The sequence below is a fragment of the Sarcophilus harrisii genome, chromosome 6 (assembly GCF_902635505.1).
Source record: "Sarcophilus harrisii chromosome 6, mSarHar1.11, whole genome shotgun sequence".
In the NCBI taxonomy this organism is placed as follows: Eukaryota; Metazoa; Chordata; class Mammalia; order Dasyuromorphia; family Dasyuridae; genus Sarcophilus; species Sarcophilus harrisii.
Window position 1 is genome coordinate 215,657,087 of NC_045431.1, and position 144,179 is coordinate 215,801,265.

Consider the following 144,179-nt stretch of genomic DNA (forward strand, 5'->3'; position numbering starts at 1 on the left):
AGAGACATTTGTGATTATTTGGTTTTTACACGTATATATTTTATTATATGGCAGAGTTATGTAATAGAGACTTATTAGTAAGTTATAAAGATATGTAAGTTAATATATATGTTCAATATGCACAAATATGTATTTAATTTTATACATATATATATATACACTTGAATATAGATATGTAGATAGATAGAGATAGATATAGACACATAAACATACAGAAATGGAGAGAAACTTAGAAAGATAGATGATGGAAAGAGAGCATAGAACATAGATGATTTGAAGCCTCTGGTAATTGTTCATAGGCTCTTTTACTCACTATCTGGATAGCTTTGAAAGAGTCAGTTTCTCACTCAGCCTCAGTTTCCTCATCTGTGGAAGAAGGGGACAGAGTATGATAATTTTGCAGGCCCTTGTATTAAATTCTGTGATCCTAAGTCATGATACCACAGTGGAAAATAGCCCTAGCTTTGGAGTCATAACTCATTTCTGCTACTTATCACTTGTGTTGCCTTAGACAAATCACTTTGTCTCTCCTGGTCTTGGTTTCCTAATCTGTAAAATGAAAGTTTTGGATTAGATGGCCTCTAAATTTCCTACAGCTTTAAATGTGGGATCTTCTGAGACCTTTGGTTCTTTTTTCTATACCTTTAATATTTCCTTAAGGATTATCAAGTAAGTTATAAGTTGGTTAGAGGAAACTCAATGTATTTTATTTTTTCAATTTTTTTATTAAAGCTTTTTATTTTCCTCAACATATGCATGGATAATTTTCAACACTGACCCTTGCAAAACCTTGTGTTCCAAATTTCCCCCTTCCCCCCCATCCTCCTTCTCTAGAAGGTAAGTAATCAATATATGTTAAACATGTGCAATTCTTCCATACATATTTCAACAATTATTGTGTTGCACAAGAGAAATCAGATCAAAAAGGAAAAAAAAATGAGAAATAAAACAAAAAGAGTGAAAATACTATGATGTGATCCAAACTCAGGAACTCTTAATTTAAAAAGCAAAATATATATCTTTGATGTAGAAATGTGTCTTACAACTGCATATAAAGTCTGGCAATTCTAAAAGTCTTCCCCTGGCACTGCCTCATGGTATCTCTGGAGCACGCCACTGACTTCTCAAACTTGGCTTTATAATCAGCCTTAAATGCCATGTCTGTTTGGGGGCCATTCTATCCCGATCACAGATAAAACAATAAAAGTCTGGTTATACACAAAGCCTCCCAAACTCCGGCTCTGGGCCACGCCAATCTACTGCCAATGAAGCGATTACATTTCAATGACTTTATTGACAAGCAGGGCTATTGAGTCAAGGTTACTGACCATGTGGTGTTGACCACATCTATTTTTAAAATACCACTCATCTGTCCTGACTAAGGGTTAGTTACATGTGGTTTTTGCGGGCAATTGCACTCTGGCTTTCTTTGTTTAGGGGTCTTTATAAGAATGCTGTATGGATTGCCACTCATTGCTGGCCCTTTGGAACTCCAATTTGCTATCTTTATTTTGATTCAAAGAGGGAGTGGTGGGAGGAGGTGGAGAAGAGAAAGCCAGTTTTTAACAAAACCTTACTGTCAATATGTTGGACTGAACCTTGCTTTAGCAAGTCTTAATATTAACCTACACTGCCACCGTGTGGAAAAGAGAAGCTAGTCAGTTTTTTTTCCTAGCCATCTTGCCAGTAAATCCAAAAGACTCTACAATCTTATTGATGAATGGGGACATAGTCCTGAGCCTTCAGACAATGAACATTTAAGTGGGGGAAAATTCCTTTAAACCACTTTATTGACTCAAATGTTAAACACTGAAGGCATTTTCCGGGCTTTCTAAGTAAAGCAATCCTTTGAGATATGGAAAAATCACAAGAGGCCCCAGCCCCAAACTGTCCAAAATACCACAAAAACTTTCATAATTCCAGATGGAGGCAGGATCATCCAACGACTCCCATTTAATATATAAAAATATTAGCAAGAGTTCAAATGGGCAGGGAAGTTGAAACTGTGCGAAAGACTTTATATGGATAACTCCATTGGATTCTGATCCTCTCCTGAAATGATTATTATTATTATGCTCCTTATAAAGAGGAGAATATGGAGATTCAGGGAAGTTTAGAGATTGACTCACCCAAGGATTTATAACAATTACAGAATTCTCAATACCCATTTTCAATAATAAAGAATTAGAGAATAAAACCTTTAAATATTTCATTTGATTGGAAAATAAGGAATCAGAAGAAACTGAGCAAGATATATATGCATATATTTGTATCCCTTCGAAATATTTTTTAAGATTTCTAAATGATTGTTTGCAGCAGATTTTAGAGCTAGAAGCTTAAAGTATCAGAAATGAAATTTGCCAAAGGAATTAAGTTGAATTTCTATCTGAATCAATCCATTGATCAATCAGTAAATATTTATTCATAGGATCATTAATCAAAAAATGTGAGGGACTTCAGAGGTCATTTAGTTCAATCTCATTCTTTTACAAAAGTGTATACTGAGGCATGGAAAGGTTAAATGAATTATCCAAGGCCACACAGGTAGAAAGAACAAGAGGTCAAATTTAAACCCATTCCAGATCTAATATTCTTCCTTCACTTAGGCTCCTACTCTGTTCCTTGTTAAGCTTAGTGTTGTAGATACAAGGACACTTTTTTTTTTTTTAATGGAGTCTCTCAAGTAACTTAAGTATGAATTCCCTCTAGAACAGCTCTAGCAAAGTAGGTCAAACTAAATGAACTCTGTGGTGTTTTCCAACTCTGAGTCTAAAACTATAAATGGCCTTTGCTTAAAGATCTCAGAGTACACTTCCTGACAAGGCAGCTCATTCCATTTTTTATATACGGAATTGGTTCCAACTCTGGTGGTCTCCTATAAATATATGCAATAAATAATAGTATATAAAAGATGTTTTATATATATATATATATATATTATTATATTATTATTATTTTAGACATTATATATATATATATATATATATATATATGTATTCTCCTTTGAGAGTACTCATCTGTTCTGTCTCCATTGGACCCCTGGCTTCAGATCAGATGTACTGTGGATATGATTAAAAAAAAAAGTCATAGGTTTATACTCCTCATCTATAAATGTAAGGTCATGTCACTTCTTCAATTAGCAGTACCTGAGTTTGTTTTTGTTTTATGATCCTTCTCCCAGTTCTTATCATCTCTGACAAAATCGATCTGTGTCTCTGTTCTCTCTCTCGGTTTCTTTCTTTCTGTCTTTGTCTCTTGTCTCTCTGTGTCTGTCTCTCTGTCTCTGTCTCTCTCTTAAACTCAATATTTGGAGCAATGCCCAGGATATAATAGTTGTTTGATAAAAGCTGGATAACTTGACTTGAAAATACTTAACACTATACAAGTATAATTATTTGGAAAGTTGATGGCTTACAAAAAATGCACTTCCTGGGAAGGGAAAATTCAGGAAAAGTGTATGTACTGTGTGATAGACAGAAAAAAAAAGGATTGTGGAATATTCTAATTGTCAGGGAACTTAGGATACCACTCCCTCATTCTATAGATGAAGAAACTAGGAGCCAGAGCCATGGTGATTTTCCAGTTAGCTAGTTCTTGCCTCTGTTTATAAAGATGTCTCACTATGCAGATTTCTTTAAAAAAAAAAACTAGAAAAAAATCCAATTTCCTGTAATGGTAATTGTAATTTTTTAGCCTTATTGAAAAAGTTTCCCCTCAACAGATTAAATGAGACAAAGATGCCCAGCTAAAGAAAGGAATGTAGAGGATCTTAGAAAGGATTGGGTAAATAAGCAATTGTCACAAGGTGAGCCAAAGAAGGATCAAAATGAGCTCTTCTTCTGACTCTGACTCTGAGTCCCCACCTCCCACACAGTGCCCACAACCCACAAACAATCCTTGTTGGGCCTGAAAGAACAATTTATCTCCTATTATAGAACGTTGTTTAAATCATCTCAAAATGCCTCGATAATGGTGCTTTATAACAATGTCATCTCTTAAAATAGCTGAATGTTTTCAATCATGACCTTCAGTGCTGTTGAAAGTTTGCAATAATGAATGGCATTTTGTAGAACGCCTTCCATTAATTGTTCTCTGAAAAGCCGCAGAAGACTCTGAGTCTTACTGTTTGTTCCAATGGTGTTCTTGAGATATCACTAAAGCTGTGTTTACATGGAGTTCCCAGATTCAACCAGAACTCCAAGTAGCTTTTTAGTTTGGCCAGCTAGCTTCGTACAAAACATTTTTGGAAACTTCTTTGACTGATGAACAGCATCAACAGGCATTTTTGCTTTCAAAACAGAAACCAAACTCCCATAATCTAGCTTTAGTAAGAGGCAGACTTAAGAGATCAGGGAATGACTCAGAAGATATTGTGAAGGGCCCATAGTTAACTTTATGTTATAGAATCACCAGTGATCAGCTCTTTGATATAAGCTGTGCTTTAGATCTTTTACACTTTGTGTTATAGTCTCTTCTCAAGGACTTATATAGTATAGGGGAAGAGAAAGACAGAGGGGTGAAAAACAACCATAGCCTGCTCTCCTACATAGTGATCCCTGCTAGAATTACTTCCTGGCAGTAAAAAATGACCTATACAGTATAAAGGTCAGTACATAAGCATCAACCTCGAAGCCTAGACTAGTTTTGTATTTATAATATCATAGATCTAAAGCTAGAGGGTGCCTTATGGTACATCTAATCCAACTCGATCATTTTAAAGATAAGAAAACTGAGCCACAGGGAGATTGTAAGTATCTAAGATAGAATGTTATAACATGGCTACAGAAAAGCTTAGAAATTATCAGAGATATCAAAAAAACTGTTGCCTTCCTGATTCTAGCCAATGTCCATCATACTGACAATCCAGAATTCTTCCTGTGAATGAACTTCATTTGTAAGGTAGAGAGAGAAAAGTGTTGGACTCAGTCAAACCATTTGGCTTTGGGAGTAGTTCCTATGTGGACAATAAATTAAAATCACCTCCATAGGTTATTCACTAACCTGCTTCTATAGACTAAACAACAAGAAAAGATGATCTTTATTTCCTCCTTCTTAACATTGAGGTTTTACATCCAGCTTCTATCTATAATAATCTGGGGACATAAAACTTTATATATCCCTTTTGGGAAAGGGATAGTGATTCAGGGAGATGGGGTTTGATGGAGAAAATGGCATCATCAATCAGTGATACAATTATTAGTCTTTCTTCTCTTTCTAGAGATGTCCCTGTTTGTCTAACAATAAGGTCCTGTTGTAAGATTGTAAGTAGCTTTTCCTCTTCTGCTCTCTCATCAGTGACAACTACCACTCTCATGATTCAGGAGTCCCAGAAATGCACCTTAACCTTGCTTCCTTAGAGATGGGAGAGTTTAGTTGAAAGAGGGTAGGGTGAGTTATTAGAAGCCTGAGACTGTTTGCAAAGAGATCTCTAATAGCATTGTGGCCTTTCTGGGTCATTCACTATACAAATAAAACAGGGGAAATCAGTTTGTGGCCTTCTTAATTCAAATCTCTGTAATTGGGCCCTCATCTTCCCTTTCATATGTATCCCACATTATTCCTTTTCCAGTACTCTGTATTTTAAATGAGCTGGCCTACTTGCTGACCCTCAGTTGAAAATCAACCCATCTTTTCTCTGCATGCAAAATCTGGAGAAAAGACCCAGAATTCCCTACTTTTCATCTCTTTTAATTTTATCATTTTCCTTCAGAAGTTAGTTAATAAATTATATCTTTTCATGATTTTTCCAGTTGTTAATGCTTTATATGTCTTGTACTTAAGACCTACCATGATTCACTTAAATACTGTTAAGTTCCTTTATGGCAATGATTTTTTAAAAATTTTTGTCTTGTGTTTCCAGAGCCTATTTCTTTTCCCTCTTTCCTAGAGTAAGGGATAAAGGGGAAGGGTATACTTGTAACTATTATTTCATCCACTTGGGGGATTCCTAGTAAAAAATTCTTTACATGTATTTCAATAAACAAACTGTAATTTCTAGTTTTAGAGAATTCCTTTGGGCCTTGAGAGGTTAAATGACTTGCCAGTGGTCACGTATCTTCTCCGTGTCAGAGGATTAACTCAGGTTTTCCAACACAAAGGTCAGGACTCTATACATATGTACTATAATACATTGTCTCTTACCTTGTCCAACGTAGATACTTAAGCAATATTTGTTGCAATAAATTTTATTATTTTATCTATAGAGGTCAGATGCTGCCAGTTGACATGACTAAAATTCTTTCTCTAAACTTTCTGAATTAAAAAAAAATGTTCAACAGTCAAACTGATCAAAATGATAGCAGTAAGAATGCATTTATATACCCACATGTGAAATAGACACAGGTTGTCTCTGATCCTGTATGGATAATTTCTAGAGCATCTTCAGTAAACTCACAATCCTGATATGAGTAGGACTACTATTTGCTGAAGATTAGGGCTAGAAGTGTTCTGATGTGGACTTTACCTGGATATAAGATTACTTAATATGAGCACAATCTGGGAAGGAGATAAAAGCCATGTGGAGAGAACAAGAAAAGAAGATGTAAAAGAAGACAGAGTGGAATGAGAATCCATGAGCAGCAGCAGTGATTTTGGGGAAAAAAGAATCCAGAGAAGCAAAATAATACAGCAGGATGGAGGGGAGAGAGCTATGTGAGCAAGAGCAGAATAGCAAAGTCACATGTGTGGGTGGGTAAGGGAAAGGATCATTTTTGAGAGTTTGTTGGCCTGGCCAGATTATGGAGCAATGGTGACAGAACCAGAGGGAGAGATTGTAGCATTCAGCTAGTGTCATTAGTAACCTATCTAACTGAGATTTGAGGGAAAGAATTCAAAAACCCAAGCACTAAGCTCCAGGTGCCATGAACTTGAATTAACTCTATCCTTCTGCTATAACAAGTATATAGAAGAAATAAAAGGGAAATTTATTATTCTCTTGAAGACATGGGAGAGAATATCTATTTTGTATGTAGAGGAAGAGAACCTTTATTCCATGAGGTATTCGTCTTTATTTCCACCACTATTCTTCCATTTTGGTTAAATATCTATTGCTCTTGAACTAATGTATCTTTTGCATGATCTAGCATTGGATTTTCATGGCAGATGACTCAGAATAATACAATGAAGCTAGAGAATAATTATTAGTCTCAGAGTGGTGTGGAGAACAGTGTGAGGACCAATCCTACAAATACATGTGGGTATGTGTGTGTATACACACACACACACACACACACACATATATATATATATACACAGACATACATAGATGTCCACATTATGAATATGTGAATGAATATTTTATTAGATCATTTACAAATTTAAAACAGTTTACTTGGGATTAAAGACCCATCTAGTGCTGGGAGACACTCTAAAAGTCAATTGCACTTTTTTTATAATTAATGAAACAGAGTTTTAAAGAAGCCATTTTCCCAGGATTATATATAGTTCCCCAAGATTATATTAAATGTATATATTAATATATATTATATTAAATGAATCAGATTCGATGGTATGTCTTTCTGAATCATATAAGTCCAGCATTATATTTGTGATAAAACAGCCATTCTTCATACATGATCTTACTTAGTCCTTTCAATAACTTTTTTGTGGTGTGTATATTATTGTCCCCATTCTACAGAAAAGAAAATTGTGTTTCAGAGAGTTCAGCTCCCTCACTGAAAATAGTAGAGTAAGCTAATAAATGTTGGATCCAGAATGCTATTTAGAGAGGGTTTTTTCCTATTATTTAGACCAAATTTTTTTTTATGTCTAAATGACTTCAAGAAATGTCAGGAAATAAAAAACAATAGGTGAACATTGTGGGAATGGTAGCCATGGCCTTAGGCTTACATGAAAAAAGGCACTGAAGTTTCACTCAGAAATAAATATCAATGGCAGAAGTATATCATAGTTCTTTGCCAACTGATTAGCTTCATGGAAAAGGTAAAATTTTTCAGTCTCCTGTAGAGATTATCCTCTTTTCACAATCCATCCACAATATCTGTTCTTTATGTGTAAAGATAAAGCTCAAAAGGATCCATTAGGAACACAGGGTCAATGGGACTCTCCATGTTGGTTCAGGGTCAACTGGGCTCTCCATGTTGGTTATAGTCCTTCATATTCAGAGAGGACCAAAGGATAGTACTATGTTAGGGTCAATATATGTCCAACTGTGGCTGATCAGACCAACTCAGAAGGCTCTACTGTTGGATACAAATAGTCCATATATACCCATGTAGACAAATGATAAAGCAATTAGGAGAACGTACAAACTTCCTGGAATTATTTTTCAGAAAGTCCTCATTTACAGCTCAGATTGAATATGCCACTGGAATGATTAACCTCTTGTTCTGAGCTGTATAATAAAAAGTTATTTATGTAGCTCTAGAATTCTCACTTTTCTTCTTTTAGTATATCACCTGCAGCCATAAAATCTTAGTCATTTATCTACTTTTTCTATTTCATACAAAAGATGCTGATCTGGGAGCCACATTGATTATATGGAAACTTTGATGAACCTTATTGAAAGATTAAGAATCCTGGGGATATCTGGGATTTTCAAGAATGCCTCCCTTAAAGTATAAATCAATCAGTCAGCAATCATTTATTAAGAACTTATTATGTTCTAGACACTGTAAGTGCTAAGGGATACAAAAAAGGAAAAACACTGCCTTCAAGAAGCTTTTGTTCCAAAGATAGCAGAGTAACTACTTGACTGAGATTTCTCAATATTCCTCTCCAAACAACTTTAAAAACTGAATTTTGCAGTAATAAAGTCAACAAAAGTCAGAGTGAGATATTCTTCCAGCCAAAGATAACATAAGTGGTTGGAAAGAGAAAGAAATAAAATGAGAGAGGAGGCTTACCTGGAATTTAAGTGGTTGAAATAGAAGTGACAGCACAAGATGGTAGTGACAGAAAAAGCAAAAACTTTGGGAATATTTAAGATAGAAATGGCAAGGGGACTTAGCAAAGGGTGAAAATGAAATTACAAGAGATTCCTATTCTACATATATGCAGGACCAGAAGCTTTTTGGCAACTCCATTGGTTTTACCCAATTTTCAGGCACAGTTCAAGGGAGTAAAGGGGAACTTTTGGTCAAGAGGGAATGGAAACTCAGCATCACTTCCTGGCCCAAAGGAACAGGGATTCTGATTTTCCCATCCCTAGGGAAGAAGGGCCCTAAGGAAGAGAATCAATTGCAATCCCAGGGGATCAAGAACCCTTCCTGGTTAGGGATCAGATTGTAGACAAAAAGGGCAGTGACCACATCTCCCACCAGATCATACCACTTAGGCAGAACTTAAAACTTCTAATGCTACTTCCAAACCAGCTCTGAAAACAATAGTGAAAAAAAAAATCTAAACCTTGTGCCTCTTCCTCCACACATACAATGAGTACAAAGCTCAGTATTAAATCACTAAATAGGGCGGGGAAAAAATAAGCAACTAAAAAAGAAAGAAAGAAAGAGAAAAGGGGGGAAGGAAGGAAGGAAGGAAGGAAGGAAGGAAGGAAGGAAGGAAGGAAGGAAGGAAGGAAGGAGGGAGGAAGGAAGGAAGGAAGGAAAGAAGGAGGGAAAGGGGAAGGAGGGAAGGAAGGGAGGGAGGAAGGAGGGTAGGAAGGAAGGGAGGGAGGAAGAAAAGAAGGAAGGAAGAGAGGAAAGAAGGAAGGAAGGAAGGAAGGAAGGAAGGGAAGGAAGGAAGGAAGGAAGGAAGGAAGGAAGGAAGGAAGGAAGGAGCCTGATTATAAAAAGCTACTATGATGACAGGTACCAAGTCCCAAACTTAAAAGAGGATAATAAAGACAATGAAGTCATACTAGATGTAAGCACAAGCTCAAAGAACATTGTAAAGTGATCACAAGTTTTATAAGAATTCATGGAAAAGCTAAAAAAATAATTTTTATAGTAAAATAAGTTTAGAAGGCGAAAACTAGATAGATAAATGAAAGCAAAGGAAGAAAATTATGCATAAAATTGACAGTTTTGTAAAAGAGGCACCAAAAATAGCAAGGAAAACAACAAACTTTCCTTTGTGACTTTATGTAGCAATTTAACATCCATGGGCTTCAGTTTCGTCATTTCAGTTTTCATCATTTCAAGATAAAGGAATTGGATTAGATTGCCTTGAAAGACCTTCCCATCTCTAATTCTACAGTTCTCTGATGCTATTATATTCCCAAAGGAAGAGCAGCCAGCCTTGGTGTAGAACATTTCAGATCTTTTCAGATCCTGTGACTAACTCTTGTCTTGAGATAATCTCACTTAATCTCTTTTTCTTTGACTTAATTTCTGGGCCTCAATTATCTCAGATATAAATTAAAATGAAGTAATATTTAACTTTATAATTTGATAAGAATTTATTCTTTTGTGAAGGCAGAATGCATATATACCTATCTCCAACTCCTATATGTGATTAGGAAGGAAAACAGGAGATTTTCAAGTCATAAGAAAAGGATAGTGCCAAATTCATTTTCTTATGACTCTTGAAATCACTTGGAGAATGACTGAACTAACCAATCCCCAAAGCTTCCCATACATTGGCTTGAAAAAAGGACAACATTAGCCCCATGCTGAGCCTGCTAATTACCACAGAGACAGGGTATATTAAACTGTAAGGATGCACATGCACACCTAATTATGTTCATGAATACTTATAAATCAGCAAACTGAAAGCATATGCATGATGAAAATTACCCATCATTAACTTTCCTAATTGCACCCAAATAAAGAGGAAAGCAATTCACTGTGGAATATGTTTTCATTATTTGGGCACAACCTTGCTTGTCTCATTGGAAGTTTGAAAAATTGGTTTTGAAATCATAAATGAGAATTGATTTTTTTGGAATTTAAAAACATTATCTAGGTTTCCCTTTAGAATTTGCAGAATCTGGAAAGAGAATAATATGGTCTGGATGGCAAAAAGTTATAGCATGTGAACATCAAGGAGACCTGACAGCCACAGAAAGACAGTAAGTGAATGAAAAGAATTTTTTTCAATTTGATGGAGAGCATATCTTAGATGGTGACAGAAAGAGTGCAGATGCAATAGTGTGGAACAACCAGGGACAGCTCCTAAGGGAAACAAAAGCATTAGATTTAGATGTTGAAGAGATGAGTCAATTGTAGTATAGTAATTAAGATCAATTGGACACTGACGTCTTTTCACTTACAATTTTCCTTCCAGTTTCTCAGTGCCATTACATTTTTATCACTGGAAAGATGAAGATAAAAATGTCTGGAACTAAACATGTTAATTAGACTGCTGGTTGGACCAGGATTCCATAGAAGTTTCCTATTTTCCCTTATTAGGTATAGGTATGGGAAGAAACCAAAAAAAAAAAGAAAAGAAAAAAAAGAAAAAAGAAAAGAAAAAATAAAGAAAGAATTGATTTCTTGTTCTCTTCTTAGGGTAAAAGCCAACTTAGGCTAAAATGACTTTTATAAGCAATGAAAAAAAAAGTTCATTCTTGTTATAGCTCCCCTCAGTTAAATATTTGTTGTTCCTAGAAAATCAGTATAGGAAAACTGAAAGAGGAGTTTCCCACAATTATTTTTATTACATATTTATGAATGTAAGCTCTGAGACTATCTAAAATGTTAAGACAACTGAAGAAAATGTATTGAACTGACAAAGCATTAGCCTGACAAGTTTGATATTCTACATTCAATTCAAGCCATCAAGTATTTATGAAATAATCAATGGGTACCAAACACTGCTAAGTATTGGGAATATAAAAACAAGCAGAAAGGAGTCTATCTGACCACAAGGAGCTTGCATTCTGATGTAGGAAAGAACACATTAAAGTAATCTAGAAAAGCAGAGGGGCTATGAAAGTACCTAATTCAGTAGCACTGCTGAAAAAGTTCAGGAAAGAATCAGAAGGAGCCCAGAGAGGAAAAACAAGGAAGTCTCTTCACCCTCCTTGAAATGGAGATTTTGGGAGGAAGATTCAATTCACAACATGTAATTACAATTCACTATATGTAAGACAAAGCAGTTCTGTAAACTGGAAGAATGCTGGAGGTCAGAGTTCAGATCATACTTTTGACACATGATAGCTCTATGATCCTGGACAAATTACATAATGTCTTAGTGCCCCAGTAATTCTCAAAAACTAGAATTTTAATTGATCTGCATTTTAGGAAAGAACTTCATTATTAGGAATTTGTTACATTAATGAAATCACAGATCCAGAGCAACTCCCCCAAAATATATGAAATTACATATTGAACTAAAGAAACCATTTTTTAAAAAAATTTTCCTTTAATGTAGACAAATTTATTTAAATAAATTGCTGCTTGACTATCATCCTGATTTTAACATAACTAACATTTATAAAGCATTTTGCAGTTTTCCAGTTACCTGACATAAATTATCTCATTGGATTATAACAACAAAATAGTTTATAAATTGACTACTGCCCAATCCCTTGGATTTGCTTTCTACTATATTCCCATATTTTTCCCCCAATAAGCAGGTCTAGCCAGACTTCTTCTATTTTGTACTTATGAAACTGTTTTTTTTAATCTTAATGTAATACTATCAAGTATAACACTGCATTTATCTCTATTACATTCATGTTATTAGATTCAGTCCAGCACTCTTGCCTCTCAATTATATTTCTAATCCTGACTGTCATCCAGTGTGCTAGTTATTCCTCCTAGCTTTATGGAACTGGGAAATCTGATTAACATCCCACCTATGTCTTTATCTAAGGCAATGATTTTTCTCAATCTAGGCAAATACCACACCAAATACCACATAATAATTTATTGACTTGCCTTGTTCTCTGATTATTTTATTGACGTCCACGTAAGTTGCTTGAGGATTTGGCTAAGGTGGGTTTATATACACCTGCACATATACAATATATATATATATATATATATATATATATATATATATACACACACACAAATGTATATTTATACATATATATGTATATAGTGTATGTGTCTTTCATATACAATGTGTATGGGAGAGAGGAATCAAGCTGCCTGCCAAAATGACCTCATTGTTGTATACTTATGAAACCTGAGCAGTTTACCAGTGCCATACCAGAAAATTGGACCACTTCCTTTTGACTTATCTGAGGAACATATTGAAAATCACATGGCAAGAAAGGTACCTGACAATCAGGTCTTTCCTGAATTAAGCATTCAAACTCTTGTGAAGAGAACCCAGGTCTGATAGGCTGATCTTGTTGTTCAAATACCAAAAGTACATTTGCCTAAGAGACTATTTTACAAAGAACTCACAAAGTCAAACACTCACATGATGGACAGAACAAGTGACACAAGGACACGCTATAAGTGTCTCTCTGAAAAAGACACTGATACATGATTGGATAGGGTGATATGCCCACATTAAAAAAAAAGATGCTGTACTCTTTTAGCACACTATTGCAATAGCTCAAAAGAAATATGAGATGCAAAAATTATATAAAAAAAATCTCTCTCCCAAATGGTCATATGCATTATTTGAACCCAACCTGTGGTAAGCCATTTGATTTTATATTGGTTGACCTAGACACCATGATGTCATTTTGGTTCTCTTTGAAAACAAGAGACAACTGCAATCAACATGTATACATCTCATATTATATGCCTGCCAGCATCAATTACATGAAAGTTGCTTTATAACTCACCACGGGAGGTCCAAAAAAGGAAGAAGAGGATGAGAAGATAAGGAGGTGGGAAGAAAACCAAAAACATGAAGAGAAGAAGAAAACTTACCCTGAAACTCAGAATATACATTTGAAAAGAGATAAAAATGAACAGATAACAAGACAAATGATAAATCAAGAAAAAATAACTCTTTGTATATGATTTCAAATGAACTTGTTATAAACATCAGAGTAATAGCTGGATATAATCACATTAGAAATGTCATAAAAAGAGATCCATTCATTCTTTGATGGTCCCAAAGGCTTCATGAAAAAAAAAACTGACATTACCACATGACAGATTATATAAAAATATGAGATTTACAAAAAAACAACAAGGTCAATATTAATCAAGAGTGTGCTATGGCAGATGTGAAAGGTATTAGGAATGTGGGACTCATAAAAAGAAGCATAAGGTCCAGACTAGGACTGTGTTCAAACTCTATATTTAACATAGTCAAACTTCATCTAGATGATCATATTAGCTCTGGACATCTCTGGTTAAAAAAGATATTGATAAGCTAGAGAGTTTAGAGAATTACCATCAGAGAATTGTAGAATACCAAATCCATACTATATAGGAATAGGCTAAAAGAACTTTGGGTGTTTTGTCTAGAGAAGGGAAAGTTTTGTGGAGACATCTTCAAATAATTTAGGAGTCATCACAAGACAGGAGGAGTATATTTCTGTTTGAACCTAGAATATAGAAAAAGGAACATTACATAGAACCTGCCAAGAGGCAAATTTAGACTTAATATCAGGAAAAACCAACCAATCTATAAATTGACCAATAAGCATTCAATTATTCATATATACATATATCTGCATATTCATATTTATGTATGGAAAGATGTATATATATATATATATATATATATATACACAGACACAAATATAAAATAAGTGAACACAAATTATAAGGGGGCACTAGCAGCTGCAGAAATTAGGATAGGCTTTGTACAGAAGGTGCCACTTGAACTGAGTTTTAAAGGGGACAAGGGATTTTGAGAGGGAGAAATGGATATAGAATATAATGAGTATGGAATATATTTCAAGAAAGGGGCACAATTAATGAAAAGGAACATAGGCCAGGGAGTAACATGGGAGACAGAAGATAAGAACAGTTTGGTGGAACCCTGTAGTGTGTGATAGGACAAAAAATGTGATAAAGATAAAAGGTTGTTACTTTAAATATCAGAGAAGTTGATACTTTGTGCTGGAAATAATAAAGTATCTCTGAAATTTCTTGAACAGGAGGTTGACATGGTCAGACCTGTACTTTATGGAAAACACTTTGGTAACTATGTGGCAGATGGTTTAGAGTGGGAAGAGGCATGAACCAGGGGAGACCAATTAAATAGCTTATTGCAGTAGTTTGGAGTCAAGGTAAAAAAGATCAAGAAATGCTAGGAATATACAAATAATAAGAGATATGTGTGGTTAGTGAAATTTATGGGTCAAGTATAATTAATAATAACAACCAGAATTTATATAGTGCTTGCTATGTGCCGGTAATTGCTAAATACTTTATAAGTAGTACTTTATTTGATCAATTCTGAGAGTAAGGTTTGGGAAACTAGATGTCCGGAAGTATTGTAGTACCCTTGACAAAATTTTAAAAAGGTGTGAATTTGGAGGGAAAGCAATTAACACAATTAAATAAATCCAATTAATTCATTAATCTTTTTTGAACATGTTGAGTCCTAGAAATTAGAACTATTAAAAATGAGATTAATTTCCTCTCAAGGTAGGAGTGAACTTCCTCTCACTTAAGGTTTTCAAGAAAAAAAAAATCATGTGATATGGTCATTGTATGCTATTTTGAAAAGTAGATACTTGTTCAAAAATAGTTGGAAAATGATGCATGAGTACTGTGACATTTGAGGCACTTGGAAATGTATTTATTTACAACTTGAATTTTTTCATATATCTGTGACATCAGCTCCTTGTCTATAAAATGAGGGGATTGGATTTGTCTTAGACACCTCTTCTGGCTTCAAATGCATGATTCTACAAACCTGGAAGGGTATGAGGTAGCAGTTCAAAGTGCTTTTTAAATAATATTGACTCATTCTTTCCCATGTACTATGAACCCATACAGGGAGCTGCCACTGGCATTATGATGTCTCAAATCTTTGTCGAGGAAGAGGTTAGGGCAGAAAACTCCCTTACAACAAGTGAGATCCTATGGGAGCTAGGTATTTTTGTATTATATTGTATTAAAATGATGATTGGGAATGGGTGGGCAGAAAATGGGGTCTCTGCCATGATATGATCATAAGGATTCCCAGAAATCAATGTCAAACATCAACTGACCCAGTTTCACTACTCTGTGGAGATAGTTTAACACTCTACTACAGCTTATTATGCAGCCCTTTGCCTCTCCCCCTATCCCCACCTTTTTAAGAAAAAATATGTAACTAGACCTAATAAGTCTGCAAATTAATGAATATTATAGATGTAAAAATGCCATACAATTTAACTTTGAGATTATTGACTAAATGATTAAATTTATCTAATGTTTCTATGACTCTCCTTTTGTTGAATTAATCTAATAGCTCCCTTGGTATTAAGGAAGGTGTTGTTATCTTCCAGGTGTGACTGGTCCCAAGCCTTCAATAGCTTTCAAGTCTTCTTACCCCAAAGTCAGATCTAAGGAATACAGACATGTTTTTCCTGTTCCAGGTTAATCATCTCCATTTCAAAAACATATTATTTCTTGGCTTTAAGACTCCATTGTCTCTGGTGTGGAGTATCTACTATGACAGTTTCTTACTTTTAACTCCAGAATAAATTTGACCTTTGATTTTGATATAATCCCAGTTCCCATAGGCTTTGTCCTGACCTCTGGCTTTCATCTGCTTCTTAGGTCCAACCTATCCTCCCATATAGCTTAATTGTACAAAATCTTTTGACACTAGCCTTTGCCAACATTCTTTCAGTTCTAGATTCTCTGATGTATAAATGTATCGCTACTGACATGATTGCTAGATCTTGGAGAAGATGCATTCATTCAAATGCTTAAATTCCCTAAATCTCCCTTTCTCCTTCTATAAAATGGGGATGATCCCACCTATAATATCTATTTCAGTAGTTGTGAAGCAAGAATGATATGTTTTGCAAATGCAAAAGTACTTCAAAAATTTCAGTTATCAATTTTACTGGTATTGACATCAAGATTAGGTTGCATTTTGAGACTTTGCTATATGTTGTCTTTTCTTCTACAAATAATAATTATATTTAAATCCCTTATATAAAAATTTAAGATTTTCAAAGATCTTTTATGTACTCTATCTCATTAGAGCATTACAATTGTGAAATGGAGGTGTTAATATCCCCCATTTTATACCCAAGGAAATTGAAGTTGATAAAATTTAGGTGACTTGCCCAGAGTTAGTGAGCATCAGAGGAGGTTCTCAAATACAGTACTTCTTGATTTCAAGTTTAGCACTGTAACTACTATGTGATTCTTTTTCTCAAAGTGTCATGGATAACAGCCTGTCTTCCCCAGCTTAAATATTTTAAGTCTTTGGGGGATTTGATTTCTCTTTATTACTCCCCATCCTCTCATTACCTATTCCTAGACCAGAGATTTTCTGCCATCAAATGTTTATCTAAATTTGTCAAACACCATTAGTTGGAATTGGCAGCTCTCGTACTCCCCTCAATCACTGAAAGACCCTTACAAAGTCACCTAACCTTTGCCTAGCTATGTAAAGTTTGCAAAGTATTTTACCCAGAATTAATTATTTAGAACTGGAATAGATTTTAAGATTTTATCTGATACAATCTCCTCATTTTACAGATGAGGGAATCAGTGTAAGATTAAGTTGCTTTCCAAGGTCATATAATTCACAAATATCAGTGACAAGATTTGAATCTTTGCCTCCTGATTACAATTCAATGTTCATTAAAAGATAATTTCCTATGACCTCTACAATCTCATTAATTTGTTGTTATTGTTCTACCTGTTTCCTCTTCATTTTTTAAATGGATGGGGGACTTCAAAGATGTTTGCTGACTTGCCCAAAGTCACACAGTTGACAGAGATGAGAATTAACCTTTGAACCTCTGACTCCAATACTCTTTCCCTCTGAGCTATTCAGTGATGCTCCCAGTATTGTGATATCATTGCTTTTGTGAACCTCATTTTACAGATATAAAGATGGAAGGAGTCTCAGATAAGTGATTTGCCCAGGATAATGCAAATACTAATTGTCTGAAGTAAACCAGATTATTCCACTCTACTGGGGTGAAATTTATTCTCTGCCACATACACTCAGGGAATAGATTACTCTGTTTAACCAGAAGAAAATCTTTAGAATTGAAAAGGAGAACTTCCCATTACTAGGGTTTGTAATTGTAACCCCCATTGCTTTCCTGAAATAGTAAAGCCAATAATGGGGCAGCTACAATAAACTCCCCAAATAATTATCATCTTCAAGCACAAGAGGCATAAACCATTTTTCTATTTGATCAGTTGCTGAGAGTGCCATAATTTTCTCCAATTGTAAAAACAACCTGGCGGTTTTGTTAAAGAAGGAGGAAATTGCTTTGTGGGATGTGTCATAATATTACTGATAAGCATTGTTGAACAGGGGAAAGGAGAAAATTCCATCTCAACAGGAGAAATGACAACCAGCCATTGTCATGAAATGATTCTCCTTTTTTCCAGGCCCTGCATTTCACTTTCAATGATACTATTTGTTAGTGTTATTTAACAGACTGGAAATGTTCTTAAAGTGTTGACTATTCAACAGCCTTCAAATAACAGACAAGTTCAGCCTGTGAATTGTAGGGAAAGAAAAGGAAACTATCAAGAAGAGTCTCAGCAATGACAATTTAAAATCAGTCAGTTCAAACAAAATTATTCCAGAGGTGATTCTGATTCAAAAACAACAATATCAACCACAATAATTAATAACGATTCTTTGGAATGAGAGGACCCGAGTTCAAATCACAGTTTTGCCACATTATGACTTTAGCCAGGTTATTTTTCCTTCCTGGCCTCAGGTTGCTTAAGTGAAAATGAATTGGTTAAAGTATACCATTAGCATCAAATTAAAATAGAAATGAAGGTTCATAGATTTATATGTGAGGATCCCTACATGTTACATATTGGTTTAATTTTATAATATAATGTCTGATTTATTATATTTTTATTTATTTTGCTAAATATTTTTCAATAACGTTTTAATCTGGATCCTCCACACTGGGCAGGGTTATGAACTGCACACAATGACCTCTTCAATTGTTAGTGGACTCCTATCCAAGTTACCTTGCGTACATTTGCATATATTTGTATTTATCTTCTTTATAATAATGCTACATTAATAACAATAATATATATGTATAAATATGATACATACCATTTTATGATGTGGTACAATTTATATAATGACATACTATGTTGTATTATTGTATACTATACTATGCAACATACTGCAGTATACCATAAATGTGTAATTATTGTATGTTACATATGTGTATATATGTATGCAGTATAACACTCACACTATATATATAGTATATATTATATATAGTCTATAAATATATACATATATGCATGCACATGTATTTGTACATGTGTGTATATTTGTATACACACATAATTTTCCTTACTGCAACATAATCTAATTGGAGTTATAGATTCTTTTATTCTTTTTACTTCTATCAGCAATGCCCAACACATAGTAGGTTTTCAATAAGTACCTGGAAATTGGTTGATTTTTCCTGTACCAGAAAAGTTCCCTTTTCTCTATCTCAGCTTATAGTCATTCTACTCATCATCCTTCAGGACCTAGATCAAAAGCTACTTTTTCCATGTAGTCTTACCTTCTGCTGAGTTGTCTCTCTTTTTTCTGCTCTCTTAGGTCTTTACATTCATCTTTTGTACCTTTAAAAGCAAAATTTGTAGTGTATTTCTCTGTGGGTGTGCTTTATCTTTCTACTAGATTGTAAACTCCTGGAATTCACAGATCATGACATTTTCCTTTGTGCATTGCTTATCACCTTACTTAGGACTTAGCATATAGAAGCACTTAATATTTGTGAATCAACGAACTGTGTATCATTGTTGATATTTGTATAAGTCTTCTAGGAGTGTAAAGTCTATTCTTAAAGTAACCCTATAAGATAAGATTAATATTATTTATTATACATAGTTTGTAAATGAGAAAAATGGAGATTTTGGGGCAGCTAGTTGGTGCAGTAGATAGAGCACTAGTCCTGAAGTCAGGAGGACCTGAGTTCAAACCTGGTCTCAGACACTTAATACCTCCTAGCTGTGTGACCCTGGGCAAGTCACTTAACCCCAATTGCCTCAGGAGAGAGAGAGAGAGAGAGAGAGAGAGAGAGAGAGAGAGAGAGAGAGAGAATTTGGACATAAAATAGCTGTGTTTACAACCAATAAAAGATTGAATCATGATTTAAACCCGTCTGCTATCTCTCCATCTGATCATTAAGTCACTAAGTCCCTCAAACAGAATGGTAGAAGCCCACATCAGGAGCGAACTATATTATTTTCTCATATATTTACAGTTATTTTCAAAACATTTATAATTTTGGCTTTAAATATATTTCTTCAATCAACTGTCTATTAGTTTGTGATTTCTAAATAATGAAGTCCACTAGGAAAGAAATACTAGTTAAGGAAACTCTACAGTGAATCCTTTTGAAGAAACAACTTTTTACCACTTAGTAAAAACTCATTTTTTATATAATTTATCAATATTATATCTTATTTTTAACCTTCTAATTTATTTTTAACTGAATTTAGAGTTTTTTCTATATTAGATTTTTCCTAACACAGAATCCATATTTATTTGTTGAACCATAACAACAGACAGTATTCTGGTCTTGAATTTGCCCCTGACAAATACCGTGTGATCCTGAGTAATTCACTTTCTCTGACAGTGCTCCTGACAAATCTTTAACAAAATTAATTGACAATCTGCATTGTTAGAGGACATATGCTATCGGAATATTCCTTTTATGTCATTGAAATCCCAGATCCAAATCAATACTAAGAATTAGCTTTTAATTATGAGAAGAAGAGTAAATCAATAAGGGTTCAATTTTTGAAAGAATTAGACTGAGAAAGGTGAGAAAAACATACGCCAATAGGAAATGATAGGATATATGAGAGTCTTATGAGATACAGGGCTGTACAACACTTTTACCATTCCTCCTTGAAATTCCAATTTCAAACATAACTTATTTCATCCAAGAGAAGGATCTGATAACCATAGTCAGTCAGTCTTCATTTATTAAGCACTAATTAAGAACTAGGAATTGTGCCAAATATTAGGAATTCAAAGAAACCAACATGTAAATGATTTCATAGACAAACAGATGGATAGATAAACAGATCGATGTGTGTATGTATGTGTATATATATATATATATATATATATATATATATATATATGGATATGGATATATCATAGTATATTTTATACATATATGCATGTATGTATAAAATATATGTGTATTAATTGCATGTATATGTACACACATGCAAGTATATATACATATGCCCATAAATATACACATGGGTATATATGTATATGTTCATACATAAAATTACATACACATAATTATATATATATATATATATATATATATATATATATATAAGTAAGATTCATCTATTTGTAAAGTAGATGATATACATCAAGTAGCTGATGGTAATCCAAAAATGGAATATTTTAATAACTGGCGGAATGGGAACAATCTCTTGTAGAAGGAAGAATCAAGGATGACATCTATTCTGTGAGTCTGAATGACTATGGACTAATGGTATTCTTAACAGTAAAAAGAAAGTTCAGAAATTGGAAGGATTTTGGAGGAAAGATAATGAATTCCATTTTGTATATTTTGATTTTGAGATTCCTCTGGAACATTCTGCTAGATTTCAAGAGGCAGAAAACTAAGAACTGTACATTTAGGAATCATCTTCAAATAATTGAAAAGATCACTTGAGATAATGAAGGGAGAAATGATAAAAAGGATCTGAGGCAGAGGCCTATTCCCTGATAGACATCAATAGTTAGTGTGACTGACATTGTTAAAGAACCAATAAAATAGTAACTGGCTCAGGAAAATATTCAAAATCAAAGACTAAGTACTATCTCTTTTTAAGATGGCTCTGTAAACTTATTGGCTGTGAGTAACTAAAATTTAAATTCCTTTATTAAAGTCTATTTTGAAACCATATCATATTATGAAGGTAACTCTATTCCCAAAGTTGATGCTACCAGAGCACAAAGTCTAGGCAGTACTATTAAAGTAGGGAAGCTTATGTAAAGCTATGCATCTCTTGTCCTACAATCAGCCCAGCTGGTATGCCCAATTACTCCTAAATTCAGGGAATCTCTTTGCTTCTCAAAGACCATATAGAAGGTCTTGAAGGGATTATCTGGGATCATCTGCATCAGAGTATGCCTGCCCACACTAAAGAAATTACATGTGGTTAGTATATCAAAATATTTATCAGGGAAGTTTTAGTAGATTAGCCATCATTAACTACACTTGCAAATTACAACCATTTATTTCCAAGAATGTGGGAATATTAAGTAACGTCTGGGAACATGGTCAAATCATGAGTGGGTGAGCAGCAAAAACCTAGAGAAAATAAGATTAGACATACACATAATAGCTGTGTTCTAATATTTGAAGAACTCTCATATGGAGGGGAGCTTTAAACTCTGTCCCTTGATGGTGAAACTAGGAGCAGTAAGTAGAAGTTGCAGAGACAAATTTCAGCTGGTTGTAAAAGGGAAAATGCCTAATAATTAGGTCTATCTAAATGTAGAGTGGACTGCTTCAAGAAGTCTCCTTCCTAGGATGTCTTCAAGCCAAAGGTAGATCTATTGGATTTGATATGATGGTAATTCATTTAGTTTATGAGTTAATAATAGATGACTACTGAAATGTGTTCTAATTCCCAAATTCTGCATTTCTTATGATAGTGTTCTTACATTTATCAGTATCACCTTGAGTAATCAATCACCATATACTGTTAATGTAGATATATAAATGCAAAAAGTAAAAGAAATCTCTACTTTGAAAAACTTTACACTTTAATATAGAGGAAAGCAAATAAATAAACAAACACAAATAAACACAGAATCTATAGATAAAGAAAATAAATGCCAAAATAAAGTTGTCCAATGGGATGTAGTTTGTAAGGAAGGATATTCACTGTTGGGGGATATAGAGAAGGTTTCATATAGAAGTGCTGCTGTTGATGCACCTTGAATGAAGAGAGGTATTCTATGCTTTTATCTGGAAGAATAATTTAAATTCCCTTGGCTTCGGTTTCCTAGTCTACAACATGAGAGGGATAGTCGGATAGTACATTCATCTTCCTAGTTCAAATCCAGTCTCAGACACTTACTAACTTTATGAGCCTAACCAAATCACTTTCCTTTGTATGCCTCCGTTTCCTCATGTGTAAAATTAACTGGAAAAGAAAATGACAAACCACTCCAGCATTTTTATCAAGAAAACCCCAAATGAGACCATACAGAATAAGATACAAATCAATAACTGAACAATAACAACAATATAAGAGGGTGGATTTAACCTATAAAGTTTCTTACAGCTTAAAATCTATGATTCTCTGATTCATCGTTGATTGTTCTGATGGACCAAATAATATTTGCTTGAAAAAAAATGAACCAGAAATGTCACTTCATATTCTGTGCTTTTTGTTTTGATTTCTGAGATCACTTTTATTCATACTTTGTCCTTTGAACAATAGGTAAATATTACTTGAAACATATGTTTATTTTTTTCAATCCAATTTGTGTCAGGGGAATAAAAGAAATGAATGTCTGTTCCCTCACCCAACCACTTTCTATATATCTTCCAAAATAAGACAGGGATGTTTGCATAACCAAGTTTCTTGTCCCCTATCCTCTCACATGTTAACTCTGAGTAAGTTGTAAATTGGAAGTAAAAATAAATTCAGCAGCCAACAGTGGAGAGAGCAAGAAGAAGAAAATGATAAGTGAGACGTAGCTAAATATTTATATATACAAAAAATGAAAACATGAAAAGTACTCCTTCTGAAATGCATAATTAAGCTCAAGACATGCTCGGCAGATGGCGTCGGTAATTACAGGTTCTTAATGTCTCAAATTCGCAGAGACTTAGAGTGGTGCTCCTACTTTTGTAGCTCTGGTGCTTACAGCTCATGATTGTGAGGAATGTTCTTTCTGTGCATGTGCTCTATTAACACTTAAATATCCAGGCCAGCTATCTCATTGTCCCTGCTCTGGAATTTTATTTTATTTTTAATTATGTCTACTAAAGACCAATTTTTTTGTACATGCAACCTCTGTCCTAATATAGACTGCACAAAGTGAAATACATAATAGGTCCTGCCTTCAAAGAACTTATATTGTATAAGGATCCTGAAAAACAAATGTGATTATAAGTAGCATAGAGGTTTTATACAAGAACATTTAGGGAGGGAGTTAGGGCTGTGTTCTAACTATTAAAGTAAATAAGTGTGTGGCCATGCAAAAAGAGGGATACCAAGGAATATCTTTCCCTCCTTTTACAATTTATTTTATTAAAAATAACTTAACAGAAAAAAAGAGAAACAGAAAAGGAAAACAAAACAAAACAAAAAAAAAAAAAAAACAGAACAGAACATTGTCAAGTGCCTGGCAGAACTTCAGGGAGAATTGAAAATATATAACAACAAATTACAGTTCAAGAAAGGATGCATAATAGTAGAAAAAAACATATTCATGTGCCTATCTTTTCTTTGCAGATTATTCTTTTGTTCTTTGCTGTGCACTTTATAAAAAAAAAACAACTTTTCTTTCTCTTTCATCCCCCCTATTGCCCTCCAAGAGGGCTTATCTATGTTATACTCATATATAGATATATACATAGGCACAAGTACACATCCACATTGTGTTTATACATATATATATATATATATATATATATACACACACACACACATACATTTGCATTCACACCCACCACAAACCCACTCACACATACACACATACACATACATATGGAGCAGTATTCATACATATCTACATATATTCAGACATACACATATACACACACATCTGTCCACATGCAAACACCATCAATATGGCTGACATATAATGCAGATTTCTCTCTTAATTGATTCTTTAAATTTGACTTATTCTTTCCTATTCCTAATAATTCCTCTGCTATAATTCTGCCCTTTAAATTGCCTTACTATTATTTAACCTTCCCCCATATGGATGCCTCCCTTCTCTTCCACCTTATCTCCCCCCCCCGACACTTATTTCTTTATAGATTCTGGAGGTGTAATACCATTGATGTCTATGTAGTGCCCATTTAATCCATTTGCAATGTGAGTAGGTTTTCAGAATTTGAACCCTTCTCTCCTCCCCCACCCCAATCTTTCTGTCTGTTCTTCCTCTGTACCTTATTTGTATAACATGATTACTTTTTTTTAAACCTTTTTCTAGGCAATTTAGCTTTTAGAATCTACTCAACTCCGTGTTGATCTTTCTTGATCTTTCTTTGGAGATATCCAATTGCTTATGTCGCTCTTAAACGTATAGTATGCATTTCTGTATAAAAAACATGATCAATTTGTCAATGTTAAATTCCTTGAGATTGATCTTTGATATTGACTCATATATTAGTTTTTCTATTAAATTTGTGTTTGGTTGGTGGAAAGTCCTGAAAATCTTCAAGTTCCTTCAATGTTCAATTTTTTGGACATTGAAATGTCCATTTCAATGTTATGGACAATCTTTTACTGTGATTGCTGATAATTCCTGTCCAATTCTAATTGTAGCTCTAGTGTATTTGAATTGGTTTTGTTGTTGTTGTTTCTTGTAGAATTTTCTTTTTAATCTGGGGGTTTCAAAATTTGACAATAATATTCCTATATGTTTTCCACAAAGGATCTTTTTGAAGTGATGTTCACTGGATTTTTTTCCTATATCTACTCCCTGCCCCATGTCTTATAATTCTAAAACAATTTTCTTTGGGTTATTTCTTGTATTATTGTATCAAGGTTCTTTTTCTGACCATAAATTTGAGATAGCCCAGTCATTCTTATATTTTTCTTCTTGATCTGTTTTTCAAATTTGTTGTTTTTATAAGATGTTTCAGATTCTGTTCTATTTTTTTTTCATTCTTCATATTGTTTTGTTATGTCTTGTTCTCTTATAGATTCACTGGCTTCCCCTTGCTTAGTTCTAATTTTCAAGGAGTTATTTTTATCTTTAAAATTCTATATCGCCTTTTCTAGTTGTTTAACTTTTATCATAATCCTGTTTTTCTTGGGTGGTTTTAATTTTTTTCTTAGTTTTCTTCAATCTCTCTCATTTATTTTTAACTTCTTTTTTGAGTTTCTTTATAAATTCTCTCTTGTCAGAGAGACATTTAATATTATTTTGGGGGTAAAGAAAGCTTTTTCTTTTACTTCACTGTCCTCTGAAAATGAACCCATCTTCCCTATTCCAATAGTAAGTTTCTGTTGTTGGGTACTTTCCTCTTTACCTGCTCTTTTTTTTTTTAATAATGAGAAATGTTAGTATAAGCACTTCTAATCATGAGATGGGGGAATAGTGCTTTTGGCTTCACTTTAGCTCTCCCCTGTGACCTGGAATCCCAAACCAAAAGATCCCCTCTCCTGCAAATGCCTGCAGCCAGCAGCATCCCTGCTGCTGGTATGCCAGTTCCTTCTCACCTGGGGCTACACTTTAGCAGCACAGGTGGGCCTGACATTTATGATCAGCTGAGGTTACTCAGTCTACCTGAACCCAGACTTCCTTACAATCTGGGAGGTGAAAGTTTCTGTGGTTCCTGCTGAGGTTCTGGTCAAACCCAGTTAGTTCAAGAGCTTCCCTCTTGGTGTTTTTAAGGAGCTATCCTATAAGTGAATGAGCTTCACAATGGTTAATCCCCATACCAATCCCCCCAAAGACGAAGATCTTTCTTTAAATCTTAGGTTGTACCAGAAGAACACCTATTCTTTCCCAAGTCCTCTTGATCTTTCACCAGTTTATGTTCACCCTGAGGTGCAATGCATTTATTCTATTTGTGAGGAAAATCTGGAGAGGTTGAAATTTATTGACCTACTGTGCCATCTTCCCAGAATCCTCCTCACAAAGAGCACACCTTACAAAGGCATTCAATAAAACTTTAATGAGATCTGCACCAAGGATATTAATGGGGGAGAAGAATATCATTAAATTTAGTGAATAAAAAATTGGGTTCAAAGTCAGGAAGACCAGAATTAAAATATTGCCTTTGACATTTGTTAGTTCTGTAAACTGTGAAAGTTATTTGACCTGGCAAAACTCTATTTGATTTCTCTGGAAAATGGGAATAATATCATATCACAGAATGATTGCAAGGCTTAAATGAGATAATCCCTATACATTGCTTTGCCAACTTTAAAATGCTACAGAAATAGTAGTTATATATTATTAAGTTAAATATTGCCTTTTTAAAAAAAACTTTAAGTTGTATTATTTAAAATTTTCATTTCCCCAATCTATTTACAGATTACTATTTAGGACTTTGTTATACTTCACAGTGAATCATTAATTTCTTTATATATTCATTTACACAAAAGTTTAACTAATATTACTTGGGAGGCTACAATATAAATTCCTTAAGGTTCAGATCCTGCTTTTGCCTTTCTTTGTATCATAGGTATTTAGCACAGTTATTCACATAGAATGAGCCTTTATTAAATGGTAGATGATGGATTGATTGTAAGCAACCATCTGGCCTGGGAGTTTGGGGCATCTCATCTACTATAATAAAAGATCATGAGGTATCACTTCATAGGAAAGCACACTCATACACGTCAGAGTTTAATAGGAACCTCTTTATAATGAGAGCTTTCTTCAGGCAAAACTTATTAGCCTGAGATTTCCATCTATGATCTTTGGCCATTATTAAAGCCTCCAAACAAAGCAAGGTTTTCTTGGAATGTAATTTTTTTTAGGTCTACTCACAGCTACACAATGGTTGCCCCAATATATTCCCAAGAATTGGACTATTTATTTCCTTTTCCCTTTTTCAATTTCTCCAATCTATTTCAATATCAACCAAAGATCTTGGTAACATAAGATCATAGGTTAAGAGATAGAAGAGTATCAGAGGCCATCTAATCCAGGCTCCTTGATTTTAAGATGATGATATTGACACCAAATCAGGTGAACCAATAGATCATACCTCACATAATAAACTCTGTTTTCCAGGGCTCTTATCCAGGTACCAGATTGATTGGGTCTTTAATTTCTAATACCTAAGAAAGCCAGTCTACTTTTATAAGCATCAAATTACAAGGAAATACAAGGAAGATATGGAAAGTTTGGACTAGATTTCAACTGAGTATACATTTGTTAAGCACCTACTGTCATCCAAGAGCTGTACTATATAATGGGGAGAGGCAAAATAAAGCTATATTATATGTTTTCTGTCTTTTTGGAGCTGTGAAACTATGTTGAATTTGGATATAACAATTCTCTTTAGTTTGCTGTGTACTCTGATTAGAAAGGCCCTTCAGCACCAAAAACATGTTCTTTATCTGTGTTTTTGTTCCCTTCTTGCAGATCCTGAGGGTACAGAGACTTACATGTTAAAGGAACACAAAAAGTCCCTTGTTTTCAAGGAGTGGGAGATGGCTCGTGAAGCCAAGGAGTTTTTTTCCAAGAGGAATTGAAGCCATGGAAGAATGGGGTAAATTAATTATATTTTAACCTTCCCTTTCTGGAAAATGATACAAAGAGATGTGTATGCTGAGAACAAGATCTTTTGAAAAAATAGAAGACTTCCTGAAGGCGATGAATGTTTTCTGCATTTCTAATTGTAAACGTGGCTCTATTTTTAATTTGACTTCTGCAGGACTAACCAGGAGAGGATTATTCAGTGAGGTCATTTTTCCTCTTATGTCCAGTACTACACAGCTCCTTACTGGAACATCAAGTCCCTTTGGGAGCTCCTGGATTAGAAGAGTAATTGAGTAAAGCCACATTATGCAAGTAGGATGGGGAAGTGATAGGGAAGTTAATAGAAAGGTTAATAGTTGCAGTAGCAGTGCCAGCAGCAGTAATAGCAGTAATAGAAGTAGTAGTAGTAGTAGTAGTAGTAGTAGTAGTAGTAGTAGTAGTAGTAGTAGTAATGGTAGTAGGAGGAGGAGAAGGAGGAGTAATAGTAGGAGTAATAATAGTAGAAGTAGTAGTAGTAATAGTAGTAGCAGTAGCAGCAGTAGTAGTGGTAGTAGTAGTAATCAGAATAGCAGTAGTCAGAGTAGTAGTAGAGTAGTAGAAAATATCAATATTTTAATAAAAATATTCTGAAGTCTTTGTAACTACTTAAAATGCAAATTCTAGTCAACTTCAAAATCATCTTTTCTCCTATTCTTTTTAAATTGTATGTTTAGTGAGGATGGGAGGAGACTGTATATTTATTTGAAAGTGCTATATAAATCCTAGCATTCACAATTTTTAAGAATCTCTCTCTCTCTCTCTCTTTCTCTCTCTCTCTCTCTCTCTCTCTCTCTGTCTGTCTTAGAGACTCTATTTGTGTCTGTCTTTATCTGTCTCTCTGCCTGTGTATGTATCTACCATTGTGGTACTCTCTGTGTCTCTCTATTTGTTTCCCTGTCTCTCTGGTATTTCTGTCTTTTCCTTTCTTCCTTCCCTCCCTCCCTCCTTCTTTCCTTCCTTCCTTCCAACTTGAAATTCAATTCTTTTTTTTTACATAAAAATTATAGAAAATAAGGTAATACTTTGTGAAATAGGTGAAATCCTCTGTGGTAGTATTTGTAGCTAAGACCTGTCCATGGACAATCAGGACAGTTTTAATTATGGGCCAGCCTGAAGCAGAAATCATAGCAATAAATGATCATGTATTTGCCATTGGAAGAGAAAACATTCATCGCCTTCAGGGAGAACTTCAAAAGCTCTTGTTCTCAGCATACACATCTCTTTGTATCATTTTCCAGAAAGGGAAGGTTAAAATATAATTAATTTACCCCTTCTTCCATTTTTCATTTGAAGAATTGACATGAATGAATGAGTGTCTTTACTCACGGTCATTATCCTATTTGCCAAAGTGAACATTCCACACCTTTCCATCACTCCTCAACCTCCCTCTACTGCTTTCAGCACTTTGCCTCATACTTCACTGAAACATTTGAAGCAGTTTGCTAGTAATTCTCTCTTCATCACCTTAATCAGATACTACCCTTTACTATTTCCTTCATCTCTATCTTCACATAAATAAATATTTCCTTCATCTTCATCTTCACATAAATAAGCAGACTTTTTCTTGTCAAGGAAAACTCATCAACCCTTAATTCTATTACACCCCATCTCCTCTAGTAAATTGTTGCTTCTATCATCCCTCCTCCGTCACTAAGCTTTCATCTCTCCTTATTAACCAGCAACATTCTTTCTAAGTACAAACATCCCCATGTCTCTCCCCATTATTAAAAATCCTCCTTTGATCAAAATATCTTCACTCATTATCATCCTATAATCTCTACTTTCTCTAATGATGTACAAGTTATGCCTCTGGTTCTTCATTCGTTCTGGGTTAAACTGTCTTCTATATGACTCTGACACCAGCATTCAACTGAAACTTCCTTATCCAAAGTCATCAATTATCTCTTCATTTCCAAAATAATGGTATTTCCTTTCTTTACTCTTGATCTCTTTCCAGTCTTTGGCACTTGATTGACCTCTTGTCTTGGATATTATCTTTTTTCTAGGCTTTTATGATATCATTCTTCCTCTCTGATGGACCATTCTTTCCTTTTCAGTTATTTTTGTTGGACATTTATCATCACATTTACTAACCACAGCTGGTCTGTAACATTTCTTCTCTATCTATATACAATTTTGCTTGGTGATTTTATCAAGTATCATGAATTTATTATCATAACTATGCAGATGATTGCAGATTTATCTATCCAGCCCTAACCTCTCCCTCGAACTTCTGTCTTGTATTATCAATTAACTATTGGCTGTCATAGATATCTAATAGACACCGAAACTCCAACATGTTCCAAAGTGAATTTATTGCCTTTTCCCCTCAAACTTGCCCTTTTTCTAACTGTCATGCTACTGTTGAAATATATTTCTAGTCACCCAGACTTAGAAATGAGATATCTTCCTCACCCTTTCACTTATATCATATATCCAATTCTTTACCAAGTCTTACTGACTTCATTTTTACAAGACCTCTTGTATTTATCCCCTTAATTTTTCTCCACAGCTAACATCCTTAGGTAGGCCCTCATCAACTTTTTCATGGATTATTGCAATAGCAATTTAGGAGTTTTCCCTGCTTTATTCAGCTGCCAGTGAATTTCCTAAAGCCAACCCCCACTCCTACTCACTTGGTGAACTTCTATGGTTCCCATTACATCCAGATCAAATATAAAATCCTATGATTAGATGGTACAGTGGATAGGAGTGCTGTGCCTCAAGTCAAGAAGACTCAACTTCCAAAATTCAAATCTGGCCTTAGATACTTCCTAAATGTGTGATCCTGGGGAAGTCACTTCACTCAGTTTATCTGTTTCCTTTTTTGTAAAAAGATTTGGAGAAGGAAAGGGAAAACCACTCTAGTATCTTTGTCAAGAAAACCCCAAATTGAGTTATGAAGCATCAGACATGATTGAAAACAACTCATATTTTTGCTTTGTAGAAACCCATACACACTTTCCACCTTCATATATTTCTAGTGTTCTTGGATGTTATTTTTCTCTGTGACTTTATGGTTCAGAAATTCTGTTATTCTTGCTGGTCCTCATACATGCCTCCATTTCAGACTTCATGATTTTTCCCATGCCTGGAATTCCCATGCCCTATCTTCCCATGCCTGGAATCATTTTATTCTTCACCTCTGTCCCCTCACTTCATGGTTCCTTCAAGACAAAACTCAATTCAAATCCCACCTTCTCTAGGAAGTCTTGTGTAAACCCTACCCCCTACTGCCAGAATCTTCCCTCTGCAATCAACTTCCATTTACTTTATATGTGTCTTCGATGCACTAGCGTAATTTCCCAGTGTTGCTGTTGTTCAGTTGTTCCAGATGTATCCAACTCTTCATGATCTCATTAGAATGTGAACTCCTTGAAGGAAAGGACTATTCTCTTTTTTGTAATTTCACCCCTGAGCAGAGCACCTTATATGTATTATGTACTTTGGAAATGCTTGTTGAGTGTTACAGGTAATTTGTGGCGCAGGTAGAATTCAACTGAGGTCCTCTGCCTCTAATTCTAGACACTGTTCCACTGAATTATCTCAAAAGACCATGTCTATCACTCTTTACTAACCATAAATTTTACCTACTTTTATTTTATTTTGCCCAAGTCCTGTTCAATATTGCCTACCTTGTACAAAGTTCTGAGTTAAAAATCATATTGCTTGATGTTTTTGAAGTTTAAAAGACTGCTTTAAAAAAAACTATAATCAGATAATTTAGATTAGAGATCAATCAATATACAATATCTATCTTATATGGGGTTAGACAAGCATGGTGTTAGTTGCCTGTGATATAGGTAGGTCCAAGGAGCTTAAACTCAAAAGGAGGAAAATGATAACCATAAATGAAAATATTAAAACTTATGTGTGTTATATACATACTTATATGTATATGTATATATGTGTGTACATGTGCATGTGTTCTCTTTATACATGCATGCATGTGTATTGTGTGTGGATATATTTATCTGTGTGTAAATATACACACACATAAATTTGTATTTTCATAGATACATATATATGTATGTCCATATTTGTGGATAGATAACTAGTAATCAAAAGTAAGACATCATAGGTATGCTAATAAATGTTTTAAAATTAGCTCTCCAAAAAGGTGTGACACAATTTTTAATTTTAATTTTCATTATAAATATTTTCTCTCTGATATTTTTCAGTCTAGACAATCAACAAAACAATAAATCAAAACTTGATCTGTAACATTTGCTAATTTTTGAGATGGACATATTCATATTTAAATTTTGACTATCAATTTCCTAAAGCTTGTTTGAACTGATTTCCACACACCTCTATTAGATAGGAAGAGAAACAAGATTAAATTTTAAAAAAAGTCAAGTCAATAAGCATTTATTAAGCACTTGCTATGTGCTGGACACTCTGCTAGGGGCTAGCAATGTAGATAATCCCTTCCCTTAAGGAGTTTATAAGCTAATCAAGAAGACAATGCATAAAAGGAAGCTGAAAGGGGGGGCTGAGTCTGAAGTACCTTGTGTAGGTCTATCATGGAAAAATCTAATGAAGCTCAGAGTCATGGAAACTAAAGAGATGGCCAACCTGAGCACTGTGCTTAAACAGACATTCTATGAGGAGCATTCTACCCTTCTATGCAAAGGAGAAGCTACAAAGGCAAAGGAAGTTTTTATAGAAAAAAAAAGTTCCTGAATGCCATGAAGAAAAGGATGTTAAAGAGGGAGGACATTTGAAGCATGGAAGAATGTGAATATAAAAGAATAGAGATGGCAGATGTATCATTTTTGGGAGAAATGGGGAGAACAATCATTTGGCTGGATCAGTGTGAGGAGAGAAGGAGCAATGTCCAGTAGGCTGAGATCAATTTGTGAGAGACTTTCCAAGATAAACATAAACATGTACATTTTGTCCTAAGGCAATGGGAAGTCATGAAATTGATTGAATAAAGCCACCAACACATGGACTGAAAGGGCCTTACAGGAAATTACTTCTGCAGCACTGGGCAGCATGGACAGAGATAGGGAGAGATGTGTATTAGGAAAAATAATTAGGAGGTTGTAATTATCTGAGGAAAGGGGCCTAAACTGAGGGGACAGTTATGTGAGTGAAGAAGTCATATTTGAGAGATTTTATGGATATAGAAGAGGCAAAATCTGAAAACTGTTGGGATCATAAAAGCAATGGCTCAAAGATGAATGGAAGTTACCAATAGGAGCCTAGAAACATGGTGGGGCTTTGATAGAAACAAGGGAGTTTAGAAGAGGGAAAACTGTGGAGAATGATAATGAGCTCTGTGTTGAACATCTTGCCAAGCCAAATTGTTTTTTGGTTTGTGCAGATTGTCTATAGCGTGGCATTTTGCAGTCTCTTTGGGTTGTTTTTGTTTGCATTTTGCAGTCTGTTTGGGTTGTTTTTGTGTGCTTATTTTTTGATCATTAAAATTATAACAGATAGGTTAAAAAAAAATTTCCCCAAACTAAAGGAGGCCCATTTTTTCGAGTCAATTCTATAGTGTAACTCAAGAGAGTAATACCATAATGAACTAGAGACTTTTTAACAATGTATTTTCCTATAGCTGACTAAGATCTGACTAGGTATCAATTGGCAGCAATCATAAAATACTTCTTTGTCACTGAGGACTTCAGTATTTTTCCCAAGCTTTTATAATCCTTAACAATAATTTCTAGTTTTATTTTTTAAGGAAACATAATTAGCCCAATGAACCATAAGTACTAATATTCATTAGCTATGCCAAAACTTGTCAAGCTCTACATCATGAGTCAAATGAGTACACACAAAAAAACAACAGACATCAGGAGGCATAAGAAAAATAATATTGGACCTGGAGTCAGAGGAAGGAAATACAAATTTTTTTTTTTCTGATACAAAATCTGGATGAAAAAAAACCTCACAATTTTCTAATTATACATTTCATTATTTGTAAATTAAGAAAAGTGGAAAAAATGAATTATAACTTCCTTTGAAATCTAGACCTATGATCCCAGAATCTCTTATCACAAACTGTTTTTGCTGCTATCTGTTCAACCAAGATGTTGACTCTAGGGACAGAACAAGCAATAATCCCTATTTCTTCTTTCTCTGTATTATCCCTTTCCCATTGTCAAACATGGGGATATGTCATCACTTCAACCCTAAACATTTGTTCACTTCCTCAGACAGTCTAGCTTTACAAAATCTATACTTATTGTTCCAGGTGTTTCATGGCTTTCTTTCATTTCTTTTCTACTGTCTAGAGCATATTTCTTCCTCCAAATTCTTATTCATTGTCTTTTACAAGTGAGCTCTCAGAAAAAGGGGACCATGTTTGCTGAATACAATTATTGCTATCTATACTTCCCAATGAATCCACCTTCACAAGGAATATATATTCTTGTATATGTTCTTAAACAGTGAATAAATAGAATAGAATAAGGTCAGTAAAACTAAACAATGCATTGAAAAATCGATGCTATATTCAATGATCCAAATGCACAGCTTCATACAGTTGCAAAGACATGAAAGAACAAGTTTGCTAATGTACCTTTTTTAAAGACAACATGGTTGTTTAAATCTCATAAAATTCAGTTTTGATTGCTTTATGGTTCTATTTCATTGTTTTACCACCTACACCTTTATGCTGTTAATAGACTATATACTATATTCTCTACTATATATTATACTATAGAACTATTATTAGAACCCACAAATGTTTCCATATATATTATATAAGTGTGTATTTATACATACAGGTGTATATACACAAACATATATATATATTTATAAATAAAAAAACACATATACATACAAAAATTGAGAAAGCTATCAAAATAATAATCCTAAGGCATAATTTTAGGTCATTCTCCTTTTAAAAGATATTTAATAAATCCCCATTGTCTCATATATAAAATCTTAGAATATAAATATCTTAGAATATTTTTTCAGCCTTATTTCCCATTGCATCCATTCATATACTCTACGTTCCAGTCAAATTGGATTTTTAACTGCTCCTAAACTTGATGAGCATCTTCTGTTCCCTTGATTTTGCAAGGACTTCTATGAAGCATGAGGCTGAGAATGAATTCACCTTACGAAATATTTATCTTCCTTCAAAACTAAGTTAGGTTGTTCCCTTCTTTCTGTTCCCTTCTCTATGAAAATATTCATTCTGTACTCCACTATTGCTATAAAAATAGTTTTATGTAAGTTATTTTTACCTTTATCAATCAGATTTTCCCACATATTATGCTTACCTATGTACATAATACATTATCCCTAGGAGAACTGAAGCTCCTTGAGAGTAAGAGATGTGTTCCTTTTCATTATTTTCTCCACAGAGTTTAGCATAGTGCTTTGAACATAATAAATACTAAATGTTGGATTTAGTTGAAAAGAATTCTAGTTTGAGTTGCTTTTAAGATTACTTCCATTTCTAATTATATAAATTTATGAATTATATATGTAATTATGAATTACATCAAAAGAACTGTTGAGAAAATCAGTTTTCTAGAAAAAGAAATTAACAAAAACAACAAAAAAAACTAACAAAAATGATGATAAGCATTTGCATACCTCTTGTGGGATTCAATATGATAATATATCAAAACTAGAGTAAAAACACGAGAAAGTATCATGTGGGCAAGGGAGCTAATTCCTTCAATCACATAATTAGAGGGATAAGACTTCTAAACTTATCATATGTAAAAAAAAAAAAAGGTTTTTACAATTTAATAGTCCTTTTCTCTGTGCCATTTTTATTGTAGAGCTGAGACATTTAGAGGAGTAACACAGGCACTGAGCAAAATCTGTGATGTACTAGTACCCATAAAGCTCTTTATCTCTATGTACCATCAAAATTTTGGGAGGAGAAGGGGTTTTAAATCATTTTCAAAACAAATCACATTGCCAGAGAGAATAGCCACCAATAAGAACTGGTCTTAGACTAGTTTGGATAAACAGTTATTTGATTATTTGATTCTGAATGTATATTTCTATCTTATAGAAGAGGGGAAGAAGAAATTCACAGGAAGACCAAACAGGTGAAAGATCCAAGATGAAAAGTTGAAAGGATCTTTAAGGTAATCAAATCTAAATCATTATTACAATTGATGCAAATGGAGCAATGGAATAAATTATTTGCTTAATACTATTCTTGTAATAAATGGTTAAGTTGTTATTTACACCTCTATCTTCATGTCAATAAATCAATATTCTCACCACAAAATCAGTAGAGGAAAATTATCTCCTCTCTAATTTTGTATACCTCTAATTATGGGGAATTTTAAATTACATTGAACTTCAACTGTTTCTCTTTAGCTGCTGCCCCTCAGTCTTCTGTCTGAAATCAAGCATCTTGCTTTCCCTATAATGATAACTCTCATTTCAGACTTGCAAGATATTTTCCTCACAAAAACCCCATGTAGCAGATTGCCATTGTTAATCCTTCATTCTAAAAAACCAGGACCATAACAAGGATGATATAAAATAAATATCATTTCTTCCTTTTTACAAATGAGAAAGTGAGAGTCTGGAAAGTTAAGTGCCTTTTCCCTGATTATAAAACTAATAAGATTATGAAATGAGATAAGATTCAAACCTAGTTCTTAAGACAAGAAACTTAGACTTTCTTTTTTTAAAAGCATTACCTTATTGGGCAATCTTCTGTGACTCCTCATTGATTAGGTATTTGTTCTCTATTAACTTTCTTGGGCTTGGCCTATGCTAACTTCCATGTTATTCTATAGTTTTTTTTTTCCATTGTCTGTTCTTATCTTTTGCGGGCTGATGGGTAGGACCCCTTTATCCAAAGAGAGTCAAAACAGGATAACATGCAGAAAAAGACAATCATAGTAACATATGATTATCCATTTGTGCCACCCTTTACTTCAAAGGAATTCTATAAACCCCTGTGTTTTCAAGGGAGTCTGGGGACTGTTTATTCTGCATTTAAAGAATCAACTCTTTTTGTCTATCTTAGTATAAAATCACATAATTACATCACTTTTGGAGCGATCTAATATTCAATCTATGGTCTTGATGAAATCAGTTTCTTAAAAATAGATATATATGGGCCTTCTCTTCCCAAAGCAGAACAAAGAGGGGAACTAAATGGGGGTAATAAAAAAGGATGTAAATATCTTCTTGGAACTGTTTTGTAGGAACATCTCTATATTTATATAATGGTATGTATTTTATATTTATGTAGTTATGTTATATTATCCATTTATGGCCATATACATTTATTTTATTTATTATCCAATCTACCTTTTATTTGAATCATCTGATGCTGAAGCTTTATCTTTATTTTTTGGAAATACTAAATCGGGCTAAAATTATTAGCAGTTACATTCATACAACCACAAGGGGGCGAATAAGAACGTCATCTTATTTTCATCTGAGCCTAAGCCACAGTTATGTTACATACTCTTCCAGCAGTTTCTATTAACTATACTTTCATTGGTCATCTAATTTCTTCTTGGGGGCATTTAAGTACAAAATGCTTTCATTTAGCTTGCCTGGGCTTTCCTAAGCATTCAAATTCTTCTATTTTTTAAAAAATTATTTATCCTTTTATTTATTCATTTGTTTAATTAGCATTTTTTAAAATTTTGAATTCCAAATTCTTTCAAGTCATTCAACCCTCTCCCTATCCATTGAGAAGGCAAGCAATATATACCCATATTTATTGTACATGTAAGGCGTGAAAATATATTTCCATATTAGTGATGTAACAAAAAAGAAAGAATAAATAATATTTTAAAATTTCTTCAGTTTTTATCATTTTATTCTTTTTTTCTTGTTTTCTTCTTTCTTTTTTAAATTAAACTCTCCTCTTAAGTGTTATTAAGTATTTATTAAAAAAACATTAATTTCATCATCACTATAACAGGTACTTGGAAGACATGGGATAAAAGTAAAATAAGCACATAAACAAAAATAGAAAAGAAAAGAAACAAAAATGGTCCTTGCCTTTGATAAGATTGAAATTTGGGATAAGATGAGAATGATAATCATATAGGAAACAATTCTTTAAAATATGACAGCATCTATAAATTTGTTAAATTATATAGTTTCTTGGATCTAAATATTCTATATTTTCAGAAAGGCAAAGTCAATAGGGGATAGTATAGTTAAGCAAAGCCTTCAAAAGGAGTTACTGCTTTAGTTCTTTACAAATATCTTAAAATGTTCATACATCTTCTTGACTCATTAAGAATAGCCAGATCATGGCCCTAACTTTTCTTCAGTGTGGTACATTGGAGGGAACACTAGACTTGGGGTTAGTAAAGTACTAGGTCTTTACTAGTACTGAATCCCAGCTAAAAATGTACTATATGTACATCCATGAACATATCGCTTAACTTAGTTGAGAAAGACAGAAGGTGAAATGTATAAAGATGTCCATGCAAAACAATGTTGTGACAGATTTGAATATATAAGATTCACTTTCAACTGGAAAAGGAAGGATTGTGCAAGTGAGTCACAAAAAGGCTTTCAAGGAAGAGCTAGACCTGATTTAGGTCCTGAGCAAAGGGAATTCAACAGATAGAGAGAAAGGAAATGAAGGAAGTCTATTCCAAGCATGCTGGATGAAACGAATGCAAGCCGAAATGATGACAGAATGAGAAAGGGGTCACAGATAAAGTTAGCTTGAGTAAAATATAGGGCATATTTAAGATGGAACAAGTATGGAAAGGCCAGTCAGAAACACACAATTAGGATTAGGTACTTACTTGATGAACAAGCTGATTATAAAAGGGCATGGAAAGATTTATGTGACCTGATGCTGAGCAAAATGAACAGAACCAGGAAAACATTGTACACAATAACAGCAATAATGTGAGATGATCAACTATGATTCGGTAGTTCAGATCCAAGGCAATCCCAATAGACTTTGGACAGAAAATGTCATTTGCATCCAGAAAAAAAAAAGATCTAAGGAGACTGAATGTAAATCAATACATGTTTTGTTCACTTCTTTTTTCTGTTTTTTCTTCTTTCCCATGGTTGTTCCATTTTTTTCTGATTTTTCTTTTCCAACATAATTCATGAAGCAATGTGTATTAAAAAATAATTATCCTTACAATAAAAAAAGTGAAAAAAAGAAAGAACTTAGGTACTTACTTTGGCATCTAGCTGACAATAAGTGGTCTGATGAGCAGAACAACATGTTAGGGAAATGATCCAATTAGCATCATAAAAAGATACAGGTGATAAGTGAGGGACTAGAAAAAGGAACTATTAGAAAACTATTACAATAATTTCTTTTTTAAAAAGATGAGAGAAAGCTACTGTATTTGAAATAGAGTGGCAAGAAATGGATCCATGCTTTTTCTAGAGATAGCATTAAGAGGACTTGGTAAAAAGAACATGGAGAAGGAAGGGAAAAAAATAACTTTTGAGCCTGGTTGCCTGGAAGGATGATCATACCATCCATAGAGATAAAAATGGAAGGGAGGGTTTTTGAAGAATTGAAGTGACATAGAGTAAATCCTGAAAATAACTGTGAAAAGGATTACACACAGAGAATGATCATGACTAAAAAGAGTCATGGAGTTCGACAGAAACATAATGAACTAGACACTCCAGGGCCACAGAATAATTGTGAGGTCTTTTATTTTTTTTAATGTCAAAAATGAAGGAACTGGAGTATAATTACTAGAATTTTTCTGAAGTATCTTCCAGCTCTGATATACTATTTCAAAGAATAATTAAGTTCTCTCCTTAATTCAGTATCTATCCACTAGATGGCAGCTCGAATTAAACAATCTTTTGTGGTCAACAAAAAACAAGCTTAAGAAACTTTTTAGTTCCATAAATTTATAAAATTATTATTAATGATTTAAAAAGCTATTTTAAGTGAGTTCATCATTGCATTATTTTGTGGTTTATTCCTTTCCATCACTAAAATGATGGTCTGTATTCTTAGTTTTCTAAATTTTCCAATTTAAATCCAGATAAAAAAAATCAACTAACTCATGAGAGTTTAAAATTAACCAGCTAAGTGTCTACACTGAAGCTGACTAGGCCACTTATAATTAATTATCTGATAATCAGAATGTGTTTGCAGCAAAAATACATTATACTGCATCGCTTTCTCCTCCCATCCACTCTCTTTATTTCACCCCTCTGTAACTCATTCTGTCTTTTCTTGTATATATGTATACTTGAATGCACAAGTGCAAGTGTTGTGTGTATGAATACTACATACATGTAATGCATTGTGCATTATGCATCTGTATGTAGATATTACGTACATATGTACATATGGATATATTTGTATATGACTTCAAATTGCATTACATGTGTATGCGTTTTATATGTATATATTTACCTAAATATTATGTGTATTATATAGATGTATGTTTTTATACTGCACATATATATATCTAATGTACTATGTATTGTTACATTATACTATATGTGCATATGCCTATACTGTGTTATATTATGTATGTGTGCATATGTATATTTAATGGGAATTGGGAAATCATTTGAATCTAGTTCTGGACTTAGGAAACTCCCATAATCCTTTGGGAATCTTATGTAGCTGAGCAGATAAGGATAAAGGAATGCCATGGAGGCACATTCATTGTTTTGCTGGTCTCTCCATATTCCATTAAAGCAATCAAACCTTTCTTCTCCCTCCTTTTTAGGTCATGACTTTCCCCTTAACCTTTCAATGAAGCTGTTTTTTAACTGCAGTCAACTCAGCCTACAATGATGTCTCATTGAAGCACTTTTATTCACATAATATACTTATAAATACAAGCATATCTGCTCATATAATAATGTAATAAAACACATGCACATGTGTGCATGTATATACATATTCATCCATATGTATTGCAAATAGAGATGGAGTTATGAGAACTTTTCTGAGTATTTACTCAGGAAAGGGTTAACAAAGTGGCAGCCTAGAGGTAAATGTCTGTGAGAATAAAAGAGACGGTGAAAGAGAAAGTGATCTCATATCTCAGTGGGCTATTCTCAAGAAATCAATGCAATGATTGATAAGAATCAAAAGAAAAATCTGTCTTTTGATCTTCTTTGTTATAATCTTGCATCTTGTAGGGAATTTAGGGTTATAAGAGATCAATCAATTAATATTTATTAAACATCTACTTATATATAAGCCAGATTTATTGTTGTTGAGTCATTTCAATAATGTGAAACTATCTGTGATCCCATTTGGGGTTTCTTGGCAAAGACGTTAGAGTGGTTTGTCATTTCTTTCTCTAACTCATTTTACAAATGAGGAAATTCAGACAACCAGGGACCCTTTGTCCAGGGTCATATAGCTAGTAAATGTCAGAGGCCAGATTTTAACTCAGAAAGATAAATCTTCCCAACTCCAAGTCCAGCACTCTATCTACTGTACTACTGTACCTGCCCCACAAAAGAGACTAAATTATGTAATGTTTAGCTACCTTGGTAAATGTCTGTTTAATATTGAAATAAGTATACCTTTTTTTTTTTTACTTAAAAAAAGACCTTTGAATCTCATATCTAGACACATATTTCAAAAAAGATAAAGCAAAAAATTAAAACAAACATACAAAAACATAAATAGGTACCTTTGTGCCTATATATAAACACATATATGTATGGCTAACACACACACACACACACACGTATATATACAGTACATTATTTCTATACAATGTATGAATGTGTGTTATAAAAGTTTATTGAACATATATTTATCCATTGTCAGTAGCATCAGGTTTTAAAACTAGACTCCATATATATGTACATATTGATATTACACATGTGTATATATATATGACACACATATATTTATAAATGCATTATATAGAAAATCTGCATTCTAAGAAAATCTGCAATATATACATATAATAGATAAAGACACATATGCATAAGCACATGGACATGGACACATACATGCTCATAGAGAGTAAGATATAATGGTAGATTGAGTCATAGACTCAATCTATGTCTGGTCACAAAGATCTGGATTCAAATTCTTAGCCTCTGAGTTATAATTTTCGTAATTATAAAGTTGGGGTAATAGTAGATTTAGTATGTCTTTTACAGGATTTTTGTAAAGATCAAATGAATTTTATAAAGAAAGAGCTTTCAGAAAATTCAAAACCAAATATGAATGCCAGGTATGATTGTATTATGGTTATTCCTGGTAACAAGAATATCAGTGACCAAGCATTGGACCATTGATTGTTTAAAGTTTGAACAAATTCTAGCTTATGAATAAAATCATCATTAGCTGCAGCTGCTCTTCTGTATTTCCTCCTGCAACATAACATCAACTCTTGCATACTTTTTCTACATCTCCTGCTCCTGTGACCTGTCCCTCTCTTAGATCAGAAAGTATACATTGGAAGGCTTCTCTCAAATCCTCAATGTTAGGAGAGTGTATAGATGATTGTCTCATCATTTCCTACCCTGACTGCAATTGCTTTTCAATGTAATCTCCTTGAGTACAGCAACTTTCTCTTTAATTTGTCTCCTCGAATCTTCCCCACAGGCACTTAAAATTTTCTTCTTTATCTACCAATACTGTTATACTATTGCTATATAAGAAACAATAAAAATGAAAAAAATTAGAAAAAGGAAATGGGATGACTTGTATAAATTATTGCCAAGGGATAGATAATCATAATGATATCAGTAAGGTAAGTTTAAAACAATCAGAATTAGCAGCTGAGCTCACATACTTTATAATGACCAATCCCAGTTTCAGAGGATAGATATTGAAACACACATCTCTCATTTTGATGGAGAAATGGGAACTCTAGATATAAATCATGGTGTTGGAAGTAATGTCCTTGCTGAATAATTTTCATTAATTATTTTACTTTATTACAAAAGAAAGCTTGGGCGAATGTAGGAGAAACCTGTGTATTTTTATAGATAGATGGGCAGAAAATTGATGAGGAATAGGAAGAAATGATGGACAAGTGAGCTCCAGGAGATTAGAGGTTGACAGGAGGGGCAACAAGCAAAGTCAAAAAATTCAAATAAAAACTTGGCATAGGCAAAGAGAAAATGTTCTGGCATGAAAATTAATGAGCAAATACTATAATGTATATTATCATAGAGAAAATTTATGGTTCACAAAAAGCCTAATTTGTTTGATTTATAAGGTAATAAAGTTATGGGGACTAATATTATTTAATTGATATGAGAAATTCCCAGATGAACAAACTCTCTCTACCAATCACTTCTCTGTAATTTATCATCTTAGAACAGGGATCTGGTCTCCATGAAGTTTAAGGGAAAAAAAAAAGTGCTTCCATATAATTGATTGTCCTTGTAATCTTGTATATTTTATTTTATGTATTTAAAAAATATTATTCTTATAAAGGGCCCATAGGTTTTACTAGATTGCCAGTGGAGTCTGTGATCAAGAAAAAGAGAGAGAGAGAGAGAGAGAGAGAGAGAGAGAATCAATATTTTAAAAAGTTGCCCAGGGCACTGAAATAGTAACTGATTTTCCTAGGGTCCCCTATGTGTTGATATTAGGTCTTGATTTCAGGCCTTGATTTTCAAAGCAATATTCTATCATGTCTTTCAGAAGGAGATGGAAACAATATTAGGCATATTGTAAAAAATCTTTAATCAGTCAACACATACATACATTCAGACATACACATTACAATGTGTAAAATTGTTTTATTATTAGAATTTTTAAATCTATTTTATCTTATTAATCTTACACAGAAACTAACATTTTCTCCAACATCCCCATAAAAAATGAAGTACTAAAAATTTTTTCATATAGATTTTTACCTCAAACATATTACCCTAAACAAATTGCTTTAAAAGCATTTTTGCACAATTTTCTAGTTTTTATATGTTAATTATGAAAACTGGACAATGAATTTGCAAAATAATAGGCTTAAATTTTCTAATCCGTGTGACTAAATACATTAGTAATTCAATTACAATGGAAAAAGATGGAGAAAGTTCCAAGTTTATTGGCCATCTTGTCAAATAATGGCTTTCTCACCCCCAATCACCTACCCACTTTATTTTTCAGACTATCAGGAAGATTTTTTAAAGTGTTCTTGGTCTCAAATTATTAGAGAGAAGTGGGTAGCACAGAAACAAATTATAGTCATCCCTTCCATATCATGAGGCTTAGATATAGTGCTACTGCAATCTGGAAAATCCACATAAAATTTTTGATTCTCCTTGTGTATTAGAAAAAAAAACCAGAATCTTTTCTTTTTCTTTCATGGGGTACTGTATTGTAAAGTTTGGGTTGATATTACATATTACTACACATATATTTTATATTGATATGCAAAACATGTACATGTAAATTATGTGTGCACATATATGCACACATATGTATATATACATATTTACAAATACACATATATGTAAAAATATTTTTTTCCTGAGTTTCTAAACTTTTTTTGCATGTCTTCTGCTGTTTCTGTATATCATCTACAGCGTGTGCAAAACTTCTCTCACCAATCCCATTTATTTTCTTATGCTAGCCTTGATATATAGAAGCTGCAATGGAAGGAATAACTGTAGCTCTTCAGTAAGGGAGGACAATTGATTAAGATTAGAGAAACCAGTGGAGTGATCTCTAAGAGAAATATGTTTATTAGTACAAGTGGGAACATTATCTCTGATATTTAAACCAAAAGCAAAGTTGCTCCCAAGTGAAGGTAGAATTAATCAGACTGGATGTTGCAACTGAATGTTGTGTGATTTATTCTGGGCACCGATCAGACCCAGAAAAATATCAAGGGAAAGAACTACTGAATTGTCTAGGTTTCCCTGTGGATCAATTGTCATTGTTTTTATTTCTCTTCTCCAGTGCACCAAACATTTGAAAAATACCTAAAACAAAAGAATATAAAGGCAATTAAATTTCTTTTTCATCTTTGTATACCTATCACCCATCACAGTGTCTAATATAGAGTCAATACTTAATAAATTTGATTTCAATTTGAACTCCAAAGTTATTTGAATGAATGCTAGTGTATACATCTCTCCCCAACAGTTTTCTCTGTTTCAGAGCTGCTCTTGGTATCTATCATTTGTGAATGACAAGGTACTGCTCTTGCAGTAGTAAGGAGTCTGGGATGATATAGCCATTTTGAGACAGCCTAGATTACTTCTCTAATTAGGATATTTGAGCTTTTAATCCAAAACCCACCAGTTGTTTTTGAAAGTTTAAAATGAATAGTTTATGTCTCTTTCTGTGTTTTATAAGAGAATATTTTTCTGTGACTTTTCTCTCTCCTTTCAACTAAAATGGAGCAGCAATATGGCTTAAGATATAGTTTAAGTACAAAGATGTCTGTAATCAAGACCAAGTCAGATTTTGCTTGTGCTGTCTAAAATGCCATAACAATATCTAGTGGATTTCATTATTTTTTCTGGTACTTTATGACAAAGCAGTCAAAAAATATGGTTGAATTAGAAGAATTGGGTATTAAATTCTAAAGTATTCTTTCAGATAAGGTAGATTAATTAATATAGAAATGGCAGCATGAGGAGATATAGTTGACAATGCCACCAAAGGTATAAAGGAAGTGGGCTTCTGGGCTTTCTAAAATTAGGAAGCAAAAATAGAGCTTCAAAATCAAAATCAAAGTCAAAAATGCTAACTCTTTGAGGAAGAAGATTGCATTTTCTCTCCATTCCTAATCATTCAGCATCCACTATAATTCAACTGCTTCTTCAGGGATTGACTTCTGTCTCTTCCTTATAGACTTCATTTATATATTTGATAGTAATAATTACAGTTAAAACTCCCAAAATTTTTTTGACTCAAATTGACAAAAGAGTTCTTTAGGTCATGACTGTTTTGGTATTACCTCATTGGTTTGTTGTGTTTTTTGTTTGTTTGTTTGTTTAAATCTGGTCAGTTTGATATTATGAAGACACTACCAACCTTGATTGTTAGGCTTGGAGCAACTACCTAATGTCACGTCAGGTGATATGATATGATTGCCTCTAAGCTTTTCTTTATTGTTATTACGATTAGATCTGTGAATAAATTGCTATGGATAACTTCCATGATTATCTACAGGATAACTTCTTCAATTGGGAACACAAGCACTTTTCTTTCTAGCAACATAGGTCCACAGGTCAGTACTACTCTGTAATTTATAATCTTAAAGATCTTCCTGGAGCATGGAATTCAGTCATTAGCTCAGAGTCAAACAAACCATTCTGTGTCAGGGGAAATAATAGAAATCAGGTCTCCCAAACTATTAGGTTCACTTTCTTTCTACTATTCTGTGCTGCTACTTGGTATAGAGACACAAGAAATGAAAGTATTAATCTCAGTTTGACAAACACTTATTAAATACCTATTATCTTAAGACACTATGTAGGGTACTGGGATATGGCAAGAGAATAAAATGTTATTATTCTTCCCTTTAATAAGCTAAAAATTTAACAGACGAAATCCCATGACCAGATTAGTCAATTTTAGGGAAATGGGAGGACAGAGACACCGGCCCCCTTACTCTAAGCACAATAAAAGGTTTAGTGAATCATATCAAATAAACCATTAATGGAACACTTACTCATGCCAAAAAACAACATACAAAGAATAAGTATTTTCTTTTAAAATTTTTCCAATTATATGAAAATTCAATTTTAACATTCATTAAATTTTGAATTCTGAATCATCTACCGCCCTCCTCCTCCCCACTGAGAAGACAAGAAATTTATATAAATGTATACTCTTGCAAAATATACATTTATATTAGTCATGTTATGAAATAAAATACAGACCAAAAAACACAAGAAAAATCAAGTTCAAAAAGAACTCTTTGATCTGCATTCAGTTTCCATCATTTTTTTTTCTAAAGATGGATAGCATTTTTTCATCATAAATTCTTTGCAATTGTCTCATATCATTGTATTGCTAAAAACAGCTAAATCAAAGAAAAAAGTATTTTTTTTTACCTTATGGCCAAACAAAGGTCCTGCTTCTGACTGAATGTAGCATCAAATTATGGATAGCTTTTCTTTAAAAAGTCTATGGTTGGAGCAGCTAGTTGGTATAGTAGATAAAATACCAGCCTTGAAGTCAGGAAGACCTGAGTTCAAATATGGCCTCAAATACAACATTTCTTCACTGTGTGACCCTGGGGAAAATTAACCCCAATTGCCTCAGCAAAAATAATAACAACAACAAAACCCTCTATAATTGGCCTATGTATCAAACATCACTGTTATAAGTCACTAGTTCTCAGAGTGTAGTCCAGAGAACCCTGGGGTTATTTTTCAAAGTGTCCACAAATTCAAAATTAGTTTTTATTTCTAATATGCTAAATATCTATACATATAACACATATAATAAAAACAACTCTTTGGATAGTTATCAATAATTTTTGGTAGTATTAAAATATTGAAAATAAATAACTACTACAAATAATAAAAATTCATTGAATGCTTTAAGAAATCAAATAATATTATTTTCAGATCCACATGATAGATACTTTTTTTTCACAGTTGTGCAGAAGATGGCTTAGAAAGAGGAGAGACTGAAACCAGGGAGAGCAATTAGGTTGATAGATCCAAGTGGCAGTGGTTATACATTCATTTGACATACATTTCTCAAGGAACTATTCTATAAAATGTATTTTCCAAAATTCTCAGGGCCTTCTCATCTGCATTGCTCCTTCTCTTGTCAGAAAATAAGTATTATCTCACCTTTCCATTTTTCCATGAAAGGATCATCAGTATGACCTCTCCTTTACAGATTTTCCTTCAATTAGTGTGTATACATCTTGAGAGCTGGAAAAGGAAAATTTTTCTGTTTCTATTCTCAGCATCTACATTGTGCTTGGCACATGTTGTTTAGTAAATACATTTCTATTCCATTCTATTGCAATCTATGTCAGTAACATAGTAAGAACTAATTTTAAGAAAAATACCTATCAATAACTCTTTTTTTAATTTGAATTTATTTTATTTTATTATAGCATTTTTATTTACAAGATATATCCATGGGTAATTTTTCAGCATTGACAATTGCAAAACCTTTTGTTCCAATTTTTCCCCTCCTTCCCCCACCTTCTCCCCTAGATGTCAGGTAGACCAATATATGTTAAATATGTTAAAGTATATGTTAAATACAATATATGTATACATGTCCATATAGTTATTTTGCTGCACAAGAAGAATCAGACTTTGAAATAATGTACATTTAACCTGTGAAAGAAATCAAAAATGCAGGCGGACAAAAACAGAGGGATTAGGAATGCTATGTAGTGATTCACACTCATTTCCCAGAGTTCTTTCACTGGGTGTAACTGGTTCTATTCATTGTTGAACAAATGGAACTGATTTGGTTCATCTCATTGTTGAAGAGAGCCATGTCCATCAGTATTGATCATTATATGGTATTGTTGTTGAAGTATATAATGATCTCCTGTTCCTGATCTTTTCACTCAATATCAGTTCATATAAGTCTCTCCAGGCCTTTCTGAAACCATCCTGTTGGTCATTTCTTACAGAACAATAATATTCCATAATATTCATATACCACAATTTATTCAGCCATTCTCCAATTGATGGGCATCAAACATTCATGCACAAACAGGTCCCTTTCCCTTCTTTAAGATCTCTTTGGGATATAAGCCCAGTAGTAACACTGCTGGATCAAAGGATATGCACAGTTTGATAACTTTTTGAGCGTAGTTCCAAATCACTCTCCAGAATGGTTGGATGTATTCACAATTCCACCAACAATGAATCAGTATCCCAGTTTTCCCACCTCCCCTCCAGCATTCAGCATTATCTTTTCTTGTCATCTGAGAGGTGTGTAGTGGTATCTCAGAGTTGTCTTAATTTGCATTTCTCTGATCAATAGTGATTTAGAGCACCTTTTCAAATGACTAGAAATAGTTTCAATTTCTTCATCTGAAAATTGTCTGTTCATATCTTTTGACCATTTATCAAATGGAGAATGGCTTGATTTCTTATAAATTAGAGTCAGTTCTCTATATGTTTTGGAAATGAGGTCTTTGTCAGAACCTTTCACTGTAAAAAATGTTTTCCCAGTTTATTGTTTCCCTTCTAATCTTGTCTGCATTAATTTTGTTTGTACAAAAGCTTTTCAGTTTGATAAAATCAAAATTTTCTGTTTTGTGATCAATAATGATCTCTAGTTCTTCTTTGGTCACAAATTCCTTCCTCCTTCACAGGTCTGAGAGGTAAACTACCCTATGTTCTTCTAATTTATTTATAATCTCATTATTTATACCTAGATCATGAACCCATTTTGACCTTATCTTGATGTACGGTATTAAGTGTGGGTCAATGTCTACTTTCTGCCATACTAATTTCCAATTTTCTCAGCAGTTTTTGTCAAACAGTGAATTCTTTTCCAAAAGCTAGGATTTGGGGGTTTGTCAAACACTAGATTATTAGTTATTGACTGTTTTATCCTTTGAACTTAACCTATTCCACTGATCAACTAGTCTATTTCTTAGCCTATACCAAATGGTTTTGGTAACCGCTGCTTTATACTATCTTTTCTCTCTATTTGACCTTTTTTTAAAGAAAGACAAAAGAAAGAGTTAGGCAAGAAGGGTCTTCCAAAAAATCTTGTTTTGAACAGAATTTATTTTTTTCTTTAATTAAATGTAATTGCTCTTCTCTCTGAAAGCTTATTCTGACCCTATTTGAAGCCTGGTTAAACCCACTGATATAACATTCCCTATTAGTTCACCTAAGTTACCAGTTTTCCAACAGAAACAAAGCAAACCCCCCATTCATCCCTTTTCTTGGCAGCATCAATTGACATAGGACCCCAAAATATGAGTAAGTGTTGAGAATGTTTTGTTTGCATCTTGTCATATAACCTCATTGTTTTTTTAAATTGAAAATAGTGTTGTCCAGTCCTTTGACTTCTTATCAAATTTCTGTGGTTTTCTTACAAGAACCACCTCAAAATGCTCAGTATTTGAGGACAGTTCCAGTCGAAGCATCTAATTTGCCTTTTCTGAAAAGAAAAAAAAAAAGTTTTCCATGGGTTTGAAGGGAAAAAAAAAATCTCTCACCTTGCCATGCTACAAAATTCCAGAAGAAGGCAGAAGCAGCAAAGAATTTATCATAGATAAAAAAGAAACGAATACCTCCTGTGCCTGTTACATAAAGAAGTTATTCTGACAGTAGGCTCTCTCTCTTTTTTCCTTTCCTGAATCCTCACAGTTGTTCTTCATGCAGCACCTTATTTTCTAACAATATGATTCAAATAAATAGAGGGTATGTTTTTTTTCTATAATTAACAAACTTGTCCTACTTTGTCCCTCTGTTTCATCAAAAGGAAATGGTGATAAATTTAGAAGATTAAAAAAACATATTTTAAGTATTCCATCATTTTCTCATAAGGATTCATTTTTTCAGTGGTTGAAAATATTCATTCATTCATTCAGCAAGAAAGTATTTACTATGTCTCTGGCAATGAAAAAAATAAATACAAAAATGAATCAGTTCCTGCCCACATGGAGCTTATATTTTATGCCTATGGTGTTGGGATACAGGAGCATATGTACACAGATAAGCAAATACAAAATGTAGCTTGCAATTTCAGGATGATGTGGGGATTAGCAGTTGGCAAGGGAATGTTTGGTTTAAGTTCTGTGTTAAAGGTGGCATTGAATTGAGCTTTGAAAATAGCAGAGATTGTGTAAAGGTAAGATATTTCAGGAATGAGGGATAGATAGTCTGGGCAAGACATGCTGCTTCAGAAGTCATCCGCCTGGGATTGTACAATTTTTTAGATACAAGAAGTCTCAGAAGTTATCTAATTAACAAAAATGAGTTCGTTTTATAAATATGAAACTGAGTATCTATCAGAGAGGCCATGTTCAGCTAGTTTCTTTCAGAGCCAAGGCCAGAATCCAGGATTTCTGGTCCCTCGCTTTTCCATATCTCCATCTCAAGAATCCAGATGTAAATATATTTCTTTCTGTATATCTTTGCTTCTGGGTAAGTCAGTATAGTGATGCAAAAAGGGTTGTTGGTCTAAGATTTAAGGGATACATTATCATATCCTATTTCTGGCAGTTATTAGTTGAATTAACATTAAAAAAAAAAAAAAGCAAAACACAAACTTTCCAAATCGCAACTGACTTTCCTAGTCTGTAAAATAAGCATCATAATACCTGTGGTGCTTACCTCATGAAATGTTTTGATAGCCAAACGAGAAGATGCTCATGGAATGCTTCAGAATCATCAAAGTACTAGATCAATGCTAGCTGCAGTTATTGTCATAATATCATTGGTGCTCTTTAAAGTCATAAGAATGGTAGGGTGACCTGAATATAGGTGTATTACTTCTCTGCAATAATATTCCATAGCCCATGGGTAACCCAGGCCAGTTTGAAACTGTTGCCCCTTCTCTGTTGACTGGTCAAGACTCACCACTTTCATAGTCTCATAAGCAGACAAGGATCATGGGTCATGATGTAGAAGAATGATCCAGATTCCCTGAAGACCAGACTGTACCAACCTTCTTGTGTCCACGTACCCCAGACGGTCGATCCTTTAAACTGTTCTCCCAAAATAAATTTGTTCCAGTCTGCATTCTGAATGTCATTTTCCATTCTGAATCTTTATGTTTGAGTCTATCTTCAGCTTGTGCCATTTCCTTCATTTCCCTTCTATTTCTGCCTTTTTTAATACTCTATAAATGCTTCAATTCTTTTTTTTTTTTCTTTCTCCCCCACCCATATGCAGTGACTACTAACAAAGGGAGCTTGCCTTTGTATAGTTAGAGCAGGCAATCACCATTTTGGAGTGATTTCAGGGGCCCTGAGGCCCTCTTTTCTTTCAAATCCTTCCCCACCAGATGGCTGAATTCAGAAATTCTACCCACATCCCAGCTCTTTTCCTTTAGCATAGTGTTTTGAATTGATTAGGGTAAAACTTGAAACTATCAATCATTCAATTCATCAAACATTCAAGCAAGCATTTGTTAAGCACACATTATATGTTAGGCACTGTGCTAGGCACTGGAATGCAAAGACAAAGAATGAAACAATTCTGATTCTCCATTTTACTTTCTTACAACAAAGAGAAGAAAATTTTAAATAGAAGAAGGGAAAGAGGAAAATGCCTATGAGGTAATTAAATGTGTTTAGGTAGAAGGGCACCAGCACAGGGTGATAAGTGTAGAAGGTGCTACTTGATCTGTGTCTTGAAGGGAGAGGGGAATTGTCTTGAAGGGAGAGGGTAATTCTAGGAGATGGAGGTAAAAATATGTAATGCCTTCCAGGCAGGAACTAAGGCAAGGAGAGACTGACTGGATCATAGAATAGGCAAAGGAACAATGTATAATTAGGCTGGAAAGATTGATAAGAGCCAGGGAATAAACAGAAGTTTATATTTTATCCTAGAGGTAATAGAGTGTTGCTGAAGACTGTTTAGTAAAAAGTGATATGATCAATAAGATCTATATTTAAAGATATTTTAATATGAATGAAGGCTTTGAGTACAGTTTTAGAAAATTAAGAGATGAAGGAAATCTGGGGATATGAATAACAGGGGTGGAATAACTCCCTCTAGTATAAAAGGGAAGGAGTATCAAATGGGAAGACTGGATACTAGGTAGCTAAAATTTAACACCTTTATCTCAGAGACTGTGTTTATATGGATAAGAATGAGGTGAGATGCTAATAATTTATTACTTTTTCCCTATATTAAAACCTTCCTTTAATTTTATCTTGTTATAAGCAGCTGATTCTTTTGTGGGATGGCAAACCCCAATTCAAAAACACTCAGAGATACCTCAAAATGAAGAACAGAAGCTTTATTAGGATCTCTCAAGAAATGGACAGGCTTCCTCCCAGAAGAAGGAGGATCACTTTCACAAAAGGCTAAGATAATTTAAATAGAGAAAATAAAAATTACAGAAACTATTCACCTCCTGTTAATCCTCCTAAAATCATGTGCAAACTTGACCTTCATTCCTTTATTTGCCTCTGGAATAAAGGTGGGCTTTTGTGGCACTAAGGTCTTGGTTATGCAAGACTTGTTGCAAAAGAGAGTCTGCTCTGCTTCTAAGGTTAATGATCAATTAAAATAGTTTAAGGAGACTTGGTTTTACCTAAGGGTTTTCTTAATCAACAAATAGAGATTAGTCAGTTTGTAGACTTCTTGAATATCTCCAGGCCATTAAATAGTTAGTCAGATTCTTCTCTAAGCAGTTATCTCTTAAATGTTTTCTCTTGGAAAGTCTTTGTTCTTCCTCCCAGAGGCTAATGATTAACAGACCCTTGTGCTAAGAGCTGGAAAGCTCAGAATTATATTCTGAGAAGTTCTCAGTTTCTCCTTTCTCTCATTCTGGAGTCTCAAAAACCATGTGGTGTTTTTGTTTTGTTTTGTTTTTAGTTCAAGCTCAGAAGGATCCTACACAAAGACTTGATGGCAGATGATGTAACTATTATATGAAGACCAATCCAGCAAAGTTTGGAGAAGTTAAACAGTACAAATTTGACCATGTGGTGATGATGGTATTTTTATATAAACAAGTCTCAAATCCACATAGGTTCAAAGAACATAAATAAGGAAAATAACTGAGAAGTCTGTAGTTAAATGAAAAGAGTCCTGGGTTGGAGTCAGAATTGTTGGGTTTGAATTCTGTCTTTAGTACATGTATATGATCTTGGGAAAGTCACATTACTTGTTAGAAGTTCTAGTTCCTAGTCTATAAAACGAAGTCAAAACCTAAATAAATTAGAGAATCAAGGAAAAAACTACTCTTTCAATATATGCATAAGGGAAGAGTTTATGACCAAAGGATAGAGAAGATCACCAAAGATAAAATAAATGGCATATAATTTTTACAAAGATTTTGAGAATCAAAACCAATGTAGTCAAAATAGAAAAAGAAGCATTTGAAAAGAATATTTGCATCAAGTTTCTCTTATTTTTCATATTTAAGATACAAGAGAAAAAGATTCACATTTACAAGAATGAAAGCTATTTCCTATTAGATAAATGGACAAAGGATATGAACACAAAGCCTTCTCAAAAAGATATCCAAGCTTACAATGATCATATGTGGATGGAGAAATGATTCAAATGACTAATAAATAGAGTAATGTAAATTCAAGCAACTTCAATGTTCTATCTCACATTTGAATTCAGGAAGGATATATCTGACTCCAGGCTGATATTTACCCCCTGCACAGATCATAAAGCTAGTAAACGTTTAAGGCCATATTTGAATTCAGGTCCTTCTGAGTTGAGGTAGCATTCTACCTTGTCTCCAACAATAAGCTAGTGCTTGATAAACCTAATTTTTTTGGAATAAAACTCAATTGACAAAAAAGTAGGAAAACTTGAAAGTAGTTTGGCAAAAACTAGGCATAGACCACCATCACACACTGATTACTAAAATAAAATCAAAATGAATAAATGATTTAGACATAAATGGTGATATAAACAAATTATGGGAGCATGGAAAATTGTACCTCCATCTCTATGGAAAGGAAAGTGGTTATAACCACATAAGATATAGAGAAGAATATGGGAAATAAAATAAATAATTTTGATTCATGAAATAAAAAAACCTTTGGTGGAAACAAAACTAATACAATTAAAATTAGAAGGAAAAAAAAAGAAACTGGGGCAGAGGGAAACTACAGCAAGGTTTTCTGATAAAGGCCTCATTTCTTACATATGGAAATGAGCCAAATATTTTAAAATAGTAATGAGTATAAACAGGTAGCTTTCATAAAAAAATCAAAATTACTAATAATTACATGAAAAATGATCTAGATCACTATTGATTAGAAAAATGAAAATTAAAAAAAAACTCTGATACCTCATCATGCCTATCACATTGGCTTACATAACAGAAAAGGAAATGACAAATTCTGGAGAGGATATGGAAAAATTGGGGAACTAAGGCATTCTTGGTGAAACTCAGAACTGGTCCAACCATTCTAGAAAACCATTTGTAACTACACTGAAAGAGTTTTAAACTCAGCATATTCTTTGACCAAGCAATATTCCTACTAGGTCTATATCTCAAAGCTATACAAGAAAAGAGCTAAGCATCTATTTGTAGATAAATGCTTATTTTTGTGATGTCAAAGAATTGGAAATTAGTGGGATGCCCATCAACTGGGAAATAAGTGAACAAGTGGTAAATGATCATGACAAGATACTACTTTCTTATATGTAATTATGTACAGAACGGTTTCAGAAAAATCTGGACAGACTTATAGAAATTGATGAAAAGTAAAGTAAGCAGAAGCAGGAGGATATTGTATACAGTAATAATAATACTGTATGAAGAAAAACTAAAAGACAACTACTCTGGTAAAGACAATGATCAAGGCAATGTCAAAGGATCCATGATGAAAAATTCTATCCATTTCCAGAAAAACAACTCATGAACTCTGAATGAAGAGTGATGCAAAACATTAAAACTCTATTTGGTGGTTTTTGTGTTTTGTAACATAGCTAATATAGAAATATGTTTCATGCCTTCACATATATAATCAATATCAAATTCCTTGCCTTCCCAAGGAGGAGAAAAAGGTGAGAAGAAGAGAGAGAATGTGGAATTCTATATTTTCAAAAAAATGACTATTAATTTTTACATTCAATTGGAAAACATAATAGAATAAGCAAAAAATTTATTTTAAAAGAAACTAAAGTCCAAATAATCTGGGAGAAATGACTAAGCAAATTACATCATATGAATATAATGGATTATTATTACTTGTTTAGAAATGACAGAAACAATTCTTTTAGAGAAACTTAGAAGGTCTTGTTTGAACTAGTGTAACATTAAGTAAATAGAACAAGAACTATTTGCGTACCATAATATAAAGAAGAATATGTTTGAAATAACTAGAGAACTTTAATCAATACAATGACAAAACATGATTCAAAAAAATGATAATGAGATATGCTTCTTAATTTACAACAGAAACATGAGGGATTCAAAATGCAAAATAAGACATGAATTTTTGGTCATGGCCAAAGTGAGGATTTTTGCTTGCTTAAGTATGTTTGTTATATAAGCTATATGTTTACTTCTTTTTTCTCCAATGGGCAGTGTATTAAAAAGAAAGAAAAATAAGATAGGTTGGGGGAGAAAAAAAGAAAGAAGTAGGAACAGAGAAGGAGAGAAACATATACATATGTATGTGTGTGTGTATATATATATATATATATCTAGATATATATATCTAGATATATATATATATATACATGTATGTATATATACAGAGAGAGAGAGAGAGAGAGAACGAGAGAGAGTCAGATAGATATTTAGATAATTGAAAAAGAAAACCTACAAAAAGACAATTGGAAAGGCAGGAAAGAATCACAGACAAGCAGAGTAGCTTTGAAAGCTAAACATTGAATTCATTACATAATGAAAAAAGAAAAGCACAGTAAATAATAGAGATCTGCAGTTTCTTGAATAATCTTGTTTTTCTGGTTTGATTCATATATATGTATGTATGTACATACATTCCATTTATATGGAAATGTCCATTTTATTTATTCTTTATTAAAATCAGAATGCAAATAAACATATTTATAGAAATAAAATACAATAAAATGAACTGATTGAACTAAATGGCACCTCAGATTCCTTCCAGATCTCAACCTAGGATCCTTTGATTTCATACACCACATTGTTTTGCAAGCTTCACTCTCATGCTATCTCATAGCAAAGCCCAACCAATCTCTGACTATTTACCCTTCCAAACAGACTTCCTACAGAATTTATCAACTACTAATGAAGAAGGTATACTGACTTGGAAAACAATCAGGTTGTTTGTCTTAGTACTCTAGTTCATCTAAAAGTCAAAGTAATTGTTCAATTAAAAGAAAAAGGAAGAATATTGATGCAGACCAAAGTTAGAGGAAAAAGAACATAAAACAAGTGCAGTTGAGAGGGTGGGGGCAGAGTGTGGGGACTGTTGTTGGCTCTTTGAAAAAGATGCCAAGATTAGGAAGTACAGGACAGAAAATAGAACTTTTTATTTTCTTTTATTTTATTTGGTAAGAGAAGAATAGTAGCAGTTACTTGCTAGAAACCCCATTGTGAAGCGTATGTCAATGCATATTTTATAGGCCTCCTTTCCTGGGAAACTTTCAGAGGTCATAAATAGTTATAAAGGTACCTTAGGATTTGAATGTGACAGATTCTTTTCTCTGAAAAAAAAGGCAATTTAACCAATAGACCTCAGTTTGTCACAGTAAGAACATTCAAAATCCAAGCTGGCATTTGCAATTGTGATATATTCATGATATCAAATGTACTTGATGTACTAGAAATACAGTTCAATGAGCAGACTGTTTGCTTGAAAGTCTTTGTCTTAACAGTCAAAGTAGTTTAAGCAAGCAAGGGTTTTGTTCCATTCTATTTTATTTCACGGACTAGGAGCAGGCAATCCATGCTGGAAAATTCCCATTCTCTCAATTGGCTACTGTTGTCAGAAGAGGTAAGGGAAATGGAGATATACAGTATTTTGTTGTAATCTTACATCTCTCTATCCAATGAGAACTACAAAGGATGGAAATGTTTTGTCATTGTCTGAAATGGAGATTGATAAGATTCTTCATCTCCTCAATTTCTCATGGCAAATAATTTTCAAAATCAGAGAATCTCAAGGTAGCAAAGGGGATAAGAACCCATTTAGTCCAATACCTCAAAAAAATTCCTCCCAACAACAGGTCTAGCTAGTGGTTATCTAATATTTTCTTGAAAACATAATAAGAGGAACAACTTGCTACTCTCATTTCATGCTATAATAACCAAAATTGTCAGCAACTTTTTCTCTCCTTCAGGACCAGATATGTCTTCTCAACTTCAACCCATTGTTTCTTGTTTTGCCCTCTCTCACTGTGTAAGCAAGTCTAGACAGAAAAAGAACAAACCTTTCCAAGAAGACAAAGAGTATGATTTCAGACATGGAAAAAATTGTGTCTGATACTCCAGTTTTGTCTCTGGTAACAGAAGTAGATAACATGTTAGGGGGCAGTCTTCAAAATACTAAACTTTTGGACACAGCCATATTAATAGAAATATAGTGTTCAAAAGAAAAGGGACAATAGCTAACTTGTCCTCTGTTCTAATTAGACTATATCTGGAGTATCATTCAGAGCTAGCTGCTACATTATAGAAAATACAGTGAAAATTTTCAATGTATTAAGAAAAGATAGCTAACACAGAGTGCTGGAAATCATTCTACAAAAAGATTAGTTGGAGGAATTGGAGATAGCATAGAAAAGAGAAGACATAAGGGGCCATAACATATTATTGAGTATTTGAAGCTCCCTTATATGGGTAACTGATAAAATTAATTTTGTTTGATCCAAGAGGGTAGTGCCAGAGACAATTGATATGAGTTACAAAGAGGCAAATATTAATCTAAATAAAGCTTTTTTTTTATTATTATAGCTTTTTATTTACAAGATATATCATGGGTAATTTTTCAGCATTGACAGTTGCAAATACTTTTGCTCCAACTTTTTCCCTCCTTCCCCCCACCCCTTCTCCCAGATGGCAGGTTGACCAATACATGTTAAATATGTTAAAGTATAATATGTATACATGTCCAAACAGTTATTTTGTTGTATAAAAAGAGTCCGACTTTGAAATAGTGTACAATTAGCCTGTGAAGGAAATCAAAAATACAGGCAGACAAAAATAGAGGGATTGGGAATTCTATGTAATGGTTCATAGTCATCTCCCAGAGTTCTTTCCTTGGGTGTAGCTGGTTCAGTTCATTACTGCTCTATTGGAACTGATTTGGTTCATCTCATTGTTGAAGAGGGCCACGTCCATCAGAATTGATCATCATATAGTATTGTTGTTGAAGTATATAATGATCTCCTGGTCCTGCTCATTTCACTCAGCATCAGTTCATATGAATTTCTCCAGGCCTTTCTGAAATCATCCTGCTGGTCATTTCTTACAAAACAATAATATTCCATAATATTCATATACCACAATTTATTCAGCCATTCTCCAATTGATGGGCATTTACTCAGTTTCCAGTTTTTGGCCACTACAAAGAAGGCTGCCACAAACATTCACACACATACAGGTCCTTTTCCCTTCTTTAAAATCTCTTTGGGATATAAGCCCAGTAGTAACACTGCTGGATCAAAGGGTATGCACAGTTTGATAACTTTTTGAGCATAGTTCCAAATTGCTCTCCAGAATGGCTGGATGTATTAGCTTCCCAGTTTTCCCACATCCCCTCCAGCATTCTGCATTATTTTTCCCTGTCATTCTAACCAATCTGACAGGTTGTAGTAGTATCTCAGAGTTATCTTAATTTGCATTTCTCTGATTAATAATGACTTGGAGCATCTTTTCATATGTCTAGAAATAGTTTCAATTTCTTTGTCTGAGAATTGTCTGTTCATATCCTTTGACCATTTATCAATTGGAGAATGGCTTGATTTCTTATAAATTAGAATCAATTCCCTATATATTTTGGAAATGAGGCCTTTATTGACTGTAAAAATGTTTTCCCGGTTTATTGTTTCCCTTCTAATCTTGTCTTCATTTGTTTTGTTTGTACAAAAACTTTTCAATTTGATATAATCAAATTTTTCTATTTTGTGATCAATAATGATCTCCAGTTCTTCTTTGGTCATAAATTCCTTCCTCTTCCACAGGTCTGAGAGGTAAACTATCCTATGTTCTTCTAATTTACTAAATAAAGCTTTTTAAAGAAAAAGCAGAGGTGTCCAAATATAGAAAGATCTTAATAGTCAGATTCCCTATCACTATCAATCTTCAAATAAAGCTCAACCATTGAGAGTATTCTTGTCTGAGTAATGGTTAGATTATATGCCTCTTAAGATCCCTTTAAATCCATTCTATGATTTTATAACAGTTGACCCTAACCTTGAAAAGAATTTTCAGATGGGGTTATTTGGTCCTTGAGCGACTCTATGAAAAATTTCAAATACTAATTTGATTTTATTTCACATTAGATTCTTTCTATCTTGTTTAAGCTTCCCATCTTTTAAATAGAAGGCTGGCCTTCAGACTTACCTCCCGCTTAATGTTTGTTATCACTCTTATTGTGCTACCCTTATATTTGCCAATATTTGTGAGAAAAGAAGGTTGGTCCTAAACTGGCTGAGTCAGTTGGTGGAACCCATGCTCTCAAGCTCATTATCAATGTGCCATAAGTCCTGTAGGTAGGTAGAAGCATTGTTAGACAACATGACCAATGGAATAAATACTCACTCATTCTCTTTCTAAAAAGAAAAGAATTTTTTTCCTCCCTAATTCCTGGTCCCTGCCTTAGCTCACCCCCCAAAAAATTACCTCACTTCAAATTATTACCTTAATTCAAATAATTACCTTAATTTCTTAATTACCTTTTAAGGCCACAAGTGGATTTTCTAATAGTTGAGCTGTCTAAAAGTTGAAGCCAATAAAGAACTTAACACTTTTAAAAGTATAGCACCTTGCCATTTTGTGATTATAACAACTAAACTGCTAGAGCAAAGAGCCAGATCTAACATTCCTCCTTGCCTATCTATGGCCTAAAAATAGCCTAAGGCCAATTCACTAATGATCTCAATTCAAATAGATTAGAATACAGATAAATTAAGAACCAAAGTATTTGTCCAAGGAATTTTATTAGCAATTAATGTAAAATTCCATCAGACCAGGATACCAACACAAATGTATCCATATGTCTGAGTAGCTTGTTTTGCATGGTTTCCTTATGTCAAAAAAAGATTAAAAATAGAAAAAGAGTCTAATGGTTATAGCATAAGATTGGCCTACAAAGTCATCCAGGGGAAAAATGTAATAGCATGAGAAATCTGTGCTTTGTGAACCTCGAGTCTATATTTCTACACATAAATCTTTTCTCACTTTTTTTTTTTTAGTAAAAATTCTCTTGAAAATCTTAATTTTGTCAAAACTGAACTGCATATTTTGGTCAGAGAAGCTAGAATTTTAGATTTATAAAAAAATAAAAACATGTCAACAAGCATTTATTAAGTGCTCATTGTGTGCTAGTACCTGGCTGAATGCCTAGGTTTCCTGACTAAGACCTGGGGAGACAAAGAAAAATAATGCAAAATTACTCCTTGCTGTCAAAAAGCCCACAATCTAATATGAAAGACAACATGTTAATGACTTTGTACCAACAAAATATATACAATATCATTTGGAGGTGATATCAAAGGAAATGAATCAGAATTAAAGGGAACTGGGAAAATCTTTCAGAAATTGAGGTTTCACTTGAGACTTGAAAGAAAGCAAGAAAATCAGGAGGTAGAAGTGAGGAGGGAAAGCATTTCAGGTATAGTGAACCAGTTTATAAAAGTGAGAGAGAGACTATTTGGTGTAAGTAATAGCGAGGAGACTCATGTCACTGGATTTTAGAGTATTTAGAGGGAAATAAGAGAAGATCACAGCATCATCTTCTTGATGTCATGGTCTGCCTCAAAATGAAGAACAAACAAGAACAATAGTGAACCATTGGAAGACAGAATGGAACGGGAGAGGGCTTGAACAAAACTAATAAACAGGCTATTGTAATAGTCTAAATGGAAGGTGATGAGGGCATGCATCATAGTAGCAGTAGTCTCTAAGATGATAAGGAAATGTATGAGATATCTATAAATAGATTGGTCAAAGAAGGAGAGGGAAGAAATATAAAAGGGATTGGAGATGGCACTTAATTCAAGAGCCTAGGTGACTAGAAGTATGGCAATACCCTAAAAGGATATTTAATTCTGTCAAAAATATTTTAAGCAAGACATTATGTCAGAGAACATTCAAAGCAGGGAAATAGTGAAAGGCATCAATTCAATGTCAGATTAAAATAGGTAGAAGGAATTGGGGATATTTAATGTGGAGAAGAAAAGACTTAAAGGGAACATAAAAATTGGGAACAGAAACTTTAGCACTCAAATTGTGCCCTTTGGAGGGCAGAACTAGAAGAAATTGGAAGGAGAAGTATGGCGACAAACCGTATAAATAACAACTATTACTATGATGTATACATATATACATACATATGTAATACTCATAAAATAAACATAAAGGAAGTAAAAAGCTGGAAGGAACAGCTCCATGTAGAAGTCTGAGCACAATTTTGAAAGAAAGAACTCTAAGAGACAGAGTAACTTCTAGGTATGGGAAATATCTCATTCAAAGTTATGGAGGTGAGAGATATAATACAATGTGTAAAAAACATCAGGAAAACCATAATTTCATTGAACAGTAGAGGAAGAGAGATTATGTATAATAAGAATATAAAGGTAATAATGGAGTTGTGAAAAACTCTATAATCTAAAGAGAAGAGTTTATAGATTTCACAAAATACAGTTAAGGAGCTATTGGAATTTAGTGATTATGGAAGTGGTGTTGTATGACCTGTTTTTTAATGCCTGGGCTAGCTTTTTGGAGGACCTCGGGATTAGCCCGAGTCCTTTGTCTTAGTGGAGGAGTGAAAGAAGCAGGAGACTCACAAGGACGGATGGTCAAAGGTGAAGTCTAGAGTCTTCTTTGTGTCTGTGGCTGTGGCTGAAAGGCCTGTTCCCAGTTCTCCCAGCCCTTAAATCACCACTGTTACATCACCATAACAACAAAGCATGTCCAGAGAATCATTACATCACCATCACATTAAGTATATGTTTAGAGAACCATTATCTCACAATGAGTAGGTGCTTAACTATAAGGACCATACTATCCTTGATTCAAATAGACCTTGTCAGAGTCCTGACTCTCTACACTATTTCTTTAGTAAAATCACATTGGGAGCTTTGTATGTGATAGTTTTGGAAGAGACCTGAGTCAAAGATACCAAATAGAAAGTTATTATAATAACCTAAGCTAATACTGATGAAGATCTAATGTATGGTGGTGTCTATTTGAGAATGGATAAAGGAACAGATATGAGATTGTAGAGATAGAAATGGCAAAGATATGTCAACTTATCTGATATGTGTGATAAAGGAGAATGAATAATCAAGAAATACAATAGGATTATGAACCTGGAAAATTGGAAAATATTGACTCCTTCAATAGAAACAGGAAAAGTTGGAATGTGAAAGCAATTTGTGAATGAAAATAATGAGTTCACCTTTGGCTGGTTTATATTGGGAAAAGAATTATTGTTTGTTTGTGTGTGTGTGTGTGTGTGTGTGTGTGTGTATAGTGTTATATATATATATATATATATATATATATATATAATTTTATGCCCTTTGACCAAAAATTTCATAAAAGAGGAAAAAAGGACACTTTTGCAAAAATGTTTGTAGCAGCTCTTCTTGTAGTGGCAAAAGACTAGAAATTGTGTAAATGTCCATCAGTTAGGGAATGGGTGAATAAACTATGATATATAAAAGTAATGGGATATTATTAATTTATAAGAATTGATGAGCAGACTGATTTCAGAAAAGCATGGGAGGACTTACATGAATTGATGCTGAACTAAGTAAGTAGAACCAGGAGAACATTGTATACAGCAACAACAAGATTATGCGATGATCAGCTGGGATGGACTTCGCTCTTTTTAACAATTTGGTGATTCAAGGGAATTAGAATGGATTTAGGATAGAAAGAACCATTTGCATCCAAAGAAAAAGGTGAGGAGACCGAGTGTGGATAACTCAGTATTTTTACCTTTTTTGCTATTGTTTGTTTGCTTGCTTGTATTTTCTCCATTTTGATCTCATTTATTATTTTTTTTTTTTGCACAGCATGAGGAATATGGAAATATGTTTAGAAGAATTGCACATGTTTAATCTAAATCAGATGGCTTGCTTTCTAGGAGAGCGGAAAAAAGGAGAGAGGGATAAAAAAATCGTAATACAAAGTTTTACAAAGGAGAATGTTGAAAACTCTCTTTACATTAATTTGGAAAAAGATAAAGATCAAAGTTTTAAAAAAAGACTTATGGCTATTAATTTATTTTATTAGATAGATACCCTTGAGGTTCCTTCTGATTCTGAAATTCTATAATTCAGTGTTAGAAGTCTCAATGCCTCTTCATTCACCCCATTCATAATTTTGGTAATGTTACAGACTTTTTTGTTCTTCAGATTGACTTTGACTAAACCCATTCCAAATTAATTCCTTGAAGGCCTCAGGTACTTGCATGTAAACTGAATTCTACCATGAGAGAAATAGAGAAGAAAGAGTTTAATATGGCTTATGTTGGGTGGGAGTAAAACAAGCTGTTATGCTATGGAGACAACTTTTAGATAAAAGAACGAGCTTCAGAGATGGGCCACAGGTTACAGTTATAGGACGCACAGTCTCTACCATTAAACAATTTACAATTTCATTTTTGAGACAAAGCAAGAAAGAGTGTAATAGGTAAATAACAATACCAATTATCATCTGATTAGGTACCAAATTAAGTAAAATAGACAAGAATTATAATGAACAATAGCTTTTACATTTAGAGAAAGGGTCCTAAGCTTGTGAAGTTCATCTGTTTTGCCTCCTCTAAACTCCTAAGTAGGGACCTTCTATCCCAAAGAAGGGAGCAGTAAATGTGTATGTATGTATTTGTGTGTGTGCATGTTTTTTGTTATGTATCATGGTTTTAGTAGAAAATGAGGCTATTATTACCATATGGGTGAGCTAGTTACATACCTATTTTAAGAATTTGTGATTAATTAAAATAAAGCCTTCACTCCATGAGGTAGATTACCCCTTTTCCAAGACTTTGGATCCTTTACAGTTGTCTTCAATGAAAACTTTTTGACCGTTTATTCAAGTAGTGATGATGCCTTAGATGCAATATTTCTCACTATACTTATACTCAGGTAAGTAAAACTAGAAATTTCTAAGTCTTTTTTGGGTCCTTTTCTTCTCTTCCATATTGTTCTCGTGCCCTTTACAAGAGTGTTTAGCTACTGAATATAGATTCAGGAATGAAACAGACTGTCTTTTCTTTCCCTTCAGAGTTAAATTTAGTCATCTTGAATGAATGGTACCCAAACCCTGGGTCAGGAGTTAGAAAGAAGAAAGCTTCTTTAAAGCCAAGGAAGCAGCTATCAACAGACAGATATTGTGAAGGAGCTCTGGGCAGAGACCAGAGGAGAAAGGGACTTAAACTGATTTTTCTTTTTCTAGTTCAGGACAGTCTCTTCCCTCTCTCACTACCCCTGTTTATAACCTTCTGTTAGGACATGTGAGGGATAAGTTGACATGACACAAATATCCCTTGCTCAAGTTCTGTCCAGCTAAACAGGGTTGGCATCAGTAACAATTCCTAAACTCATTTGGTTATAGACTATTTGGATCCTTGAAATATATGGGTGGAAAGCTAAAGTTTTGTTTTTGTTTGGTTTTTAGGGGAAGGAGAGTGTCTGAACATTTGACATAATTCATGGGGATAAAGGAGGTGAGAGAAAATTTGGAGTGAGATATGGGAAATTAAGCCTTTTCAATTCAAATCAGAAGCATTTTTTTTGTTTTCAAAGATAATTTTCTATGTGTAATAAATATTTCTAATATATGTATTCAGAGGCAGCATGGCATGATGGGTAGAGTGTTGAACTTGGAAGCAATTAGATATGGGCTGAAATTTTACACTCTATATGATCTCTCTGAGTCTCCATTTTCTTATTTGTAAAAATTTTTTGGACCTGTAGCTCAATTGCAATAGACATATCACAGTGAGATTTACCAGTACATGTCATTAACTTCTCCAAATGTTTTAATCTTAGAGAATTACCTGGGGGACTGAGAGGATAAGTCAGTTGCTCAGTGACATAGATAGCATGCATCAGAGATGCGATGTGAACTGACTTCTTACCTCAAAAGTAAACATTCTTTCCCTTCCATTCTTCCTTTCCTTTCCTTTTCTTTCCTTTCCTTTCCTTTCCTTTCCTTTCCTTTCCTTTCCTTTTCCTTTTCCTTTTCCTTTTCCTTTTCCTTTTCCTTTTCCTTTTCCTTTTCCTTTTCCTTTTTTCCTTTTCCTTTTCCTTTTCCTTTCCTTTCCCTTCCCTTCCTCTCCTTTTCCTTTTCCTTTTCCTTTCCTTTCCTTTCCTTTCCCTTCCTTTCCTTTCCTTTCCTTCTCCCTCCCTCTCTCTCTTTCATTTTCTATTTACACATCATCCTCTGGGCTCACATCACCTTCCAATTAAATTACTACCACAGCCTCCTAATTGGACTCTCTAGGAAAGTCTTTTCCTACTCTAGTCTTCTACATGCCACCCAAGTAATTTTTTTTAAACTCATAGCTAACCACATGACTCTTGCACACAATCAATCCCAGTGATATGTATATATATGCAATATATCAACATCTATTTATTTCTATAACTATATTTTATATATATACACATACACGCATACATATGTGTGCATATGTGTATGTATACCATACAATCACTGAAAGTTTCTACCAGAAACTAATTCAAAGTATAACTTCAAGGAGTGTACTTTAAGAAAAATTTTCTTGGATACCTGAGGTACTCAGTCAATCTGGAGCAGGAAAGAGATTCAAGCTGTTTCATGTTTCCATTCTCTCTCCTCACTCTCAGCCTGACTCAGTCACTTGACCCTTTTTTTCCCATAGAATTATTGACTTTAGAGCTACAAGGGATATTTGAGGCCATCTAGATTCACTCCTTCATTTTCCCCACAGGAGAACTGAAGCCTAGACAAGTTGTGACAACTGATTTCACATAGATAGAAATGAAGGTAAGACTTGCATCCAGCTTCTCTGATTTAAAGCCACCTTACTATATTACACATGATATTCTTGAACTTCCATTCTGTTTTTGTACCTCCCTCAACCTCAATGGAAGCAACTGAGGTAATAATACCAAGCTGGTGGAAGGTGATCATTAATGTGTATGAGTGACAATGTCCTTACTTTTTGTTTTAGAATGGTTAACAATCCAAACTTGACTGGACTCTCAGGCTCCCCTAACTCTCAGTCTCTCCTGGACTTTCTATCATTTCCTGAATAAAACTGAATAGAGTGAGGAAGGTTTATATATGGGATAAAAAGAAAATGACCCTGATCTAGGTTTCCTCCCTTGGTTCATCCTCCCTGAAATATCTTGCTCTACCCTCCAAAAAAAAAAAAAAAAAGTCCCTGTCTCCAGCTACTTAAGGAGAGGCTGTGAGATTATGAGAAAATTTTTTTTCTTTTTCTTTTTTTTTTTCCATTGGGGGGAAATGCATCAGTACTCAAGGGGGATTCTTGCTTCTATTTTTAATCTTTTCCTTGAATTACCAATTTACTGTCAGGCTTTGTTTTAAATTTCTGGGCTCTGACAGAGTAGGCACAGTTCTTCAGAACTGACTGTCCGAGTTCAACAAAGAAGTAATTTTATTAAAATAAACTCAGTTAAGAAACAAAACAAGTGGTATTTCCAGAAATATTCCTAGAAAGGTGTGGGGGTGGGGGGCAGTCAGCTATGCATGGACAGTCATATCTTCTCTAATTAGAAATGGTTTTGATTTCTTGCTTGCTAGCTTTGAAAAGCTGTGGGGGAGTGGGGGAGGAAATTTAAATAACTCATTTGTTCTTAACCAATATAAAGAGATTACTTAAAGGTTTCTCTTTTATGGGCCAATATCTCTAGTGACTTAGATTACCTATCACTTGATTATTGAGTGATCCTAAGCATTTTTTTTCTGAGATAATTGGGGTTAAGTGACTTGCCTAGGGTCACACAACTAGGAAGTGTTAAGTGTATGAGTCCAGATTTGAATTCAGGTCCTCCTGACTTCAGGATTGATGCTCTATCATCTGCACCACTGGGGCACCTAGCTGCCCCAGCATATTTTCCATATTATGTTTATGTATATATTATATATTTGCATGTTTGTGTTATATGTGTCTCCTTATATGTACTATATAGATAGATAGATAGATAAATCTATATAGATAGATTTATCTATCTATACAAACACATACACACACATACACACACATACACACACACACACACACACACACATACACACATTATCTTGCCAGTAAAACTCTTGAAAGGAACCATGGTCGAAAAGATAGTGAGACAGTAAATAGAGACAAACAGACAAAGTCAGAGGCAAAGAAAAAGGTCTTTGGGCAACATCTGACAGTTGGCAGGTGTTGATATTGGTGACCAAGTAATAGATGGCACCATTCAGTGCAGAGGTCAGATTTTCATGCTGGATAAAATAAGCTTCCCTTTCCTGTACTTTCTTTTGCTGTTCAGGTCATGGGGGAGCTTCTAACTTGTTCTGTATCTTATGGAATTTTCCAGATATAAAGAAAGAAAAAGATAGGATCTGACTGCAATGAGCTTATATTCTAATACTACTCTGAAGCTCAACATGGCTTTCTGCACTCTTAAAGCACTTAAAAGATGCTTGTTGAACAAAAGGAGGTTTTTTAGATTTGTTTGGGTTATTTATTTTTTTTCTGAAAAAAAAGAATGAAAGAAATTTTTAAAGTGAATTGAGTTGAACAAGGATCCCCATTATCATTGTTACTCTAAGAAGCTCTATCGGCATTTTATTCCTCTTCCTCCAAAGATGCTCATTTTTCAATAATAGTTTTGATCAGCAAATAACTTGCATCATTGCACAAAGATAAGAAATTCCTAGTCTATTCAGCTTTTGGATCTGTTATTGCTGCTGCTGCTCCTATTACTGTTAGGGCCACCTCCAGGGTCCACCCTACCTCACACGAGACCTTCATTCACTTTGGCATTACAGAACTCTCCTTTGTACCTTCTAAGTTCTCTTAAGCTAGGAAAATCTCTCCCTCTGAGTTCTTGTTAGATCTATCACTCTGAAATTTAATTTAGGTGCTCTTAAAAGTTGTTTAGATTGGAAAATGGTAGAGTTAAACTGATTTTTGTCCTGTACTCCTCCATTTTGATTCCATCTCAAAATATTCATTCTTGATAAATTATTATTGAATGATTATGGATAAATCAATGGGTAAACAAATGAACAAATGAAAGAGAAAAATGGGATACCTGTAACTTTACCTGTAGTCACAATTTTTGCTTTTGCCCTTTACCAGTTCCAAAGCCGAAATGTCTCAAGTTATATGTTGACAGATTAAAGGCAGTTTTCTCCAAACTAGGAAATTCTATTTTAAAATAATGAACTAGGTCATAGATTTTAAATCGGAAAGAACCGTAGAGATCATTAATAGAATCCTTTATACTTCAGATGAGTAAAGAGAGAAATCAAAAGAATAAATGACCCACCCAGGTTAGCTTGGCATATAAGTAACTGAGGTAGATTTTGAAGGAGAGTCTGACTCCAAAGCTATACCTTGCTGCCACTTAGAATGAATAAGAGTAAAATTCTCTTTCATTAAAATGGGAGCAAATTCTCATATAAGTTCCTGTTTCTTGATATTAGAAAATTCATCTCTACCCTTGGTCCTTGGTAGACTGAAAACAGTGATCATTTTTAAAATGTTACCCTGGCAAAATCCTGTTTGTTATGAAAAACAAATAAAGAAGGAAGGAGAAAAAAAATCTAAATGACTGAGCTCATCATGTCATAATATGTCATATTGTCAGAATCTTTAATGCGATGCCTCAAAAACTAAGTCTCTTTCCCACAGATTTGCTGCAGCCAGCAATTTTGAATAATACGGGAATAATTAATATTTACAAATTTTTCTACCTCCAAGTATTCTCAATGTTTTCATTTTTAAAATGCATTCTTCAATCCATTACTTATTTAGAGTCTCATTTGAGTCCCTTAAGGGATCCTGATATTTTACTCGATTTTTTTTTCAAAGCTGTCATACATGACAGAGTAATATAATGGAATAATCACTGAATTTAGACTCAGAAGACCTCACTTTACATCCCAGGTAAGCTATTCCTCATTAGCAATGTAACCTTGACAAATCACTTCATCTTTGGAAAATCTTTCTGCAAAATGAAGGCTCTGTATTTGGTGATTTCTCGTGTCCCTTCAAACACTACTTTTAAAAAAAGAATTTTTTCCAACTCCTTTCTTTTCACCTACCTGCTACCTCCCAACCTCCTTCCATTCTTCTTCTGCATGAGTGCATTCCTAAGTGAGCTTTTAGTCTCTCCAGCCCATCTGATCTCCTCCTGAGACTATTATCAAGGGGCAGAAAGCCAATTAGTGTGCAGCTGCCAATCAGCAGTTAGGGTACCATTTTAATTAGCACAAGATGTTATATACTTTGGACTCTTGCTCACACCCTAGGAAGTTTAATTTGCTGAACAAAGTAATAATATTTACTCTGAATTGGATTGTCTCCATGTAGTACTTGAAAAGGAAAAAAAAAAATTGCAAAGAAACAGATTGGACCTGTTAGAGCAATGCTACCTTGATATATGACTTCTAGGCAAACATTTCTTATGAAAGAAAAATAAGGAAAGACATCACTGTGCTTGTAGCCAGGTGGGAATTAAGATGTTTGAAATGAAGAGAGAAGAATGGCATATCCTCCCTATCTTGACTAAACTGCATTGCATATTAATTGCCCATTTCAATGACATGCAGAAATGCTTGTTCCATGCTGTTCTCCATTTTAAAGAAGTGTTTTGCCAATCTGGGGTGTTGTTTCCACCTTGTGTGTGGAGATGGGTACTTTCAATTGGGACTCATTTGATTAACTGTCATTAAGAGAAAAGAATAATTAGCCTAGGGCAGAGTTTGGGTCTATCTTGTCCAGATATCCTAGTTTATCATGTCACTGAAAAAAAAAAAAAGGTTCAATATTAATCTATGGTATGCCTTGACTAGTATCTTTTAAACAGAGCTTCAAATGCTTAGGGGGGAAATTCTGATAAGATCCACCATGCTTTATCTTCTAAATTGGTTTACAATAAAAAAATTAGTTTTCTTACCCTATAAGTCATGGAAATATTTTTATCCCTTTCTATATTTGAGAAAATGGAAAAGTCTTAAAATAAAGCTTAAAGGAAGTATTTTTAATAATAGAAAAGAATAATTCAGTCCTTACTCTGTGACAGACACTCTGTTAACTTTTTTCCAAATATTTTCTCATTTGATCCTCACAACAATCCTGGAAGATAGGTGCTATCATTATCTCCATCTTACAAATAGGAAATAGATGCAAATGAAAGTTAAGTGACTTGCCCAGGTTCAAACATTAAGTGTCTGTGGCTGAATTTGAACTCTAGTCTCCTTGTCTTCAGGCCTGGTGCTCTGTCTACTGAACCATCTACTTCCCCCTATGATCACATAATTAGAAGATTGTAGAGCTAGAATTCAAAATCAGGACTTCTCATCTATGATCTGGTATTATTTTCATGAAACAAACATTCCTGTATTGTTTTCATTACTCATGACGAACGCATCCTCCATGCCCTTCTGAAACTGATTCTTCCATATGTGAAGTCCTGGATTCCCATTGTTATTTAAGGAGAAGTTGAAAAAAACTCAAAGATGAGCTTCCTTTCTTAAAAATGGCTACCTACAAGCTTTTCTTCTAACTCTTGGTCCTATACTCTTTCTCTTATGTGGCTTTTCCAAGAGAAAATGAAAAGTCAGGAACAGAAAGCTGTTCCATATTTCCCAGGACCATTAGACTTTAAAAGACATTCAATTATTGTTATCTAGCATCCTCTTCCATAGTGAAATGAATTGTCACTAAAAATGAATGTTATCCAGCATCCTCTTCCATAATGAAATGAATTGTCACTAACGAGGATCTAAAAAGTCTTTTAATTTAATTCCTACCAGAAACAAGACAGTCTTTTGTTTATCTCTCAAACTAATCACTTGATTTCTTCCTAATGATAAGTTATTGTTTATGTGACCTTGGACAGGAAACTTTTATTGTCTAGTCTTCAGCATCCTTCTTTTACAAACAAGGAAGGTGGAAAATATGGTCTAATGGGCAGCAAAATGGTTCAGTGGACAGACCAGTGGCCCTGAATCCAGAAGGATCTGGGTTTAAATTTGATCTCAGACACTTAACATTTACTAGCTGTGTGACCCCAATTGTATCACCAAAAACAATAACAATAATAACAAGGAAGATAGTGTCTATTCTGCCTTTCTAGTTTAGGGATTATGATTCTAAACCTGCTCACCCCATAACTGAATAGCTTTCAGTAATAGGCCGGCCTTCTTTCCCAAGTGTGTGTGTGTGTGTGTGTGTGTGTGTGTGTGTATGTGTGTTTGGTTTGTTTGTTTTGTTTGTTTGTGAGTATATTCACCCTCTCTAAAATAAATGAATAAATAAATTGTAGGGTACTAGAAGAGTTTACTTAGTGGTGATATACTCATTAAGTCATTATTGAGTCAGTTGATTTTATTGCTTGATCATGTTTCAAAGATAAATCATAAAGAAAAGTTTAGAAGATATAGTCAAAAATACTACAATTATGAAACTTCAAGTAGAGCAACAACAGAAGCAACAACTGTCTTAACAATAGTAGCAAAATCAGTAACAGATAGTATAGCAACAGCAACAATAAAACCACAGGCATTAAAACAAACAAAGCAAGGGCTACATCTCAAACACCAAACTCCAAAACAATAGTCAAAGAGAGACAGACCCAGAGACACACACGTAGAGAGAGCAACAGACAGAGAGAGAGAGACAGATACAAAGACAGAGTCAGACACACACACACACACACACACACACACACAGAACAACAAAACAACTGAAAGGATTGATTTTCTATAAAGCTCTAGACTATTTTCTCTTTTTTTTTTTCCATAGGAGAGGGAATCCCAATTGCTCTTTATTGCATAGAGTAAGTTGAGTTATAGAAGCAGCTCCCTGGGAAGTAGAGTCAGTTTGGTAGCATAACAGTAGGGATGAGTTACAGAGCTCAAGAGATCCTAGATGTGATTTTCCTGATCCTGCCTGGAAAGGTGTTTTAGGTGAAACAGCCTTGACCTCACACACAATGATTCAAGATTGGGGCAGTGGGCCTTTCCCAGTGGAAGCTCCAAGCACCAGGATTACTCCACTCCTATCACCCCACACATACACACAAACACATGTAATTCAAAATTCTACCATAACACATGAACTCAACTTCACATGGGGAAGAAGTTATAAGAAGCCAATACAGAGAAAAGGTATGAAATTAAGATATAACTGACAAGCATCCTCCTTGTTATGAACACTCCCTAAAAATGCTGGTATACAAGGACAGGAATAATCCCTTATATACAAGACATTCATATTCTGAACTCTGCTCCAAGGCATAGAGAATAGAAGGAAAAGGGTGCAAAAATGAGATGTTCAGCCCCCTTTTATGAGATCTTGAAGGTATAGAAAGAATAGAGGAAACAAGAGGGTTTAGCAGAGGCTAAACTACCCAGAGATGTGCAGGAAAGAACAGCAACAGAAAAATAGTGACATACTAGGCAGACACCATGAGAGAGGCCCTACAAATGTCAACTTTGCAGAACTGTCATTCTGAAAGAAGGCGATTGAGGTCCAGTGATGACATTTGGGAAACAAAGAGATCTTGAACAAGGAGAATGAAGAGGTTTATAAGGGAGAGATTGTGGCTGTACCATAGAAGTCAGGGAAATTTAATGATACAAATAGAAAATAGCATTTGAAATTATTAGCCATGAAAACTGCACCAACTTCTCTACTATTTGAACAGAGACAGCAAATCAAAGCCAGAACTACAGAGCTAGTATTTGTCAGGCAGCCCCTGTATGCTACTTTTGCAGAACCATTTGTCTTGCAAAAGAAGGGGAGAGTGAGTCTGGAAGTCTATCTCCATAAAAGTATGATTTTTGAGGTTTATTATTCCCTGGTGACTTTTGTTAAGTATTTATGTGGTTTCCTATGCTGTGTAAAAATGTCTTCTATATCAGACTATGTTGTTGAGCAGCCAAAGAGCTTAGGTACAAAAAACATGGAAGTGTGATGAAGGGAAAGAAAAAAACAAGCATTTACTAGATGAGCCAAGAACTGTGTTAACCACTTTGAAAATATCTTCCTCAAGACTCATGACCCTGAGAGGAAGGAACTATTATAAATCCCTATTTTGCTATTGAAGAAACAGAAGCAGGCAGTGATTAAATGGCTTGCCTGGGATCACATAGGAATAAGGATTTGAAGCCAGACTGGACTCAGATATTGCTGATTTCAGGCCCCACTGCTACCTAACTGTCTCATTTTCTTCAGATTGAGCTTCAGTCACAAAGTTAGTAATGGCTGTGCTCTTAAATGTTTTCTCAATATTTTGCTTTTCTTCTAGGTGCTCTTGCATCAGAATTTCTAGAACCTTTGCAATCAGAAGTACACAAGGTACAGAGACCTCATTCAGAGAGGAATTATCCCAAATAATTTGACAGAAAAACCAAACCAATTTCCCCAAAATACATGGCAGATGACAACAGACTATATCGACAGATGAGACAACTATAACATATTACATAGAAGACTAGATTTGGATGAGAATGTCCTGACTTCAAATTCCACCACAAACACTATTAAGTCACCTTAACTTCTCTGCCTCAGTTTCCCCACATATAAATTCTGGATAAAATGACAATTCCCTTATAGCACTGATGTGAGAAGTAAATGAGATCATATATGTAATCTAGTTTATAAATTTTAATGCATTAAATAAATATCAGCTATTATATTTACATATGGGACATGAGTTCGTTTAAGCTTGCAATGATCAAAAGGCTGTTTGCTAATCATTTTCCTATGAGACTTCTGGTTTTAAATATTCCCTTTTCACAGATTACTACAACCTCCCAATGAGCCCAAGAATAGCCACGGGAGCCAACAAAAGGATGCTGTCTCTCTGATGATAGACACAGCTAATCTGAATGGAAAGTTCTAAAGACTATACCCTTGGTGCAAAAACTCCAGATAGCATAACCATAGATTTTCAGAATTTAAAATAGCATTCAAGGCTTCTTCATTGAAACTTGAAGGAGAATCCTGTTTAATTTTCCATCTAGTCTTTCCTCAAAGACATCTGATTTTAGGTAGACTTTCTATCCATTGCACTTTTTATATGTTTGATTTTTGTTTATTTTTAACATGTGTTAATTAGCCCATTTCTCCAGGTTTTGCTCTCTAGATAAGATCTAAGGTTTTTTCCCTATGGTAGTCATTCATATTTGGAAAGGAAGGTGCTACATTTTGCACACACATCCACTCCAGTCTTTTCTATTCTAAGTTAAATATTTTTGGTTCCTTCAAATGAACCAAAAAAAAATTGTAGATGGTTTCACCCTTTCCTCTGCCTCATCTTCCTCATCCTCCTTGTTTCTCCTCTCCAATCCTCTTTACAGAAGGGAGCTCTAAATGTCGTCAAATAGACCATCTAGATTAGCCTTTCTCATTTCATCTTCTCATTTTGACTTTGTGCCATGAAGTCCAGCATTAGTTTACTTATTTTTTTATTTTGTTTTCAATTTTTATTCATTTTATTTTTAATTAATGAAATAAAACAAGCATTTCCATAACACAGTGTAATGAAAAAGATGATTGTACATGAAACTGCAAATCTATTATGTGCAATATGTCATTCCTTTGAAATGTATAATGAAATTATGTAACTTTCTTGTTTGCTCCTTTTTTACTTTCCTCACTCCCACTCTAGATATGGCTACACTTTGACAAAAATATGTCAATATATAATATATATGTGTGTATATGTATGTATATTTATATACATATATACACATATATAATATATATGGCAAATTGAATTATATGTATATATATATATATATATTTGTGTATATGAAATCATCCTATTTTATTTATCAATTCATTTTCTTGATGCAGATATTTTCTTTGTCCTTTATAGTTAATCTGGGTATTTGTAATAGTCAAAATGACTCATTTACTCAATTGTTCTTAAAATAAATATTGCTGTTATGGTATACACTGTTCTTTTGATTCCACTCAGTTTAATTCTTCATTATTTTGTGCAGTTCTTCCCATGGCTTTTTAAAAATCATTGAGCTCATTTTTTCTTATAGGACAGTAGCATTCCATCACAATCATATACCACAACTTATTCAGCTGTTCTCCTATTGCCAGGTATGCTCACATTTTTCAGTTCTTTTCTATCACAAAGAGAGTGGTTATAAATATTTTAGAATATATAGGTTCTTTTTCTTTTTACCTAATCATTTTTAAAATAGACTTAGTACCTTTGATCCAGCAGTGTTTCTACTGGGATTATATCCCAAAGAAATCTTAAAGAAACCCACATGTGCAAAAATGTTTGTGGCAGCCCTCTTTGTAGTCGCAAAAAACTGGAAACTGAGTGGATGCCCATCAGTTGGAGAATGGCTTAATAAATTATGGTATATGAATGCTATGGAATATTATTATTCTGTAAGAAACAACCAGCAGGATGATTTCAGAGAGTCATGGAGAGACTTGCATGAACTAATGCTGAATGAAATGAGCAGAACCAGGAGTTCATTACACAGGGCAACAAGATTATATGACAATCAAGTCTGATGGATGTGACTCTCTTCAACAATGAGAGGATTCAAACCAGTTCCACTTCTTCAGTGATAAAGAGAGCAATCTACACCCAGAGAGAGAACTGTGGGAACAGAGTGTGGAACCCAACATGGCATTCTCACTCTCTCTGTTATTTTCTTTCATTTTTTTTCTTTCTCAGTTTTTCTTTTCCTTCCTTCTTGATCTGATTTTTCTTGTTCAGCAAGATAACTATATAAATATGTATACATATATTGGATTTAACATGTATTTCAATATATTTAGCATATATTGGACTACCTGCCAGCTGGGGAGGGGGTGGGATGAAGTAGGGGAAAATTTGGAACAAAAGGGTTTGCAAGGGTCAATGTCAGAAAAATTACCCATGCATGTGACTTGTAAATTTAAAAAAGAAAGAAAGAAAATAGACTTAGTAGTAGTATTGCTGGGTCAAAGGGAATAGACAGTTAATAAGTCTTTGGGCAAAATTCCAGATTGTTTTCCAATATCCTTGGATCGGTTTACAATTCCACCAACAGTCAATTAGGACCCAATTTTTTTCACATTACTATTTTGGGCAAAGGATGGCCAATCGTTAAGATGTCAGACTGTTGACAACTTCACTATGTTTCCAAATTACCCAGATATTGCAGAATTCAATAAGCTTGAATACTCCATTCCAGAAGAAGCCATAGAAAATCGTAGAATGGACAGTTCCATTGGATCTAAAGAAAGTACTATTGAATCTTTTTTTTTCAATGACCTCTCCATCTGTTACTTGAATTGTCATGAAAGTGTATCAAGGGAAGTGGTGTGTGTTTTGCCTGAAGGGTGTCTTTCCCTGACTCAGAGGAGGAAAAAATAAATTGGAAAGCAGTATCCTAGATATGTTTCCATCTCTGCTTGCAAAACCACTGGTAAGCCTGAAATACTCCAGCCTCTGTTTGAATGGGGTCATTTCATGGGAGGTAACGGGAAATCAGAAATATTTCCACAAGACCTCAGTTACCTCAGCTTTATTTACTAATGCATTTTCATTCAGAAACTACCCTGGGGAAGAGTTAGTGCCTAGTTGAGCATTTCTCTTTTCCTGCCTAGAGAATACACCCTAGGCTATCTAAAGCCAAGTACACATACATCCCTGACTAGGATCAGTAGGCAGACAATATAACAAAAGGAACAATGAATCAGGAGTCTGTTCAAATTTGCATTCAAACCCTGGTTCTTACATATATCTGTATCTGTAACCCTGAGCTATTCACTGAATCTATGTCTTAATCTATTAATCTCTAAAATGGGAAGATAATACTGAATTTGGGTATCTAGATGATATAATAGATAGAATGTTGGGATGAGTCAGAAAGATTCATCTTAGTGAGTTCAAATCTGACCTCAGACACTTACTATGTAACTGAACAATTCACTTTACTCTATTTGCCTCATTTTCCACATCTATAAAATGATCTGGAGAAGAAAATCAAAAACAATACAATATCTTTGCTAAGAAAACGCTAAATTGAATCATAGAGAGCTGGGCACAACCAATACACTACCAGATTTTCAGGAACAATGTGCTAAGTAAAACACAAAATACTATTGGGATGTTTCTGGACCATATTTCTATTGGTATGGTCAGCTGTTGATGTGAAATTCCCTTTTCTGATGCCCATCAGCACCTGATCTTTCTCTCATAGTCTTGGAGATTTGTTGAAGACATTAAAAGATTAACGAGATTAAAAGGTTAAAGCCGGAAGGAACCTTTCAAGCCATCTAATTCAAGACTTTCATGTTATAGATATGGACGGTGGGGGCCAAGGAAGTTAAATAGCTTGGTCATCATTACACATGCAGTATTTGTCAAAGGCAGGCATTGAATTCATGTCTTCCCAAATCACAACAAGTAACATCTTTATCAACTTTACAACACTGTCTCCTTACAATGTTCTATAATTATAATTATTATTATTTATATTCAATATTTATTTCAATATTGAATTCATATTCAATAAATATTTAATATTTCATTGATGGTACAACATCATGGACAGAACTCAAGAGTTAAGATGCTTATTTAAACAGTTCTTTGAATAATCAATGGCTTCCCCTTCTAGGGTTGTTCACTTGCATCTTGTTTTCTTACTCACTTTCTTTACTTTTTGATCTGATTTTTATTGTGCAGCAAGAAAATTATATAAATATGTTTAAACATATTGGATTTAACATATATTTTAACATGTAATATATTGGATTGCTTGCAATCTAGGGGAGGGAGTGGGAGAAGGAGGGGAAAATCTGCATCTTCTTTGTCAGGTGAGTGAAAGGATTTGGTCAGATGAGACCTAAGGTTCATCTCAACTATGACCTAAAGACACCATCTCATCTTCATGAATTCCTTTTTTGTGGGGGCCTTTTTCACAGTGGCAAGAAAATGGAAATTGAATGGATGCCCATCAGTTGGAGAATGGCTGAATAAGTTATGATATGTGAGTGTTATAAAATATCGTTCTATAAGAAACGATCACGAAGATTGTTTTAGAGAGGCTTGGGAAGACTTACATGAACTGATGCTGAGTGAAGTGAGTAGAATCAGGAGATCATTGTACATGGAAACATCAATATTCTAGGATGATCAATTCTGATGAATGTAGCTCTCTTCAACAAAGAGATGATTGATGCCAGTTCCAAAGATCTCGTGATGAAAAGGGACAGTCACACCCAGAGAGAGGACTGTGCAAACTGAAGGTGGATTGTAGAGGGCTGTAACTCTTATGTCCAATGCACTGAGGTTGGTTTGAGCACTTGAGGCTAACTACTGATTGGACAATACTCTATGGGCATGGCCTTGGGGAATGGCCCTTCCCACTATTCTGTGCTGGCTTGATAATTGGTGTATACAGAGAATTGTAGGAGGGACTAGTAAGGCTAGCCCAGTCACTTTGGCAGTAGATGAGGAAGAAGGAGGTCATGGAGATTCTGCTTCCATCCCCTTCACTTCTACCCCTAAAGACCGAGAATAAACACTAAGGACTTTTTCTTATGCTGGCTCCAGCTGATTCTAAGGTATCCTGGGTGCTGGTGCAGTCATCACAGTGGATCACAACATAACATTCTCACTCTTTTTGTTGTGGTTCACTTGCATCTTGTTGTCTTACTCATTTTCTTTACTTTTTGATCTGATTTTTCTTATGCAGCAAGAGAATTATATAAATATGTTTAAACATATTGGATTTAATATATATTTTAACATGTATAACATATATTGGATTGCTTGCAATCTAGGGGAGGGGGTGGGAGGAGGAGGGGGAAATCTGAAACACAAGGCTATGCAAGGGTCAATATTGTCAAATGATTATGTTTTGAAAAGAAAAAAAGATTTAGAAATAAAAAATAAAAGAGGAAGTAATTAAAAATAAAAATGAATTCCTTTTGCACTCTACCATATCCCAGAATTCCCTGAACATGTTTCTCCAGAAGCAAGGATTTACTACAAGAAAAGGTTATTGTTCTGGTCATCATGGGGATGACATTTAAATAGTGTAATATTCATTACAGGTAATAGAGAGGTTTATGTACTGTTTTCCAGGGATAAGGTAGATATATTATAAGCATCATGTTACAGCAAGTTACATAAACACCAGGAACCTCAGTTTTCTCATCTGTATATATGAGGTTGACCAGAAGAGTCTCTGAGGTACCTTTTAGCTATAGAGCAATGATCCTAACTGATTAAGTCAGCATTTTCACTAATGCATTTAAGGTTCCTAAGATATGGAGAATGTATGAGCCCAGATGTGCTACTGGTAGAGCAAGGTAGACATGTGGTCTGGGAAGAATGCCAGTGGGCCTGAACTAAGAAATACCTTCTTTGAGTTGAGAAGATTTTTTGGAAGAATGAGAGGCATAATTGCAGAGAGTGACAGAGAGGCATTTGTTGTGGCTAGGTCTTAGCTATACATAATACCATTTGTACTCAATCATGGCCAGACCTCAGAATCACAGGATCATAAATTTAGAGACAGTACAGACTTTCAAGGTGATCTCATTCACTTTTAGTCTTTCATTTAAAAACTGGGGAAAAAGAAGCCCAGAGAAATTTTATGATTTTCCCAAGGTCATATTGTAAATGGGAAGTCAAGATTTGAACTAAAATACTTGGACTCCAGATTAAGTGCTTTTCCCATTGATTCAAGCTACATCCCCTCTCCAACCAAGGATGTGAAGACCTGGTGGGAGTTCAGAGGTAGAAGAAAAGGCAGAACAGGCAATTCTAACTCACAGAAATGCAAAGAGACAAAATATTAGCTATTCACTTTTGATTTCCCCAAACTGGCATACTTCCTAAAAGAATATAAACCCAGAAGTCCACATATAACATCTAAACACTCACCAGATAGTCCACCTTGCCTTCACACTTGTCCTAGCTCCCTGTTTCTAGGGACTCAGAAATGTGCAAAACAATCATCATTAACACTGTGTGTGTATACATATATTTGTGTGTGTGTGTATATGCATACATATATGAATACATATATGTGTGTGTCTAACCCTCAAGGAACATCACTTTGCTGGGGGATTTACAATGTGTCTAAACAAAAGTTAAATGAAAGAAACACTAATATGAGTGAGAAATCTAACACCTGGGAGAGGAAGGTAATCAGTGAGACTTCATGGAGAAAGAGGAACCTGATGTAAGTTTTGAAGGAAGAGAAAGATTTTGAAAGCCATAGATGTGGAGAGAGAACATATGAGGGACAGTGCATGAATTTGCAAATCCATGAAAGTGGGAGACAAAATATTGATTTTGGGTAAGAGATAGTACATTTGTCAAGAATTTAGAGTGTAATAAATAATAAGGCTGAACAGATACAAATTTGTGCTGGGGGTTAGTTGATTAGTCATATGTGATACTTTGTAACCCCATCTGGGCTTTTCTTGGCAAAGATCATCTAAGAGTTTCCTAAATTTCCTAGATTTCCTAGAACTGGCAGTTTTAGGGAATAGTAGAAAATCTCAAACTCCATATTGAGAAGTTTCTTTTTTATTTTAAAGGAAATAGGATTATATTGACAGCTTTTATGTGCAGGTGACTCAGTGGAAAGTGTTAGACTTGGGCAGGTAGGTGGTGCAGTAAATAGAGCACCAGCCCTGAAGTAAGGAGGACCTGAATTCAAATTTGGTCTCAGACACGTAACACTTCCTAGCTATGTGACCCTGGGCAAATCACTTAACTCCAAATGCCTCAGCAAAAAATAAATAAATGAATAAGCAAATAAGTAAATAAAAATAAAAATAAAAAAGCAAGTGTTAGACTTGGCATCAGGAGAACCCAACTTAAAATATGACTCAGATACTTACAAGCTATGTGACCCTGAGCAAGTGACTTAACCCTACTTGCCTCATATGTAAAATAATCTGAAGAAAGAAATGGAAAACCACACCAAAATCTTTGCCATGAAAACTGCAAATGGGATCACAAAGATTTGGACAGAAATAAAATTAGTCAACAACCACAGCAATAAATGGTGTGTGTGTGTGTGTGTGTGTGTGTGTGTGTGTGTGAAATTTGGTGGGGCTAAAAAAAGGGAGGTGATGATGATGATGAGTTTTGCTTTGGCTATATTTATTTTGGGATGTCTATGACATAGTTGGGGACAGCTAAATGGTTCAGGGAATAGAGTACTGGCCCTAGATATAAAAAGATCTGAGTTCAAATCTGCCTTAGACTTTTACTATCTGTGTGATCCTGAGCAAATAATTTAATATCTATTTCTCTTAATCTCCTGAAGAAGGAAATGGTAAATCACTCCAATCTTTTGGACAATATGGTCCATGTGATCACAATGAGTAGGATATAATTGAACAAGAAACATCCAGATATATATATCCAAAAGGCAATTAACAATGCATAACTATAATTAAGGAAAGAAATTAGGATACTTATATAGATTTAGGAATCATTTTCATGAGAGAAAATAATATCTCTTTGAAAGAACAACATACCTTTGTTATTTATTAGACTCATGTCTAATAAACCCTCTGAGGTAGGCTCTTCTATAAATGAATGCTAAATGATCTTGTCATGTATTGGGGAAAATAAAATGCTATTATATTTAAAAGAATATTGTGAATTAGGCTACAGATGTTATAGTATCCATAACCATTAATATTATCACCCCCCAGTTTACATGAATAAAGTGAAACACAAAGAAGTGGTTGGTTTCTTGACATTTGTCCTAGAGTTAGCAAGTTCTGGGAGTGGTAATTTGAACCTTTTTATTGTTGTTGTTATTGTTGCTGTTGTTGTTGTTCATAATTTCAAGTTTATTACTAGTATACACAAAGGAGGAAGGGAAGAGGGGAAGCGCTAAGCATGTATACTATGTGTCAGGAAGGGATTTTATAATAAATATTTGCCCATTTCATCTTCAGAACAACCCTGCTGTTATTATTTCTAAATTACAGTAAAGAAAGTTGAAGCAAAAAGAGATTAAATGTATTTGAACTCAGGTCTTCCTTACTCAAATCCATTGTTCTACCCTGTGTACTATAACACCCTCTCTAATAGCTTTCAATACAACTTCCATTGAGCATGATTATAGACTAATAATCAATTCCAATCATCAAAATAATAAGCCTGGAACTAAAAAAAAAAATACGGAAGGGGAAAATAAAAGGATTCAGTGAAATTGCAATATCAAACTGGTTTGGCAGTTTTCTTTCCCTCCTTCCCTCCCTCCCTTCTTCTCTCCCTCCCTCCCTCCCTCTCCTTTCACCTCACCCTCTCTCTCCCTTTCACTCTCTCTCTCTCTCTCTCTCTCTCTCTCTCTCTCTCTCTCTCTCTCTCTCTTTCTCTCTCTCTCACTCACTCCCCTTCCTCTCTCTCCCTGTCCCTGTCTCTCTGTGTCTCTATCTCTCTATGTCTCTGTGTCTGAATCTGTTTCTATCCCTCCCTCTCCCCACCTCCCTTCCTCCTTTCCTCTTTTCCTCCTCTCCCTCTCCTTATCTCTTCTGCCCCTTCTCCACCCCCCCCCTGTCTTTCTCATTTTTGTAGGTAGTAATTATCACTTACAATTAATTCCATAGTGGCAGGAAACTGTCACTGTGGAAACCTCTATTAACATGTAGATCTGACACACGTCAACCCTACATCTGTAATTTACTAATTCATATAAAATCACTGCTTAAACCAAGAAGTCACTTAGACTAGCACTTTTTACAGATGAATAGATTGAGGGAAATTGTTATTTGCTTAATAGCTCATATAGCTTTTAAGACACAGAGGAAGGATTTGAACCTAGGCCCTCAGACTCCAATTACATATACTCTTTTACCTATACCCTACACGCTTGAAGGGTGAGGTGAAGATGCAAGGAGACCAAGAGGCTAAATGATTTTCCTGTAGTCACACAACTACTATGTATCTGAGGTGAAACACAAACTTGGATTTCCCTGACTTTCATAGCCAATAGGTCAATAAGCCTTAATTATTTTGTTTATTCACTCTGATTCTTCTTGATTCATTTGCAGTTTTCTTGGCAGAGATACTGGAGTAGTTTGTCATTTCTTTCTTCAATTCATTTATAGATGAGGAAACTGGGGTTAATAAGTTTACGTGACTTGTTCAAGGTCATACAGTTAGTAAATGTCTAAGACTAGCTATGAAATCAAGAAAATGAGTCTTCTTACCTTTAGGACACTGCATCATCTAGCTGTGTCTTTAAGTCTTAAGTCTTTATTAGGTGCTAAATATATGTCAGACACTGTGCAAAGTACTGGGGATTCAAAAAAGACCATAAAATAGTTCCCAACCTTGAGTAGCTCACAATCTAGTGGGAAGTTCACAATGTACTTCTCGCCACTGTAGCATGATGCCTCTCTTGACATTATAGGCTCATATCAGATATAGAATTAAAAGGTCCTGAGGTCACAAAGATAGTAAAACTCAATACCAGGATTTGCACTCATTTCTTCTCACTCTTGGACTGGTTCTTTTTATTTTATCATATTGCCATCATGTCATTGTCCATTTGTGGGAGGAGGGGTAGAAAGTGGTGGATGAAAATTATCAAAACAATATACCTGAGTCAATGACAATTTAAATGGAAATAAAATTAATTGGCAGAATAACCATGAAGTCATAGATTGCCTCACTTTCAAACCATTTACAATGTACTTAGATTTTTTTCTGAAAAGCTCATTTTCTTGGATCATCATAGACAAAGACAAATTCTTCATTTCCAAGTGCAACATGATTTTAATTTGCTGCCCCATTCCAAATATGTCTTTGACCATGAGAATGATGTGCACAGTGTTTAACCAGCTCTCCTCATGAGAATTGTTATTTATCCCTCCATATATGGGCAACCAAATACAATTGATTAGGGGCTGTCTTTTTAAATTTTTTCAGATAGTGTTTTTGTTTTTTTGCATACTTATTTTATGGAATTGGCAATCAGTGCAAAGACAATCAATGAAATGTACATGCTGTTCATAAGTCTGCCTTTGGGCTACAACTCAACCAATAATTCAATTAGTTGGGAGGAAAGTTTCATTTCTTTTCTAAATTATTTTTTCAACAAACATTTTTTCTCTCTTCCTACTTCCCCAATGGAAAAACAAAAATAATGTAAGATATGCATAGAAAGAAAAACATTTTTTTATCGATCATTACAAATAGGTCTCATTGAGTATTGTTGTTTTCAGCTCTCGAAATGAAACTTTAGGAAAGATATGGCTGACAGGAAGGGTAAAATGTCTGGTTTAACTCTCTGGAGGGTCTCAGGATCAGTCAGAGACTGGATCAATCAATCCTTGGTCTTTAGGGGGAGAAGTGAAGGAATCCAGATCAATCAAAGTCCTTGATCTTTAAGGAGAGAAGTGAAGGAGGCTGGCAAGCCATATGGCAGAGACCAGATGAATCCTGGACTCTCAAGTCCGGAACCTCAAGCCTCTCTCTTCCTCATCCTGCAGCTGAATGACCTTGACCTCTCTCACTCAGTCCTCCAATCTTTGCCTACGATTATCTCACCACCACACGTTCAGCAAGCACCAATGGTGAGATCCATCACATCACCATTTCATCTAAATATATCTATATAGAACTGTTATCTCACATCGAATAGTTAATTAGCCTCAAGTGCTCTGCTGTCTCAGATTCAAGTACACCTTTTCAGAGTTTCAGCCCTTTACAGGTATTTACGTGAGCTTAACTATGATAGCAAATAACCTACAGAAGATAAAAAAAGATACATGACAAAAGCACAGAAAGATATTAAACTGTAAAAAATAAGACTAAGGGGAAACATGATAATTCAGTTCAATATTTGAAGGGCAAAATTTCTGAATTTGAATAATCTTTTGGGGAAAACAGAAAACCATTTAACATATGAGGCATATAAAAATCTGTCCCACCATAGACCAAAATTAGCTCTAAATGGAGATATAACAAATATGAGAGGTGATATTATAAACAAATTAAAGGAAAAAAAGAGGAAGTTACCTGACAAATCTGTTAATAAGGAAAGAGTTCTTTACAAAAAATAAAAGTATATAGAGAACTATGTAAGACGAAATGGATAATTTGACTACCTTATTTAAAAAAAAAAAAAACTTTTGCACAATCAAAACCAATGCAACTAAAATTAGAAGGGAAGCAGGTAACTGAGGAGACTGAACCTGGCAATAAGTTCTCTGATAAAGGTCTTTTGTGTTTGTCTAAGGGTTTCCTTTTCACAATTTTGTTAGCTAGGAGGATAACGCTGCAGAATTCTAAAAGAATATGGTAATTAATGGTGGTTGGTTATATAATATTTCCTCACTTTAAAGCAATTAATATGTTTAGTAGCACCTCTTGCCATTTTTTTCCACATTGAAGACATACTTTATGAAAAACCTGGGCTTCAGACCAAACACATTTATAATATGCAACAATATGTTATCTCTTTGGAATAGAGACTATTTTTCTTGGAAACAGTTGAAGTACAAATAATATGAAGCACAACAGAGCTGAGCAAGAAGCATGAATCCAATTAGCTCAGACTGAGTAAAAGAACAGCCTGTTCACACAACAATAAGTTTGAGTTTTCAGTCATACTTACTAATTAAACAAATAGCACCAGGATTCCTTTAAAAGTAAGGATATTTTTTTAAAAGTTGGAAGTAGTGGGAATAGACTTTGGAATTCTATAAGCAATTATTAATGTCTCATTAATCAGCCAATCAATAAGGACTAATTTAGCACCTACTATACTTGATAATGTGTTAGATTCTATAACACAGGTACAAAGAATGAAACAATCTCTTCTATAGAAAGTCTTTTATTCTAATGGGAAAGTACAGAGAGAATAATGGGAATACATTCACTCTATATCACAAAAAAAATATCTGAGAAGTGGTCAGAAAGATAGGACATAGACAAAATAATTGTATCATGAAAATCAAGAGATGAATGTTTCATAAAATTGGCACTTGTGGTGTAGTGGAAAACGTAATGCAAAGGGAGGCAAGGACTCTTGGTTCCAAACCTACCTGTTTCCATGATCTTGGACACTTGCATTTTTCTATGCTTTAATTTCTCCATCCATAAATTGAAAGGATTGAATTAGATAATTTTCAAGGCCCTACCCGGCTCCAAATATTCTAATCATACAGACAAATTTGTTAGCTATATGAAATGTTGTTGATAGTTGTCTTAGTCCTCCTTTTGCCTTTTAAACATAAATATTTTCAAGGGTTTATTTATTGAATCATAGGTTTGGGAGAGAGCCCACTGGACATCCAGTCAAATCCATATCTGCCTGAGAATGTTCTCTATGATATCCTCAAGCAGTAGCCAACCATATCTTACCTGACAGCGACTAAAATGAAAAGTCCACTTCCTCCCAAGGCAATCCAGTCCGCTTCAGATAGATCTCATTGTCAAGAAACTTTTCCCTTTTATGTTGAGATTAAATTTGCTTCCAAAACATCCATGCATCAGTTGTAAGTTCTATACTATGAGAACAAGGTGAGGAAGACTTTTTTTTCTTTTCTATATGATTGATCTTCAAATACTTAAAGAGATCTATCATGTTCTTCCTTAATTTTACTTTCTTCCAGTTAAAAATCCCTCAGTGTCATCTCTTTGCCATCTACCATTCTAATCACCCTCCACTAAATATGTTCCTTATTATCCACATTCTTTCAGCCCCCAAAATGGAATATTTCACTCTTTATCTTCTCTGAATAAGACAGAGTCAAAGAAGACTAGTTAAAACAATGTCTATTTTCATCTAATCTAAATTAACACTACATTACCTCTTTGTACTTCTATGTCTTTCATGCATACATTTTCTCTGTCCTTCATTTTTTCTCATATGACCTATTCTCTGCCTACATCCTTGTTTTCTATCTTTCCTTATGAAGCTAACTTTCTAAACTCAAGGATTGGATTTTTACCTCTATTAAAATAAATGTCACATAATTTGTCTTTTCATCATATCTTGTCAAGTTCTTTTGAAACCTGGATTTTGTCCCCCAAAATGTGCATCCCTCACAGCTTGGCACATTTAAATTTGACAAGTATGCCATAAATGAATTTTTACATCTATTCTGTCTCAAGTTGAGCTAGTAGGAACTGGAAAAATGAATGGATGTCCATCAATTGGAGAATGGTTGGGTAAATTGTGGTATATGAATGTTATGGAATATTATTGTTCTGTAAGAAATGACCAGCAAGATGAATACAGAGAGGTTTGGAGAGTCTTACATGAACTAATGCCGAGTGAAATGAGCAGAACCAGGAGATCATTATATATTTCAACAACAATACTGTATGAGGATGTATTCTGATGGGAGTGGATATCTTCAACAAAGAGAAGATCTAATTCAGTTCCAATTGATCAGTGATGGACAGAATCAGCTACACTCAGAGAAAGAACACAGGGAAATGAATGTGGATTATTTGCATTTTTGTTTTTCTTCCCAGGTTATTTTTACCTTCTGAATCCAATTCTTCTTGTGCAACAAGACAACTGTTAAGTTTTGCACACATATATTGCATCTAGGATATACTATAACATATTTAATATGTATAAGACTGCCTGCCATTTAGGGGAGGGGGTGGAGGGAGGGAAGGGAAAAGTTGGAACAAGAGTGCAAGGGATAATGTTGTAAAAAATTACCCATGCATATATTCTGTCGATAAAAATTTATAATTAAAAAAATTGAGCTAGTAATCTGTAAAAATCCCCAGGTTTTTAAAATGATAACATATAATCATGCTGCATTTCACGTATTTGTGATTGATTTTTTTAACCTATGTCAAAAACTTTACATTAATTTCTTTTCAATTTCACATCTCATAAATATAAAATTATTAAAGACCTACTATTCATGTAGAAGAACAGACCTTCAAGATACACACAGTGCGGTAGGAGCTTACAACATATATGCAGAAAAATATAATCCATGGTAAGGGGTGATGAACAAATAAAGTTTTTCAACATGAGAGCGATGATACTTTTGCCTGTGGAAGATTTTGACAGTTTTTTAAAGATTAAATTGGAAAAGAGAGGACCAAAGGTCAGACATCCAGTTTTTGTCCCAAAGTTCTAGAATTTTTAAGGTAAAGGTGATACCTCTGAGAAGTAGAATGCAGGAAAAATAAGAAATAAGAATGCAGGAAAAGGAACAGATGTCAGAGACCAGTTCAGTAGTAAAATAGACATAAACCACTAATCAAATTAATGTGAGAAGTGAGAGAGGGAAAATAGTTGTCTGGGAGAATTCTTGTGCCCTGAACATAAATAAGGAAGTTGGGAAAGGGTGGAAGGCATGGTTCCAAATTCTCAGAATATTTTCTACTAGATGGCAAGCTTTTCTCTCAAAGTATGCACTCTTCAAGGGGAGAAACTTCATCTAATTCATACTGGTACGAGTATGTGTGTGCGTGTGGTGGGGGAGGTATTAGCTGATTAAATAAATCAGATGAAGATATACCATTTAAAGTAAATGATAAGATGCTATACTTGGCATGTTTGTCAGGCAAATATATAAATATGTATGTAAATAGGCTTTCTTAGGTGTAGCAGAAAATCAGTTCATACAGGTGGAAGAATTTGAACATATCCTCTGGAGTTTATATAAAATGAGGAAGCTGATTGGAATCAGATATTTGAGCATCTGGTGCTGAAGAAGAAAGGGAGCCAATACTGAGTATGAAATAATTAATAGGGGAAGGAAAGAGAATTTTGGCATTTGGTCTTAATCTCCTCCACCCATCTAACCAAGATTCTTCATCGATTTTGGAGCATGAGAGATATAGAACTTTTATCACTGGTTTTACAAAAGTTTCTTAGTTACTGCAATGGTTGGCAATAGACACAAGGTTCTATTAGGAGCATGCACTATACATATGGAGAATATTTAAGGACTCCAGGAGAAGGATTTACAGGAATTGTGAAGTACCTTTTTGGTATGTGTTTTCTAACCTTTAGGTAAGCACATGTTACTTTTTCTTGGATTCTGCACTAGTACAAGGATGTGTTAACAGACTTTTGGGAAACTGGATTATGGTAACACCAACTAAACTAGTAGTCTGTCTATCCAGTTTGTTTTCATATTTCTGCTCTTCACTTAATCTACATTCAAAACAAATAGCCCCAGTAATTATTCCCTAAAGTCAAAATTTAGAAAGTTTCCTTACATTACTATATTACTCCTTCCTTTCCTTAAAAATAATCTGAGATTCTTTTAGTTATCATCACCCTCTAACATGTTACTTTTACCTTGTACCATATCTATCTCTGTGTATGATGTAACTTCCTGTTAGACTGTGAATTTCTTGAAAGTAGGGCTGATATTTTTCGACTTTTATCCCAAGAATTTAGCATGCTGTCTTCTAAAGGCATTAGCTAAGTCTTTTTTATTTGTGTCTGACTCTTTGTGATTCCTTTTGAAGTTTTATTTGCAAAGACACTGAGAGTGATTTGAGGCTCCTTATCCACCTTATTTTACAAAGAAGCAATTGAGGTTAACAGGATTAAGTGAGTTGTCCAGGCTCCCAAAGATGGGAAGTATCTGAGACCAAATCGGAATCCCTGAAGAAGAGTCTTGCTGATTCTAGATCTGGCACTCTATCTACTATGCTATCTCATGGTCCTTCTAAGTGCATATGTGTTTATAATATATTAAATTTTTGTAAAAAGAGGTATGGGATTTAAAAGGAATAAATGTAAAATCTTACACATGGGTTCAAAAAATCAATTTCAAATTTAAAAGGTGCAGCATGATTATAGATGATTTCATTTGAATAAGTTCTAGCAATTTCCATAGACTATCAGCTCTGTATAAAGTTCTTAACATAATACCTAAGAAATTCCTTCCTTCTAAAAAACTGATTAAGTCCAGCTTATTAGTTTATATGAAATGATCATCATGAAATGACACATTTTGGTAGGGACTTTTGAACTATGACGTTAACTAGGGAACCCAATTCCTCAGAGTTATGCTCTAAAATCATGAGGAGTTGTAGGCTGCTTTGCTCTGAGGAAATTACCAATGAGCATGAGTGGGAACTGGAATTCCTAAATTATATGAGACCTTATTCTGTTGTTCCATCATCAACCACAGCACCTACTACTAGATTGTGTACATAATAGACACTTTAATACTCATTAGATTGTTGAGTTCTGAGTTCTATCACATGTCATCTTTATAGCATCTCACTGAATAAACATGTTATATTACCCCATCTTACATGTTAGATCCAGGGTTAAGTTTATATGGTAAGAAAGTTAAGCAACTTATTAAAAGTCATGGTATATAAAAGGAAGACCAGGTTCACATCTAGATCATATTCCTTACTGTAAAATATGAATTCCATCAAGTAAATTACCTTGTAGGAGGTTCAAAATTTTTTAACCTAATTTTGCTTTCCTTTCAAAAAATGGTTCATTTGGTGAAAAGAGGGTAAAGCAAAGTTTTTTTTTTAAAAAGTATGCTCAGACCTTATTTTTCCATATCCAATTCTGATTTCCATGGAAACCAAGACCAGCCATTGAAATTCACTACTTACGGCCAGTTCTGCTATTTCCATGGAAACAGATTTCATTAGGCAAAATGTAAGATAATCATATTTGAATGCATATATGGATGGAAGACTGAGCCTGCAGAAGCTCCCCTAAATCCATCAAGAGAGGGAAAATCTCACCTATCTGTAGCCCGCAAAAGCTAACTGCCCAGGGATTAAAGGGCTCCAATTTAGTGGAGAGAGATGATACTCAGGAGAAAGAGAAGTAGGTTAAGTGGCAATTGTCCCCACACATTCAATCTAGAAATAAATAAGTAGTATAGACTGAACTAATCTTTTCCTGAGGAATTTTCTTCCAAATTTACCTAGGATATAAATTACTCCTAAGCAGTTAAATAGGTTCCTTTATGGGTCCATTAATGTTTCAGACAATTCTGTTTTATGTATAAGTAGTTGACTTTGTAATAGCCTGTATTTGCTCTTCTTGTTTCTGGTTTTTCCCTTTCCAATCTAGGTGCTGAAAAGGTGACAAAACATGGGTCAGAACAATTGATACTTAAGTTTAAGGAACTTTATGAATGCTTGTTGCCAAAAAGTCCTCAGCTTAGCAATTAAATCTCTTCAATGGTTGGTTCCATTTTAACTTTCCATTCCATTTTAACATTCCAGGCAAATCAGTTCAATTGAAGTTCATGATACACATAATTTCACTTCCTCCTTCTTTGTAGTTGCATAAACTCATATTCAGTGTCTCTTCAAATCTACCTCTTATAATAGTTCATTTCCTCTAAGGCTCAGTTTAAGGAATACTTCTTACAAATAATATTTCTTACCCCTCACATGCCTTATGGCAGTGATCTCTCCCAATCTAAAGAAGATATTTGTTTTGAGAAGGTAGGAATAAATCCCCCAAAAGACACCTTGATCTGGTAAGGAAATATGTCTGAATAATTAAAGACATCTGAAAGTAATGTAGTAGTTGGAGAAGTAAGAGCCTCTCCTTCCTTGGGGGTCTTCAAGTAAAGACTGGTTGACTACTTATAAGAAGGAATTATTGGTCTGGTATAGATAACACTGAATTGTTACACAAGAAAAATGTCCTTATGGCTATCCTTATGTGAAATGTAACCTTTTTGGCAGCTTTGTAGAGTTTGGATTGGAGAAGAGAAGAAGAAAATATTATAACATTCAAAATGAGGTGATGACACCCAGTAGAATTTTAAGTGCAAAGAAAGGGACAAAGAAAGAACCCTGCCTGATGCATAAAGGACATAATTTGGTTTTTAAAAATTGGATGTAGGAGGTGAGAGAAGTAAAAAGGATTCCTGAGAGACCATTGATATCTTAGAAAAAAAGAGGAAATTGAAGAAAGAGAGCCTGTCCTTCAGAATATTTTCTACTAGATGGTCAGCTTTTCTACTAGAAGATGTGCTCCTTAAGAAGATGCAACATGGAGGAATCTTGTCATTCATCTTTGTATATAGATGGAGGTCAATTGAATAACTCAGACAAATTAATTCAGCCCTTCATACTCTAATCTGTTTATAAGATCAATGAAAAGTCCTGTGGATTCATCCTGCTGGATCGTTTCATTTTACAGATGAAAAATAGAGCAAGAGAGAAGTGACTTGTTCAAGCATCATAGATAAAAAATAGCAGAGGCAAGTTTTGAATCCAATTAAAGTCCTTAATCCATTTCCAGAGCATCACCCTGTCAAATCATTCTCATCTAATCTTACAGTACTTTGTTGGCACATATATATTTATCCTATTCTGATTTATGTTAAATTTATCTGCATACATATCTTCCTCCACTCAAGTCCTACTCATACACTTAAAACTCATCTCCAGAAGGCTGGTCCAAAAAAGATCATTTAAAAAAAGAAAGGAAAAAAAAAAACTATAGCAATTCAACAAAGGATTTTATTAAAATATGGGGACTATACTACTCTGTTCTTTAGATTTGATATGTGATAACCAGAACTTTACATAGTTCTCCAGATGTGTAGTAAAGTTACTATTACCTCCTTCTAGAAGCTAAGGATCCCTTACCAGAGTCCACAATAGCGTCACCTTTTTTTGGCAGTTCCATTACATTAATGACTCACACCCATAATGATTAATTAATATCTCATTGCAGTATAAATTTACCCATGCATTATTATCCTTGGTATACTATAAGGTGCGCCTGAAGGATAAAAAAATATAAATGACTTATTTTGATATCTTCCCCAATACTGACCATAATTATTTTCATGTTTTTAACTAAATAACTTCTTATATAGATTGTTGTGATTGAGCACATAAAGAATCTGTTGCTTGTATCTCTCAATAAACAATTCTTGCTCTTTCACTTTAATTCATGCTGAGGAGATATCATGTTTATTGTATTTCTATTCCCCAACATAATTTTTTTAAACTAGAAAAGGGTTCAATGTGATAATTTTCACTTGAATTTTCTTCTGGAAATACACATAATATATGCATATATATTATAGTTACTATATATGGATATGTATAGAAAAACTTACATATGCATATATACAATATAATATGCATTACATGTGTTTTGCATATCATAAGTCTATACATTATTTTAAGAATTTTGTTGATGTGTCAATTAAAATGATACATAAAGTCAAAGTAAGAAAGTTCGATCTAAAAAGTACCTCATTTTAATGAAAACCCATTAACAATTTCAAAATATTTTCATCCTTCTAAATACCAGCTGGATGAACATACTTTTGGGGATCAATTTATTTTAAATCACCTGGATTGATTTTTCCTTTTTTGCTTCCTAGACACAATATTTTAATTTTCCTATCAGAAGTTCTTTCCACAGCCAAGCCCAGGTGGAAAATGTGAAATAAATCAATTGCAACAATAACAAAAGAAATGAAGAGGCTACCTAATTCTAAAGGGTTTTAAGGCTGTTTATGAGATTTATAGAGCTACAAATTCAAAGAGATATTTAATGTAAGCTCCTTCCACAATGATGATGATATGGAATAAAGCTTCTTCATTACTGAAATAACAAAGAAATTAAATGACAAACTGTTACATTGGGACCTTGTTGGAAATGTTAACCCAAAATCTAATGACTAAGGAATATCTGCTCAAAGATCATCTTATATATTTACATATTGGAACCCTAGAAAAGTTAATAAACTGAACCTCAATTTCCTTATTTGTAAAATATAGACAATACCTTACAGAGTTGTTATGAGGATGAAATAAAATGGTGTTTTAAATTGCTTTTCAATTCTTGAAGAGCTTTCCAAATGTGAACAATTGTTAATACTGATGTTATAATTAATATTTCCTGAATTAATATTTTATTTTCCTAATTATATGTAAAAATGGTTTTTAACATTCACTTTCATAAAACTCTGAGTTCCAAATGCTTCTTTCTTTCTTATTTTCCTCTTCCCTTTTTAAGACAGAAAGCAAACTGATATAGGTTATATATGTAGATTAATGTTAAATATATTCCAATACAAGTCATGTTGTGAAAGAAGAATCAGCCTAAAAGGGATAAACCACAAAAATGGGGAAAAAGTGAAAAGAGTATTATTTGAACTTCATTTAAACTTCATAGTTTTTCCTCTGGTTGTGGATAGCACTTTCTGTCATGACTGCTGGGTCAAAAGGTATGCATTGTTTTATAATCCTTTGGACATACTTCCAAATTTCTCTCCAGAACCATTGGATTATTTCAAAACTCCATCACCAAAGTACCATCAACAATGTATTAGTGCTCCAGTTTTTCGCTTTTGCTTTATCTGAGATCAGGATTTCCACCCCTGCTTTTTATTTTTCTGTAGCTGCCTATCTGCCTATCTATTTGTTTATTCACATACACACACACATACACACACATGAGCACATATATCTATATCTATATAGATATAGATATATATAAATTCAGCTGAAACATAAGATATTCTGCTCAGGCTTTTATCTTTACTCTGTGTGTATCTCTCTGCTTCAAAAGTGTTTTTGGGGAAACAATATACTTTAAAATACTATTTTTAATCCAATCTGCTATCACCTTCTATCTTATAGGAGGATTCATACCATTCATATCATTATGATTATTAACTTTTCCACACCATCCTATTTTTCTCCCTATTTGTATTTTTCTCTCCTTTCATGCTGTCTATCCTCAACCAGTTTTGCTTCTAACTACTACCTCCCTCAATCTGCTCTCCTTTCTAAGAGTACCACTCCCTTTTTTTTCTTATACTACTTCTACCCTCCCTTCTTCTTTCCCTTCTCTCAATCTTTTCCCCCTTTTCTTTCCCCTTTCCCTTTCTACTCCCCCAGAGGTCAAGATAAATTTCCATACCCAACTGAGTATGCATCTTACTCCTTCTTGAGCTACTTCTGATGTAATAGTCAAACAATTTTTCTTCCCTCTCCCTTCTTTCCCTCTACTGTAATAAGTCTTTTGTGCCTACTTATATGATGTAATTTACCCTGTTCTGCCTCTCCCTTTCTTCTTCTCCTAGTACCTCCTTTTTCATATCTTAATTTTTTTTTCATTTCATCACATCAAATCCAACTTTTACTTATATCCTCTGTCTATATATACTATTTATAACTGTCCAAATAGAAATACAGTTCTCAAGGATTACAAGTACCATCTTCCCATGTAGGGATATAAACACTTTAATCTTATTGAATAATATATATATATATATATATATATATGTATATATATATATGTATATAAATTTCTTTCCCATTCATCTTCTTATGATTCTCTTAAATCTTGTATTTGAATATTGAATTTTCTGTTCATCTTTGGTCTTCTCATCAGGAAAGTTTGAAAATCTCTTATTTGAATATATGCTTGTCTTTCCCCACTGAAAGATTATGTTCAATTTTTTCAGGTAGTTGATTCTTGGTTGTAATCGAACCTCCTTTACTTTCTAGAATATCATATTCCAAACTCACTGATCCTTTAATATGGAAGCTGTTAAGCCCTATGTAATCTTGAGTATGACTCTTTGATATCTGAATTGTTTCTTTCTGTATTCTTGCAGTATTTTCTCTTTGATCTGATAATTCTTGAATTTGGTTAAAATATTCTTTGGAGTTTTCACTTAGGTATCTCTTTCAGGAGGCTATTATTGGTGGAGTCTTTCAAGAGCTATTTTACCTTCTAGTTCTATGATATTAGTACAGCTTTCCTCTATAATTACTTTTCTTTTTTTCTTTTTGTGAGGCATTAAAGATAGGTTGCCTAGGATCACACAGCACTATCAAGAATTAGGGCTGGATTTGCACTCTGCTCCTTTTGACTCTAGAGTCTATGGTCTGTCCAGTCAACCCATCTACTTGCCTTTGATAATTACTTGAAAGATGCTGTCCAAGTTTTTCCTTTGCTCATAGCTTTCAAGTAATGTAATAATTCTTAAATTATCTCTTTTGGATCTATTTTCCAGGTCAGTTATTTTTTGCAATGAAGTATTATACATTTCCGTATATATTTTTTTTCATTCTTTCAATTTTGCTTGATTGATTCATGGTGTCTTATAGAGTCATTAGCTTCCATTTGTTCAATTCCAGTTTTTAAAGAATCATTTTTCTTCAATTTGCTTTTGCACCTCCTTTCCAATTTCTACTTTTTCTATTCTACCTTGTTTCCCAATTCTACTTGTTAAGTTATTTTCTTCCACTGATTCCCCCCACCCCTCCACCCCCAATTTGGCCAATTCTATTTTTTAAGTTGTTTTTTTCAGTTAGTTTTTGTGCTTCCTTTCCAAAATGCTGATTCTCTCTTTCAGCCTCTCATTCCTTCCCCCATCTTTATTTTTACTTCTCTTATTTGATTTTTTAAAATGCTTTTTGAGTCCTTCCAAGAAAGATTTTGGGGCATAAGACTAATATTCTCCTTTAAGGTTTCACATGTAGGTATTTTGAATTGTAGTCCACTATTGAGTTTGTTTGGATCTTCCTTCTTATTACAGTAACTTGTTATAGTCAGGCTTTCCCCCCCCTCATTTTTAAAAGCTGAATTTTGTTTCTGGGGTACAGAGGCCACTGTCTAAGACTTCTTGTTCAGGAGACCAAGCACCTGGTCACTGACTTTCTGCTCCAGGGCCTAAGGCAGCTTGCTCATTGTTTTAGGGTGATCTGGCCTGGTTGGATTCATTGAACCCTGGATTTTAGCTCTGGCAATTTAGCTGCCATACTAGGGTGGGAGGCCTCACAATTTGTATGCTGACACAGAGAGCCAGATGTTCAGTGCTAAAAATCTACTATTAGTTTGCTGAACACTACCGGTGCTGGGCTCCACTCACCTTTTACCCAAGTGAGACACCTTTCCTAATGTCCTTTTGAGTTCTCTTGGACTGGGAAATGATTCACACTGTATTTTTGGAAATTCTACCACTCCAGAATTCATTTAAAGACTTGATTTAAATTTGTTTCTGAGGAAAAATGAAGAAAGCTCAGAAAACTTCCCAGCTGCTCTCTGCCACCTTGGCTCTACCCTGAATTATTATTAAGAGCACCAATACTGATCACACTTTTTTATGAACAAGGATAATTACTTTTTGAAAAAGAACTTTTTCACATGTGAGTCCTTAGCTATGGGGAAGACTTTTGCTTAGGCACAGTAAGTAGATTGAATTGGTTTAGCTAGATATCCACATTGCCAGGGACTTGAAGACTTTAAACCAGTTCTTCATTCAGGACAAAAGAGAACAAAAAGAAAAGTCAGTATCATTATGACCCTCTAGCAAGGGCAGTTTCTTGACATTTGATAACATTTCCCCTTGAAAAGACAAAAGTGGATAAAGCTGAAATAAAAACAATATATAGAACATATTGTCAGAGTATTGAGTGTCTAAGAGGAAGGCAAACAGAATGATGATGGGCCTCAAGTTTATGTAATGAAAAAGTGGAAGGAACTGGGGATATCTGTCTTGGAGAACAAAAAATTCATGGGGTCAGCGAAACAATTTTCAAATAATTTAAGGCTATCATGTGGAAAAGAGATAAGCCTTATTTTGCTTCTCCCTATAGGGAAGAATTCAAAGTAATGGAAGGATTAAAGCTAAAAAGTGAATTTAGGTTTATCAGGAGAAAAAATATCCTAACAATTAAAGCTGTCCAAAAGTAAAATAAATTGTTCTCAGAAGTAAAATTCCCTTCTCATTATTAGAGGTTTATCTGTTTGTTTTGGGCAAAGGAAGGATAATTACTTCTTAGGTATAATAAGATATAGGAAAATCTTGTCCAGGTATGAGTTCAACTAAATAAGCAACTGAATTATTTTTCAATTCTGAAATTCTGTGATTATCATTACAATATTTTGTTTGTCCTTGACTACCTTGAATTTTTTAAATGTCCTGAAGAAAAACATAGCAGATAAAAAATGTAATTCTCAAAAAGACCTTAGAGATCAAGAGTTTGATCTTCCTCCATTTTACAGGTGTGTATCAGGAACTTGCCAAAGTTCCATAGTAAATTCCAGAGCTGAAATTCAAATCTAGATCAATGGGTTCTGAATCTATCTCTCTTTCACCTATATACTTTCAAGGTGATCCTCCCTATTTTTCAGAGGTTCTAGATCCTGTTTCCTCTACTGGCTTTCTGGTTCAGCTCTTGATCTTTCATCAGCTTGTATCTCATTTTAGAACCTCACCATCTGACTCTTTTCTCACTTTTTAAATATGCTCCATTATCTCTGTATTCCTCTCCACTTATATGTAAGATGTCTAGTCTCCACTAGTTGACTCGACCTCCCCTTGACATTTCAACATAATAATAGTTAATACTTATATATGCCTTTACATTTTGCAAAACAGTTCTTATTGGTTCTCACAACAACCTTATGAAGTAGGTACAATTGGAATGCTCAGTTTACCAATAAAGAAACTGGTGGTGAAAAAAATTAAGTGACTTGCCTTATAACACATGATTATTATGTGAGAGGGATGTTGAAATATTCCTGAAGTCCAGTGCTATTACTATAACATTTAGCTTCTTAGAAAACCCTTTTTTAGTGAGGAAATGACTACTGAGAGGTAGGATGGGGCAGTGGGTTGAGAATTCAGATAATGATATAAAGAACTATGTGCTTTTTAGATGAAAAACAACTATCCAAAAATACAAGGGACTCCAGAAAGGAGACCAACGGGAACTGAAGACAAGCTCTTGGCGTATCATAACATCCAGTGTAAATTGAATTTACTCATTGGATTGAATTTGCTAATTTAATCAGTCAAATTTACTCAATAAAGTCCTACAAAGCAAAACAAAACAAAATGAGTTCCTTGGCCATTATGATGCTACATCTTGCTAAACATAATGGGGAAAAAATACCAGAAACCAAATTCTATAATTCAGAACTGTGAGTACTATTGTTTTGGGTAAAACAAGTATCAGATTTCCCATGGTTTATATCTCTTACATGTGTCATTCATAAGCACTGACAAATGAGATAATTCTGTAGGCAAATTATATGCCACATTAAATGATCTATGGGTCTGTCCGCCTTGTATTTTTTGCCCAGAAACTAGTGTCCCTTAGAATTTGTCCTTCATCAAAACTTGTTGATATTTTTCTCTTCTAAGGCTTTTCATCATCTGACACCTCAGTACTCTAGTAGGCTAAGTGTATTAATTTAACTGGGCATGATGGTTCCACACTTAGAATACTTTTAAAAGAAAATCACAATCAGAATCACACATCTCCTTCAGTTGGCTGGGTTTAAAATGAGTGATGGAAAGTATGATTGTCTCCTAAAAACATATCTATCAGATAAACTCCCAGAGTTGACTTCCAGCTTTGTTCCTCTGATCTATAATGAAGACAAGTTTCTAATTCTTTAAGCATTAGATAGTCTAATTCATAACCATCTCCACTTTGACAGAGCTTAAGAGGATAAGAACTCAAAAATTATCACAGAAGCACAGTATATTCCTCTGCCTCCAAGAACAGTCTCCAGAGTAGTGAATTACAAATGACCTGGAAGCAAAAAAAAAAAAAAAAAAAAAGAAGAAGAAGAAAGTTTTCAAATCTTTGTGAACAGAAAGACTAATTACACTTTTTTAGTTTCAGGCTTTTCTCCAATGGACAATTTGCTTTCATTTGCACAATAGTGCACTTTGCACTATTATAATAGTCTAAGAAAGGACTGGTCAGTGATCAAGAGAGGTTTGCTGCTCAATCTGGCAAACAGCATTCAGTCCCTTAGTTTTCAGGAGTCTGGAGTCTTTGGGGTGAGCTTTTTCAATAGGACCCAGAAATTGAGAAAGCATGAGAATGTTAATTAAGCATTTAGAATGCTGATTCAATACATTGTGATGGGAAACATATGCACAGGAGCTGAAATTAGATTTCACCTAACATCCCAACCTGACAAGATTTTTGAATTCTGATTCTGTCATTGAACATGTCAACCCTCCTCCCAGTTTCATGTCGTGTGCAGTCGAGAAGAGTATCAAAGATTCTGGATGAGAAATATTAAGTGATACTTAATAAAAGAGAGACTTCTGGAAATGTTCACAGATACCTTCCTTACAAGCTTACCTTAATTCCTATTGTTTGGTTCTGGTCATTTGACCAGTCCCAAATCCACTTAGAGAACTGCTTTCATACTATATAATGACCAATTCTGATGGACTTGGCCATCCTCAGCAATGAGATCAACCAAATCATTTTCAATGGAGCAGTAATGAACTGAATCAGCTACGCCCAGCGAAAGAACTCTGGGAGATGACTAAAAACCATTACATTGAATTCCCAATCCCCATATTTTTGCCCACCTGCATTTTTTATTTCCTTCACAGGCTAATTGTACAATATTTCAGAGTCTGATTCTTTTTGTACAGCAAAATAACAGTTTGGTCATGTATATTTATTGTGTATCTAATTTATATTTTAATATATTTAACATCTACTGGTCATCCTGCCATCTGGGGGAGGGGGTGGGAGAAAGAGGAGAAAAATTGGAACAAGAGGTTTGGCAATTGTCAATGCTGTAAAGTTACCCATACATATAACCTGTAAATAAGAGGCTATTAAAAAAAAAAAAGAAACAAAATCCTGAAAATCTGAGAGTTCATTAAATGTCCATTTTTCATTAAAAAAAAAAAAAGAGAACTGTTTTCTAGCTAACATCTTTTCATTTCGTCCACCAGGATACCAAAAGATCTTTCATGGAATGCTGAAATCAAGTGTATATCTTGAAAACTATTGAGGATGGAAGGAATCCACTAAAAGAATCAAGGAACTACAGTAATTTATTTATAGAAATGATTTACTCAATATAATGTGCAGAATAATACTCATTAAATCCTTAACATAACACAAACATGGCCTTTTGATTTCTGAATTCCATCTTATTCAGATGTAGATTCTATTAATATGAAATACCTTTCTATCCAGAAAAGGCAGCTAACTGTATTGTCTCACATTTGAGATTAGACTAGCTGAATTCAGGTAGGCTCTTCACCATGAGGTATGGTACAAAAGGATAAATTTAGGGAGTGAAGAGGACAAACAATCTATTATTACAGTTATGTCTGAAACCTCTGGCTCACTGGACACATCTGAAGTCAGAGAATGTTGATCCAAATGCCATCTTGGTCACTTATTGTCTGTATGATCTGGAGTAAGTTATTTCTTTTCTCTTGGCCTCAGTTCTTAAACTATAAAATGAAGGAATTGGACTACATGACCTCTAAGATCCTTACCATATCTACATTTATGATTTGTTTGATCTGAGATAAAGAGTGAATGAATTCTGTTTTGTGAAAAGTGTGTCAACTAACTAGGAAGAAATTTCAGGTGGAAGCTACAATTTAATAATATACTGAAGGAGAATATTAAATCTGGCTCTGTGTGATAGGTTCTATCCCTATATAAAATAATTAACTTGAATGAAAGGATGATACACTGAGCAGTTATGATCTCTTTTCATCTTGGAAATAGCAGAATAATTGATCTGGTTATTCTGTGGTAGAAGAAAAGAAAAAAAGAAAGATGAAAAGAAGAACAGATGGAAGGAAGGAAAAAAGGAAGGAAGGGAGGGAGGGAGGGAAGGAAGGAAGAAAGGAAGGAAGGAAAGAAGGAAGGAAGGAAGGAAGGAAGGAAGGAAGGAAGGAAGGAAGGAAGGAAGGAAGGAAGAGAGGAAAAGCACTGTAGCAGGCACTATAATAAGCACTCTGATCTCATGAAAGGAGAAAGAGAGTCTAATTCAGGTAGAATCTTTGCTACAGAGAGGTTACATGGCTACTGCAGTCTGAGATTCTTCATTTTCCTTCTACATGTGCCAATGAATTCTATTAGCTTGTCTCCTATTTCAGGAAAAAAAATTAGGAAGGTATTTCATGTGTTTGTCTCAAAGGGCATTTCTTGTTATCAGACTATCTCAAAATCTGGCCATGTACTTTACCACTTGGGAAATAGATGTGTGATTAATTCATGCCTCTAGACCAATGAAAAATGGCTTCCTAATAGGACCTTTTGAGTACATAATCTTCTCTTTAAAAGACCTGGGAGGTAAGACTAAGGAAACTGGCACAAGGCTTATGTTATTTTTGACCTCACACACTGTTAGTGCTTTGATAAAGAAAAATAGCAATCCTGGACATATCTCAAGAATGTAGACAAATAGGCAGAGGCAGAGAAACAGACAAAGACAGAAGCATTTTTAAACACTTACTATGTGTCATGTGCTATGCTTTACTCATTAAAATAACAAGTAATCATGGATAAGATGATTCTCTAGTTTGGGTGGAAACTGAGAGGATGCCCATCAGTTGGAGAATGGATGAATAAGTTATGGTAAATGCACGTTATAGAATATTATTGTTCTATAAGAAATGATTAGGGACATGATGTTAGAGAGGCCTGGGAAGACTTGCATCAACTGATGCTGACTAAAATGAGCAGAACCAGGAGATCATTGTACACAGCAACAATAAGATTATAGAAGGATCAATTCTGGTGAACATGGCTCTTTTCAATAAAGAGTTAATTAAGATCTGTTCCAATGGTCTTGTGATGAAGAGAGCTATCTATACTCAGAGAGAGACCTGTAGGAACTGAATGTGGATCACAACATAGCATTTTCCCTCTTTTTGTTGTGGTTTATTTGCATTTTATTTTCTTTCTCATTTTTTAACTTTTTGATCTGATTTTTCTTGTGCAATTCTTGATAATTATATAAATATGTATAGATACATTGGACTTAACATATTTTTAATATGTTTAACATATATTAGATTACTTGCCATCTAAGGGAGGAAGTAAGGGAAGGAGGAGAAATTTGGAATACAAAGTTTTGCAAGGATCAATCTTGAAAAATTATCCATGCATATCCTTTAAAAATAAAAAGTTTTAATAACAAAACAAAACCACTACTAAGAGAATGGAGAAGAGGTGGTAGAAAATAAGTTAATGGGTGGGATTGACCAAAAAAAAAAAAAAAAAAACACATGGCTAAGGACAGGATGGAAAGAGAGAACAAAAGTATGTACTAAGAGAATATAAAATGGAGGGAAATACAGAGCTAGTAATCATAATTGTGAGTGTGAATGGGATGAACTCTCCCATAAAATGGAAGCAAACAGCAAAGTGGATTAAAAAATGGCATCCTACACTATGTTATTTACAAGAAATATATTTGACACAGAAAGACATATACAGAGTAAAGTTAAAAGGCTGAAACAGAATTTATTATGCTTCAGCTGAAATGAAAAAAAAAATCAGGGGTAGCAATTCTGATCTCAGATAAATCAAAAGTAAAAATAGATCTTATTAAAAGAAAGAAGAAAAGAGATTAAATCTTGGGAAATGGTGCTGTAAATAATGAAGTAGTAATGATAATAAATGTATATGCACCAAATGGTAGAATGGGCAAATTCTTAAAGAAAATTTTAAGCTAGTTACAGGAAGAAATAGACAGCAAAACTATTCTAATGTAGGTCCTCAGCCTTTTCCTCTCAGAATCATACAAATCCAACCACAAAATAAATAAGAAAGAAACTAGGCAGGTAAATAGGATCCTAGAAAAAAATAGATGTGATGGATCTCTAAAGAAAATTGAATAGGGACAGAAAAATATTCCTTTTTCACAGCAGTTCATGATACCTACACAAAAACTGACCATGCATTAGGGAATAAAAACTTCATAATCAAATGCAGAAAGGCAGAAATAATAAATGCTTCCTTTTCAGACCACAATGCAATAAAAATTATATTCAATAAAGGGCCAGGGAAAGACAGACTAAAAAACAATTGGAAATTAAATAATGTAATTCTAAAGAATGAGTGGGTCATACAACAAATCATAGACAAAATCCATAATTTCAAGAGAATGACAATAGTTTGTAAAGATAGCAAAATCTATGGAAACCAAAGTAATTCTTAGGGAAAATTTTATATCTCTAATTAGATACATGAATAGAATAGAGAAAGAAGAAATTGGTGAATTAAATATGCACTAAAAAAGCTAGAAAAAGAGCAAATTGATAATCTCCAATTAAATCCCAAATTAAAAATATTGCAACTCAAATGACAGATTAATAAAATAGAAACTAAGAAAACTATTAAACTAATAAATAAAACTAAAACCAAATAAAAATTAAAAAAAAAACAACAAAAATAGATAAACTTTCAGTTAATTTGATAAGAAAATCACCAGGATCAAAAATGGAAAGGCTGAACTTTCCAAAATGACAAAGAAATTAAAGCAATAATTAGGAGTTATTTTGCCCAACTGTATGGCAGCAAGTTTGACAATCTAACTGAAATGGATGAATATTTACAAAAAACATAAATTGCCCAAATTAATAGAAGAGGAAATAAACTATTTAAATGGTCCCATTTTAGAAAAAAGAAATAGAATAAATTATTAATGAGCTTGCTAAAAATAAAACAAAAACAAACAAAACACACACACACACACACACACACACACACAAAACAAAACAAAAAAAAAAACAACTCCAGGGCCAGATGGATTCAGAAGTGAATTCTACCAAACATTTAAACAATTAAATTCTAAAACATGTAAAGTATTTGCAAAAATAGGTAGAGAAGAAGTTCTTCCAAATTCTTTCTATAACACAAAGATGGCACCGATACCTAAACCAGAAAGAGCCAAAACTGAGAAAGAATATTATAGGCCAAACTCCATAATGAATATTTATACAAATATTTTATTTTTATGAAAGTTTTTTTTTTATTTTCAAAACATATGCATGGATAATTTTTTAACATTAACCCTTGCAAAACCTTGTGTTCCAATTCTCCCTTCCTTTCCTCATCTCCTCCCCTAGATGGGAAGTAGTCCAATATATGTTTAACATGGTAGAAATATATGTTAAATCCAATATATGCATACATCTTTATACAATTATCTTGCTGCACAAGAAAAAAAAAACAAATCAAACGAAAAAAATGAGAAAGAAAATAAAATGCAAGCAAATAACAATGAAAAGAATGAAAATGCAATGTTGTGAACCACACTCAGTTCCCACAATCCTCCTTCAGAGTGTAGTTGGCTATCTTCATCACAAGATGATTGGAGCTGGTCTGAATCATTTCATTATTGAAGAGAGCTACATCTATTAGAATTGATCATCCTATAATCTTGTTGCCATGTACAATGTTATCTTCTAGTTCTGCTCATTTCACTTAGCATCAGTTCATGTAAGTCTCTCCAGGCTTCTCTGAAATCATTCTGTTGATGGTTTCTTACTGAACAATAACATTCCAAAACATTCATATGCCATAACTTATTCAGCCATTTTCCAACTGATGGGCATCCATTTAGTTTCCAGTTTCTTGCCACTGTGAAGAGGGCTGCTCTAAACATTTTTGTACATGTGGATCCCTTTCCCTCTCTTAAGATCTTTTTGGGATATAAGCTCAGTAGAAACACTGTTGCATCAAAGAGTATGCACAGTTTGGTAACTCGTTATAATGAAATAAAGTCAGACCTAAACAACTGGAAAAATATCAATTGTTTACGGATATGCAGAGCTAACATATCAAAAATTACACTCTTCCTAAATTGCTCTACTTGTTCAGTGCCATATCAATCAAATTATCAAAACATTATTTTATACAACTAGAAAAAAAATAATAACAAAATTCATCAGAAAAATAAGGTCAAAATGGATAAATTATTAGAGCATAAAGAGTGACACCATAAACAAATTAGGAGAACAAGAGATAATTTACCTAGCAGATCTTTGGAAAAAGGAGGAATTTATGCCCAAAGAAGAACTAGGGAATATTATAACAGGTAAAATTGATGATTTTGATTACATTAAATTAAAAAGGTTTTGCACAAACAAAATCAATAGAAACAAGATTAAAAGGAAAGTACAAAGCTAGGAAAAAATCTTTATAGCCAGTGTTTCTAATAAAGGTCTCATTTCTAAAATATATAACAAACCGTGTCACATTTATAAGAAGACAATCATTCTCCAGTTGATAAATGGTCAAAGGGTATATGAACAGACAATTTTCAGCCGGTGAAATTAAAGTCATCTATAGTTATATGAAAAAAATTCTCTAAATCATTATTGGTTAGAGAAATACCAATTAAAACAACTCTGAGGTACTACTACACACCTTTCAGATTGGCTAAGATGACAGGAAAAACTATGACTCATATTGGAGGGGATAGGGGAAAACTGGGACCCTAATGTATTGTTGATGAAGTTGTGAAATGATTTAACCATTCTGGAGAGTAATTTGGAACTATGCCCAAAGGACTATAGAACTGCCATACTGTGGGTATATCCTTACTACCAAAGGTGCATACCCTTTGACCCTGCAGTGCCACTACTGATTCAGTACCCAAAGAAGTCATAAATGAGGGGAAAAGGACCCACATGAGCAAAAATGTTTTTAGCAATTCTTTTTGTGGTAGCAAAGAATTGGAAAATGAGTAGATATCCATCAATTGGGAATGATTGAACATATTGTGACATAGGAAGATAATGGAATATTATTGTTCCATAAAAAATGATGAACAAGCTATCTTAGAAAGGCCTTAGAAAGATTCACATGAATTGGTGCTTAGCAGAGTCAGGAATACATTGTACATGATAACAGCAAAAATAGGCAATGACCAAATTTTAATGACTTGGTTCTTCTTAGTGATTCAGTGATCTAAAGCAATGGCAATAGACTTTGTATAGAAAATGCCAGCTGCCTTCAGAAGAAGAACTAAAGAGAGTGAATGTAAATCAACATGTGCTTTCATCATTTTTTAAATCTCTTCCATGATTTTCCTCTTTTGCACTGATTTTTCTCTCCCAACATGATTTATAAAGCAATGTGTGTCAAAAATAAATACTAAAAAAGAATTTCATGAACTGATGCAAAGTGTGATACATCACAGATGATTATCTGTGTACATAAAACTATTCTCAGCGATTTTTTTCCCCAAGACAACTCTGAAGGACTTGAGATAAAAAGTTCTGTCCATATCTAGAGAAAGAATTGATGGTGTCTGAATACAGATTGAAGCATATTTTTTGAAAATAATAAATAGATAGATAATTAGTATGAGCATTTGGAAAGGATCTGTGATGTCATCTGACTGGGAAGAATTCTCAGTGGAGATTTCTCCCACCAACTCTGATTTAAATTTTTATATTTTATGGGTTGCTGTGAGGATTAAATGAGATAAGATGTTAAAGAGTTATAAATGCTCCTATTGTTGTTATTATAGATAGTGCTTGACACAGGTTTGTAGATTTGTGTTCAATTAGCCAGGGGACAGAAGGAAGCAGACAGCTTAGCAGTATTCCTAGAATATTAGTCAGTCTCTAAACACAGCTCCTTCCTTTGCCTTACAAATAACTTTAGGAAATAGACCTGTGATTCCATTGAAATAGAAAACTCTTTGAAGAAGACACTCTCCTTTCCAATACAGGTCACTACCTTTTCTGCAACTTAGTCTATAGTGTTTCTATCACAAGCTATTAATTTCTAGCTGTTTCTTTTTAAATTATTCTTTATCACTAGCTAGCTATAGCTCCTACTCTGTCTTAAATGTAACAATAATAAAATGTCACCTAGTTCTAAGATCATGAACTTATTTAAAAACAAAATGATTCTGGGTCCCTCACTTAAAACGCATCATGTGAACTAGTCAACCTTCAAATTTGAATATCAAGGATACGTCAAAATTCAACAACCTTGAGCTTTAAGAACATTCTGTTTCAAAAAGCTTCCCAGAAGAGATATGGATGACATTCAGAGTTTGTTATCTCCCTGTCATTAATAGTCACTAGGAATCGATTGAATGGCAACCTTGAAAGATTTCCATGAATCTGTCATTGAAAATAACATCTGACATTTTCCTCTTAGCATTTGCCAACACAAGAACTAACTCATTCATATTTTCTAGTTCAACCTGTAGAAACAACTGGTCAATGTTTTGGTCTTTTTCTATACAAGCTGTTTTAAGAGAGAGGCGGATAAAAGTATTTCACTTTATCTTTCAAACATTCAGGACTTATTAGAATGATTTTGAATAAAAAACATTCCCTTAATCAAATTTTAAAAGGTCACTAAATCATCTCTTCACAGGCAATGATTGAGGGTTTTTCTATGTGTCAAATGCTGTGTTAAGTGCTAGGGATACAAAGAAACCCAAATCCAAAAACAGTTGCAGTCTTCAATGAGTTTGTATTCAAACGGGGAAGACAATGTGTAAATAAACAGGTACCACACATACAATGTAAAAGGAATGTAACCTTAGAGGGAGACATTCAAGAACAGAATCTGAAAGGAAGCCAAGGAGGTCAAGAGACAGAAATAAGAAGGGAGAGAAGTCAAAAAAACAAACAAAAAAATGAAACAAAAACAAAAACAAACAAAACAAAACAAACCTGTGTGTAGACAGTTTTACTTTTTACCACATTAGTAAGTACTTGTCCATTCAAAATGTGTGAAATGGACTTCTAATCCTGCCAAACACAATTCCATGCTTCTCTTAGGAAAGTGAGTTTAGGGAGAGACTTAGATTTGGCATCAGAAAGCTAGACTGCCATTAACATGTTCCTTATGTTTGGGAAATTGCTTAATCTCTCTGATAATCATTAAGGCATTTTTAACCCTGAAGTCATAGTTTCTATCAAATCATATAGCAGCCTTTGAATGTCTAAACAAGAACTTCTCATTTGTACAAGTAATTTAAGCTAGGACCAAGTGTTAGAAATAACCATTGAGTCTATCTAATTAAATTGCCTGCTTTTACAGATGGGGAAACTGAGGGGAAAAGTAAAAGCATTCAACTATGATCACACAGGTTGCGTGTAACAAAGCTGGGATCTGAAAGCAAGCCCTCCAATTGCAATTGATGATAGAGGATTTTTATTTTCTTCTAAGAATTTATTGTAATTTATAGATGAATCAAGGACTTTAACCATCAAATTGATTAACTTACAAGATCATTATCCCTTATCTATGACCAACTAGACTTTACTCCTACTTTTGAATGAGCTGGAACATGCAGATAATAGATCACAAATGTATATAATCCTTTAGCTTTTGCAAAGAACTTCATATACATGTTCTCATTTGATCCTATAACCTCTGACAGCCAGCTCGGGTGGCTTCCTATTGCCTCTATTTTAAAATAAAAACTCCTCTGTTGAGCTTTTAAAGCCCTGTCTCATTTGTTCCCAGCCTATCTTTACTGCCTCATTGGACATTGCTACATTTCCCTCACTCTGTGATACAGGCAAACTGGCCTCTGTCTTTGCTCACTACACTTTACCTCTCTCTCTGTGCTTTTGAACTAGGTCATTCCTCACTGGAATTTATTCCTCTCATAGTTCTCACTTAAAGTGTCCCTCTTTTATCTGAAGTTCCACCTAAGAATTATCTTCTTCATGAAGCTTTTACTGATCCCCCTAAATATGAGTGCCTTCCTCTCTAAAATATCTTATAGTTAACTACTTTATATGAAATTTTATAAAGTCATTTTATATCTAAGCTGTATATCTCTATATCTACCAATCTCTGTATCTCTATCACCAGTTATCTACATAATTCTACCTCTATCTATAACTAGCTATCTCTATCTTTTCCTATCTCTATCACTAGTTATCTACCTCTATCTCTTTTTTCTAGTTTTCTCTATCGCTAGTTATCTCTAGCTCTAGCTCTCTGTCTTTAACTATCCCCACTTCTGGCTTTCTCTATCTCTAGTTATCTCTTTCACTATCGGCCTCTATCTCTACACCATCAATTGTATTTATCTTTATTAGTATATAGATAATATGAATCTTGTTTTTCAAATAAAACATTAATTCTTCATGAATATGGATTTTTCATCCATAAATGTTATCTTGGACATCTGAAAATTGTGGAAAACTAATAAATACTTCTTGATTAATTATATCATTTTATCTTCATACTTACTATTTTATGTAATGTCTAGAGAAGGAGAATTTGAGAGGTTGTCTTATCCAGGTTCATATATCTACTAAGTTTTCAGGATGAAAATTAAACCAAATGACCTTAAAATCATTCACTCATCTCAGAACTTACTCTAATGTCTCATTGTGATGAAACGATTGGTTTAGACTATTATAGGTGAATATATATGAGCTGTTTAACTTGATCTTATGATCATAGTACTCACCTCTGTAATATTAAAGATATGATTTTATGTAGATTTAGTCATAGATAGTAAACCATCCAGGTGTGTGTGTGTGTGTGTGTGTGTGTGTGTGTGTGTCTTAATTCTAGGGCTTATTCCATTCTAAGATGGTAACTCTGTGTATGTGAGAGACAAAGACAGAGACAGACAGAGAGATAGACAGTGACAGAGACTGAGACAGAGACAGAGACAGAGAGACACTGAGGCAAAGACAGAGAGAGATAGACAAAAATGAGCCTCTTTGATAGTCTGGGGAAAACGTTATATGTCAATTTCTTTTCAGAAGAATGCAGTGGGTAAAGCACCTGAGACTCTAAATTCAAGGGTCAGTGACTAGTTCACTAGTCCCCAGTGCAATTAGCTTGGGACAATGCCTCCTATACCCTAGGGGCTATGTTCAACTATGATACACCCAGTTGTTCTAAGCAAAACAATGATTGATACAAGATGGATGGAAAATTCTAACCACAACCAGAGAAAAATTAAAATTCTGAAAAAAGGAGAGATTAATAAAATTGAAAGTAAGAAAACTAATAAATAAATAAAACTAAGAGTTGGTTTTATGGGGGGGGGGAGAAGAAAATAGATAAACCTTTGTTAATTTGGTTAGAAAAAGGAAAGAAGAAAATCAAATTTTTACTCTCAAAAATGAAAAAGGAAAACTTTCCACCAATGAAGAGGAAATCAGAACAACAATTAGGAGCTATTTTGCCCAAATTTATGTCAATAAATATACTAATCTAAGTGAGATGGAGGAATACCTACAAAAATAAAGATTGCCCAGATTAACAGAAAAGGCAATAAATTACTTAAATAGTCCCATTTTAGAAAAATAAATAGAACAAGATATTAGCTTCCTAAGAAAAAATAACCAGGGTCAGTGGAATTTACATGTGAATTCTACCAAACACTTAAAGAACAATTAATTCCAATACTATATAAACTATTTGAAAAAAAAGGGGGGGGAGGGGGCGAGAAGGAGTGCTACCAAATTCTTTTTATGACACAGATATGGTGCTGATACCTAAACCAGGTAGGTTGAAAACAGAGAAAGAAAATTATAGACCCATTTGCCTAATGAATATTGATGTTAAAATATTAGCAAAGAGATTACAGAAAGTCATCCCCAGGATAATATACCATGATCAAGTAGGATTTATACCAGGAATAAGGGCTAGTTCAATATTAAGAAAACTGTTAGCATAATTGACTATATCAATAACAAATCTAACAAAAATCATATGATTATATCAATTGATGCAGAAAAAGCACTTGGTAAAATTCAACTTTCATTCCTATTAAAAACACTAGAGAGTATAGGAGTAAATGGAGTTTTTTGTTTGTTTGTTTGTTTGTTTTTTAATGATCAGTAGCATCTATTTAAAACCATCAGTAAACATCATATGCAATGGAGACAATTTGAACCATTCCCAATAAGATCAGAGGTGAAACAAGGTTGCCAACTATCACAGATACTTTTCAATATTGTATTAGAAATGTTAGCTTTGGCAATAAGAGAAAAAAAGAGATTAAAGGAATTAGAATAAGTAATGAAGAAACCAAATTATCACTCTTTATAGGTGATATAATGGTATACTTAGAAAACCCTAGAGAATCAACTAAAAAACTACTAGAAACAATTCACAACTTTGGCAAAGTTGCAGGAAACAAAATAAATCCACATAAATCACCAGAATTTTATACATTACTAACAAAGTCCAACAGCAAGAGATACAAAGGGAAATTCTATTTAATATAACTGTCAATAATATAAAACATTTGGGAGTCTATCTGCCAAGGCTAAGTCAGGAACTATATGAACACAACTACAGAACATTTTTCGTACCAATTAAGTCAGAAAGGAGATATGGAGGTCATTACTGATTATAAAATAGATAATTTTGAATATATTAAGTTAAAAAGGTTTTGTACAAACAAAACGAACACAGAAAAGATTAGAAGGGAAGCAATAAACTGGGAAAATTTAATATCCAAAGTTTCTGATAAAGGCCTCATTTGTAAAATATATAGAGAATTGACTCAAATTTATTAGAATTCAATTCTCCAATTGATAAATGGTGAGAGGATATGAACAGACAATTTTCAGATGAAGAAATTGAAACCATTTTTAGTCATATGAAAAAGTGCTCTAAATCAATATTGATAAGACAACTCTGAGGTACACTATACACCTCTCAGGTTGGCTAAGATGACAGGAAAAGATAATGACAAATGTTGGAGGGATATGAGAAAATTGGGAATACATTGCTGATGGAGTTTGGAACTGATCCAACCATTTGAGAACAATTTGGAACTATGCCCCAAAGGCTATCAATGGATATACTACCCAGCAGTGTTTCTACTGGGCTTATACACCAAAGAGTTCTTAAAGGAAGGAAAGGGACCCACATATACAGAAATGTTTGTGGCAGTGAGCATTTATGGCAAGAAACTTGAAACTGAGTGAATGCCCAACAGTTGGAGAATGGCTGAATAAAGTTATGGTAGATGAATGTTATGGAATATTATTATGCTATGAGAAATGATCAGCAGGATGATTTCAGAAAGGCCTGGAGAGACTTATATAAGCTGATGCTAAGTGAAATGTGCAGAACCAGGAGATCATTCACATGGCAACAAGATTATATGATGATCAATTCTGATAGATGTGACTCTTTTCAACAATAGGTCATTCAGGCCCATTCCAATGATTTTATGATGAAGAGAGCCATCTATACTGAGGGAGAAGACTGTGGAAACTGAGTGTGGATCACAATATAGCCTTTCCACTCTTTTAGTTGTTTGCTTGCATTTCATTTTCTTTTTCATCTTTTCCCTTTTTGATCTGATTTTTCATGTGCATCAAAATTATTGTATAAATATGCATGCATATATTAGATTTAACATATATTTTACCATGTTTCACATATATTATATGACTTGTCATCTATGGGAGGGAGTTGGGGGAATGGGAAAAATTGAAATACCAGGTTTTGTAAGGGTTGATGTTAAAAATTTATCCATGCATATCTTATGAAAATATAAAAAAGATTTAATTAAAAATATCTTACAAAACTGAATGTTGAAAACTATCTTTAAATGCAATCAGAAAAAAATTACTATTAAGTATAAAAATAACTCACAGAGAACTAGATATAGATATCCCTTCACTTTCTAGCTTATACAATTATATATCTAACATTGGAAATAAACTCATAGATTATCAAGTTCAATCTACATATTTTAAAGATGAAGAAATAAAGTACCAAGATTAAACAGGATATAAAAATAAAAGACAGGATCTTAATTCAAATCCTCTGTCCCCAAATCTGTATTCTTTCCAATAAACTAAACTGCTTCTATGAAATTAACTAATGATGAAGCCAATTATTGAGACTTTCAGGAGAGCCATCCAAGCTTTGAGCTTGAATTTTGAGAATTCTCCTTAATGTATTCTCTAACAACAACTCAGGAATATACACTCTCTTTATTCTACAGAAAATATCAATAGCAATTATGCCATTTTGTATGGGGTTTTTTTCTGCAGTATTTTGTTATTGATTTGTGCCAATTGGAATTACCAATCTTACTCCAGTCATGGTTATCAGCACCAATCCAATCTTGCAAGCATTAGGAAAAGACCAAGCTTAGGGACACTACTTAGAGTGCAAGATATTGCTTTTTTTTTTTTTTTAACCCATTCATTTTCTACTGCCTCAATTGTCAAGAATCTCTGAAGAAAAGAAAATGTCAGAGCAAGCAAATTGCTCTGACATTGGCATTAATTGAACTGTTTGTGATCTGCTTTGGGTTCCAAGATTCAATTTGTGTTGGTCCTTTTTCAGTTATTGCTTGTGACTGAAGATTAATTTATTTAGACAAGGTAGATGGTGATTGAAGAAGACCAATCCCCAAAACACACAAACTTATAAGCAAGTTCAAGCTGTATATTTTAGAGATAAATAAATAAAAGATCTTTCATAGAGAGTGTTCAACAAAATATCAATCTCCTTTTGTTTTTCCCCATAGAATTTATTTTTACTGTTATATCCTAAGATTAATTTTAGTCAAGAATATTTGTAAAGGGTTGGGAAGCCCAATACATTTGATAAGATTATAGATTTACAAATAGAAAAGGCCTTAAGGGTTAGAGTGCACTATCTAATTTTATATTAGATTATATATTATATTTTATACATATGTTATATTATATATATTATATATTAACCCATTAATATTACTAGCATAAGTCCTCATAGAAAAGCTAATAACAGCTTGTTTCAGAGTTTTAGGGGTAACCCTGAGCATATTTTAGTTCTATTATACATGAACCCTTAGCAAAGTATTTTTCATTAATTAATTAGTAGCTTCCCTTGGCTTTAAGAAAATATATCTAATCAAATAGTAAAACGAAGATAAGAAATAATAAGTATTTATCTTTAATTATGGAAACATTCTCCCACAAATATTCTAAATAACTATGAGGAAGCTTAGCAGTCTCTAACATATAATTAATGTGGAATTTCAAAGTAAGATAGTAGCAAAAGATGTCATCAATAAAATGAATGATAGAAATGATAGATTAGTCAAGGGTAAAGGATAGCAGATAGCAGATAGAGAGCCAGAATGCTCAACTTCTACCCATGTGATGACCGAATAAAGTTATGAAAACCTTCACCATGTTGGGTGGGCTTCTTGTGAATTGTGGCTTTTTTTGTTTGTTTATTTTACTTTATTTTGCCCTACTTAGCACAGTGCTAGGTACATCAAAGAGAATGAATAAATGTTTGTTGACTAACTGACTTACCATCCCCACTTCCTTCAGATGAAGAAATTGAGATAGACAGAGGTTAAGTAATTTCCCAAGTGTTATACATCTATTAGGTCTCTGAGGCTGTGTCTGAATAGAGATCTTCCTGACTCCATTTTCAGTGCTCTATCCATTAGACAAAATACAATTTTGGCCTACAAAGAAGGAAACAAAAGTTTTTTTTTAGGAAACTGAGCTTTGGTCACATACAGTTTATTTCTTTAAATATATATATTAAATGAGGCAGATAGTTGGTGCAGTGGATAGAGTACCAGCCCTGAAGTGAGGAAGACCTGAATTTAAATCTGGTCTCAGACACTTAATACTTCCTAGCAGTGTGACCCTGGGCAAGTCACTTAACCCCAACTGCCTCAGCACACACACACAAAAAAAGTATATATTAAATTCAATAAACAAGGGATAAAAGTTTGTGATCTGAACTTCTATGTATTCTGCTTCTATGTGTCTTTAAAAGTTTATTTGATGCTCTATATTTCCTCTTAATGTTTTTTGGCATAACCATCATTAAACATGCGGTATATCCCCCAATCTAGAACTTTCTAAGACTTAAGTACAGCCAAGTAAAATAAATCAGCATATTTTCAATGTCTGAAATTGAAGGTCCACTTCAATATTTCTAGGTCACCATCTCTCTCTGCTAAGATGTTTAAGATGCAGGCTTTACCATCACTTTCCTGACGTCATAGGGTATACCAAGAGGGTGTTTGAGCAGTGGATTGCTGAACATTGGGCCTTGGGGTAGTATAGCTGATCATTTATGAAAGAACCCACAATTCAATCAATTTACCATTGGAGGATTCAATTTCCTCATTTATAAAAGGAGAGGGTAGGACTAAATGACCTCTGAAATAACTTGCAGCTTTAAATCCATGATCTTATGACTTCTATAGTGGGTACTTTCAAGTGAAAATGTCTGAATTATTTCTTAGGAAGGGGGATGTGGAGAGAGAAAGACAATCACTATGGTAACATTTGCCAAAGCCTGCTTAGCAGCATCTACCCTCACTGTGACTTCTTCATAAAAGCTTGTTGAATCAATAAGAGTAAGGGCATACAATTAGGTGCAAAAATTTAATGACATAATTTACATTAATTACATAAATTAAACCATAGCTTAATGTTAACCCAGGCACTTCTTGTCTAATCTTTGGAGCAGAACTTCTTTTAATGTTAAGGAAATTCTAGATTTGATGCAAGATTGAAGAAGGGGAACAATAGTCATCCAAACATGAAATGGGCTTCATCATAGGGTAATGGACTCCTTTCTCTTTGAAGCTTTAAGGAAAGCTTGCCATGTAAGTTAATAAAGGATTTTTTTAAGGTCTAGTTTGGTTTAGATGGTTGCTGAGGTTACTTCCAAATTTGAAATTCTGCAATTCTGTTATATGAAGATTCCTGTGGGTTTTGGTGAACTGTTCACTCAGTGTGAGTCAGTTAACTCAGTAAGAGTTAGCTGCTTCATAAGCTAATGTGGTTGTTAGCTGCTTTAACAAGATAGCATCCAGAGGTAAGAAATCCAACTCTGCACTCGTCAGAGCCGATGTTCAGAATTGTAGAGGACCTAGTTCTGGCCAGCAGGTTTTAAAAGTAACATTAACAAACTGAAAATTCCAATATACATTAATGGAAGGTGTTTACATATGTCCAACATGACAGAATCACCAAGGTATTATGAAGCTAGGATGGGTATAGGGAAGAAATACTAGACTGCTAAGTGTATTTGGAAACATACCTATGAAAATTAGTGGAAAGAACTGGTAATCTTCCAGTACTAAGAGGAAAGAGAATTTATTCAGATTGTGATCATTCCCTTTGGACATCTAGTGTTGTCATGGAAAAGAAGAGTTTGGCTTGACGTTTTTGGTCTCTGATTGACCAGTGTAGGAGGATAGCACTAAGAAAGAAAGATCTTATCAATTCTAGGTGCTAAAAGTAGAACAGGGAGGTAGTAATGTGTCTGTAACTGGAGTTGTTCAAATGGACTCAGAAGTAATTAGTGAAGATCACAGGATCTCTGGCTTTAAAGGAACTTTGTCATTAAACTAGGGAATGTAATACAGGGATGGGGAAATGGCTTTGAATTTGATATCTAAGCTCATTGGTTTAAATTTTGGTTGTCATTTCCTCCTTTTATGACCTAAAGAAAGATACCTAACCTCTCCAGGTCTCATTTTCTTTAACTGTTAAAGGAATGGATTGAACCTTGAAGACCCTTTCCAGTTCTACTTTTATGATTCTAGAATCCTAGATATTGTCTGAAATTCTCCAATATAGAGATTTTATACAATCTATTTCATGATTCTGGAGTTGGATATACAGCTGATTTCACTGAACTCATGAACAAAAGCCAAGAGACCAGGTATCTGTTTAATACCCCAGGAGATGAGATTATTATATGAGACAAAGTGCTTTGGTTATTAAGTATTTTTTGTTGATATCTCCTAGAAGGAAAAAAAAAAAATCACCCTTGCCAAGATTATACAATGGTATTATTCTGTCTTCTCTATTTTCATATGCAGCCATGAGAAACGATGAATCAACAAATCACTTGCCAAGCCCACACTTTTCAGAGCCCTTGCTTTAAATACCATATTCTTTGAATTATTCAATAATTCTCCAAGGAGGAGTGCAGAGACTGTTAGTCAATCTTTCTATCATCAAACACGGCTGAGAACACTCTGATGGATTGAAACTTAGCATCACTTCTTAGTCATGACATTGCCCTCAATCTACTAATAAAATCTTTGCATATGACTATATGGTGATAGCCCAATTAAGGAGACCAGAACACAGAAAGAAAGTAAAATATGACATTGCATCTGATGAGTGGACACATCATATCAAGCATCTGAAAGAATATGAAAATGGGGAACCAGAGGAAAGACTGAAATCTGTGACTTTTAAACCAATCACTTTCACCAACAGATCCTGTACAAGAAGAGTTCATAGCCCAAAAGAGTAATTGTACTGAAGCCAGTTCTGTATTTGCAATCAATATTAGAATTTAAATTTAACTCCAGCTTTTATATTTATTGTGTGACATAGCAACTCAATCTCATTTAGACTTGGTCTTCTCATTTGCAATGTATAATAAAATAATATACTTCCTGCTTTCCAGGGTTTTGTTGGGAAAGCATTTTGTAAACTTTATAGTCCTATAAAAATCAGTCAATAATATAATGTTAGTATTCATCAATTTCCATATCAATGAATCCCTGTTTTTCTTTAAAATCAAGTAATGATTATAAGTCCTTAATAAGTTTTTCTTTATCCCCTCCCAATTATAAGTATTTTGCCTCTTGAAATTATTATTTTAAATGTTTTGTAATTTGTATAAACTTTGTAACCCCCATCAGTGCAATGTAAGTTCCCTAATGACAAGGATTGACTCATGTTTAACTTTATCTATCTAGTACTTAGCTTAGTGCCTTGTCTATAATAGATGTGTGGAACTGGAATGAATTAAATTATGAACTTAGTAATAATAGTCTTTTAGAAAGGTATAGTACACATCATTTGATTATTCCATTCAGATATTGCAAGAAATAAATAATCCAGATCAAATCAGAATTTTTTCCCTTTTAAATCAGTTCTCCAAATTATCATGTAGTCATTTCCTACATCTTTATAATTTAAAAATTTATACTTTCACACTTAATACTTCATTTAGTTGCTTCCAACTATCCATGTGAGAAAAATAGGATAGTGATAGTACATCTGAAAATGAAGCATTTTTCAGAACTTATGAATCAGCATTTTACCTTCACTTCAGCTTTGAACAGCCTAAACAGTTCCAATAAGGTCCATGTCTTCTATAGAACCAGCCCAGGTCCTGGACTTATCTACCTACTATTGAAGGATAATGATACTAGTTGTTAAAGCCTTGTCCCAAAGTATAGCTACCACTGACTGAATGACTCACAAAATTAACCTCAAAGTTCAAAATAGTTATGTCAGGATTACTACTCAATCACCTATACTCAAAAAAGAGAAAAAACAAAGCAAAAAAGGCATCTAGGACTTTGAGATCTAATTTCAATAATACCTAGCTTACCTCGTATATAAATAATGGCCATAAGTAAGTTGGTCACAATTTCTGTTGGGAGAAAGAGTTCCAAAAAATCATTCACTATTCATTGTATCATTTCATAGTATCAAATCCCTCAGGGCTGAACATATTATCCTAAAGGTAGAAAAGGAACAATTTCAGCATTCCATGGGATGTTCTTGTTGTGCCAAAGTTCCAGTTTCTCCAATTGTCCTATTAAGTTACTCTGCCTCAGGTTATAACCTTTCCCTCTTAATGTTTAATAAGATAAAGATCTACCTCAGTTGCTCTGCCCCAAAATCCCAGGCCATAATCATTCCCTCTTAAATGGTTGATGAGATGAAGGTTTTATATCTTTAGGTTATAGACATTCCTTCTTAATGTTTGACAAGATAAAGGTTTATCCATTTTAGATGTCATTAGAATATCAGTAACCTCCCTCCATTGTGTCATCCTAGGGGTCTCCCCCACCATTAGGCTATCCCCACCTAGGTACCTCCCCCATTATATCATTGTTCTTGTTATCCTATGAAAAAGCTCGCTGTCCCAATACTCAAGATCCATTTGGTCCCAGTATCTCTCTTCATTTAATAAACTATTGAATTGGTCTCTAGCCTCTGTCTTGCTCAGTTTCTTTGGCATTACATTCTTAGCCAGATTTATCTCACCTGATATATAAAAAAAGGCATCAGTGTAGATGATATGTATGAATCTCTATAAACTCTCATGTTCATCACAAGGGAGCTCAATCCATGTTCTATGAGGCCTTCCTTGCTTTCTTGGCACTTTGAGATATAACACATGCTTGGTCCATCAAATATAAAGCATGTAATCAACCCAACTTTTAAAATTCTATGTTTCTTTGATTATAACCTTTCATTCCATGAGTTTTTATACTTAGGTATTTGTTTCACATTACAAATGACTGGGGCCTTACATGAGCGTCTCCATTTTCATTCATTAAATAACCATTAGGAACCATAAAAACAGAGATACATACAAAAAAAAAAAATGAGGAATACATAACACAATATGATTAAAACCTTACTTCCTACCTAGAGTGATAGGAGTTTTATATGAATACAAAAAGAAGGGAGAAAGAAAGGAAGAAAAAGGAAGAAAATAAGGAAAGAAGAAAAGGAGGGAAGGAGGAAGGAAGAAAGGAAGAAGAAAAGAAGGAAGAAAGAAACATGTTAAATACTTATGTGACAGCACTGTGTTAAAAACTTTACAAATATTATCTCATTTGATCTTCACAGCAGACTTGTGAGGCAAATGCTATTATTTTTCCCATGTTTTATTGCTGAGGAAACTGAGGTAGACAAAGCTAAAGTGATTTCCCCAGTTTATAAGTATCTGAGGTCAGAATTGAACTCGTTTTCCTGATTGTAGCCTATTATTCACCTTGTCATATACTTGCTTCAAATCTTCCCTCAAATATTTTATAGTTACATTACCCTGGGCTAATCAACTAATCTCTTTAAAGTCTCAATTTTTCTAGATAAAATAAAAGTAATAATAACACCTAACTCACAATTTTGCAATGAAGATTGAATGAGATAATACATGTAAAGTGTTTTGCAAACTTTAAAGAGTTATATAATAGCCGGTATTATTATTATTATTTTTATTATTTTCTTAAAGTCATGTTCAGTTCTGAAAAACTAGGATTTCTAGCATTTTCCCCTAGTTATTGATTTGTTTCTGGAGTCATCCATTCAGCTTTATGAGTTGCAACAGAGGAATTTAAAGATCTTGAGAATTGCCAGCCATTTATTGTCAATTGATGGTGATACTTTATTGACAGTGACAGATGACAAAGGTCATTCTGAAATGGAAACTAATGAAAGTTTTGAAAAGGGAAAGTGAGAGCCTCTTTGTGCCATCAAACCAGTCAGAAAAATGTCTCAGTTGTCAAGCTCTGTGCTTATTGATCTCATTGAATAAATCCCTAAGGCAATTACTCAGAAAGGTTGTGGTTTGGTGTGTGTGTATGTGTATGTGTGTTTATTTTCTTTAATCCTCTCTCTACTCATATAGTCTAAATTCTTATTTGAAAAGACACCACTTCCACCTCTATTTTTACCTCTCTGCACTGTATTTGCAGAGCAAGCTTTCCATAAACAGCATATACCTACTCCCTTTAAGAATGTCTATGTCTTCTCCATCCTCAGGAAAACAAACAAACAAACAAACAAACAGCTTCATTTGATCCTTCCATCCTGAAGATTTAGAGCCTCATCTGTCTCCTCTCTTTGTGACTAAACACCTTGAGGTAATCTAAAAGAGGTGTTTCTATTTCTTCTCCTTTCTCTTTTTAATATTCTATGATTTGATTCTCACTTTTTATTAACATAAACTTGCTCTCCAAGATTCTCATTCTCCTTAATCTCTCAGAAGTTTTGATCTTGTTGATCACCCTCTTCTTCTTTATACATTCTTCTCTATGTTTTCATGACATCACTTTCTCCTGGTTCTCCTATATGTATATATATGATCACTTCTTATTTTCTTTGGTTGACTACTCATCTAGGTTCACATCTGACAACTGTGAGTGGCCCACACGGTTTGGTTCTTGAGCTCTCTTCTTTTTTCCCTCTTTACTATTTCACTTGGTGATTCCATCATTTACCATGAATTGATGATCATCTCAAGGCTAACTGTTCTCATATCTATTTCTCCTTATCTGCCGTCTGAATTGAATGCAATCTCCATCTTCAACTGCCCATTGGGCATCTCATATCAGATTACTGTTATCTTGAATCATACATTATTCTACTTTACCAACTGGCAAATGAAATGCAAGCTATTTGAGGTCAGGGACTAGTCTTTTTGTCACATCTCAGTACCCAGCACAATGTCTTGCATATTGTTCTTTGGTAATTACTTGTTATTTCAACAATTTGAGGAATATTGAGAATTGTCTGCACCAGAGCAGATAATTAAGTTGCCTACAACTTTTTAAGTTTCATTACTTCTGACATTGAAAGGTTCAACAAATGACACATGATCACACATCCAGTATCTATTGGAGGCAGATTTGTACCCAGTCTCACTGATTACACTTCTGGTCCCCTGCTATGTATGATATGTTACCTTTTACGTAACCAGCAGACACTTGATAAATGTTTGTCCCCTTCTATTTAATAGATTCTTAAAAATTGTTTTTCCTTCTTTGGTCTACAATCCTAAAGCAGGACAAAATTGATCCACACTATACTTGAGTGAAGTGGCTTTGTGTGCAAATAATTTAGATAGCTAAGAATTTCAGTGAATAGAACTTTGGACCAGAATCAGAAAGAACTGAGTTCAGACTCTGCCAAAGTAAATCTAGCTGGATAATGCATAAGAGTCAGGAAGATCAAATCTAGTATAAGAAACTTATTTCTTGGCCCAGTGATAGTCCTGGATTAGTAATTTATTATCTTTCTGCTTCAGTTCAACCAAATAATGAAGATAATTATCATCAACCTCACTGGAATGTTGCCAAGAATAAATGAGGTAATGTTTGTAAATCCCTCCCAAAAATCCTTCTCAGGGAATTCACTCTATATGTTGGAGGTAGGAAAGATTTTCATTTGGATCTCTTGATACAACATGACTTCCATTAAAATATATAAATTTATAATACGTAGAATTAGAAAGGAAACCAATTGAAATGGTGCACCCCAAGTTAAAACTTCTTGGACTAGAGAGAACCATTCTTTTTTTCTTGGAAATGTATTATTAAAATTGATTATTCTTTATATGTTTTATCTCTTATAATTTCTTTCATACAATATGTGCTAAATACATGTTTATTGATTTTATTATCATCAGTATATGGTTTTCACTCTTCATACTTAAAATGCATCCTCAGAGATCTTCAGAAAGAAAATAATGACATGAAATTTCTTCCCCAAGCAGTTTCCATATGGCCCTTGCTCTTTGCTCATTTTCTAGCTGAAGAAGTTTTATAAATTATCAGTGACTTTTCAATTGGGAAAAAAAGATGTGAGCATTTTAATCATCAGTGCAGAAAAGATATATATTTTAAAGTATTTAGCAAATTCATGTCATTAAACTATAAATCTAGCAAAGAAAATACATAATCATATGTTTACTATTTTTGAATTCCCAGAGAAACATTTGTTTCATCTTAGACTTTGGAAGACTGATTACTTTTTATTTTTAAATATATACACAGAAATAATCACAAATTATGCATATATACTTTATATGCAAATATATATCCACATCAACAAATATATTTACTCATTTATATTTAGATACATTACACAAATTGGTTACCATGGTGGGCATGTATATGAAATTACAGTGTAATAACAGTGAAGAACTGCATAGTTGATGCATAAGAATGCATGACCAAAAAAAAGATATGGGATAGTAATATAGCAAAAACTGTTATGACAGATTGATAACCCCTATTCATTGATGGAAGTCATATAGTGTCAAGAGGTCTCAATGAAAATCATTTCTCCCCCCCAACATGAAGAGTGGACTCCTGGGAAGGTAGAAATAGGTTGTGATCTGCAATGTTTGAGTAAACATTCACATTGATGACATTATCTATATGTAGTGTGATGCCAGAGAAACTGAGCAAGACAGAGATTAGAGACCAATTTAATAGTTTATTAAATGGAGAGATATCCCGGGACCAAATGGATCTTGGTCCCAGGGCTGGACTAGACTATCATCTAGCTTTGTGCATTAGACAGCAAGACTTTTATAGGATAACAAGAACAATGACATAATGAGGGAGGTACCTGGATGGGGATAACCTAATGGGGGGAGGCACCCAGGATGACACAATGGAGGGAGGTACTGGAGAGGTTACTGATATTCTAATGACATCTAAAATGGATAAACCTTTATCCTGTCAAACATTAAGAAGTAATGATTATAATCTAAAGATATAAAACTTTTAACTCATCAACCATTTAAGAGGGAATGAATATATCCTGGGTTTTTGGGGCAGAGCAACTGAGGTAGACCTTTATCTCATCAAACATTAAGAGGGAAAGATTATAACCTGAGGCAAAGTAACTAAATAGGACAATTGGGGGAAACTAGGTCAGGGACATCAAAAGGGAACTGTGGCACAACAATAAAAATATTGAATGAAAATCCTAGATATATAGGGATGTATACATATGTTCTTAGTAATATACCACGTATGTATATTGGTAAAATTTAGTTCCACAATGGCATACTTGTATGCATTCTGTGAAATGGACAATGGTGCAAAAGGGCTGCACACGTGTCCTCATACTTTGAACCTTTTGTTTTCCACAATGTTGTGAGATGTCTCCAACAAGGACGAAAATAGGATTGAGGTCAATTATTGCACTGACAGTAAATTGCTTCACTTGAAAAGGCCAAGACTAAAGTGAAGAGAGAGTTCATGTGTAACATTTGTTTACAGATGTTTGTGCACTCAATGAAGCCTCTGAGGAAGAGAAGTAACAGAGGATGAATCGATTCTCTGTAAGTTTTGGCCTGACAATTAACACCAAGAAAACAGATGTTCTCTACCAGCTAATACCACACCATCCATATATGGTAAAAGGAAATGAATATAACAAATGCAGTTATATTAAATGTCATGGATAAGTTAATTGACCTTCGCAGTATACTTACCAGGGATAAACCCATGTAATCATTGATAAGACACTCTCAGGACCTCTCTAAAGAACTTTAGAATCTATTTGAGACATGGGAGACTCTGGGAGAGGACTATCCAGCATGGTATGCCCACATCAAAGAAGGTGCTATGACCTACAAGCAAAGTAAAATTGCAGTACCTCAAAATATAGATATAGAAATTTAGAGATGTGTCTTAGAATATTCATGCAAACTATTTGTACCTGTCTCATGGCAGACTCCTCTAAGCTTGTGTTGGACTGATCAGCCACTGTCAGGGATACACTGTACCAGGGCATTTTGATGTCATTTTGGTCTTCTTCAAGTAGAAAGGAAAACTTTACGAATTCAACAACTTCAAGTGATAAAGATGAATGGGAAAAAATTTTGTTGTTTATTCAAGGACATGATCCTGGGATGGATTTGGTTACCATTATCCCAAAGGATAATAAAAAATATGTTAGCAGGACTCAATATATTACAAATGAGCAATTCTGTAAAAGTGATATTAAAAAAAAATCATCATAAGCATATATGAGTAGAAAAATAAATATGTAGAAAGGTATAATTAATAAATTGTCAAAATACTTGGTAACCATGCCATGGAAAGACAGGAGAAGGAAGGTCCCTAAAACTCTGTTTGGATCATTGTGACATTTAAAAAGTTTGAGACAATTTTTGGGTAATTTCATCATTTTATTAATAAGGTTAGCATATTTTTTAATAAAATAGGCCAGTAGCACTCTCAAATGCCAAAGAACCCTCATGGAGATGGGCTCACATTTTAAATGTCCTTAAAAGAGTGGGAGCAGTAATAAACTCTGGCTGGTTAACATTTAATGAGTGAATACATGTTATAATGAGAGGTGGATTGAAAGCCTTGAGATATATGACTTGGACCACTCAAATCTTGCAAAAAGACTTATCGATTTCTATATCACCTGTCTGACAAAAGAGAAAATCCAAATTTTACACAACCTAAGTAAATACAATGAGCAGAAATCTATCCATTATCCTAAACTTAGAATTTCTTTTCTTGGGTAAATCTTTGAGAAAGATTTCTCACACTGATGGATTTTTGGTTGAAGAAGTAGAAAAGGAGAAAAACCTTTGTCCTGATTCAATTAATACAAGAAAGCAATAATAATTTCCATAGCTATCCATGTAAACTTATGGGAGAATAAGGGCAAGAATCTTACAATGTGAGTCGTTATGACTGGGTTATAATATGTTGTGTTAGGACTACTGAAAGTTTGGAGTATGATTCAGCAACATAGAAATACAAGCATGGTTCTAGATAGAGTCCCCATTTTAAAAAAAAAATACAGAACCCAAATATTCAAAAGCTTACTTTACTTTTGGACTTTGGGTCCTACTACTAGTCACTATTAGTCACATTAATTAATCTGAATGAACCTGATGATCTAATTTTAAGAGATCCCCTTAACATATTTATCCCTAAATATTGCTACCAGAAAAGGGATGAGAGGAGCAAAAGAATTTAAGATAAAAAAAAACATAACTTTTGGTTTACATATATGAGAACTACTGGATGGACAAAATGGATTAAAAGTTTATTAAGCTTCTACTATGGGCCAAGCATTATGCTAAGTTCTGGATATACAATTAATAAAAAGAAAGACAGGAGTTTAAAAATTTAATGGGGGAAGGTTATAATATACAAAAGGAAAAGAAAAGAGGTGGGGGAAGTTACCAGAGAGTAATCAGTGGGTGGGGCATCTGGTTCCAAGGATTTTCAAGTACAACAGAAAATGCAGATTGGAAGTCCAATGCCCCCCTCTATAAAGAAAGACAATGGAAGAATTTGGTATTCTACCTTCCAGTCTTCTGATAAGACAAGAGTTGAGACTGATTGGTGTGGTATCAGCTAGGGCTTGTGTTAGAATGCTGGTGATAATGGTAGAGGTGATAAGCTTAACCTGGGAGCTACAATTTTTCTGTCAGATTTGGAGTCAGAAGTCTTGGGCCACATCTTGACTTTGCCACTTGCTGCCTGTGTCAGATTGGAAGAATCATTCATCCTTTTAGGTAGTAAAGTAGGTAAATCAGACAATGAGATGGGGTAGGTCTAGATCAAGAATTCTTATTCTGTGTGTTTTTGAGAGAGAGAGACAGAAACTGAGACAGAGAGACAAGAGAGATAGACAGAGACAGAGAGAGGGACTCAGAGATAGAGACAGAGGGACATAGAGACACACACAGAGGGAGAGGAAGAAGAAGGGAAAGTGTTTAGATAAATGTATTTCCTCTTAATAAGTTTTATTTGTTTTGTTTTAATAATTGAGTACTTTTAAGTTGAAAATTGGAGAAAAAATTGGTAAGCCACTCCAGTATCGCCAAGAAAAGCCCCAAAGTTGGAAACAACTAAAAACAACTGAACAACAAAATTAAAGGTAATTGAAAATAAAAATAAAATTTTCCCCTTTGTGAATTCATAAAACACCCCTTATCTCTTTTCTTCTCCCCCACAAAAAATCAATACTTCATCTCTTTGAGAGTTCATGGATCTGTCTCTTGTATCTCTAAGTTTTCATGCAGAATATGGATTAGACTTATTGAGTTAGGCTCTAGAAAGTAGAGCTAGGATCAATAAGTGGAAGTCAAAGAGAGTCAGATATTGGCTCAATTTTTAAAACAAAACAAAGAAAAACTTGATACTATTTGGAGCTTTCCAAAAAATAAAATAAGCTGCTTGGAAAGTAGAGAGTTCTTAGAGGCCTTCTAAAAGAGACTAAATGGCCACTTGTTAGGCAACAGACTTGTCTACCTATCCTTCCATTTTACAAATTAGGAAATTGAGGCACAGAAAGTGTACATGAAGCAGATTCCTGTTACATTTCTGGGACTTGATCTTGATAATATCTTTATCTTTATTTCCATATCTTGGGTAAAACATGTATTTCATTTTATTTCATTTTTTGAATTTTTTTATTGAAGCTTTTTATTTACAAAGCATATGCATGGGTAATTTTTCCAACATTGACCCTTGTATAACCTTATGTTCCAACTTTTCCCCTCCTTCCCCCCACCCTCTCCCTTAGCTGGCAGGTAGTCCCATACATGTTAAATATGTTGAAATACATATTAGATGCAATATATGTATACACATTTATACAATTATCTTGTTGCACAAGAAAAATCAGATCAAGAAGGAAGAAAAAGAAAAACTGAGAAAGAAAACACAATGCAAGCAAATAACAGAGAGAATGAGAATGCTATGTTGTGGTCCACACTCTGTTCTCATGGTTCTCTCTCTGGGTGTAGATGGCTCTTCATCACTGGACAAGTAAAACTGGTTTGAATTATCTCAATATTGAAGAGAGCCACGCCCATCAGAATTGATCATCATATAGTCTTATTGTTGCTGTGTGTAATGATCTCCTGGTTCTGCTCATAAAATATGTATTTTAAAATAATCAAGCTCCAGATATGTAGGACGGTCGGGTGCAAGCCCCCCTTCCCAATCCAATTAACTAATCAGAGACATCATCAGGTACAAAGAGAAAACATTTATTTAATCCCCGTAGGGAGAAGCCCAGACACACACCTGGGAGCCATCCTAACTCCCACCATGTGGTCCTGGAACCTGACCTGCTTCCGGCTTGTCCAGGGTTTAAAAGCAAAAGACTCGAGCCTTCTCATTGGATAGACTAATAGGATGTAATCATCCTTGATCAATGATCACTAATGTTGGCTGCCTCCCACAGGTCATGTCATTTCCTGCAACTTCCTGTATCTCAGATTCAAAGTTCATTCCTCCAGAGAGTAAATGACCTCCCCCAAGGTCCCATCTCTGGAAACAGGGAACATGTGACTCAATACTGAGAAATACTTCATCCAATCCTGTCCCATTCAGACATTGAATCAAATGAGGAAAATATTCCTGATCTTTGTTAAACGTTTCCTTCATGTCATGTCATTCCAGGATTTGTGGTTTCTGGTTTCAAATCCTAGTGGCTCCTGTTGTGCCAGCGCCCATAATTTTATTTTTCTTCCCAAGCAATGGCTTTTTGTTTTATTGAGCCCCTGGTGAGAGAAGAGAAGGGGGATGTATGGTTCACAGATGTCATGCTGATTCATAGAAGGAGGTGAGAGAACTGGAAGGGCCCTGATAGTTTATCTAAATCATTCTCTCCAATATAACACTCCCCTCTTCCCCTCCCTACAACTGAAAAAAAAAAAAAAAAAAACCCTGAGATTCAGTGAAAGTGACCTTACCTTAGGTCAAAAATACATGATAAGTTCCTGCTTAAATGTAAGTCACATGATCATAGATTGCAAGCCACTGAGTCTATCTAGCTCTTCTCATTTGCCCATGAGTGAGGAAACTCAGGTAATGAAACACTAAGTGACTTGCTTAAGGGGCAAGCATCTAAGCAAGTGTCTGAGACAGCAATTGGCTTATAGGTTTTCTTGCGAGGGAGTAGGGGAGAAGACAGAGACAGAGACAGATACACATAGAAAGAGACAGACACACATAGAAAGAGACAGAGAGACAAAGAGACAGAGACATCAGAGACAGAGACACATATAGAAAAGACAAGAGAGACACACACAGAGAAGAGACAAGAGAGAGGGAGAAAGAGAAGGAAGGAGAGGAAGAGGAAGAGAGAGTGAGAAGATGCTGAACTTTGAGGAGAGGGGGTAATATTCAGATGACTTGAAAGTGAAAAACTTGAACATATGGAAAATAAGAGTTAGGTTCCCATGACAAGCAAAAACCATCCTCTTTTGGTAGAGTTATTAAAAATACATTAATTCTGATAATACACACTTTTCCTACTCTTTCAATTCAAGGGAGAGGAAAGGAACCTGATGGTTGGAGCTGATAGGAAAGACTTGATGGGAAAGGGAAGGGCAGAGATGTCAAGAAGCTAGAGGTAGAAAAGGGAAAAGGGCAACCTGCCATGTGGAATTTCCTTTCACCTGCATGGTTAAACCCTTTCCAGATGAAAAGCCCATGCCTTGGGGTGAGCCCTTTGTTTGTAGCCCAAAGCTCAGAACTCCTGACCATCAGGATGGACCACTCTGTGTGTGCCCCCATGGTAGCCAGGATATTTGAGAATCTGCAGCAGCAGTAGCTGGGGAGGCAGGGCATGTGCTCTGTTTCATCAACTCTGAATGTGCATGGCTGTCAACACAAAAATAAAATCATGAAATTGAGGTTACTAATAAAATCACTTGAAAGCCTGAAGTCACCAAAGTTAAATGCACAAATGTGGAAGATCGAGAGTGTGTGTGTCATGTCCCAGGCTCCATTAGCATTGTAGTGAAATCTATGGAAGTCTTCTGTGAAAAGTGTTTGTTTTGATAATTTAATACATTTAAGTTTTATTTATCTTAACATATATAATTATATTTTATCATATATTTGAAATTACTAGACATATATTATTGTCATTTCCTAAAAAAAAAAAAAAAACATCCACCCCACAGAATAGAACATTGCCTTAAAAAAAAAAGGAAGTTTATTTGATCAAAACAAATTAACAGGTCATGAAAATGAAATACTACATTCTGTACTTAAGGTATACCATTCCCATTCCCCAAATAGCTATAAAACTATTCATAACTTTTCACTCTAAGACCTACATCCCACTGAAATCAAAGTAAAATGAAAATGGCCTAGATGTACAAAATATTTTGAATATTTTTTTAAATAAAGAACTATAGAGAAAAGAAGGCAATAATTACCAATAGAGGGGATGAATGAACAAGTTGTTGTATAAGAAAATGAAATACCACTGTGCTGTAAAAAATCTTATGGAAGGAATGGTTTCATAGAAGCATTAGAAAATTTGTATGAACTGATATAGAATAAGAAAAGTAGAAGCAAGAAAATATGGTTCATAAAAACATTTTTAAAACTGAAAAACATAAGTACTTTGATCCATGTGATAACAACTGCTTTTCTGGAGACCGGAAGAGGAAACAAGCTACCCACATCTATTGATAGAAGTAATAGATTAAATATGCAGAGTAAGGAAAACAGTTTTGGACAGAACCAATGTGTTGCTTGACTATGCATTTTGGCTATGTAGGTTTTGTTTTTTGATTTATCAATGGAGAAGAGATAGGAGAGAGAGAAAAAAAATTCTTTTTAATTAAAAAGTAATTTTAAAAATTAATCCCACCCATTTCTTATTTGTTCCTGCTTAGGTATTAATGATGATAAAAAGGTTACATTTTTAATCATTTACTTGAGAAACAATGGTGAATAATGCAAAGAATAGTAGTTTTGTAGTTCAGACCTAGCTTCTGGTTCTATATTAGACTCTTATTAATTATATGAATATGGATAAGTCAGTCTTCTCTGAGGCTCAATGTAAATGGGAAAAAATAATGGTACCTATCACAGAGGGTTGTTGTGAGCAATGTGATACACACACAAACACACACATATACATATATATATATATATATACAAACACATACATATATATATATATATATATATATATATATATAATTGCTGTTGTTACATAACACTATGCATACTTTACCACTTTTGATCCAAGAAATAACTTGGTAAAGTGGCTAATAAATTCTGAGCTGGTGAAGTCTGTGGGCTAGTTAGAGGCTTCTTGATAAGAACCATAAGAAATCAATTTGAGTTATTTGAGGTGGGGGGAGAAGAAAGCACAATCAAATAGAAAATCATAAGAATAGAAGTAAAGAGATAAGGCTTTTAGATCAAGTTTTGTCACAAATTACCTAACCTAGATGTCAAGTAAAAGAAATTTAATGAAATAATAGGAATAAGAAAAGTACTGATAAAATATCCCCACATAATCCCTTGCTCATTAATGCATACAGTATTAGTCAGAATAGAGTCTCTGCTCAATGTCACCTGGCAGAGCACCACAAGGGTTTGGCTTGTGTATAAGAAACAAACACCTTGGGGCAGCTAGGACCCCAATATTTAATAACAATGACAACATTGACTAAAGTAATAATAATGATGATGATAGTAATAATAAGTAGCTAGGTGATATAATGTATTGAGCATTGACCACAGAGTCAGAAAGACCAAAGTTCAAATCTAACCTTCAATATTCACTAGTTGTGTGATCCTGATCAAATCTCTTAACCATGTTTGCCTCAGTTTCCTCAGCTATAAAATGAACTGGAGAAGGAATTGGCAAAACACTCCAGTATCTTTGCCAAGAAAACCCCAACTTGGAGTCATGGTAAGTCAGACAAGACTGAAATGAATGAACAACAACAAAAAGAGATGAAATAGAGGTAAGGGTATTGAAGGATGTAAAGTTCATGCCATGTGAGAATCCACTCAAAGGTCTGGATCTATTTAGCCTGAAGAAGAAAAGATCCAGGTTTGGGGACACATCATAGCTATATAAAATGTGGGAAGGCTCATCAGATGGAACAAAGATTAGAATCCTTTTGCATGTCTCCAGAGAGCAGAATCAAATTGAGGATAAAGGTCAATAAAAATATCTTAGTAGTGCTATCCAAATGGGGAGGAGACAACCTCAGGGAGTGGTGGTTGGTTTTCCCCCATTAAGAAGGTAAACAAATATTAGATGACTGTAGAATAGGTCAATAGGGGATCATTATTCAGGTATGATTGGGTTTAGATGGCCTCTAAGCTCACTTCCAACTTGGAAATTCTGTGATTCTGTTTCTGATATCTCCATGACTCCCCGTAAATTTAGGCATAAATCAGAGCCTCTAATTGAGCAAGCTCTGTTTGGAAGGCTGCTAGTGGGGAAAAAAAAGAGTAGGGTTGGAGCATATTTCTAGAAAGCCCTTTGCCACAACAGTGAAACATGCCACATAAAAACTGGGACATTTCTGGTTTTCATCAAACATTCTAGAATATCTGGGATAAAATTAGAAAAAGAAAAAAAAATCATCCCATAGCCCTTCTTGAAAAATTCAGGTGCTGGCAAGAAACTGTGCCAAAGAACTACATGGGAAAAGAAAAAATTGCATCAGCCATCCAGATGTTTGGCCTTGCCTAGAACCAGCAAGCAGATGAGGGTCATGTCTAACACTTTCTAGCCAGATGTTTTGTCATCTCATAGACACCACCCAAGCCATCGTTCTTCTCTCTTGGTGACAACTCTTCTATTTCTCTCTCCCTTTTATTACACTGATGACAGAATGCTTTAATTTATTCAGTCTGTGAGAGCTCATTAGCTGACTTATTTTCTGCCCATCTGTGATGAGTTTCATTTGGAAGATAGTTCCAAACTCATTCTATTCCTTTAAAGAACAGTCATGATTTACTGTAGCAGAAAAGAAAAAAAAAAGGTCCCCTCATATTAAAGAGGTTTGAAAAAATCATTTAATTCACACTATTTTTACCCTATGAACTCTAACAGTTTCATTAACTGCTAGATTCTTAGTGCTGCTAGAAGGGAATGAAATCTGAATGAGCGAAATATTTCAACACAGAAAACAAATTGCTTCCAAGGTTTGGGGACCTGGTTCTGTAACCATGATCTCCCTTGAAGAGAATCTCTTAAAGAATAAACCCGGTGAGGGGAGTCTTACTCCCTCCTCCTTCAACCACAGTCTGCAGTGAGTGATAATCTAATCTCTTGGAACAAATAGGAAACCCCTGACAATGACAGAATTTACAAGGCCTGACCCCAGCTTAGGTGATTTTCCAGTAATGCAGACTGCTTACCTCTTCATCATTCACTTTGTTACTTTTCAGCTTGTACAGAGAACACTACTGTCTCTCACTAATCAAATCTGTAGCTTCTGAGGTGTCTGAGAGAAGATGCATAGACCAGGCACAAATGATTGCTTCTGTACTGATAGAGTAAATTACCTCCAATGGAAGAGATTTTTTCCTCTAGGTCCTCTCACCCTATCCTTCCTCTAACTTTTTTATTTTAAATAATTAGAAATTTATTCAGATGGTATTCTGATATTAATAAATGACTGTAGCAAGGTATGAAGCATTCATTTTCCAACTTAAAATGGAGATCTTGGGTAAACTAATTCTCTTCTTTAGTTTAAAAGCTCATTTGCTCTCATGTCGATCTCTGTCCCTAGGCATTTTCATCTCATTTTAAAATTGAAATCACCACTTTTATGCAGTTTTCACATCTAAACCCACTTTTCCCTTTGACATCCAGTAAATCCTAGGTTCCTAAATGATTATTGGACATTTCTAACCAGAAGCTTTGTGGGGATCTCCAATTCACCATGTTTAAATTTTAATTTTTCATAGGATTGATCATGGCTTTAAATTACAATGTACAATGAATTTTATCAAGTCCAACATCACAATTTTACAAATGAAAAAGATGAGACAGATAGTGGATAAGTGACTTGGCTAGGATGATACAGCTATTAAGTATCTGAAATGGAATTCCAATCAGGTCTTTCAGACTCCGACACTGTCTACTAGAAAAAAAGATGACTCTCAATTTCCACTTCAATCTTGTTCTTCATTCAAATTTCATATTTCTTGAAGCCACAATATGACTTCAGAGACCAAATTTAATTAGATTTGACTCTTCTTACTCATTACACACACGTGTACACGTGTACACACACAATAAATAGGTGACAGATACAAATGCAAATAAATGTGTATATATTTATATATACATTCTATGCACAGATGCATAATATATACTATATGTATATGCATTTATATATGAGTATATATATATTATATATAAATGTGTATATTCATGTGTGTGTATGTGTAAAATATTTTATACATACATATTGCTAAGAAGCATCCACATGGAATCAGGATGGATAAGTCATGACTGAAGCAAGTGAACAAGCACCACAACTGGGACTTGTACACAGGTCTCCTGGGTGATTCTTATACCACACCATAATCACCTTCCCATAGCTTTGATTCATAGTGAGTTAAATCTAATTTGGATATGAGAGGGGAGTAGAAGAAAGACAAATCTTCATGACCAGCATGAATACTCTTTATTGGGTAGCCATTTGACCTTTGCAGTTTCCCATTCATCTGATGAATGATAATTCTTTCTATAACTTCTTGAAGTGATAAATGGCAACATATCTAAACCAGCTTTTATACATATATACAGTATATATTTACATTATATGTGTATGTATATATGTATATATGTTTGTATGTGTATGTGTGTGTGTGTGTGTGTGTGTGTGTGCATGAAAATTTCTTCCTTGAGATGTCATAGAGCAATGGGGAAAACACTGCATTAGAAAGCAAAAACATGGGTTCAGGTCTTAGCTCTTCCATTAACTAATTGCATAAACTTGGACAAAACACTGAACTATTTTGAACCCCAATTGCTTATGCCACAAAATAAGAAGGTTGGATTAGTTGAGCTCTATTATCTTTTCTAAATCTAATGAGCTGTAAGGACTCTTAGATAACAAGACTGGGGCATGGAAAATCATAATGTCATGGGGAACCTTTGGACAGGATCTTGAAAGGATATATTTAATCATCAATGCCTGTTAATTCTGCTTACATAGAACCATTCATATCGCTCCCATTTTCTCCCATTTACTACCACGATAAACTCCTATATGTTCTCTTAGGAAAGAAGGAAACAAACAAGCATTTGAGCATTTATATAACATCTATTACATACCAGACATTTTCCCAAGAACTTTAGAAATGTTGCATTTGAGACTTACCAACACTGTGACATAGATATATCCTCCATTTTGCAGTTGAAGAAATTGAGAAAAGTAAATTTTAAGTAATTTCCCCATTTAGTAAGCTACAATGGATTTGAATTTAGATCTTCCTGGCTCTAGGCTTAGAATTCTAATCACTTCGCCACATAACTCCTCATTCAGTTTCTTTTCTCTACAAAAGAGAGAGATGAAGGGAGACAGAGAGAGAGAGAGAGAGAGAGAGAGAAAGAAAGTGAGAGAGACAGACAGAGAGACAGAGAGAGACAGAGACAGAGAGACAGAGAGACTCAGAGAAACAGAAACAGAGACAGGGAGACACACAGAGAGAATCATGATCATTATGTGTGGGACTTTTTTTTGTTTTTTTGTTTTTGTTTTTGCTGTTGTTGTTCACCAAAAAGTATCTAAGAAAGAAATTAGGAGAGGTGCAGGTACCCACCTTGATAATCTGGATTCAGACACTTAATGATTCCTAGCTGTGTGACACTGGGAAAGTCACTTAATTTTTCTTGAGACAGCTAGAAATGTCTTTTCAAGGTATAAGCAAGTTTACAATCAGGAGATTTTTATCTTATTAACAATGGAAATAGAGGCCAATCAAAATCTACTAAAATGAAATTGAAATTTTAAAAAGTTTTAATTCTAACATCTATATAACTCTTTATGGTTTATAAAAAATAAATGTTATGGGACAAAACTCTGAACTTAAAACAAAGGATGCTTATAAGGTACTAAGTGGAATTGAGGAGACAATGGTTAAATCTAGTTTAGCATTGATTTAATCTTACGACAAATAATGATTTCCGAGTCATATAATGATTGGTATATACTCAGTAGTGGAGCATATAAGCTAGAAGCTCTCAGGGCCAAAAAAGACAGGTCCACTAGAAGCTCTCAGAGGCTGAGACAAATTCATTCCATCTTCCACCTTTGTGATGCCTGGAGGCTCAAGCACAAACCTTTGGATTCGGAGAGATTCAGAGGACAGAGAAGGAGGCAGGAACTCAAGTTCTTGGAATCAGGCAAGGAGACAAGACTTTGAAGAAGACAATAAAGGATTTGGACTTTAACACCTGGCTGTTCTCGTGGTGATTACTGAAGTGAAACGAAGGCTGCTTCCAGAGACCCCCAAGAAAACCTCAACAAAGAACATTACATTTTAGAGACAATATTACACATAAACATACATTGTCCTGTTCATTCATTCTGATCTGGCATGCTTTAAATCAATTTTTTACATATCAAACGTAATCTCTTCTACAACTTACATTTACATTTCTGCCACATTTATATTTCTTCCCATGTTCTGTTCTATCCAAGAAAGCTATCTTTTACAACAAAGAATTAAAAGTTAAAAAAAAAAAAAGAGTAAGAGAGGGAAGATAAGCAAAATGAAGCAACAAACCAGAAAAATCTAACATGAATCTGCAATGTTCTAGGTATCACCTGTTCATATTCTCTTTGAAAGAAAAATATTTCTGAGACAGCTAGGTGGCACAGTGGATAGAGCACCACCCCTGAAATCAGGAGGATCTGAGTTCAAATCTGGATTCAGACACTTAACACTTCCTGGCTTTGTGACTGTGGGTAAGTCACTTAACTCCAATTGCCTCAGCAAAACCACAATAACCACAACCACAACAACCAAAAAAGAAAATATTATATTCTAAATTCACAACTTATAACCTATGGCTACATGGAATTAGGGAAGGGGCAATGATAACTTGTTCTTTCATCTAGTCAAAATAATATTTCTCTGTTCAGCTGTCTCATGTTTGTCTTGAGTTTCTCATATTTGTCAAGGTATAATATGCCTCAATGTCTTAATATCTCATAACCAATCATTTCCCAACTGATGAATATTTTTTTCTTTTGTTAACAAAAAAGTGATAGTATGACTATTTTGTTTGATTGTGCATGTTTGTTTGTATATACTTAAACATAAATGTTATATAAGTATATATATACACACATACATATATGTTATGTGCATCTATATTTATCCATATCTTTATATCAATATCATATATATATATATATAATTATCCAGATCATCTATATTTGTATATCTATATCTGTTTCTATATCAATCTTTATCATCTATCTATTTATCTATCCTCCCAATGTAAATGGTGAGAAGGAAACAAAATAAGGGCTTATTAATTAAAAACTAAATTAAAGAATAAAGAAAATATTACATGAAAACTTTTAGAAAACCATTGTGTCAAATAAAAGGAAAATATGCATTATATTATGAATCTCATTTTGAGTCACCTAATCACCTGCACTTCATTTTTCTACTCTTATGAATTCAGGATTTCTCTCCTCCTCCATATATTGCTTTTACAGCTGTAGGGAGTGTGACGTTTTCCTTCTCTTAAGTACTAAACATGGCAAGATTATTTCCCAGAAGACAGCAAGAGAAGCAAACCATTCATTAGCTTAGTGAGGCTCTTTTTTTTGTTAAAGTTTTAGATGAAATGTGTTACACAAAATGCCAACTTGAAAGTTCCTAAGTTAATTCTACTCAGTATTTGCCAAACTCAATTTGTGATTAGGCAGCTGCTTGCCCTATTTGCCCTTGTACCTGGCGTAGAGACAGTTTCATCAAGAAAGACATTAAATAGGAAATAGGTTAAGCCTACCAGTGACATCTCTTAGTCATGTCACTATGGCTAAGTTCCTTAGCAGCCTTTCTGAACTACAAAGACCTCATCTACAGAATTAAGGTAATTAGCCAGTGATAGGCTGAAGAAACATGGGCTATGTATTGAAGTTGCAAAGGACATGCAGCACCTTAGCATTGTTTATAGACACAATAACAATGCAGATGATCTCTTAGGGCATTCTACTAAAGCTTGAAATTAATGAAGTAAGTTCCCTTAGAAAGCTGGCTCAAGGTATTTGAGAAAACCTGCAGCAGCATGACTAAAGAAAAATTATAGCGAACAGAGGTAGATTATAGAGGAACAGAGGGTAGATGAATAGTTAGAATTGGCACAAATTATGACTTTATACAAAGGAAAAAATGCAAAAGCATATGAATAAAGAGAAAAAGAAGGCATGATAGATAGGATAAATAATAATCTATTGTGTATATATACTTATCATTTGCAGAAATTATGAAAACTATAAACAGTTGTAAATGTTATTTTTCTTTATTGTTGGTTACTAATAAATGTAAGATTAGGGTTAGGGTTGAAAACAAGAATTTTTGTTGGAATGTAGAACTGGAAGAGAGAGAAATTTGTGAATAGGTCATTGTGAAAATTCCTGGCACTTTGTAGGGTTACTTCAGATATAAATATTTGAAGAACAAGAATTATTTGTAAGCAACATCACAGCACTGGTAGAAAGAAGAGGAAAATGTATTAAGGAGGAGAAGGAGAAAGAAGGAAGAGGGAAGACAAACCTACAGAATTGGAGAGTCAGAAAGTAATTCAGTTATCATCTGGCAATTTACAAACAAAAATAATTCCCAGTATAACATAGCCAAGAGTGGTTATCTAATCTCTTTTCGAAAATATCCAAGGATGGAAAACCCATCACTTCTCAAGGCAAACCATTCCACTTTCCTTTAGTTTTGTTTTGTTAAGAAGGTTTTTGTTGTTGTTGTTTGTTTGCTTGTTTGTTTTTCTTTCCTGACATCAAGCTTATATTTGCTTCCTTACAGCTTTTGCCTATTATTCTCCATGGCCAAACAGAAGAAACTTTATCCCTCTGAAAGATGACATCTTTCCAAATACTTAAAAACAGTGCTCATATCCCACCCCATCTGAGTTTTCTTTTCTTTCTTTCTTTCTTTCTTTTTTTTTTTTTTTAATAGGATAAATAGATTCAGTTACTTAAACTAATCCTCATATGCCATGAATTCAAAGCCATTCACAATTCTGGTTGTACTTTTCTATAAATATTCAAGTTCAACAGTGACCTTAAACCATTCTGTCTAGAACTGAACACAGTGCTCTAGATAAGATATGATAGGAGTAGAGAACAATGGGACTATTAACCCTCTATTTCTGAAAGGTATATTCCTCTTAATGATGCCTGATATCACTTTAACTTTTTGGCTTCCACAACATACTGCTGACTCATACTGAGCAGATAGTTCATTCATATCTTTAGATCTTTATGCTTCTTCCCAGAACCACTCTTATTTTACATTTATGAAAATAATATTTTATTCCCAGTGCAACATTTGACATTTATCCCTATTGAATTCTATCTTATCAGATTCAAAACAATGCTCTGGACTGTCCAGATCCTTGTGGATCCTTACTCTATCATGTACTGTGTTAGCTTTTCCTCCCCACTTTGGGCCATTGCCAAATTTAATGAGCATAACATCAAATGATATTTTTTTTCCTAGATCATCATAAAAATTAATAAAATGAAAAAAATGAAAAAGAAGACAGGGAATATGAAGAAGGAAGGGAAGGAAGAGATGAAGTAGGAGAAAGAAAAAAGAAGTGATGGAAAAGGAGGAGGAATTAAGGATGAAATAAGAAAAGAAAGAGGAGGAAGAGCAAAAGGATGAAGATTATACAAAAGAAAGAGAAAGAAAAAAAGAGACTTCTTCTGTCTCTTTTGTGTTTACTTGTTATATTAGGTGATGAGGAAACATCCTTGAAATGGACCTTCTCAGGCAACAAATTTGTGAGCATTTCAAAGTGTGATGAAATTCCAAGGCAATAGTGGACATCCTCCCTTCCTTGGTCAAAAGAATATTAACAGAAGATGACTTGGCCCAGAAGTCCAGTAGACCAGCATAGTTTAATAGAAGACTCACCAGCCTAGCAGAGATATTGTTAACTTAAAACAAAGGATTGATGCTACAACCCTAAAAAAAATTAACAATGGTTCCACAATGGAAGCCAAGCAAACAAATTAATGAGTGAATGAATGAATATATATATATATATATATATATATATATATATACACACATACATATGTATATATATAAATATTTTAATATAATATGCTAATATAATGTTGCCAAGAGTAAGAAGATATTGCTTTGCCACCTGTGTTTTCTAGATAAGTATATATGTGCTGCTCTACCGTTTGATGTTAAGTAAAATCCATGCCTTCAAAAGATTCTGTACATATTTATGGCAAAGTTGCCTCAGGCTCCTTGTTTGAAGAATGATCAATCATTGCTATACTTTCTCAATAAATCCCTTCTCTAAAAGCTAATGAAATGAATTGATTGTTGATGGAGAGCATACTAGGTGGGGCTCAGGAAAAACCCTCCAAAACTGTAGCCTCTTGGGATGACACCTAGAACCTTGAAATTAGGAAGCAGCCTCCCCCTGATTATCTGGGATGCCAATGAGAGTTTATGCTGGGGGAGTGGCCCCAGAACAGTTTCTTTATGGGTAAATAGATCATTTGAAAAAGGATCAATCACTAGGACTCTAGGGAACTCAGGAAATTTCCCAAAAAGGATGGAATATCAGAATGAAGCCTTGAAGAAAGTAAAATAGGCAAAGGGAGAGTGGGAAGGAGAGAGAACATATTCAGTCACAGGGGAGAGCCTATTCAAAGGCGGAAGGTAGGCGAGGAAGTACCAAGTTTGTGGAAAAGCAAATAGTTCCATGTTTTCTATTTTCTCCTTCAATGTCAGTTGTCATTTCTTGTTGCTATCAGAGTGCTTCCAGGGGCCCTTGGTACCTCTGGTTTGTTGCTTTGAGATTGCTCTAGGCTAAGAAACCTGATAAACAAGATTTTTTAAATTGTGTCTAAAGTGAGCACAAATAGACACTGGGTAAGGGCCTAGAGGTCCCTCTTAAGACTAATTTGAGGAGGAAACAAACAAACAAATATGTATCCTATTTTTTGACATCTATTTTAACTGATCAGATGTCTTAACCCCCCTTTTTTCTCTATTCAGGTCTATTTTCTGTATATAACTGACCAGGTGGTAAGTGAGATATAGCTGGGTTTGTATAACACAGGGAGTCCTTGATTAGTCACATTATTAAGGTAACATAATAGATGATGTTGGGAGGTGGTTTGTATTATTAGCTTCTATATAATGCAATAGATACCATACATTATTTTTTAAAAATTTGAATCTATTTTCCAATTTGAAAAACAATAATAAAAGGGATGCAATCATGCATTGCTTAATATCTTCGCAAAATTATGATATTTAGGTGTGATAATATATGTGAAGGACTTTGAAGATTTTATATTTTTAATAATAACTTTTTATTTTTCCAAATATAGGCAAAGATAGTTTTCAGCATTCACCTTTGCAAAAACTTTATGTTCCAATTTTTTCTCCTTCCTTTCCCCTTCTCCTAGGCAGCAAGCAATCCAATATTGATTAAACGTGTGCAATTCTTCTAAACAAATTTACTGTGATGATTTTAAAGTAACTGATAAGTGCCCATTATCATGAACAACTTTGTCCCCAACTATCTCAGATAGCAGTGATAACCCTCAACATGTATACATATACCACTCCCTCCCCTATAGCAAACACACACACATACACAGACACATACACACATATACTCAACAACTATTAGATGAAGCTTTATAGTTTGGCGGAATATATGGTTCCTCAGTCACTTTTCTACCTAGTCAATATAATTCTTGAAATAAGTTCTCTCTCTGTTTCTTCCTTCCTTCCTTCCTTCCTTCCTTCCTTCCTTCCTTCCTTCCTTCCTTCCTTCCTTCCTTCCTTCCTTCCTTCCTTCCTTCCTTCTTTCCTTCCTTCCTTCCTTCTTTTCTTTGTCTTTCCCTTCCCTCTCTCCCTTTCTTTCTTCCTTCCGCTAAAACCCACCCACATAGTGGTGGATGCTTGGTCCCCCAAGCATAGGCAGATGATGACAGCAATGATGATAATGTGATAGTGAAAATGGACATTTACCTAGCCCTATAAAATTGGAAAAGCAGGTTGCCTTACTCCCCACAACCCAGTGATGCAGGTACTATGGAAATTATTGTGCCTTTTAATAGGTGTGGGACCTGAGACTCAAAGATGTCTTACCAACCCAGGTCTTTCTGACTACAAGTAGTAAAAGGCAGTGTTGAATAGCAGTTCATCCAAGAAAATAAGAATCAAGAAGCTTTGACTATTTCCTTCGTGTTCAATTTCTTCAATAGTTAAGAGGCATTTCAATTGACTTAGATGTTTGAGTGTTTTTTTTCCCTATATATATAGTGTCACTATTATCTGGTATGTTAAAAGCCAAGGTATTCTGAATGACTAATCTTTTCAATTAATTAAAGATAATTTGATTACAGGATTATGAATTCTGGGTTGAAAAGGATCTAAGAGGTCATCTAAACAAATTTTTTTTTTACAGAAAAGTCCAAAGGAAGGAATAACTTGTACAAAATAGTACTGCTAGTAACTAATACAGCTAAAATCTAACCACCATCACTTCCCTTTGCTCTGATTCTAAATCTAGATGCAAGGTAGAGTCCCAAAGCCAGGTTTGGGCCAACACATCTGCATATGAACAATCCAGAAACACAGGGAGAAGAGTTAAGGATTTTATCCCCTAGGCACT

General features: G+C 34.2%; 1 long non-coding RNA gene across 1 annotated transcript; it reads right to left on the minus strand.

The window, feature by feature from the left end:
* Positions 1–44,860: 44,860 nt before the first annotated feature.
* LOC116419958 lies at positions 44,861–62,950 on the minus strand. The gene is made up of 3 exons (XR_004230283.1): positions 62,878–62,950; positions 48,094–48,177; positions 44,861–45,258 (listed from the first exon to the last, which is right to left on the minus strand). It is a non-coding gene; the product is annotated as an uncharacterized LOC116419958 (long non-coding RNA).
* Positions 62,951–144,179: the final 81,229 nt, after the last annotated feature.